General features: G+C 42.1%; 3 protein-coding genes across 5 annotated transcripts; 1 reads left to right on the top strand and 2 right to left on the bottom strand.

The window, feature by feature from the left end:
- Nucleotides 1-22,313: 22,313 nt before the first annotated feature.
- Nucleotides 22,314-58,832, bottom strand: LOC133477801 (aminopeptidase N-like). Of its 2 annotated transcripts, none has more exons than XM_061772965.1 (23): nt 58,318-58,832; nt 56,955-57,052; nt 54,628-54,744; nt 47,275-47,461; nt 47,039-47,181; nt 46,484-46,620; nt 45,776-45,902; nt 45,446-45,600; nt 45,246-45,359; nt 44,762-44,905; nt 43,155-43,220; nt 42,900-42,965; nt 42,280-42,452; nt 42,089-42,168; nt 29,972-30,102; nt 29,780-29,835; nt 29,299-29,446; nt 29,087-29,178; nt 26,266-26,376; nt 26,024-26,191; nt 25,794-25,934; nt 25,441-25,522; nt 22,314-22,605 (listed from the first exon to the last, which is right to left on the bottom strand). In XM_061772965.1, the coding sequence occupies exons 1-23, from the start codon at nt 58,458-58,460 to the stop codon at nt 22,450-22,452; spliced, it is 2,835 nt and encodes a 944-aa protein (XP_061628949.1). In that variant the 5' UTR covers nt 58,461-58,832; the 3' UTR covers nt 22,314-22,449. The 2 variants fall into 2 exon arrangements, with proteins under 2 accessions (XP_061628949.1, XP_061628950.1); XM_061772966.1 differs by having other exon boundaries at nt 29,087-29,130.
- Nucleotides 58,833-59,370: 538 nt separating this feature from the next.
- Nucleotides 59,371-82,917, bottom strand: anpepb.1 (alanyl (membrane) aminopeptidase b, tandem duplicate 1). 2 transcript variants are annotated; one of them, XM_061772963.1, is made up of 21 exons: nt 82,565-82,917; nt 80,708-81,014; nt 79,914-80,056; nt 79,671-79,807; nt 78,608-78,734; nt 77,889-78,043; nt 74,084-74,197; nt 73,837-73,980; nt 73,627-73,692; nt 71,346-71,411; nt 70,575-70,747; nt 70,204-70,280; nt 68,783-68,916; nt 68,635-68,690; nt 67,063-67,210; nt 62,563-62,654; nt 62,133-62,240; nt 61,879-62,046; nt 61,643-61,783; nt 60,575-60,656; nt 59,371-60,237 (listed from the first exon to the last, which is right to left on the bottom strand). In XM_061772963.1, exons 1-21 carry the CDS (start codon nt 82,905-82,907, stop codon nt 60,079-60,081), a joined length of 2,940 nt encoding a protein of 979 aa, XP_061628947.1. In that variant the 5' UTR covers nt 82,908-82,917; the 3' UTR covers nt 59,371-60,078. The 2 variants fall into 2 exon arrangements, with proteins under 2 accessions (XP_061628947.1, XP_061628948.1); XM_061772964.1 differs by having other exon boundaries at nt 80,708-80,949; nt 82,565-82,698.
- Nucleotides 82,918-85,580: 2,663 nt separating this feature from the next.
- dnaaf4 (dynein axonemal assembly factor 4) lies at nt 85,581-108,317 on the top strand. The gene is made up of 9 exons (XM_061774590.1): nt 85,581-86,756; nt 87,571-87,718; nt 93,012-93,145; nt 93,994-94,210; nt 98,028-98,173; nt 98,288-98,397; nt 98,492-98,645; nt 105,224-105,329; nt 106,939-108,317. The coding sequence occupies exons 1-9, from the start codon at nt 86,595-86,597 to the stop codon at nt 107,040-107,042; spliced, it is 1,281 nt and encodes a 426-aa protein (XP_061630574.1). The 5' UTR covers nt 85,581-86,594; the 3' UTR covers nt 107,043-108,317.
- Nucleotides 108,318-143,853: the final 35,536 nt, after the last annotated feature.

Raw genomic sequence — 143,853 nt, 5'->3', positions numbered from 1 at the left:
CTCTTTTATTTTATATAATTTGATTCCTGCAACGCGGCTATTTTTTGTGTATTTAACCAACCATTAAAGCTGTGTTCAGTTATCCCTGTCTCTTAATATTAAATTTTATCAGGATCCTGTTTTTTTCTTTTTTTAAATTTAATTTAATGAACTTCCAACCTTTACACTGCAGTGTATCCCTGTTTTTTTTCCCCCATTTGAAAGAATTTGGTTCAGTGTAATACTACCTAGGGTAGTCTAGAACACTGTTTCTTTTCAGTAGGACGGTGATTCAAATTTACTTTCTGTGGTAATTCTCACTTCAACTCTTTCGAGTGGAGAATCCTTGCCTTTGCATCCACAAAAGTCCACCGTTTACTTTCCCACTGTTTTGGTAGGGAATGAAAAACCTAGTGGTTTCCCATTTCCCATTTACACTCTCATTCACACTGGCTCGTCAGAGGACTCCGCCGTCCTATACGGAATTTAACTAGGTCTGTCAACAGCTCGTTAGAGGACTCCGCCGTCCTATACGGAATTTAACTACGACGCCACGAAACTTTCCTAGTTTCTTTATTTTACCCGCCATTGACTAGTATTCACAGGGTTTATTAAACATGGAATTTAAGTACGTACAGGACTCCGCCGTCCTCGTGGAATTTGTCTGACTTTTTCCTAAACCAAATTTAAATTTAACTCACCAAAGTCGTCTTCAATCCTGTGGATTGTCGTCAACCTTCAGATCCCAGTTGAGGAGAACGAAGACCAGTCCCGGAAAGGGTCTCAATTGCCGTGGCCACGGTCTCTTAACTGGATGTCGGCTCCACAACTGGAATCCTCGGGTGTATTGACATCCGGCTCGAAGGACCAATTTAATGTTGGATTTATCTTACCCAACCTTATAAAAAATAGACACAAAAGGAATGAAGACGCTGGTCTCTCTTTCTCATGAGGAGGGCGTATGGGAGATTGTTCAGATTACAGCCTCTCAATACGCTCTAAACAATCTCTCCCGTCGCTCCTGTATTTATTTGAAATAGGGAGGTTTCTAAGTTTACAAGACATAACGTACTAAGCTACAAGACACAACACACTAAGGGTAGGGTTTCAAGGTGAAAACATGGGACCAACACCTGCCACGTCCCGGCCACGTCCTTCTCTCTGATGATTCCTGCTGAGTCATCTTCTTGAAGGCGAGACATCCTCCTTTCTCAAAATCGTCCATAATACTAATGCAAACTAAGCAAATAAATGATAACTTCTACAATATATTTAACAATTTCCAATGTGCAGAATTCGTGATTTAATCAAACAGGTTTCCGCTCACCTTTTTCTGTCGGTGCACCGGGAAGATTGCAGTCCAATTGAATCCCTGTCCACTCCTCTGTCTTTTTATCTAATGCCCTTCCAGGATCACGTACCATTTGAAGGAACCTTGTATTTTATAATCACCTATTACTCTCGAGGTGCCATGCGTGTTCGTTTTCATGGAAGAACGACAATTATAACAACGTGTTAAAAGTCAACCAATTTATTCCTGACATAGGAGTCTATACATTTTACAGAGCTCTGGGTCAGCAGCTACGCTTATCCTAGCCTCAGCAGAGACAGGGCAGACTGAACAAAGCTATCTGTTCTTGCCCCCGACTTATACAATGTTTGAAAGAGGAAGTATGGAATTGCTGTCGTCTGATTGGTCCATGGTCCCATCTGACGTCATCATTGCTCTGCAGAATGATGGCCATTTGCCGATGGCTCCACAGTCTTGCATCTCATGTTTACAGTGGCTCCCCGCAGCCATTGTCTTCCTCGACATCTGGTCTCTGCTGGATCAGTATCCACCCTGCTGGGAGCTTTCATGCATCACACCCCAAACCCTTATCTGATTTACATTATATGCTATACTGCAATAAACACCCAGTTAGCCCATAAAACTCTATATCACCTTCAATCCCCCTATTTGATCTTCTGATAATCAGAGATCAACACCCCCTATACCTGCAGCCTATTTCACTACTATACTCAATAAAACCTAATCTAAACACAACAAATGCAAAAAACTTAAGAAGGGGATACAAAGGCGTCGATCAAGGGAGCGAGCGCGCTCATTGTCTCCACGTCCTCTTTCAGCGGCAGCTGCAGATCTTGGCCGCGGGGGTCCTTCCCTTCAAAGGCCTTGAGAGCAAACCTGAGGACAAGACTCCTGAGAAAATGAATAATACACCCCCCACACCAGTCATGCTCCCAGGTGAAATCCGCCATATGGTTGATCTCCTGCTGAGAGAGAGGCTTGATCACTGTGGGGGTTATCATAGAAACCAACCTGGGAGCTTTCATGCAACACACCCCCACACCCTTATCTGATTTACATTATATGCTATACTGCAATAAACACCCAGTTACGCCATAAAACTCTATATCACCTTCACTCAAGTAGACTTGACTACTGTAATGGTCTTCTGACTGGACTGTCCATAAAGAGCATTAAACAGCTGCAGTTCATTCAGAATGGTTCAGCCTGGGTTCTGACCAGAACAAAGAGGTCAGAGCATATTACTCCAATTCTAAAGTCTTTACACTGGCTCCCAGTCATCTTGAGAATAGATTTTAAAGTTCTGGGACTGGTCTATAAATCACAAAATGGTTTATGTCCTGAATACATGAAAGAAATGCTAATGGCATATCAACCCAGTAGGGCTCTGAGATCGACAGACTCAGGTCAAATAGTGGAGCAAAGCAAACATGGTGAAGCAGCTTTTAGCTATTATGCTGGACACAAATGGAATAAGTTGCCAACAGTGATGTTAGCCCCAAGTGTGAATGTTTTTATGTCCAGGTTAAAAACTCTTCTTTTTGCTCATGCTTTTTAGAGCATTTCCACTTTTAAATTATATTTCGTGTACTGTACACAGTTTTAATTCTACTTTTTTTTCTCTTTGTCTTAAATGTTTCTAAGGTGTTTTTGTTTCTTTGTTTATAAATGCTTTTTATCATGTAAAGCACATTGAGTTACCTTGTGTATGAAATGCACTATCTAAATAATTTGCTTTGCTATGTAAAATTATTACATCAGAGGCATAGAAAAGGACACAAATAAGATTGTAGTTTCATTTCGAATAGATGCTAGCTGTGTGCTGATTGACTGGTAAATAAAATGAATAAAAAAAAGAAATACAGTACAAGAGTGATTCTTGACCAGACTGTAATGTACAGGAAGCCCAGAAAGTGCATGGCCTGCCCGCCGTGTAACCATTTGTGTGATCTCTGACAAAGCTAGCTGCTAATGCTCACGAAAACATGAGGTCAAGCCACACGATTCCCCCAATGCAATGTGGATTATATATATTTTTTTGCAATAATTAACGTCCTTATTGTTACGTTAAATCTCGTTGCTGTTGTATATTAACAGTGGTTGTTGGAATGTATACCTTATTTAGCTGTGACATTTATTGTTGATTTATGTTGTAGTAGAAGCGGTAAGGAAAAGGAATGAATGAATGAATGAATGTTTTGTTTTTTAATTAATGAAACCATTACTTTAGGTAGTCTGTCAAAGAATGACCTCTTGGTCAATTCCTCCACTATGTGTTTACTGTTTAAAAAAAGAAGAATGACTAACTACACACTGGCAATAATAGCATGGGGCACAATCATAAATAATCATTAGCACATTCAGTATTATGTTGTCACTTATCATATTTTCCATATTTTCCTGTAGTAAAACAGTAAGTTGCACATATACCTATAGAAAGAGAACGCTATCTAATATTGGAATCTTAGTGCGTTGGTCAAAGAAGCAAGTCCATTCAAGTCAGTGGGTTCAAGTCCAAGTTAAATCACAAGTCATAGCCATTCAAGTCCAATTCGAGATGTCTTTTAATATATTGTCGAGTCTGAAGTTATCAAATTCATGACTCGAGTCTGACTCAGTTCTAAGTTATGTGACTCGAGTCCACACCTCTGTTATCTGGCATTTAATCTTGGCCAGAGCAATTCTGGAGGGAATTACCGTTTCAACATTTATAACAAAAAAGTCACATCAAGCTATTTTCATCTGTCTGTATCCTAGGGCAACAGCCTTTGGCGTCCTGAATGCTCTCTGTAAGTTGGCAGCAGTTCTTGGCAGCTCTATCTTCGCCAGTTTTGTGGGCATCACCAAATCCATCCCCATCCTGCTGTCCTTCACTGCGCTGGTCTGCGGCGGCATGGTTGCCCTCAAGCTGCCTGACACGCGAGAGAAAATTCTCCAGTGAGGTCACTTGAGGTCCAGTAATTGAGAGTGTTTAAGACATATTGTATTTGCTTGATTTTGAAATCTTTGCAGCACCGATTGACTTTTACAGTAATTTTCTTTCCAAAGCAAGAATGGAAAAAACTAACACTTTTCAAATATAAAATGCCATGTTTTAATGTTGTTGTTGTTTTGTTTGTTTTTTTAATGTTGACAATGCGTGTTTTGAGAGGCTGCTCCGCCTGATAAATATAGTTTGTTTTAGGGATCAGGGAAGGGATGATCCTGAGATAATGTGTGAAAAGAATATTCCTACACTAATTAAAATTACATACAAGCACATTAGATGACAAAAAACACATGAACTAATTGATCATCATTTCACCTGCTCTGTATTGAATGTCTAATGGGGAAAAATTACATTACAAACTTTCAACTGAAGTCCGGGTTTGTCTCAGTAGAAATAAAGTCCACACTACAATTGTGATCAGCTGTAAACATAACAAACAAGTGTACTCTCACAAGAGGGTCTTCTACACAGAGGCAACCAATCAGAGGAAAGGGGGCGGTCTTAGCCACATATGGACAAAGCGGATACAAAACTGGGTCAAACAGAAGTAGTTTCAGAGGGGCCTTTTCTGGGCACTTGTATGACAAAACCAAGGTGTTTTTTCAAATGAAATTGACACTTTTATACTAAGTCCATGTTAGAGAGTCACTCTATGGAGGTCTAAATAGCCAAATTACAGTACATTTATTGGCTAAATCACACTTATTCCTTTAGCCGGGGGTTTGTCAAACCAAGTTTTTACCATAGTAAGTTATTTATTGTTATTCATTAACTGCTTTTACAATGATGATGTTCATTTTTGTATTGACACTATCGGAGAGTATTCATGCATTCATGATCTATTATCCTATTAGCAACTCGTTACAAATGTTTATTTTCATGACTACAGCAAATAAACAAATAAAGGTCCACTGAAATTAAATTTACTGTTATGTACCCCAAACATGAATGTTAACATCTCTGATAGTGTCACTCAAAAATTGCATGCTTACCTTTGTAAAGGTAAACTATTTAATACAACTTTATTTAAGAAATCCCTAACATTTGGATATGTAATTAAAGTGTCTAAAGTGCACAGTGACTACTTAACAGGCATGTGAATATTGCATTATAAGCAGGTCCCACAATTGATGAACACATCAACACACTAAATACACGTGCACGCACGCACGCGCACACATGCACACGCACGCACGCCCGCACGCACACTGTATGAGAGATGGAGCTAACTTTTTTTATTTTTCTTGTACAATTTGATGTTAACATTGTATTCATTGGAAGTGGTTCCCTGCCACAATTGGTTGTGTAAGTGATTAACTGCATGTTTGTCTGTTTTCTCTTTGGGTATGTGTCTATCAACGTGTACCTTTAAAAATGTCCTCATCTGGTCCGTGTTTACTCTAAATTATTAATTTCTCTGCATATGACTCACAACTCATATTGTCTGAGACGGAATGTGATACTAAAATGTACTCAGCGTTCTCCAAAGAGAAAGAGAAATGGATTTCAAGATGTCAGCCTGCACCATCTGTTGTTTGGCTCTGGTTGTGGACTTTCAAGGATGACATCTGATGACAATTGCACCAACAGATCTACTTAGCTTTCGGTGAACATACTGTAAATACTAAGCTGTGACCAAACTAATTATCCATATAGCGGAAATGCTCTAGAAAAAACACCTTCATTACGGCGCTTTGCTTAAATGCAGTGAACATAAGTAAGTCAGTGAACATAATCGTGAGCACAGGATAATAATATACAGTGCGGTCACTGCGTTCCTCTGCCACTTGAGGTGTTGGTTACTAGCCACCTCTGCATGGCTTGGCCACTGCAGCATCTATGACATCATCCACAACAAATGACATACATAACATAACATAACATAACATAACATAACAACAGTGCAATCCCTGATGTGTAAAAGGGGGCTTTGGAGAAGTTAAAACATTAAAAACACACAGAGCAATACTTCTGATGCTCTATAATTGCTGTTGCTATCAAATGCAATGTTGGGAATAGTTATGATGACTCTTGTTAGAATATTTTGTTATTAAGCGCAAATTTTATTTGGTTCTCAAATTTTAATTGTGTGCATTTTTTAAATCTTTACTTATTTCCATATTTTATACTATTGTGCTGTCCGCAGTCATTTTACTGCTGATTGAGATCTACAAACTGTTAAGTTGTACTCATTGTCCAATCATCATAATTGTGGCTGCAAAAAAAAGAGCAAATCAGGAAATGTTGAGAGTATCTTATTTAAATTTGTTGTTGTCATAACACCAATAACCAAATTGCTTATGACAAAGAAATAGGAACATATTTATGGCTTATCATATTTGTTATTCCCCTGTGTCATTATTTGTGTCTGGAACAAGTGAAAGCAAAGCCCACATTTTGTTCCAAGTGCTAGTGATTAATATTATTGTCTTTCATTCATTAGTGGTTCATAGTTTGATTTGATTTCTATTTATTACATGTGTATTGGTGGCAATTAAAGCAAAATTTTCAATGCTTTGCAGTCTTTGAACTAGATTTATTTATTCATTGTGTGAAACATAACATAACATATACATACTCATACTTTCTACATAAATTCCGATGCATTATTGTCATTTTTGTATAATGCAGAATGTAACTATTACTCTCATAAGACACCCAAAACAAACTTTGATGCAAATTTGTATACATAAATTACACCACAAACATTCACACATTATTTTAGTGGCCAGCTTCAAAGCAATCAACGAAATGTCTTTTTTATGATTACCAACATCTGGGAATGCTCCAGAGTGATTTCCTCCCAGACCTAGACCAGGGCATGTGTCAGCTCCTACAGTGGAGACAGTGGATGCTACGATACATGATGTCAGAAGTGCTTGTTAGGTGTGGGGAACATGCATGCCAGTCAAGAGCATCAATGCGTTCATCACTCAGTCGGAAACTGCTGCATCATTACTGCCACACGAGACCAGGCATTGTCATACACCAAAAGGAACCCATGCATGGCCCACGCAAGCAGATTGTCTGACAATGACTCTGACCATTCTGGTAACAGCAAATCTGTGTGGCCTTCTAAGGATAGGCTTCCCAAAACCGTCACTGGCCTAGGAACAAAGTTGTCATGCAGCAGAAGGTTACAGGCAGCAAAACATGTTCCACATCCTCTCCAGACTCTCTCAAGTATGTCATGTGCTAAGTTTAAATTTTAAATCATCTGTGAAGAGAACAAGGCAAATGTAAAATTGAACAATCGGGCTGCACTGTGCCAGGCTGTGACCAGTGACATGCGATGAGGTTCATGACTGGTGAGGCACTCACTCCTCTGGAGACGGATATGAAAATATATGAATATATGACAGGCGGCACGGTGGCCGACTGGTTAGAGTGTCAGCCTCACAGTTCTGAGGACCCAGGTTCAATCCCCGGCCCCGCCTGTGTGGAGTTTGCATGTTCTCCCCGTGCCTGCATGGGTTTTCTCCGGGCACTCCGGTTTCCTCCCACATCCCAAAAACATGCATTAATTGGAGACTCTAAATTGCCCGTAGGCATGACTGTGAGTGTAAATGGTTGTTTGTATGTGCCCTGCGATTGGCTGGCAACCAGTTCAGGGTGTACCCGGCCTCCTGCCCGATGACAGCTGGGATAGGCTCCAGCACGCCCGCGACCCTAGTGAGGAGAAGCGGCTCAGAAAATGGATGGATGGAATATATGACTTTTGATCAGTCCTTTTCAGCTAGCCGTAAACAGCAGACACCGAGTAGTCTCAATACAAATTCATAATAGACTACTTCACAGTACAATAATTGACCCAGAAGGCCGATACATACAGCGGGGCAAAAAAGGCATTTAGACAGCCACCAATTGCGGTTCTCCCACTTAAAAAGATGAGAGAGGCCTGTAATTTTCATCATACGTATACCAATTCAAATTCAAATTTAAAAAAATCCAATTACAGTCTTCCCGAATATTAGATGAATATATGCACGATTTCGGACTTGCTGATATATGGAGAATAAAAACAAAACTCATACAAAAAGGGAATACACTTTCTTTTCTTCAGTTCACCGCTTCTCTAGAATTGACGACTTTCTCACAGATAACTCAGTTGCTGAAAACAGCACTTCCAAAACACATCCAATAATAATCAGCGATCATGCTCCAATTTCTCGCTGCCTCAAACTTCAATCAAACATGATACATTCTCCAACCTGGCGCTTAAATACTTCTCGACTGAAAGATCCATCCATCCATCCATCCATTTTCTGAGCCGCTTCTCCTCACTAGGGTCGCGGGCGTGCTGGAGCCTATCCCAGCTGTCATCGGGCAGGAGGCGGGGTACACCCTGAACTGGTTGCCAGCCAATCGCAGGGCACATAGAAACCAACAACCATTCGCACTCACAGTCATGCCTACGGGCAATTTAGAGTCTCCAATTAATGCATGTTTTTGGGATGTGGGAGGAAACCGGAGTGCCCGGAGAAAACCCACGCAGGCACGGGGAGAACATGCAAACTCCACACAGGCGGGGCCAGGGATTGAACCCGGGTCCTCAGAACTGTGAGGCTGACGCTCTAACCAGTCGGCCACCGTGCCGCCCTGAAAGATCCAAAGTTCGATATATTTGTAAGGAAGGAATGGGAACATTTTCTAGATATGAAAGATTCCACAACTATATCCCCATCCTTACTTTGGGACACAGGGAAAGCTGTAATTAGAGGCAAAATCATTTCATGCTCTTCTTCTTCTTCTTTTCCTTTGGGCTTGTCCCTTTAGGGGTCGCCACAGCGCGTCATCCTTTTCCATGTAAGCCTATTTCCTGCATCCTCCTCTCGAACACCAACTGCCCTCATGTTTTCCCTCACGACATCCATAAACCTCCTCTTTGGTCTTCCTCGAGCTCTCTTGCCTGGCAGCTCCATCCTCATCATCCTTCTACCAATATGCTCACTATTTCTCCTCTGGACGTGTCCAAACCATCGAAGTCTGATCTCTCTAACTTTGTCTCCAAAACATCGAACCTCGGCTGTCCCTCTGATGAGCTCATTTCTAATTTTATCCAACCTGGTCACTCCGAGAGCGAACCTCAACATCTTCATTTCTGCCACCTCCAACTCTGCTTCCTGTTGTCTCTTCAGTGCCACTGTCTCTAATCCGTACATCATGGCTGGCCTCACCACTGTTTTATAAACTTTGCCCTTCATCCTAGCAGAGACTCTTCTGTCACATAATACACCTGACACCTTCCTCCACCCGTTCCAACCTGCTTGGACCCGTTTCTTCACTTCCTGACCACACTCACCATTGCTCTGGACGGTTGACCCCAAGTATTTAAAGTCCTCCACCCTTGTTATCTCGTCTCCCTGTAGCCTCACTCTTCCCCCACCACCCCTCATATATATTCTGTTTTACTTCGGCTAATCTTCATTCCTCTGCTTTCCAGTGCATGCCTCCATCTTTCTAACTGTTCCTCCACTTGCTCCCTGCTTTCACTGCAGATCACAATGTCATCTGCAAACATCATGGTCCACGGGGATTCCAGTCTAACCTCATCTGTCAGCCTATCCATCACCACTGCAAACAGGAAGGGGTTCAGGGCTGATCCCTGATGCAGTCCCACCTCCACCTTAAATTCGTCTGTTACACCTACAGCACACCTCACCACTGTTCTGCTGCCCTCGTACATGTCCTCTATTATTCTAACATACTTCTCTGCCACTCCAGACTTCCGCATGCAGTACAGCAGTCAGTTCCTCTCTGGCTACTCTGTCATACGCTTTCTCTAGATCTACAAAGACACAATGTAGCTCCCTCTGACCTTCTCTGTACTTTTCCATCAACATCCTCAAGGCAAATAATGCATCTGTGGTACTCTTTCTAGGCATGAAACCATACGGTTGCTCGCAAATACTCATTTCTGTCCTGAGTCTAGCCTCCACGACTCTTTCCCATAACTTCATTGTGTGGCTCATCAACTTAATACCTCTATAGTTCCCACAGCTCTGCACATCACCCTTGTTCTTAAAAATGGGCAACAGCACACTTTTCCTCCATTCCTCAGGCATCTTCTCACACGCTACAATTCTTTTGAACAAGCTGGTCAAATACTCCACAGCCACCTCTCCGAGATGCTTCCATACCTCCACAGGAATGTCATCAGGACAAACTGCCTTTCCATTTTTCATCCTTGTTAATGCCTTTCTAACTTCCCCCTTACTAATCATTACCACTTCCTGGTACACCACACTTGCCTCTTCTACTCTCCCTTCTCTCTCATTTTCCTCATTCATCAACTCCTCGAAGTATTCTTTCCATCTAGCTAGCACACTGCTGGCACCAGTCAACATATTTCCATCTCTATCCTTAATCACCCTAACCTGCTGCACATCCTTCCGATCTCTATCCCTCTGTCTGGCCAGCCTGTATAGATCCTTTTCACCTTCTTTAGTGTCCAACCTGCCATACATGTCATCATATGCCTCTTGTTTGGCCTTTGCCACCTCTACCTTTGCCCTGTGTCGCATCTCAATGTATTCCTTTTGCCTCTGCTCAGTCCCCTCAGTGTCCCACTTCTTCTTAGCTAACGTTTTTCCTTGTATGAATTCCTGTACTGTGAGGTTCCACCACCAAGTCTCCTTCTCTCATTTCCTGCCAGAAGATACACCAAGTACTCTCCTGCCTGCCTCTCTGATCACCTTGGCTGCAGTGGTCCAGTCTTCTGGAAGCTCTTCCTGTCCACCAAGAGCCTGTCTCACCTCTTCCCGAAAAGCTGCACAACACTCGTCCTGTCTCAGCTTCCACCACATGGTTCTCTGCTCGGCATTTGTCTTCCTCATCCTCCTCCCCAACACCAGAGTCATCTTACACACCACCATCCTATGCTGTCTAGCCACACTCTCCCCTACCACTACCTTACAGTCGGTTGTCATGAACGGAACAGAGGATAGGACCCAAAAATGCACGAGTCCAAAACAAATGGACAGTTTCCAAAAAGAGAGGTTTAATATACGGGCATAGGTCGGTACACAGGCAGGCAATCCAAAAAAGGCAACAGTATCCAAAAACATGAGGCAAGAAGGCGAGGTCGATAATCGGAACAGGGTCAAGTCTTACTGTGAGTCTGTGACGTGGAAACAAGGAATGCGGGAACGCGACGACAAGGCACACTGGCGACGAGAGAGATTGAGACACGAGGCTAAATACAAGGGTTAATTAGGGTGAACGAGGCACAGGTGGTGAAGATGCTCTCAGGAGCAGGTGTGTGTGAAACAGGGGGAAGACAAAAACCGGAACACACACCCATGACAGTACCCCGACCTTAATGGCCGTCCCCAGATGGCCCCAGGGCCCCTGGATGCGCAACGTGGAAGTCCCGAATGAGCGAGTCATCCATGATAAACGCAGACGACACCCATGAACGTTCCTCAGGCCCGTAGCCCTCCCAGTCCACCAGATATTGAAACCCCCTCCCCCTCCGACGAGACGACAACAGCCGCTTCACAGAGAAGGGTCCCCTTCCACAAACCGGGGGGGAGGAAGGGGCCAGGAAGGCGGGACCAGAGGGGACTCCCGGGCTGGCTTGAGTAGGCTGACGTGAAAAGCAGGGTGGACCCGCATCGACCTTGGGAGCCTCAGCTTCATGGTGACAGGGTTGATGATCTTTGTGATGGGGAAGGGCCCAATTAACCTGGGAGCGAGCTTTTTGGACTCCACCCGCAGTGGAATATGTTTGGTCGAGAGCCAAACTCGGTGACCCACTTTGTAGTTCCTCCGACGGTCAGCAGCAGCTTTGTAGGACCGTCCCTGGCGCAGCAGCATTTGGCGGGCTCGCTCCCAGGTCCTCCTGCAGCGTCTCACCAAGGTCAATGCCGCTGGAACTGTGGACTCTGGGGCTATGGCAGGAAACAGAGATGGTTGGTAAACATGCACAACGTGAAAAGGCGATAGACCAGTGGATGCAGAGGGGAGGGAATTGTGAGAGAATTCGACCCAAACCAGTTTCTGAGACCAGGATCGCGGCTCCTGAGAAGCGAGGCATCGGAGCCCAGTCTCCAGGTCCTAGTTCAGCCTCTCGGTTTGGCCGTTGGTTTCCGGGTGAAACCCAGATGACAGACTGACGGGAGCACCTATGAGATTGCAAAACTCCTTCCAAAATTGCGAAATGAATTGGGGACCCCTATCAGACACCACATTCTTGGGGAAACCATGGAACTTGAATACCTGATTAATCATCAACTCGGCAGTGTCTTTAGCAGAGGGGAGTTTTGGAAGTGCAATGAAGTGTGCCATCTTAGAGAACCTGTCAACAACTGTGAGAATGGTGGTATTACCTTTAGAGGCCGGTAATCCTGTCATAAAGTCTACGGAAATGTCGGACCAAGGACATTGTGGTATTGGCAGGGGTCGCAACTCCCCAGAAGGACGTTGACGAGAGGGCTTGTTAGCAGCACATACCTGGCAAGCATTGACGTAATCAATAACATCCCTCCTAACATTAGGCCACCAAAAGCGCTGTTCGACCACTGATTGCGTTTTGGCAATGCCTGGGTGACATACAGTATGGTTTGTGTGAGCCCAGTGGATGACTCTTCCCCTTAAGGTCAGAACCACATAAAGCCTGTTTTCAGGGCAATCTTCAGGGCTAAGAGTGTTTTTCAGAGCCTCTTTAACCGCAGTTTCAACGTCCCAAACAAAAGCGGAAATGAAACATGACTTGTGCAAAATAGTCTTAGGGTCGGACGAAGAATTCTCTTCGCAGAAAATACGTGACAAAGCATCTGGCTTACCATTTTTAGAACCAGGTCGGTAGGATAACATGAAATTAAATCTCGTGAAGAACAGAGCCCATCTAGCCTGCCTCGCATTTAATCTTTTAGCGGATTTAATATACTCAAGGTTCTTGTGATCTGTCCATACTAAAAACGGAATCTGTGCCCCCTCTACCCAGTGCCTCCACTCCATCAAAGCCACCTTGACTGCCAGCAGTTCACGGTCACCAATGTCATAATTTCTCTCAGCTGGGGTCAGTTTTTTGGAGAGAAAAGGACAAGGATGAAATTTGTCATCCTTGAGAGATTTCTGGGAGAGCACTGCTCCTATTCCGGCATCAGATGCATCGACTTCTACCACAAACTGCTGTTTGAGATCTGGCAAAGTAAGGATGGGAGCGGAGGTAAAGCTCGATTTAAGTTTCTGAAAAGCTGCCTGACAAAGCGGGTTCCATACAAAAGGTCTGTGTGGCGAGGTAAGATCATGCAAAGGAGAGGCTATAGAACTGAAATTTGTGATGGATTTTCTGTAGAAGTTTGCGAACCCTAAGAACCTTTGTACATCTTTGCGTGATGTGGGAGTAGGCCAATTAATAACGGCATCGACTTTGAAAGGGTCCATTTTGACTTCACCTTGAGCCAGGACGAAACCCAGAAAAGAAACGGACGCCTTGTGGAACTCACATTTCTCAGCCTTTACATATATTTGATTCTGCAGTAACCGCTGCAATACAGAGCGGACATGAATAATGTGAGTCTCCTCATCCGGGGAGAATATCAAAATGTCGTCCAAATAGACAAAAACATACACATTCAACATGTCACGCAGGACATCATTGACAAGGTTTTGGAAAACAGCTGGAGCGTTAGTAAGTCCAAAAGGCATTACCAAATACTCATAATGTCCCATTGGTGTGTTGAATGCTGTTTTCCATTCATCCCCCTCCCTTATCCTGACTAGATGATACGCATTTCTTAAGTCCAGTTTGGTGAAAATCATGGCTCCCTCCAGGAACTCAAAGGCGGTGGAGATAACTGTTTTTTACAGTTATCTCGTTGAGACCCCAGTAATCGATACAGGGTCGCAGGGTCTTGTCCTTTTTGTCCACAAAGAAAAATCCTGCTCCCGCAGGGGATGAAGATGGGCGAATGATCCCGGCTGCCAGTGATTCTTCCACATACTCCTTCATGGCCTTGTGTTCCGGCCCTGAAAGAGAGAACAACCTCCCTCATGGGGGTGTGGTTCCAGGCAGCAAGTCAACAGCACAGTCATAAGGTCTGTGGGGTGGAAGGAATTTGGCCTTGGACTTGGAAAAAATGTCTTTAATATCCTGGTAACAGGTGGGCACTTGAAATAAATCAGGTTCCCCAGATGGGGTCTGTGGATTTTCGTTAGAAACATGGCCCTGAACATCACATGGCGGCTTGAAACAGTTCCGGGCGCAATTTCTGCCCCATGACATAACCTGCCCAGAGGACCAGTCAATGTGGGGGTTATGTAATTTCAACCATGGGTTCCCTAAAATAAGGTCATGATTCATGGCGTCAAAAACATGAAAACTAATGCGTTCCGAGTGAGAATCAGGAAATGTCAATGTGAGTGTTTGGGTGCGGTGAGTGATCTTGCCCATAAAACTGCCGTCTGCAGCATTGGTGTTGCGGTGGCGTTTTATTTAAAAGGTTCTTAGGTGCATACGTCTAACGAGGAGGGAGTTAAGTAAGTTTGTAAGTCAGAACCAGAGTCAATTAATACAGGTGTATGAATTTATTGAGCAGGAGAGCATAGTGTCACTTTAGGAAGAACCCGTGTAGGGTCTTCCTTAATGAAATTCAGACTCACCTCTCCCGTGCCCTTGCTACCGGCACCGGCAACTTTGACGTGACAGTTGCTCATGGAATGACCCAACTGACCGCAGTAGAAGCACCGCCCTTCCCTCAGCCGGCGTTGACGTTCCTCAGGGGAGAGACGGAACCTACCCAGTTGCATGGGTTCATCCGTGGGGACGCTAGCCAGTGGGTTGAGACCGGAAACAGGGGATCTGCCGTGGTTTGGCTGGTCACCGAGGCTCGTTCTCCAAGTGCGCAGGGACGCAGCCCTCCGCAGATCTCCATCCAGCTCGCGATCCAAAAGCCTCTTGTCGATTCTTACGGCGAGAGCGATGAGAGTTTCCAAGTCGGTCGGCAGGTCTAGCGTGACTAAATGATCCTTGACGGCGGGGGATAGTCCTTGAAAAAAGGCATTAAGTAGCGCCCGATTATTCCACTGACTTTCAGCTGCTAGAATGCGAAACTCAATCGCGTAATCTGACACCCTGTGCTTGCCTTGTTGTAAGGTGACAATGGCGCGAGCTGCCTCACGATCTGGTGTGGAAAATTAAAAAATTTGCTCCATAGTCTTTACGAAAAAAGCCCACGATTGACACGCGGTGGAATTGCGGCTCCATTTAGCAGTAGCCCACGCCTCCGCACGACCAGTCAGGTGGGAAATGACGAAAGCGATCTTTCGAAAGCGGTGGGGAAGGCAGCTGCCTGCAGCTCAAAGTGGAGTTCGCACTGAGTGATGAACGGCTTAATGTTCCCAGAACCTACAGAGAACCTCTCCGGTCGAGAGAGCTGTGGGCAGACAGCAGCGCAGGTGGCTGCATGGTGACTGCTTCACATGGAAATGTTGGTACCGTGGCGGTATCGGGTGTTGTGCGAACTGGTTCCTTCTCTTGAATAATTTTCATAAGAAGTTCAAACTGCGAGGCCACCTGTCTCATAATATTGTCCTGATGCCTTGACAGTCCCTCCAGATGAAGGTGGAGGGCAGCAAGCTGCTCATCCTGCTTCGAGAGGCGTTGACCCTGCGCTTGAAGGGCTTTGCGCACCGGGTCTGAGTCTGCTGGGTCGATGTTATGGCCAGTTCGTTCTGTCATGAATGGAACAGAGGATAGGACCCAAAAATGCACGACTCCAAAACAAATGGACAGTTTCCAAAAAGAGAGGTTTAATATATGGGCATAGGTCGGTACACAGGCAGGCAATCCAAAAAAGGCAACAGTATCCAAAAACATGAGGCTAGAAGGCGACGTCGATAATCGGAACAGGGTCAAGTCTTACTGTGAGTCTGTGACATGGAAACAAGGAATGTTGGAACGTGACGACAAGGTACAATGAACTGGCGACGAGAGAGAATGAGACACGAGGTTAAATACAAGGGGTAATTAGGGTGAACGTGGCACAGGTGGTGAAGATGCTCTCAGGAGCAGGTGTGTGAAACAGGGGGAAGATAAAAACCGGAACACACACCCATGACATCGGTAACCTCCTTCATATTACATCTGCACAAGATGTAATCCACCTGCGTGATTCTACCTCCGCTCTTGTAGGTCACCCTATGTTCGTGCCTCTTCTGGAAAAAAGTGTTCACTACAGCCATTTGCATCCTTGTTGCGAAGTCTACCACCATCTGTCCCTCCGAGTTCCTTTCCTGGATGCCGTACTTACCCATCACTTCTTCATCACCCCTGTTTCCTTCACCAACATGTCCATTACAATCTGCACCAATTACGACTCTCTCTCTGTCTGGGATGCTCAGAACCACTTTGTCTAGCTCCTTCCAGAATTTAACTTTCACCTCTCGGTCACATCCTACCTGTGGGGGATAGCCACTAATCACATTATACATAACACCCTCAATTTCAAGTTTCAGCCTCATCACTCGATCTGATACTCTTTTCACCTCTTTCTAGGCATGAAACCATACTGTTGCTCGCATTTCTCATTTCTCATTTCTGTCCTGAGTCTAACCTCCACTACTCTTTCTCATAACTTGTGGCTCATCAACTTTATTCCTCTATAGTTCCCACAGCTCTGCACATCACCCTTGTTCTTAAAAATGGGCACCAGCACACTTTTCCTCCATTCCTCAGGCATCTTCTCACCCACTAGAATTCTATTGAACAAGCTGGTCAAAAACTTCACAGCCACCTCTCCTAGATGCTTCCATACCTCCAGAGGAATGTCAGCAGGACCAACTGCCTTTCCATTTTTCGTCCTCTTTAATGCCTTTCGAATTTCCCCCTTACTAATCATTGCCACTTCCTGGTCCACCACACTTGCCTCTTCTACTCTCCCTTCTCTCTCATTTTCCTCATTCATCAACTCCTCAAAGTATTCTTTCCATCTACCTAGCACAGTACTGGCACCAGTCAACATATTTCCATCTCTATCCTTAATCACCCTAACCTGCTGCACATCCTTTCCATCTCTATCCCTCTGTCTGGCCAACCTGTGTAGATCCTTTTCTCCTTCTTTAGTTTCCAACCTGCCATACATGTCATCATATGCCTTTGCCCTATGTGGCATCTCAATGTATTCCTTTCGCCTCTCCTCGGTCCTCTCAGTGTCCCACTTCTTCTTAGCTAACCTTTTTCCTTGTAGGAATTCCTGTACTGTGAGGTTCCACCACCAAGTCTCCTTCTCTCCGTTTCTGCCAGAAGAAACACCAAGTACTCTCCTGCCTGCCTCTCTGATCACCTTGGCTGTAGTGGTCCAGTCTTCTGGAAGCTCCACCGAGAGCCTCTCACCTCTTCACGAAAAGCTGCACAACACTCATCCTGTCTCAGCTTCCACCACATGGTTCTCTGCTCTGTCTTTGTCTTCTTAATCTTCCTCCCCACCACCAGAGTCATCTTACACACCACCATCCTATGCTGTCTTGCCACACTCTCCTCTACCACTACCTTACAGTCAGTAACCTCCTTCAGATTGCATCATCTGCACAAGATGTAATTCACCCGCGTGCTTCTACCTCCGCTCTTGTAGGTCACCCTATGTTCGTGCCTCTTCTCGGAAAAAAGTGTTCACTATTGCCATTTCCATCCTTTTTGCAAAGTCTACCACCATCTATACCTCCAAGTTCCTTTCCTGGATGCCGTACTTACCCATCACTTCTTCATCACCCCTGTTTCCTTCAACAACATGTCCATTACAATCTGCACCAATCACGACTCTCTCTGTCTGGGATGCTCAGAACTACTTCATCTAGCTCCTCCCAGAATTTCTCTATCACCTCTAGGTCACATCTTACCTGTGGGGCATAGCCACTAATCACATTATACATAACACCCTCAAGTTCAAGTTTCAGCCTCATCACTCGCTGTGATACTCTTTTCACCTCCAAGACATTCTTAGCCAACTCGTCTTTTAAAATAACCCCGAATCCATTTCTCTTCCCATCTACACCATGGTAAAATAATTTAAACCCTGCCCGTAAACTTCTAGCCTTACTGCCTTTCCACCTGGTCTCCTGGACACACAATATATCAACCTTTCGCCTAATCATCATGTCAACCAACTCCCGAGCTTTTCCTGTCACCCCAAATGGGGTCACATCCCAAAGTTTCACTTTTCAAAGAGGAACTAGAAAAGGGGAGGGGGGGTTCTCACTAAGCTTCATGGCGGGCCCCCCGGGCTGGATGACTGCTTGGCATTGGGGCTCCCCTCTCATGACCCGTGGCTGCTCCCTGGGTTCCCCCCTTATCGTTCCCTGTCGGGTGCCCCTATCCACCGTCCTTTCCAACAAACAAGGGACACCCTCCCTCCCCTGGGCTGGACGGGGACTGGCTGCATCGTTGGCCCTGCAGGTTGCGGGGGGGGGGGGGGGGTTGTCTGGCTCTATTGAGGGGTGGGTGGGGGGTTTTGGCGGGGCAAGTGCGGCGGTGAGGGAGGTTTGGGATTGGGTCCCTGTGGCATCCTCCGGGTTGCCGGTTGTCGGGGCGCCTCAGTGGGGCCGGTGGACCACCCTGGGTCCCTTGGTGTGGGACGTGTCCCGTCCGCCGGGCTGCTCTTGGTTGGACTCCTGCCTCTCGATTGATTGAGTGAGGTCCTCAGCCTCCGCGGTGCAGGCACACCAATTACAGGACACTTCTGTCAGTCATTATGCATGCGAAACGGTGTCAATTAATTTGCATGTGTCCACAGGCACACACCCCGGGACTTTTTCGCTAGGTGTGGGGCCACTCACTTATTGCGACAAATAACTCATGAAGATGCGAATTGCTTGGGTATACCCTCACTCACACTCTCATCCTACAGACTTTTATAATTTACATAGTCACTCCCACCACACTTCAGTTGGACAGCCGGGTGCACGACCCTTGTCCTGCATGCTTATTTTCCTGTCCTTGTCCTGTTCTATCTTGTCCTGTCCTTCCCTCACAACGTGTAGCACTACTGACCCATACAACACTCATATCTAATCTTTCATTGTTTTAGATATGTAATGATTTACTTTTCTCATAGTGTTTACAATTAGTGCTTTGTATTTTGTCTTCGTTTCTCACTCCCCTCTAGAAACTTTGTTCTGTTCGACTGATCAACTCTATCAATAAATATCAATTATAATACTAAGAAAACACGCATCTTAAAACTCCACTGTGACACAATAAAACTGTTCCGGCATAAAAGGGATACAGATCCTCCATTCTGCCTGACCTAACAGACGAACAGGACAAAAAAACAATACTCACACTGTACATACTCCGCACATTGGACACACTCATATCTCATTCAGAGGGACTGGCAGCAGGTATGGTGTGGTGGACGCCGGGCCGGGTGCTGGCACATCTGTGCTGGTTTCCGGTCTGGTCGCCTATTGATTACAAACAGATGTTGTAATACAACAACTCAGCTCCTTCAATAAATATCACAATAAATAGATACTAGATGATCTTCCAGACCTTTGGTTTAACAAATGTTCTTGATCTGCACCTTTCAAAATTTTAGTTGAATACACCTAACCTATCAGGTCAAATTTATAGTTTTTTTTTTTGCTAGTCTGTTTTTTTGCTTTGTTTTGTTTTGTTTTATAAATTAAAATAACGTATGGTCTTACATTTTTTTGTACGTCCATGTGCTTATCCTTCTCCAAGAATACCTCTGTCACTCTGTCATAAAAATAATCCTTTTCTTTAATTTCCAAAAGTCTGTCTTCAATGGAGATGATCGCCAAGGAGTAGCGTCATCCTGTATCGGTCCTTATCCGACTCTATGTTTTACTCTTTTCAATGTGGAGAGTGATATTTTTACAGATGCTTTTATATCTGGTAAAGTGAGCACCAACTAACTTTATCAGCTCAGGAACAGTTAGCATTAGTTCCTTCTGTGCCAAAAAGCTGAGACGTTGTCTGATTTGAAAATAGTATGAATTTGAAAATTAAAGGCATGGAAAGCAGAAAAGATAGTGATTGTACCGCAACCATATAGCCACTCTTTTTGAGTTGGTAGAGTGGGTTGTCCGTTGTCAAAGTCTGTGAGCTGTCAAAGACACTCGTCAAGTTTATTTGCATCACCCTTAATCACAAAATGGTCTCACAAGGCTTCACAGGCCCACAGTCGGCAATGATTGATGACATCACCAACTCTAAACCCCCAATAAAGCAAGGAAAAACTCAAAACCCCATTTGGAGAAAAAAAGAAACCTTGAGAACGGACCATGGATGGGGGGAATCCTCCTTCCAGGATGACTAGGGTGCAATGGATGTCAAGTGGGCAACTTTTATCACATAGTCTGGTGCTGAAAAATGGTAATTAAGATGGCATAAAAGTCAATTTAAAAGAGATGAAGCACTGCAGGTAGATGCCTTCAGGAAAGTGGTTCAGCCTAAGGACCTGGCCCGGTCGGTTGTGAGCACAATCCTCAATAGCAACGACTCCAGGGAAAGGGTCCACCTCAGATCTTGTCCCAATTGGTCAGTGCAGAATCCATACAGCAACGGCCTCAGATTCGGTCATCGTCACTTAGCCCCCTCTCTGAGCAGGAGAGGAGGGGAGAAGATAGGACAAAGTGGCTATGAAACAGGTCTATGTTTTCTTTAACTAAATGCCAAAGTGTAGTCGGGATTGAAACATTTCTACTGAGGTAGCAGCGCTAATATCCGCCGGTAGGCCATTCCAGAGTACTGGAGCCTGAATAGAAAATGCACCCAAACTTGCCTCCAGGTTGGCGTTTTAAACGAGACACTCCTCTCATTTGCCTTAACTGGTTAACAAGTGGGTTACTTTCGTTCTCCCACTTGTCTGAAGCATATATTTTAGCTGCGGAGTTGGTCTTCCTCTCTTTATTACCTACAGTTTCAAATGAAAATCCAGTTTTGAAAAATCTTTTATTTTTAATCTTCCATTTTGTCGAAACAAACTGAAATGGTTACTGTGATGCACTTTTCAACTATTTTTTAGCAGAAGAGTGCATGTATCTTCTTCTACACATTGTGCCGATGAAGCCCAGCACTGCCACGTGTCAATGGGGCACGGTACTTTTGGGGCTCCACCGGTGCATTTTTTATTGCACATTTATGGCTGGTCAGAAAGACTAAATAATTTCACACTCACTCACTCACACAAATTCATTAAATATATTCGACAGACTGTGGAACGTCAGCATTGGTAGTACATGTGCAACAAAACATTTATATTGCCGATATAAAGAGAGACAGCAATGCCCCCCTAAATGACTTATTGTCACTCCCTGTAGTGTAGCCTTTCAGGCTCTATTTTCTATTTAAGTCACTAAAAGTGAGATAAAGATAAAAAAAAGATTAAAAATAATCTAAATAATAAAAACAGTGTTGCTCATTTGCATATGGTAACTTTGCATCCTGTCAAAGTATTGTACAGTACACACATTTCTCTTATGATTAAGGGCTATACAAATAAACTTGGCTTGATTTGATCTGATGGCGATGCCATCAAGTGAGCTGGCTGCTTTCAAACTTGGCCTAACATTCGGCACATCCACGGTAATGTGCAAGAATTCATTCTCCACTGTGAATTAGAATTACACTCTGATGATTACTGTATGTTCCTTATATTTTTTGGGGCGCTGTATACTTCAACCATTTTCTATACCGTTTATTAGGGTCGAGGGTGAGTTGGAGCCTATCCCAACTGACTTTGGGTGAGAGGCGGGGTATACCCTGGACCAGCCAGTCAATCAAACAAACAATCACACTCACTTCATATAAACTGACTGTTCTCAATCGACCAAACATGCATGTTTTTGGAATGTGGGCGGAAGCCGAAGAAAACCGACGCAAGGGGGGCCAGAGCCTAGGTTCGAACTCACAACCTCAGAACAGTAAGGCTTGTGTGATAACCATTCACTGATTGTGCCGCCAATTGTATATTGTATGTACCTAAATAATTAGGATGTCTTTCTTCTCTGTTTGTAATTGTTCATTTTTGAACATCAGAACCTTCAAGAAAGAAAGAGTCGAAGTACTCTTACTTATGAACAATTGTTTATTCACGGTAATGTACAGTATACTGTATATGTCACCTTCAGTATGTGTGATACATTTGTTTTTTTCCCATGTTTATATAGTACGTATGGTGTATAACCACTTAATTCTGACACTTCATTGGTCTGTCTGGCTGGTGAACCAGTCGAGGATCTCTTGTTTGTTCTGCTGTCGCCATTTGATATTGGCTCTGGTCCTCTCCACAGCCTGCTCCAACGCCAGAGTTGCTGAACCAAAGCCTGCTGCTTGGTGCTCACTCACAAAATCTTCTAGCTGCCAGAGGAAACGTGGAATAGTTCAGACACACGCACACAGACACACATGGATAAAAATATTTAACTGTTCTGAACATCTTCCCATGGGCTCACCACCTGTGGGAGGGGCCATTGGGGTCAGGTGCAGTCCGAGCTGGGTGGCAATCCGAACACGAGCTGGTGTGTAAGGTCGAGAAGTTCTGACTAGATATAGTCGGGCTCGCCTCCACACACCGCTTGGGCTCTAGTACCAGTTTTGTTGAAAGGGGTTGGACTCTCTTCCACTCTGGAGTTGCCCAAAGTGAGAGGCGCTGAGCAGGTGTGTGTATACTTACTGCCCCAGGCTCGGCGCCTGTACATTGGGGCTCACCCCGGTGAATGAGAGGCTAGCCTCCCTCCGCCTTCGGGTGGAGCGATGGGTCCTGACTGTTGTTTGTGCCTATGCACCAAACAGCAGTTCAGAGTACCCACCCTTTTTGGAGTCCTTGGAGGGGGGTGGCAGGACTCCATTGTTCCGCTGTGGGACTTCAACACTCACGTGGGCAATGACAGTGAGACCTGGAATGGCGTGATTGGGAGGAACTGCCCCACCGATCAGAACCCGAGCGGTATTCTGTTATTGGACTTCTGTGCTCATCACGGATTGTCCAAAATGAACACCATGTTCAACCATATGGGGTGTCCACACGTTCACTTGCCACCAGGACACCCTTGGGCAGTTCGATGATCAACCGATGAAACAACGGTTTTGCGGCCACATGTCTTGGACACTCGGGTGAAGAGATGCACGAGCTGTCAACCTATCACCACCTGGTGGTGTATTGGCTCCGATGGTGGGGGAAGATGCCGGCCCGATCTCGCAGGCCCAAACGTATTGTGAGGGTCTGCTGGGTACATCTGGCAGAATCCCCTGTGAGAGGGAGTTTCAACTTCCACCTCCAGCAGAACTTCACCCACGTCCCAGAGGAGGCGGGGGGCATTGAGTCCGAGTGGACCATGTTCCATGCCTCCATTGCTCAACCAGCCGACCTGATCTGTGGCCGTAAGATGGTGGCCTGTCGTGGCGGCAACCCCCGAAGTGGTAGACACTAGCAGTGAGGGATGCCGTCAAGCTGTAAAAGGAGTCTGATTGGGCCTTTTTGGCCTGTGGGACTCCTGAGGCAGCTGATGGGTAAGCAAGCAGCCAAGCAGAATACAGCTTTGTTGGTCGCTGAGGCCAAAACTTGGACGTGGGAGTAGTTTGGTGAGGCCATGGAGAACGACTTCCGGATGGCTTCTCAGGAGCGGGAAGCAGTGCACCATCAACACTGTGTATCGTGGGGATGGGGCGCAGCTTTGCTCGTTGTGAGTTGGTGGGGAGAATACTTCAAAGACCTCCTCAATTCGACCGACATGCCTTACCATGAGGAAGCAGAGTCTGGGATCTCTGAGGCGGGCTCTCCTATCTCTGGGATTGAGGTGGTTACAAGGCTCCTCGGTGGCATGGCCCCCCCGGGGAGTGGATGTGATTCGCCCGGAGTTCCTAAAGGCTCTGGATGTTGTGGGGCTGTCCTCTGCAACATCGTGGGGACATCAGGGACAGTGCTGATGAATTTGCAGATTGGAGTGGTGGTCCCTCTTTTTAAGAAGGAGGACTGGAGGGTGTTGTCCCACTACAGGCAGCTCACACTCCTCAACCTCCCTGGTAAGGTCTATTTAGAGGTCCTGGAGAGGAGGGTCTGTCGTGAAGTCCAATCTCAGATTCACGAGAAGCAGTGTGGTTTTCATCCTGGCCGTGGAACAGTGGACCAGCGCTACACCCTCGGCAGGGTCCTCAAGGGTGCATGGGAGTTTGCCCAACCAGTCGACGTGTTTTGTGGACTTGAAGACGGCATTCAACCTTGTCCCTTGGGGAGTCTTATGGGGGGGTGCTTCAGGAGTATGGGGTACCGAACCCCCTGATATGGGCTGTTCGGTCCCTGTACGACCAGTATCAGAGTTTGGTCCACATTGCCGGCAGTAAGTTGGATTCGTTTCCGGTGAGGGTTGGACTCCGCCAAGGCTGCCCTTTGTCACATTTTGTTCTGTTGGTTTCATCAAGCCATGATCTTCAACTCTCAGTGGAGCGGTTCGCAGCCGAGTGTGAAGCGGTTGGAATCAAAATCAGCATGTCCAAATCTGAGACCATGGTCCTCAGTCGGAAAAGGGTGGAGAGCCCTCTCCAGGTCAGGGATGAGATCCTGCCACAAGTGGAGGAGTTCAAGTATCTTGGGGTCTTGTTCACAAGTGAGGGAAGAATAGAACGGCAGATCGACAAGTGGAGCAGTGCAGCGTCTGCAGTAATGCGGACTTTGTATCGGTCCGTTGTGGTGAATGAGCTAAACCGAAAGGTGAAGCTCTTAATTTACCGGTCAAGCTGCGCTCCTACTCTCACCGCTGGGATCTTGAACAAGATCCCGGATACAAACGTCCGAAATGAGTTTCCTCCGCAGGGTGCCCTGGCTCTCCCTTAGAGATAGAGTGAGAAACTCGCTCATCCGGGATGGGTTCAGACTAGAGCCACTGTTCCTCCACATTGAGAGGAGCCAGATGAGGTGACTCGGGCATCTGATTAGAATGGCTCCTGTACGCCTCCCTGGTGAGGTGTTCCAGGCATGTCTCACCAGGAGGAGATGCCGGGGACGACCCAGGACACGCTGGAGAGACTATGTCTCCCGGCTAGTCTGGCAATGCCGCGAGATCCCGCCGGAAAAGTTGGATGAAGTGACTGGGGAGAGGGAAGCCTGGACTTCCCTGCTAAAGCTACTGCCCCCGCGACCCGACCTTGGATAAGCGGAAGAAAATGGATGGATGGATGTTCTGAACATTGAAAGACCTGTTGTAGCTGGGCAGATGTAGAAAATCTTCCTGTGACTCCATGGATTATCGAGGCAAAATTGAAGGATCCCACACCATATCTAGAAACAAAAAACACGTTAAACAGAAACAGCTTCAACGCCACCTTTTTTCTTCTTGGTCAGGAGGCTGCCCATGCCAGCTGCGAGACATAATCCCGACAGCATGTTCAAGGCCTGCTCTTGGGCCTGCTCACATTCACATCTAAGGATAATTTAGTTTTCAAGAAACCTACCATGCATGTTTTTGGAATATGGAAAGAAATCAAGTGCACACCCATTGGTTCCCATCCATTTACCACAAACATACAGTACATTACTGTGTAATACTTACTGAGTGACCATGTAGTCCCATTGCAGTTTAATAAAGTCCCACGCTAGTTCCTGACCCAATCTGTTGCTGGCTACAGACCCAATGACTATAGAGGCATCCTGCTTACGAATCATAGCTGGCTTTAAAGTGTATGACAGATATCTGTGGAACCAAGAAATAAAGCCATCAAAAAAGAGATTAAAAATTGACATAATTTGTATTGAAAGCAGGAATGAATAGTATGCACTCACCTTTCCAGCAGTTGTGTGTTGCTGGTACAAGCTAGGGCAGACATGAGCTTACTGGCTTCGCTGGCTACAGATGCATTCTTGAACTGGGTCCAGCCAAACTCCCACTCTGCCTTGTCACCGGACGCAATGGCACTGCAGTATACTGCATCCCGCAGGTGTGGCTGGATCCTGTTAAGATAAAAATAAAAGTTTGGTATGTTTGTTCATTTGAACAAAATTAAATAATATTTTGTAGAACACACAAATTATGCTGAGGTTTGTCCATCCATTGCTTGAACCATGCGCTGGTCAAGTTTTGGCACTGTGTTATTCCAGTCTTGCAAGCCATTTTGATGGCATTCACCTGATTGTACCTGCAGGAAAGAAACAACATGGCCATTTAGATTGATGCATTATTGGTCCGTTCACTCTACCTAAGAGTAACAGTCCCCATCAACATGGCTGTCAGTATGAAGTTAGATTGTTGTCCACAGTTACCATGCATATGGTGTGACTTAGAGGTACTGTACAGTATATTGGAAGGAGCTATCTGGCCATTTCTTCTTATGTATGGAAGTGATTTCTTGAAAAATTAAGCTTTTTGAGGCACAGAAGTAAAACATGCAACCACATAAATCTTAACAGAAATGGGGGGACTTGAGTCAAATGACTTGACTAGGTCAACTCGAGTTGCCAGTTTTATGACATGCGACTTGCTTGCCAAATACTTCAGAAAGACTTGACTTTAGACTTGGTAGCCAAGAGACTTGATTTTGACTTGAACTACACGACTTGACAAGTCATCTCGTTTAGAGTTGGAAATCTGCATTTTAATAAAGACAGTTTGACTTTTTTTGAAAGAAAGAAATGTTGTTGGGGGTTCATTCACGCCAACCTGGCAAGACAGTCTGCATTGTTGCACAGTTGCCACTGCGACCTAGCCACCTGCAATGAACAACGATTGAAGGAGCTCCAAAGATAATACAATTTTGATTAAAGGATTATGTTGTCAATGAAGTCTGCAAAAAGAAGATGGCAACCTGCACGGCTTGCAACTCGCAACAACAATGACGTTGAACTTAATCCGTCACAAAGACAGGTAAATTAATGTAACAGTTTCACTAGCTGGTCAAACATTAAGTTTCATAGACTGGTTTGGGAGGATGAAAAATAAAAATTATGTGATTGTGAATGTTTTAGTACAGCTAAGTAACATAACAAAAAGTGGGACGGTTTATGATATTTATTTTTTATTTATTTTTTTGTCCTGTTCGGCTGTTAGGTCAAGCAGAATGGAAAATCTGTATCCCGTTTATGCCGGAAGATTTACTGTTTCACAGTGGAGTTTTTAAGCTTCCGCTGTGGTTTCTTAGTATTATAATTGAGTTTTATTGAGAATCAGACTTGATCACTCGAACAGAACAAAACAAAGTTTCTAGAAGGGAGAGAGAAACAAAGACAAAAGACAAAGCACTAATTGTAAACAGAATGAGAGAAGTAAATCATTACATTATCTACAACAATGAAACATTAAATATGAGTGTTGCATGGGGCTGTACTGCTACACCCTGTGAGGGAAGGACAGGACAAGATAGAACAGGACAAGGACAGGAGAAGAAGCATGCAGGACAAGGGTCGTGAACCCGGCTGTACAACTGAAGTGTGGTGGGATTCATCCATCCATCCATTTTCCGAGCCGCTTCTCCTCACTAGGGTCGCGGGCGTGCTGGAGCCTATCCCAGCTGTCATCGGGCAGGAGGCGGGGTACACCCTGAACTGGTTGCCAGCCAATCGCAGGGCACATCGAAACAAACAACCATTCGCACTCACAGTCATGCCTACGGGCAATTTAGAGTCTCCAATTAATGCATGTTTTTGGGATGTGGGAGGAAACCGGAGTGCCCGGAGAAAACCCACGCAGGCACGGGGAGAACATGCAAACTCCACACAGGCGGGGCCGGGGATTGAACCAGTCGCTCTAACCAGTCGGCCACCGTGCCGCCGTGGTGGGATTCATTATGTAAATTATAAAAGTCTACAAGACGAGAGTATAAGTGAGGGGATACACAAGCGATTTGCATTGATTTACTTGTCGCAGTAAGTAACTTTTACGTCAGGCTCCTTGTTGGGCAGCCAAGGAGTCCTGGGGAAGATGTGTTGCGTTTGTTCGCGGCAGTTATGTTTTTTACATTGAAGCATGTCTGCATTTGTGATGAAGATATCAGACAGACAAATCCCAGGCAATACAATGAAACACACAATAAAACAGTTAGATTTAAGCTAATTAGTTGGAGACTGGTGATGTATAACCACTGCAGATGGGTGGAAAAAAAACTCTTCCTTGATAGCTTTATAGCAGCCAATAATTCTATCCATTTTCTGAGCCGCTTCTCCTCACTAGGGTGTGCTGGAGCCTATCCCAGCTGTCATCGGGCAGGAGGCGGGGTACACCCTGAACTGGTTGCCAGCTAATCGCAGGGCACATAGAAACAAACAACCATTCGCACTCACAGTCATGCCTATGGGCAATTTAGAGTCTCCAATTAATGCATGTTTTTGGGATGTGGGAGGAAACCGGAGTGCCCGGAGAAAACCCACGCAGGCACGGGGAGAAAATGCAAACTCCACACTGGCGGGGCCGGGTATGGTTTATCAGTTTATTTTTGAAAGGGGACAATGCAATTTCATAAAACACATGAAGTACACATGGTTAAAAAAGCCAGAACCCGGGTCCTCAGAACTGTGAGGCTGACACTCTAACCAGTCGGCCACCGTGCCGCCCCAGCCAATAATTATCAAATACAATTTCCTACAACTCAAAGCAACCAACAAATTAGCCAAAATTTGTTTTCAGATGTCAACAGCAATGTCATTGACACAAATGTGTTCCTAAATCCCTCATAGATACTTGACACATACTCCGAAGCCTCAACACAGTATGACCTATCACTAGTGAAAGGCACTGTGGGAGGCAAAATAAAGGCCTATGTCTTGCCATCTTTTGTGCTGTTTTTTCAAGTGCTTTTTCCTGCTATCAGATAAGCGTCTCGCCACAATATGCTTGAATCCACATAATATACTCACTGGTCCGTGTGTCTCCGTGGAACCTGGATCCAGTCTGATGTCATCTTTTTGAAATACAAGTAGAGAGGAGTTACTAACTTCTTCATGTACTCCTGGAAGTATTACAGACAGATGAGTCAAGTACAGGCCATAAACTTTGTTTTCCATGACATCAGGGTCGAACAAACATGACAATATGTCTGAGTTTTGTTTAAAAGTTACTATTTGGATACCTGCATAGGGTGATAGACCTCAGTTTGGTCCAACATAAGGTAATAATAGTGAAGGTTATTCAGAGCAGTCTGCCAGGGAATGTAGTCAGTCTCAGCATACAAATAAGATGTGGTTCTCAGAGCAAGTGAGGCAGAAACCACGTGAGCCCTGAAAAGTGAACAGATATGCTTAGATTTTACTTGTCTCTGGACTATACCATCCACCACCAGGTTGGGAAATAGTGAATCTTCTTCACAACTTTTTTCCTATTCGGGCTTGCAGTTTTAGATTGCTGATCTTGGTTTTGGCATGGTTTTTAGTGTGTGTTTTGTCTTGCTGGGAAAGAGTGAATGCTTGCCTTAAACGTCAATGGTGGACTGAATAGAATTAAAGAAAACAGAATATTACTATTACAACTTAATGTTGTAATAGCTTATAACAAATTAAGTGTAAAAGGTTTGAAATGGAGAGGAAAATCACATACACCCTTGAGTGATCTACCTGGCCAGATTGAAGGCATCATCCACAAGCTGGGCTCTGTTTGTTAGTGGAATAAGCTGTACAGGAGAATTTAATGTAGACACAGACATACATCAAATGTTAGCCATTTTATTCACTCTAGGAATCCAAAGTGCTAGCAATAATATAAGACAAAAACTATAACACTAATAATTTAGTGTTGAAATATGGTACCTGATGATCTCCGGTAAGCTGAGCCAGGAGTCTTTCCCAGTTTCCTAGATCATAATTTACTCGATAATAACCTGTGACGTTGACATTGGCAAGAATCCACAAGCCGCCACTCCTCATCTCCAAGTTCATAGCTATAGAGGAGAAGGCAGGGGAGAATATACTGTACATGATATACGAGGTCTCAGAAATATTCCAGGACTTCTATTTCTTCTTCTTCTTTTCCTTTCGGCTTGTCCCATTAGGGGTCGCCACAGTGTGTCATTCCTTTCCATGTAAGCCTATCTCCTGCATTCTCCTCTCTAATACCAACTGCCCTCATGTCTTCCCTTACTACATCTATCAACCTTCTCTTTGGGCTTCCTCTAGCTCTTTTGCCTGGCAGCTCCATCCTCATCATCATTCTACCAATATACTCACTCTCTCTCATCTAGGCGTGTCCAAACCATTGAAGTCTGCTCTCTCTAACTTTACCTCCAAAACATCTAACATTAGCTGTCCCTCTGGTGAGTTAATTTCGAATCCTATCCAACCAGCTCATTTCTAAAGAGAACCTCAACATCTTCATTTCCACCACCTCCAGATTTGCTTCCTGTTGTCTCTTCATTGCCACTGTCTCTAATCCATACATCCTGACTGGTCTCGGCACTGTTTTATAAACTTTGCCCTTCATACTAGCAGAGACTCTTCTGTCACATAATACAGCTGACACCTTCCTCTCCCCTTACAACCTGCTTGAACCCATTTCTTCACTTCCTTACCACACTCACCATTGCTCTGGACTGTTGAAACCAAGTATTTAAAGTCCTCCACCCTCGCTATCGCTTCTCCCTGTAGCCTCACTCTTCCCCCTCCACCCCTCTCATTCATGCACATATATTCTGTCCTATTTCGGTTAATCTTCATTGCTCTCCTTTCCAGGGCATGTCTCCACCTTTCTAACTGTTCCTCCACCTGCTCCCTGCGTCACAATGTCATCTGCAAACATCATTACCCATGGGGATTCCAGTCTAACCTCATCTGTCAGCCTATTCCTCATCACTGCAAACAGGAAGGGGCTCAGGGCTGATCCCAGTCCCATCTCCACCTTAAACTCCTCTGTCACACCAACAGTACATCTCACCATGGTTCTGCTGCCCTCATCCATCCATCCGTCCATTTTCTTTACCGCTTATTCTCACTAGGGTCACGGGCTGCTGGAGCCTATCCCAGCTATCTTCGAGCGGGAGACGGTCGCCAGCCAATCGCACGGCACTTAAAAACAAACAACCATTCGTACTCACATTCATACCTACGGGCAATTTAGAGTCTTTAATCAACCTACCATGCATGTTTTGGGGATGTGGGAGGAAACCGGAGTGCCTGGAGAAAACCCACCCAGGCACGGGCATAACATGGAAACTCCACACAGGCGGGACCGTGATTTGAACCCCGGTCCCCAGAACTGTGAGGAAGATGTGCTGTCCTGTATTACTCTAACATACTTCTTTGCCATTCCAGACTCCCGCATGCAGTATCACAGTTCCTCTCTAGGTACTCTGTCATAGGCTTTCTCTAGCTCTACAAAGACACAACGCAGTTCCCTCTGACCTTCTCTGTACGTCTCCATCAACATCCTCAAGGCAAATAATGCATCTGTGGTACTCTTTCAAGGCATGAAACCATAATCTATCCATCCATCCATCCATCCATCCATTTTCTACCGCTTATCCGAGGTCGGGTCGCGGGGGCAGTAGCTTTAGCAGGGAACGCCCAGACTCCCCTCTCACCAGCCACTTCATCCAGCTCTTCCGGGGGGATCCCGAGGCGTTCCCAGGCCAGCCGAAGGATGTAGTCTCTCCAGCGTGTCCTGGGTCGTCCCCGAGGTCTCCTCCTGGTGGGACGTGCCTGGAACACCTCACCAGGGATGCGTCCGGGAGGCATCAGATGCCCCAGCCACCTCATCTGGCTCCTCTCGATGTGGAGGAGCAGCGGCTCTACTCTGAGATCCTCCCAGATGACCGAGCTTCTCACCCTCTCTCTAAGGGAGAGCCCGGACACCCTGCGGAGGAAACTCATTTCGGCCACTTGTATCCAGGATCTTGTACTTTTGGTCACGACCCACAGGTCCCCGTGTAGTTGGAACACACCCTCCAGTCCCCCTTCTTAAAAAGGGGGACCACCACCCCAGTCTGCCAATCCAGAGGCACTGTCCCCAATGTCCACGCGATGTTGCAGAGGCGTGTCAGCCAGGACAGCCCTACAACATCCAGAGCCTTGAGAAACTCCGGGCGAATCTCATCCACCCCCGGGGCCTTGCCACCGAGGAGCTTTTTAACCATCTCGGTGACCTCAACCCCAGAGATAGGAGAGCCCGCCTCAGAGAACTCAGACTCTGCTCCCTCATGTCGGTGGAATTGAGGAGGTCTTCGAAGTATTTTCCTCACCAGCTCACAACGTCCCGAGTCGAGGTCAACAGCGCGCTATCCCCACTATACACAGTGATGATGGTGCAGCACCGCCTCCAAGGACTCCAAAAAGGGTGGGTACTCTGAACTGCTGTTTGGTGCATAGGCCACCAGGGGCTCGCCTTCGAGCCCCACCTCCAGATGAAACCATATTGTTGCTCGCAAATAATCACTTCTGTCCTGAGTTTAGCCTCCACTACTCTTTCCCATAACTTCATCGTGTGGCTCATCAACTGTATTCCTCTATAGTTCCCACAGCTCTGCACATCACCCTTGTTCTTAAAAATGGCCACCAGCACACTTTCACTCCATTCCTCAGGCATCTTCTCACCCGCTAGAATTCTGTTAAACAACATGGTCAAAAACTCCACACCCACCTCTCCTAGATGCTTCCATACCTCCACAGGTATGTCATCAGGACCACCTACCTTTCCTTTTATCATCTTCTTTAGTGCGTTTCTAACTTCCCCCTTACTAATCATTGCCACTTCCTGGTCCACCACAGTTGCCTCTTCTACTCTTTATTCTCTCTCATTTTCCTCATTCATCAACTCATCAAAGTAGTCTTTTCATCTATCTAGCACACTACTGGCACCAGTCAACACATTTTCATCCCTATCCTTAATCGCCCTAATCTGCTCTACATCCTTCCCATCTCTATCCCTCTGTCTGGCCAACTTGAATAGATATTTATCTCCTTCTTTAGTGTCCAACATGGCATACATGTCATCATGTCACAAACGATACATTTTAAACCCAAACTACAAACTATGAGTTTTCCCGGTCAATGTGGGCCAGACGATTAACTGGCACATCTACAAAGAGATCCTGTAGTGTTCGTTACATTCAGTGAAAGAGAATTGTCGAGATTTGTGGCAGGACAACTCATGACAACGCACCTGCTCACAATACCCTGAGCATCTGAGAAGAACATTGTGCTGGAGCAACCTCCCTACTCAACTGACCTGGCCCTGTGATTTTTTTTCCATTTTCACAAACTCAAGGGGGCCATCAAGGGGACCTGGTTTGAAGACTTGGATGACATCAAAATAGCTGAAACGACGGAACTGCAAAGGATCGAAGAATAATCCTTCGAGGAGTTCATGAAGCCGTGGCAGAGAAGGCTGGGAAAATATGTTAAGCTTCAGGAGGATTGCTTCGATACGGGAAGACTTGTAGTTTGTATTTTAGATTTGAAATCTATCTTTTCTGAGACCAGTCCTGGAACTTTTCTGAAAGACCTCGGACATATATTTATATTGTTGATGTTTACATACACGATACAAAAATACACTTTTTTAATCATTGTCTGACATGAAATCAGACAAAACCTTTCATGTTTTAGGTCAATAAAGATGATCAAAACTGTTTATATTTGCTAAATGCTAGAGTAATGAGTGAAGGATTTGTTTTTTGTTTTTTTTTCATTAGCAGCAAAGTGACCGACTGGCTGCAGTACGCCCGTGACCCGCGTTAGGATAAGCGGAACGGAAAATGAATGAATGATGAATGAATATTTATTTTATTACTTCAAAGTCGCAAGTTTACATACAGTAAGATTACTATGCCTTTAAACAATTTGGGAAGACCCAGAGGATGTTGTCATTTCTTTGGAAGTGTCTGATAGGTTTATTGACAATCTCGAGTTAATTAGAGAGACACCTGTAGATGTATTTGAACTAAGTACATCTGAAACGCACTGCTTCTTTGTGTAACATCATGGGAAAGTCAAAAGAAATCAGCCTAGATAACAGGAAGAGATTTGTGGACTTGCACGTCTGGTTTATCCTTTGGTGCAATTTCCAGATGCCTCAAGGTGCCACATTCATCTGTTCAAACAATTATACGCAAGTATAAACACCATGGGAATGTCCAGCCATCATACCACTCAGGAAGGAGACAGGTTCTGTGCCCCAGTAATGAATGTGCTTTGCTCCTAAATGTGCATATCAACCCAAAAAAAAAAGTTAAACAAGTACTGTACCGAAATAGGCTGAAAGGCGACTCTGCCAGGAAGACGCCATCACGCCAAAAGAAACATCAAATAGCCATATTACAATTTGGAAATGCACACAGGGACAAAGACCTTAATTTTTGGAGACATGTCCTGTGGTCTGGTGAAAAATTTAATTGTTTGGCGATATTGAGCCCTGCTACATTTGGAGGAAAAAGAGGGACGCTTGCAAGCCTAAGAACACCATCCCAACTTTGAAATATGGGCGTGGCAACATAATGTTGTGGGGTTGCCTAATTGCAGGAGGGACTGGTGCACATAAAATAGATGGCATCATGAGGAAAGAACATAATGTGGAAATACAGAAGCAAGATCTCAAGACAGCCAGCAAGTTGAAGCTTGGGAGCAATTGGGTCTTCCAAATGAGCAATGACCCGACGCATACTGCCTAACTGATTACAAAGTGTCTAAAGGATAACAACATCAGGTTTTGGAGTTGCCATCGCAAAGCCTGATTTAAATCCTATTGGCAATTCATGGGCAGACAAGAAAAAGAATTTGGCTCAGTTACACCAGGTCCATCGGCCAAAATTTCTGCCAACTTTTGTGAGAAGCTTGTGGCATCTGACTTGGAAGAAAGTAATGAAAAATTGCCTAAAAAAATTATCTGTTATTTTGGCATTTAACAAACAGAAACAATTTTGGTAATCCTAATTTACATAAAACAGGAAAGGTTTAGTCTCATTTCATGTCAGACAGTGAGAATTTTTTTTTTATTTTATATAGTTTCTAGTTTCAACTGTGTCATGCCATGGGCACAAACACAACCCCATACCATCAAAGATGTTGGCTTTTGAATTTTGGACTGATAACTAGCCAGATGGTCATTTCGTCCATGACGTCCATGATTTCCCCTGAAAATTTGAAATCCGAACTCGTCAGACCACAGGACACTTTTCCACTTTGCGCCAGTCCTTCTCACATAAGCTCGGACCCAGAGAAGTTGGCAGTGTTTCTGAGTGTTGTAGATATATGGCTTTCTCTTTGCATGGTAGAGTTTTAACTTGCATTTGTAGCTGTAGCAATGAAATGTGTTAATTCACAATGGTTTTCCAAAGCCCAAGTGGCAATATCCTTTACACAACGATGTTGTTTTTTAATGTAGTGCCTCCTGAGGGCTTGAAGGACACTGGCATTCAATTTTGGTTTTCGGCAGATTTCTCCAGATGTGACCTAAAATATCAAGTTACAGTCACTCCTAAATTTTATTCTTAGCTCATTTTACACTTGAGACTATGTGAGTCCCAGGATGTACATGTCGTGGAAACAATGACGCCCAACTCAGGAACCATGACTCCCTGCAATTTATCATCACGGAATATCCATCCCTCCATTCATTTTCTTGATCGCTAATCCTCACTAGGGTCGCAGGCGTGCTGGAGCCTATTCCATCTGATGCTGGGCGAAAGGTGGGTTCACCCTGAACTGATTGCCAGCCAATCGCAGCGCACATACAGTATAGACAAACAACCAGTCACACTCATATTCACACCTACGGACAATTTACAGTTTTCAATTAACCTACCATGCATGTTTTTGGAACGTGGGAGGAAACCGGAGTACCCGGAGAAAACCCATGCAGGCATGGGGAGAACATGCAAACTCCACACAGACAGGGTCCTCAGAACTGTGAGGCAGATGTGCTAACCAGTCATCCACCATGAATATATGGAATCTAGAAAAAGCAATATATATATATATATATATATATATATATATATATATATATATATATATATATATATATAATAGAATATATAACTTAGATTAAGTTCGGGCTTTGTTCACAAAAATTGCACTTGAACAAATATTAAATATTTAGCACAGAGGTATAAACAGTCATTAATGCCTGGAAAGGCAATGTACTGCCAATCAAGTTTGCAGTTTGTTAAGAAAAAGTGCCAAGTAGCAACATAATTAACACAAGTAGACCAAAGCAACCTGTTTATATTCAAGATTTGTCGTACTTTTCAAAAGTCCACAGATTTTTTAAAACACTGGTTTGTCAGCATGTTCAATTGCTACATCTCTTACAATAGTGAGTAACGCGATATAGAATGTGGTCATACGTGCACCATATACGCTGTCATGCTTTTATTTGCATTGTTGGGCAAAGGGTTCCTGTTAAATATATTCTAGAAGTTATCATTTATTTGCTTAGCTTGCATTAGTATTATGGACGATTTTAGATGTCTCGCCTTCGAAAAGATGACTCAGCATCATCCGATGGAAGGGTGCCTGGACCAAGGACGTGATCGGATGTGGTCGGGGACGTGACAGGTGTTGGTCCAATGTTTTGTGTTGTGTCTTATTGTTTAGAACATTATGTCTGGGAAAAACCCTCCTATTTTCAAATAAATGCAGGAGCGACGGGAGAGATTGGTTAGAGCGTGTTGAGAGGCTGTGATCTGAACAATCTCCCATACGCCCTCCTCATGAGAAAAAGAAACCAGCGTCTTCATTCCTTTTGTGTCTATTTTTTATAATGTTGGGTAAGATAAATCCAACATTAAATTGGTCCTTCGAGCCGGATGTCAACACACCCGAGGATTCCAGTTGTGGAAGCCGACTTCCAGTTAAGAGACCGTGGCCACGGCAAGTAAGACCCTTTACGGGACTGGTCTTCGTTCTCCTCAACTGGGATCTGAAGGTTGACGACAATCCACAGGATTGAAGACGACTGGTGAGTTAAATTTAAAAAAAATTTTTAGGAAAAAGGACGCCGGAGTCCAGAAATTCCGCGAGGACGGCGGAGTCCTGTACGTACTTAAATTCCGTGTTTAATAAACCCTGTGGATACTAGTCAATGGCGGGTAGAATAAAGAAACTAGGAAAGTTTCGTGGCGTCGTAGTTAAATTCCGTATAGGATGGCGGAGTCCTCTAATGAGCTGTTGACAGACGTAGTTAAATTCCGTATGGGACGGCGGAGTCCTCTGACGAGCCAGTGTGAATGAAAACTCTTTGAATGAGAGTGTAAATGGGAAATGGGAAACCACTAGGTTTTTCATTCCATACCAAAACAGTGGGAAAGTAAACGGTGGACTTTTGTGGATGCAAAGGCAAGAATTCTCCACTCGAAAGAGTTGAAGTGAGAATTACCACAGAAAGTAAATTTGAATCACCGTCCTACTGAAAAGAAACAGTGTTCTAGACTACCCTAGGTAGTATTACACTGAACCAAATTCTTTCAAATGGGGAAAGGAAGTAGTAAAATAAAAAACAGGAATACACTGCAGTGTAAAGGTTGGAGGTTCATTAAATTAAATTTAAAAGAAAAAAAGAAACAGGATCCTGATAAAATTTTATATTTAGAGACAGGGATAACCGAACACGGCTTTACAGGTTGGTTAAATACACAAAAAATAGCCGCGTTGCAGGAATCAAATTATATAAAAAATAAAAGACAAGCCACCGTTAAACGTGGGAAAGGCTGTTGTCTGCAGCCTTGGAGCTTATCACAAAAATAGAAGATAAAAAAGAATGTGATGAGCTGCAGTAATACAGAGCATGCGTACCAAACCCACGCACATTGTTAAATTCATTAAGACCAGACGCTACTGTGTTTACAGTAGTGGACATTAATGCATTAATGCATTAATGCATTCTTTTCAGTACCAATAGAAAATAACAGTCAATTTTGGTTTGCATTCACATTTGAGAAAAAAAAAAAATATATATATATATATATATATATATATACATTTACTAGATTACCGCAAGGTTACTGTGAAAGTCTAACTAATTATTCACAAGTTATGACAACACGCATGTCTTCTGGCATCTACAGATGAAGACACATGCAAAGATTCATTGACCTTACTGCATCATCTAACAGAAGAGGGACATAAAGTTAACAAAAATAAATTGCAATGATGTAAAAGACAAGTTAAATGTCTAGGCCATAATTTAAGTATAGGAGGAAAGACTATATTAGAAGACAGGAGAGCTATAGTCTTAAAAAATCCTAAACCACAGACGAAGAAACATAATAATCATTTTTAGGTCTGACAAATTATTGTACAGCATGGATTCCAAACTATGCAGAAATTGTTGCACCATTGTCAAAATTAATATATGAAAACAACCTTAAAATGACATCACCTGTTTAATGGAGTACAGAGGCAGAAAAGGCCTTCTGTGACATTAAACAACATTTGGTCTCCAGTGCTGCGCTAGGCCTTCCAAATTTAATGATAAAACATTCATTCAAATGGTAGATTGTAAAAGCTATTGCATGACCTCCGTACTTACACAACAATACGGTGATAAGACCAATAGCTTATTTTTCAACTAGAGAGCAGTTCACCCTAAAGGTCCCACATACAGTGTCTGCTCTCCTATTGCAAATCACCTGCAAGACATTTATCTTGCATTGCCATTTGCTATCAGAACCACATTTGACTGTTGAGCGATGCACAACCTTAAATCCAGCCACACTAACACCCTTAATGATGAAGGCACGCAGCATGATTAACAGGAATTGGCTGAACAAGCTGCTGAATTAGTAGCATTAATCGAGGCATGCAAACTAATGATAAATAAAGATGGTACAATCTATACTGATAGCCATTATGAGAATTCCACAACAAGAACGCAATTATTGGGAAAAACAAAGTGCAAAACTACAGAATGAAATTTACATTAGCACAGGGAAAAAAAAAAAAAAAAAAAAACTATTCAAATGGGCTGCTATATTGAGACATGCTGTGTCACGTCTCAACCGGAGGGATGGTGGCACAGATAGATTGACACTTTACAGCCCTAAAAAATAGCAGAAAGAAACACGTGGGTTCATTTAACACACTGTAAGAGTCATTTCAGCTGAGTACTCAAATTGGGAAGGTGAGCAAAAGTCTGATAACAGAGCGGGAGCAGATGTGTAGATTCTGAAAACGCTTGCTGGTCAGTGAAGAAAAAAGACACCAACCCTTTTAGTGAGAACTCAGCAGAAAGGCACACCCACGTTGGTTATGAGATTCGATAAGTTGTTACGTAGCAACTTTGGCTACTATGATGTTGGTTTTGTTTTTGTGGTACATGGGACGTCCCACCCTCAATGATAAAACCCATTTTTTAGATAGAAAATCACCTACCAACTGGACCAATATGACGAACCCAATAACAAATTGTTTTAATCATTAACTCGTATCAAAAGGAGTACAGCTGATGATCAAAATTGTGGGCATGGCCTCCAAATGCGGCAAAACGGTTTAATATTTTGTGCCCCCAAAATCAAGCTGCTTTAATCATAATTCCATATGCGCCTCTCACCAATGATGCTCAAGAGAATGGGCAGAATTGGGGATTTAGATATGACTGGTATGCAACTATAGGTTTTGAATGGAAACACCTTATTGGTGAAACAGGTTATGATTGGTCCAGTTGGTCAAAAAGAACAGCAAAAGAACAAAGAAAGAAGTTTAACATAAGCAAAACGGCCCATAGTTTAATATTGAAATACAAGTCACCCAATGTGTTTGATAGTGAGCTTGTGGGCCTATTCTGGTGGAAAAGATCCCCACTTCCAAGTAGTATTGTGTTATAGGAACCGTGTTAAACCAAAAATGCCATTGAAAACTTCAAAGAAAGGTAGACAAATTTTAATGGTTAACAACATAACTACTGATGATTGGTTCCTAGTTGTCACAGGAGTTTCAGGACAAAATAACAATTGGTTACTATTGATGGAACAAGCAGCAAATGTAGCGAGAAAAGATTGTGTTGTTTGCATGGGTCCCAGGCCTTTGTTGCGCATAGTTCCGGCATAATTATCACAAGATTGTATTATTCCATTTGCACACTGATTGAGGAGCATCTGCAACATTTGCACAACCATTGTCCCAGATTATCGCACTACTCGTCACTTTAAACCGCATACACTCCTTGAAGTCTCAGCGCCCTTTGCACAATGATCTTTGCACCGGACTATTGCGATATTAGTCATTCAAACTGCTGCTAGAGGACTGCATCTTTTTGCACAATTATTTTTTGTCAATGTCTTTATGTCTCCAAAGTGTTCTGTAAATTGACTGTCTGTTGTACTAGAGCGGCTCCAACTACCGGAGACAAATTCCTTGTGTGTTTTGGACATACTTGACAAAAAAGAGATTTATCCTGGCAGAGGCAAAATTATCCAACATAAAACATACATGGTGTTCCTCGTGGGGTTCCTAATCAATACAAATTAGCTGACCAAGTTGCAGGAGGATTTGAATACTTCATATGCTGTTGGTGTACGATTAATAAAAATGTTGATGGGATAAACTATATCCACTTCAATGTACAGAGATTAGGAAATTGGACTCAGAGTGGGTTGGAAGCTGTGCACGAGCAGCTCAAGGACGTTCCAAAGACCGCATAGCTGTCGACATGCTCCTCGCAAGAGAGGGAGGTGTTTGCGGTATGTTTGGAGAACAAACAATACTGCTTCAGATGGCAGCTTGACCAGAGCCATCGATGGTCTACGGACCCTCAATCAACACTCCTTGTGAAACAGCTCAATGGACGTTTTTGGTAAATATAAAACCCTAATTTCACCAATATTGATATCAATTGCTGTTTTTGCAGCCATTCTGACATTGTGTGGATGTTGTTGTATCCCATGCATTCGGGCATTAATCAGTAAATTAATCACCACAGCCATAACCCACATGGAACCGTATGGAGCAGATTTATCCTTTATTGGAGGTTGATAATAATGACGATGATGATGATGATGTTGTTTTACCTGATTTGTTTCCTGATCCAGGTGATTACGATGTTTAAACTACAACATTCATGTATGACAAGTTTACTCTGAGTGTAAATGTATTTGTTTCATAAAAATGATTCTACAATTAAAAATCGAAATGAAGTGACTGTAAGATGATATGAGAATTTGTGCAAATACATGATAAACAGGAGGGAAATGTTAAATATATTCTAGAAGTTATCATTTATTTGCTTAGCTTGCATTAGTATTATGGACGATTTTAGATGTCTCGCCTTCGAAAAGATGACTCAGCATCATCCGATGGAAGGGTGCCTGGACCAAGGACGTGATCGGATGTGGTCGGGGACGTGACAGGTGTTGGTCCAATGTTTTGTGTTGTGTCTTATTGTTTAGAACATTATGTCTGGGAAAAACCCTCCTATTTTCAAATAAATGCAGGAGCGACGGGAGAGATTGGTTAGAGCGTGTTGAGAGGCTGTGATCTGAACAATCTCCCATACGCCCTCCTCATGAGAAAAAGAAACCAGCGTCTTCATTCCTTTTGTGTCTATTTTTTATAATGTTGGGTAAGATAAATCCAACAGTTCCATAATAACAAGCTGACAGGAAATGGGAAATGTCCCAGCTGACTGAGCACCTGTACGCACCCTTTTTATTTTCATTCATAAATTAGAGCGCATATGTGGACAAATAATCCTGTCTCGTCAAAAAAATAAATAAATGATACGTCGTTTTTCCAGCGCCAAGTCGGAGTACTAAGCCATAGCTCTGCGTCCTAAAAAGCAGATTGAGCATACTTTATGCATCCCTGCTAATTTTTGTGCATCTCAGATGCAGGACGCACATCAAACAAGATCCCTCTTTATTATTCTTCAGACTTTCCATATTACGGTCATTTCTTTATTAGTGTGGCATTAATTAATTAATTAATCCTTTAGTCCCATACCTGTTTTTTCCATCAGCCACCAGATATCTCTTTGGACCTCACCAGACTTCATCCATCGAATTGGAATCAGCCACTCATAGCTGTAGAATTCAATATAGAAACAAATTGGATAGCATAAAAGAATTAGTGACATATACAGTAGTCAAACACTATGTGTCCACTTACTGTCATAGAAAAGTGTAGTTGCATACTCAAATGGTGATCCCACTGAGACTTTCGAGTCAGTGTCCAGCAAGAAGTGCTTCTGAGATACTTTTCCTGTGGCAGTATCTATGGTAACGACAGGGAAGCCCATCTGAAGTACCCAACGATTCATGATGTCATGAACTCGATGAGGAAGATAAACATTGTTGGCTTCGACCGCCTATTGACAAATTGACATTGGCATTCTTAGTGTAACACTAAGACTATATCAGATTTTTTTAAGAATCTGTAAAATAATGATAAAATTGTTCTATATTTATTTGTGTTCACGTCTCATAAAAAGTTTTTTTTTTTTACCACAACCTATGTCATATAATACAGATACAGATACTTTTGCAGAACCAAACATAAAATTACACTCAGAAGTATTTGTTTGTAATTTTACATGTACTTTCACACTATTACTCATACAATCCATACATTCTGATGTGCATTTTGAAAACATTGCCTTTTACTTGAAACAATTCTATTTGGGAATTGAACATTAAAAAGAAAATGAATCAATTACAGTAGCAATACTGAATAGCATGCTACAGTAGATTTAATACAATCTTTAATATAGGCTCTGGAAGTAAGAGAAAAAAAGGAATGGAAGTAAACTGATTACCCTTTGTAAATTTTCCCACAGGTCATTTCCTACTGTGTTACTGTAGGCAAAGTTGCTGAGGTATTTCTGGAGAAGAAGAAAAAAAAGCATATTGTGCTGCTGCATTATATTTGGCTTTAGTTGGGGGGCTGGGGCGGGGTGAGGGTGGGGTGGGAGGGGCTCTAGACAATATTGCAGATTATTCTTCAGCAATAGAAAATGCTTAAGCAGAACTGAAGAAAAATAATAGACATTTGTTTGCGCAAAGACACATACACTGAGTCCTTGGACAAAGACAGGCTCTGATAGGAAACCAGACAACATTCTCAAGACTGCTGCACCCTGAGGAAACAGACAGCAATAGAGGACATTAATAAGAAAATACAGAACTAATAGCAGTCAATCAATTATAAACCATAGTACCCAAGCAGCACAATATCAGATAACACTAATAGCTTTGTGTTCATGTGTATATTCATCACATTTTGGGGCCATAGATCGGTTTCCAAAGTCACGTCACGGGGAGCTTTTGTGGTACAAGGACCAAAGATTAGGTGCACAGTAAGGGAAACCCTTTTAAATTAAGATGAACATTCCTATAAAGTTTGGGCTCCACCTGCATTAGAGTCATTACACACACAAAGCCCTTCCAAATGTGGCTGATTACCAGTGTTGATTAGGCAACACCTGAGCCATTTCGAAGACACATTTCATCGGCGGTGACGACGTGCATGCTAGCTAAGGCGACAGTATATAAATATTTTGGAAAGACTGAACAGTGATACACAAGGTAAGCACCAATCATTATAACCTATATTCTAATCTTGTACTAGCAAGATGCAACATGCATCCAATTTTCTTTGGTAGGGTCAGGTGATTTATTTTCCCCTTTCAGATGAAAGATGCTTTCGCTCAAGATTCTCCACAGTTACATGATATAACCACATCCCAGGATGAACTGAGTTCAAGTAGTTTGTTCACATTAATAAGATGTACCTTGATTGCTTCCAGAGAAATAGTTACTGACAATAGTGAAGAAGGCATGCAATCCACTACCATTAGGTGAAGAGTAATCCCTTTCAGTAAAGGAAAGCCTGGAGCAACAGAATATTCACAGGCGCAGGCAGTAAAAAAGTTGTTTCATCACTTCTTCCATCGTACTCGCAAAGCATGACTGTGAGAATAGTTTAAGGACTGAACCAAAAACTCTGAAGGCCCGGGATTGAATAAATGTTCAATTCTACAAGTGTCTTATGGCCCAAAAAAGTATAATGCAATGTGAATAGTGTGAAACTCAAAACTCATTCATTCATTCATTTTCCGTACCGCTTATCCTCACTACGGTCGCGGGCATGCTGGAGCCTATCCCAGCTGACTCTGGGCAAGAGGCGGGTTACACCCTGAACTGGTCGCCATCCAATCGCAGGGCACATATAAACAAACAACCATTCGCACTCACATTAACACCTACGGGCAATTTAGAGTCTTCAATTAAACCAACGCAACATGCAAACTCTGCATAGGGGAGGCCGGATTTGAACCCAGGTCTCAGAACTGTGAGGCAGATGTGCTAACCAGTCAATCGCCGTGCCACTTGTGTGCAACTGATGTCCATAAAAGTTAGATTCAATGCAACTTCAGTGAATAGTACTCTTATTTTAGTAACGGAAGCTGACCACGGGAAGGGCCTGACGGGCAGGGGCATCCAGAGTCGCTGCCACATACCACTGCATCCAGGACCCATCCAACATATGTTCCTGCCCTCGCGTCACGTGCGCCAAACCGTAGCTTTCTCCTGTGGCCAGACGCCCAACAGATAACCCGCCGGACGACCTGCCATGAAAACCAATGTGTGTGTGCGTGTGTGTGTATTTGTGTTAAACCTTGCTGTATGAGACGATATCAAACTGCTGACTGATCTGCTCTGGCAGTACAATACTGTCTTCTTTAGAAGACAAAGGATGAGAAGAGGTCAAGGCATCAACTGCAAACACTCTGTGGATGTCACTGAGAACGATCTGATCTTTCTGGAACAAAGAAACAGTGATGTGTGATCAATTTCTGGTGTTCACAATACAGATTTGTTGAGTAAAGTAATACAACTATGCAGAAGCACTGTACATGACTCAAAAGAGTAACAGCGTCAATGCAGAAGTGGAACAGTAACATCTTGAAAAACCTCAACAACTTATTTTTTGTGAATGGTGCCCAATATTTGCAATAGTGTGAGAATGAAACCAGACAGATGTTGGCATGTACTGCGAAGAAAAGAAGAGAATAGAAGCCGCAAACATAGGGAAATACTGAAAATATATTGCTTAAATTGCTTAAAAACACTTAAGATAAAAACTGAAATGAGGTTCTTACCAAGCCCCATGTGGGCTCAACAGAGTCCGCTGCCAGATAAGACACATATGAAGCAAAGCCCTCATTGAGCCACACTTCATTCCACCACCTCAGGGTTACCAGATTACCAAACCACTGCATCAGAGAATGACATCACAGAACACCTTTAGTTCATCAGTCAGTTGAAGGACTTGTTTTAAGTGTGACATTAATCACCAAACCATGTGAGCTAGTTCATGAGCAATGATGGTGGCTGTTGACTCTTTATTTTGACTGGTGGAGGTCAAAGGGCTGTTCAGCAGTTTGGTTTCTCTGTATGTCACCAAACCCCAATTCTCCATCGCCCCAAAATAAAAGTCTGGCAGAGCAATTTGATCTGTGAAATGAGAGCACAGGAGAGAAATGATTGATTGTACGGTCTTTGCAGGCATCCTCAAATGATTCATAAATAAAGCACTGAAAAGCATGTATCTGATTCAATGATTAAATTCAGTACAGTATCATTATTTTCCATATTAAAATCGGAGCAAGGCTTATTGTACAGGTCTGACCCAACTTCCTCAGAGGATAGGAGATGTTGTAATAGCATTGAAGAAAGTTCAGTATGGGTCCTGTCACATTGAGAGCGTAGTTTCCGTGTCCTTGCTCCATGGCCTTCCTTCGAGCCCAGATACGTATCTGAAAACACACCCATGTTTGTATTGCATGCATTAATCGTAACGTAAGTTTCATAAAGTGGTGAAAAAAACAAATATGTTTTAAATTCACTTTTTTAGAGCATGGAGTTATACAGTACTTCCATTCAGCAGAATAGTATATTCAAGAGTAGCAAAACCCAAGAATTAATTTAAATGTAATCTGTTCTTCTCAAAGGTGATCCATCCATCCATCCATTTGCTACACTGCTTATCCGCACTAGGGTCGTGGGTGTGCTTGCCTATTCCAGCTGAATTTGCGCGAGAGGCGGGGTGCACCATAGACTGGTAGCCAGCCAATCACAGGGCACATAAAAAAAAAAAATACAAATAAAAAAACTACCATTCACACCAATGGATAATTTAGAGTGTTCAATGAACTTACTATGCATGTTTTTCAAATGTGAGCGAAAACCACACAGGCATAGGAAAAACATGCAAATGACACAGGAAGGCCAGAGCCTGGATTTAAACCCACAATCCCTGAACTGTGAAGGGGATGTGCTAACAAGTCATCCACCCTGCCGCCTATAGAACAATCTACTGCCACTAATCAAATATTACCAAGATATTGCCTTGTGTCGAATTGAGATGTGTGTAGTCTGAGATGACAATGGCCAATAAATAAGTTGACATTTTTTTAGTTGGCTCAAATGTGGTCCTTGTCACGGCTACTCCATCAATAGTGGTGTTAACAGCATCTGAAATTAACACAAACAAAAAAGATTGTGTGGGGGTGATCAACAGATGTTTAAAAATCAATTGGAAACACATTCACTTCATACTTCATCCTGATAGCCATGTTGTAGTTTTATCCTCCAACCTCGCTATGCCATAAATAAATACCTGAGCACCGTCTGTGCTTACTTTAAAATCACAGCAATGTATTTTGCGTAATGATTTTAAATGTTTTTCTTGTTGGATTATGATTTTAATTTACAGATTGCATTTCTGTAAACCTCATGTAGTAATACCGTCGGTAGGTAGATGAGCAGTGACTAATTTACATTGAACACATTTTGAGAGAGGAATTAAGTATTTGAAACTGTTCGTAAGTGTAAAACAAAGGAGGCAGATCCCCTATTTACTCTATGAATAAATGCTGCAGTTGAAACTAACCTGTTTCATGGCCATTGGACAGCGCTACAGTTTCAGGTGAGTGGATGAGCGTTATGTAGAAAACAGCTTTCATAGCTGGTTCATCGAAACAAGGGAAGGTTTTCCTTGCATTAGTTGGATGCATCTGAGAGGTAGCAACAATCCTGTGAACAAGTTGTCATCATTCTGAGCAGCTGACCTTACCTGACTCAAAACAAATCTTAAAATATGGAAATATACAATAGATCTTACTGTACCTTCTGGCTCCATCTTCTACATATTCACTTCTGTAAAGGCCAGCTAAGTCATCAGCCAGCTCTCCAGTGAATTCAGTGTGCAGAAGATATGTCTCTCCTTGAGTTAATCTACCATTTAGCTGGACCACCAGGTACTGTGTCTTTGGCTGCAGCCAGGTGGACGTAATGCTGGGAATAAAACCATCGCCTGAATGGAAATATGCATCTAAAAGTTGAGATATGCACTTGTTGAAACCATTCATTTCCATTACTTTTCATGCTCAGGATCACAGATGGGCCTATACCAGGTGACTTTAAGCGAGAAGGCGGCAAAGTATGCCCTGGACTGGTTGCCAAATCACATCACACACATATAGACAAAAAAATCTTGCACACTCATCCACACCGATGAACTTCCAATTAACCCAACATTCAATGTGGCAAGCATAAGGAGAATATCGAACCTCCACTCAGAGAGGCCTGAGCCAAGATTCGAATCCATATCCTTTTGACTGTAAGGAAGAGGCACTAACCATATGCTGCACCACGCCCTTGTAGAAAACCATCCATCCATCCATTTTCTTTTGCTGATCCGGGGTCGGGTCACAGGGGCAGCAGCTCGAGCAGAGAAGCCCAAAGTTCCTTCTCCCCAGCCACTTTGTCCAGCTCTTTCGGGGGGATCCCAAGGTGTTCCCAAGCCAAACGGGAGACATCGTCTCTCCAGCATGTCTTGGGTTATCCTGGGGGACATCATCCCAGTGGGACTTTCCCGGAACACCCCAACAGGGAGGCGTCAAGATGCCCAAGCCACCTCATCTGGCTTCTCTCGATGCAGAGGATCAGCAGCTCTACTCCGAGACCCTCCCGAATTAACAGGCTTCTCACCCTATCTCTAATGGAGAGCCCGGCTCTTCGTTGCCTCACGTAACTCATCCCATGCCTGAGTTTTTGCCTAAGAAATCACCAAAGCTGCATTCTGCTTGGCCTGTCTGTAGCCATCAGCTGCCCCTGGAGTCTCACTGGGCAAAAAGGCTCGATAGGGCTCCTTCTTCACCTTTCTGGCATTCCTCACCCATTGGAGTCCACCAACGGTTTTGGGGATTGTCGCCACAACGGACAGCTGCAACTCTCTATAATCGTGAAGCTCCCAAGCCAGCAAAGAAAGAACAATGAATGCTCTTTCAATAAGCCAAAGGAGAAATCAACAACATTCTTCCTCACTGTCAGTAAAGACTAAGGCCCCAAAGGTAGGACTGCACACCGGAAATCCACTTCCAAACCTAAACCATACTGTCCCCAATGTGAGAATACAGAGAATTTCCTGAATACAGACTTCAAGAAATTGAATGCAGCCCTATGGGGGGCACAAGTCAGTGCAAACTGTAGGCCGGTCCCAAGCCCGGATAAATGCAGAGGGTTGCGTCAGGAGCGTTCATCCAAAGAATTCCATACCGGATCGGTCGTGGCCCGGGTTAACAACGTCCGCCACCGGCGCCGTCAACCTGCAGGGCGCTGTTGGAAATCCAGCTACTGTGGGTCGAAGTCAAAGTCAAAGAAGAAGAAGAAGAAGAGGTGGAAAGCGGGTTCTTCGGCAGAAAGAGAAGAGGAAAACACAGAGCCTAGAACTGAATGTGGGGACTTTGAATGTTGGGACTATGACAGGAAAATCTCGGGAGTTGGTTGACATGATGATTAGGAGAAAGGTTGATATATTGTGTGTCCAGGAGACCAGGTGGAAAGGCAGTAAGGCTAGAAGTTTAGGGGCAGGGTTTAAATTATTTTACCATGGTGTAGATGGGAAGAGAAATGGAGTCGGGGTTATTTTAAAAGAAGAGTTGGCTAAGAATGTCTTGGAGGTGAAAAGAGTATCAGATCGAGTGATGAGGCTGAAATTTGAAATTGAGGGTGTTATGTGTAATGTGATTAGTGGCTATGCCCCACAGGTAGGATGTGACCTAGAGGTGAAAGAGAAATTCTGGAAGGAGCTAGATGATGTAGTTCTGAGCATCCCAGACAGAGAGAGAGTCGTAATTGGTGCAGATTGTAATGGACATGTTGGTGAAGGTAATAAGGGTGATGAAGAAGTGATGGGTAAGTACGGTATCCAGGAAAGGAGCTTGGAGGGACAGATGGTGGTAGACTTTGCAACAAGGATGCAAATGGCTGTAGTGAACACTTTTTTCCAGAAGAGGCACGAACATAGGATGACCTACAAGAGCGGAGGTAGAAGCACACAGGTGGATTACATCTTGTGCAGACGATGTAATCTGAAGGAGGTTACCAACTGTAAGGTAGTGGTAGGGGAGAGTGTGGCTAGACAGCATAGGATGGTGGTTTGTAAGATGACTCTGGTGGTGGGGAGGAAAATTAGGAAGACAAAGGCAGAGAAGAGAACCATGTGGTGGAAGCTGAGACAGGACGAGTGTTGTGCAGCTTTTCGGGAAGAGGTGAGACAGGCTCTCGGTGGACGGGAAGAGCTTCCAGAAGACTGGACCACTGCAGCCAAGGTGATCAGAGAAGCAGGCAGGAGAGTACTAGGTGTATCTTCTGGCAGGAAAGGAGAGAAGGAGACTTGGTGGTGGAACCTCACAGTACAGGAAATCATACAAGGAAAACGGTTAGCTAAGAAGAAGTGGGACACTGAGAGGACCGAGGAGAGGCGAAAGGAATACATTGAGATGCGACACAGGGCAAAGGTAGAGGTGGCAAAGGCAAAACAAGAGGCATATGATGACATGTATGGCAGGTTGGACACTAAAGAAGGAGAAAAGGATCTATACAGGCTGGCCAGACAGAGGGATAGAGATGGGAAGGATGTGCAGCAGGTTAGGGTGATTAAGGATAGAGATGGAAATATGTTGACTGGTGCCAGCAGTGTGCTAGGTAGATGGAAAGAATACTTCGAGGAGTTGATGAATGAGGAAAATGATAGAGAAGGGAGAGTAGAAGAGGCAAGTGTGGTGGACCAGGAAGTGGCAATGATTAGTAAGGGGGAAGTTAGAAAGGCATTAAAGAGAATGAAAAATGGAAAGGCAGTTGGTCCTGATGACATTCCTGTGGAGGTATGGAAGCATCTAGGAGAGGTGGCTGTGGAGTTTTTGACCAGCTTGTTCAATAGAATTCTAGTGCGTGAGAAGATGCCTGAGGAATGGAGGAAAAGTGTACTGGTGCCCATTTTTAAGAACAAAGGTGATGTGCAGAGCTGTGGCAACTATAGAGGAATAAAGTTGATGAGCCACACAATGAAGTTATGGGAAAGAGTAGTGGAGGCTAGACTCAGGACAGAAGTGAGTATTTGCGAGCAACAGTATGGTTTCATGCCTAGAAAGAGTACCACAGATGCATTATTTGCCTTGAGGATGTTGATGGAAAAGTACAGAGAAGGTCAGAAGGAGCTACATTGTGTCTTTGTAGATCTAGAGAAAGCCTATGACAGAGTACCCAGAGAGGAACTGTGGTACTGCATGCGGAAGTCTGGAGTGGCAGAGAAGTATGTTAGAATAATACAGGACATGTACGAGGGCAGCAGAACAGCGGTGAGGTGTGCTGTCGGTGTGACAGAAGAATTTAAGGTGGACGTGGGACTGCATCAGGGATCAGTCCTGAGCCCCTTCCTTTTTGCAGTGGTGATGGATAGGCTGACAGATGAGGTTAGACTGGAATCCCCGTGGACCATGATGTTTGCAGATGACATTGTGATCTGCAGTGAAAGCAGGGAGCAGCTGGAGGAACAGTTAGAAAGATGGAGGCATGCACTGGAAAGAAGAGGAATGAAGATTAGCCGAAGTAAAACAGAATATATGTGCATGAATGAGAGGGGTGGTGGGGGAAAAATGAGGCTACAGGGAGAAGAGATGGCAAGGGTAGAGGACTTTAAATACTTGGGGTCAACCGTCCAGAGCAATGGTGAGTGTGGTCAGGAAGTGAAGAAACGGGTCCAAGCAGGTTGGAACGGGTGGAGGAAGGTGTCAGGTGTGTTATGTGACAGAAGAGTCTCTGCTAGGATGAAGGGCAAAGTTTATAAAACAGTGGTGAGGCCAGCCATGATGTACGGATTAGAGACAGTGGCACTGAAGAGAAAACAGGAAGCAGAGCTGGAGGTGGCGGAAATGAAGATGTTGAGGTTCGCTCTCGGAGTGACCAGGTTGGATAAAATTAGAAATGAGCTCATCAGAGGGACAGCCAAGGTTCGATGTTTTGGTGACAAAGTTAGAGAGAGCAGACTTCAATGGTTTGGACACGTCCAGAGGAGAGAGAGTGAGTATATTGGTAGAAGGATGATGAGGATGGAGCTGCCAGGCAAGAGAGCTAGAGGAAGACCAAAGAGAAGGTTGATGGATGTCGTGAGGGAAGACATGATGGCAGTTGGTGTTCGAGAGGAGGATGCAGGAGATAGGCTCTCATGGAAAAGGATGACACGCTGTGGCGACCCCTAACGGGACAAGCCGAAAGGAAAAGAAGAAGAAGAAGACTTCAAGAAATTGAACACAGACCAGATCGTTAGGTGGTTGACAGCGGGACAGTGGTGTTGGAAGTGCGGACCATTTCACAAGCCTAAAGTTTGCACCCTCAAGCGACCTTGTAATATTCGCAAAAACAGGCATCTGACCACACTACATGAAGCTGTCCAGCAAATCCAGAAGAGTGTGCTCCTGGTGACTGCTACTACTAGAAAGGTGTACTTTGATCGGCGAAACAGATACCCCAAGGTCATCCTGAAAGTGGTGAAGGTCTTTCTTCATAATGGAGACAGAGCATTGGAGAATTACGCAGTATTGGACGATGGCTCAGATCGAAGCATCATCTTGCTGCAAGCTGTGAAAGGCTTCACCCTCACCTCAGAGCCTAAGACACTCACACTCAGAACAGTTCACCAAAAGGTCCTGCAGCTCCTGGTGCTGTCCAAGTCCCAGGAGAAATATCACATACATCAGGCATTCACTTCTGAGAATCTAGCTCTCCCAGAATATACCTATCCAGTGACGACACTCCAACAAAGATATAAACACCCCCTGCAACTTATCCTTGTCTGCTTTTGACCATGCTCCACCACTAAAGCTTATCGGATCTGACATGCCACGTCTCTTGGCACCCATAGAGCTAGTCCAGTCAGGGCCACCTGGAGGACCCATCCCAGTCCACACAAATATTGGCTGGTCACTTCATGGTCCCACCTGTTCTGATGAAGTACCTGCATCTGAACAACACTGCCTGTTCACAGCAATAGGCTCACCACCCTGTGAGCTCTACCGGAATGTTGAGCGAATTTGGCACCATGAATTTGTGCCAATTTGAATTTGTGCTACCTTATATGAGCAAGAAACAGATAACCCAATAGACTCAAGATCAGCAAACCTTAGACCCTCTCCAAATATCCACAATTAGGGTTCCTGTAGACGGAATACTGCGATATGCAACACCGTTGCTTCGTCGAGCCCAGTCCACTGCCTTTCAAGCTCCCATGGAGGCAATGTTGCCAAGTCCAAGAGGCGACTCACCGAAGACCTGCACCATGCCAAGTTATACTGCCAGGAGATCCGAAAGTTGGAGAACATGGGCTATGTGGCAGTGGTACCACCTAAGGTAGCCAAATAAACCCCAGAAATCTGGTTTATATCTTACCATATGGTGCGACACAACAACAAGGATAGTATTGTCTTTAACTGGTCTTTACAGTATGAAGGCAAGTCCCTCAATGACCACCTACTTCCTGGACCTGATCTAGTTCCATCACTACTAGGAGTTATTATTCGGTTCAGGCAGTATCCAGTTGCAGTAAGCGGTGACATTAAAGGTATGTTCCACCAAATTCACCTTTTGCCAAATGATAGATCAGGTCTACGCTTCATCTGGCAGGATATGAAGAGGACTGGAGACCCGAAGATCTATGAATGGCAAGTTCTGCCATTTGGCACTACATGCAGCTCTTGCTGTGCCATCTACGCCCTGCAGCAACATGTCCAGGACACAAGTAAATCCAACAATGATCTTGTTGATTGTGTCAAGCTGTCATTTTATGTGGATAACTGGCTCAGCAGCACCAATTCAAAGGAGGAAGCAAAGAATGTTGTCAACGGTCTGTGCCAGCTGCTCCACACTGGTGGCTTTGAGATACGTCAGTGGGCTACCAACGTTCCAGCGGTCATTGAGGATCTTCCATCCGACGTCAGATCTGAGAGCAGTGAACTATGGCTGTCCTAATTTAGCATGGACATTCAGTGGCGAACTCTTGGGATACGTTGGGATTGGCTCCGTGACGTCCTCAAGTACAAACATAGATCTGTGGAGAGAACTGAATCCCACGTTGAGGAACGTCTACAAGGTACTAGCCTGTCAATATGATCCACTTTACTATCCTTTTTACCAGAAGAGCCAAGATTCTGGTTCAGAATCTCTGGAAGCAGCAACTCGGCTGGGATGATCGGATCCAGCCACAGAGCCTTCGGGACAGATGGCTGGCTGGGGAGCAAGAGATTTGTGGCCTCATTCAAATGGGAATCCCCAGCTGTTATGTACCTGCATCTGCTGACCATCCTACATCAAACAAAGATCTTCACATCTTTTGTCATGCTTCTGAAAGAGCATATGGGTCTGTTGCATACTTACAGACATAAGATGAACAGCGGGAAGTCCATGTTTCCTTTGTCCTAGCTAGATCCCATGTGGTGCCAAAGAAGTAACTATCCATGCCATGGCTAGAGCTTAGTGCTGCACTCACTGGTGGCACACTAGCAGGTGTCCTTCAAACTGAGCTCACTTTGCCCATGAAGAATGTCATTCTTTGATCAGACTCCACAACTGTTCTTCACTGGATCAGATCTGAACCTTGCCACCATAAAGATTTTGTGGGCACACAAGCGGCAGTGATCCAGAACCTTACTGACGTGAGCAACTGGAGGTATGTGGACAGCGCAAACAACCCTGCCGATGATACACACGAGGCAAGACCTTGAAGAAGCTGTGTCGACCACACCGTTAGCACCAACGTCCTGAGTTCCTACGACACACTGAGGAGCATTGGCCCGACCACCCTAACAGCCTATCCAGAGGCACAGGAAAGTGAGATGAGAATATTTCATCAATATTGTAGTAAGGGTTGCTTTGGGTTAGTGACTATGTTGTCAACAGTAGAACCTGTTTGACTTAAACAGTTTTTAAGACAGAGTTTTGAGTTTGCCTAAGATGCATCTACAGTAGATGAATGAGATGTGTTAATTGCGTGTTCATTTATTGTGGGGGGGTTCTTGAAATGTGGAAGTCCACAATAATTGTAATATTGTATCTTTAAGTCACATGATATAATCTCTCTGCGTCAGTGTGTGTTGGCGTGTCGATGTGTATCTGAATTTGATGTCGCTGTGTATGTGAATGCACCTGAAGCAAGAAGCAGGGCAATGTCTTTGTTTTCCAGCAAAGTGTAGTTGAGCTTGTTAGAGTGGATCAGGACCAGATCGGTTTCTGTTGTGCACTCAAACATCACAGTAGAAGTACCTGATGGGGAAAGAAAATAGAGTACATGAAACATTTTAGTAAATGATGGTTAACACGAGTATTGACTACAAGCTTTAGTTGAGATGATTGTGATGAAAAGTCTTAAAATTTACTATACAGGAGGTAGTAGGCCTGCCTATACACGTATCTAAATTCAACTAAGGTGGACAATTTTTGTTCTAAAAGGCATCGAGAGGAAAAAAATATATCTGTGTTGTCAAGTTAGATGCTAAATTTATTGCAATTTTTAAAAAGCTTTAGTCATAACTAGAACAATGATTGCTACAATGCCAACTACAATAGTCCTCAAAAGTACATACCACTCACCATCTACAGTACATATTACTGACAAGAAGGCATAAAAGGAACCAAAAGCATGAACCTCAAGTTTAAAAAAATAATAGATTGATTGAATACTCAACAGGGCTCTCTAAAGTACAAACAAAAGTCCACTGAAACGCAGGAAACACACAGTGGAGCAGAAGTGAGTAGGAATGTGTTACATTTACTCAAGTAACATTTTGAATAAATTGTACTTCTCAGAGTATTTTTAATTAAGCATACATTTTACTTTTACTCGAGTATTTATTTTAAGAATAAATTGTACTTTTACTCCGTTATAATAATCTACATGCCGCTCGCTACTTTCATTTTTCAATAATTTGCGTGCACGATCTATTTCGACTTTTGTTTTCGACTTCCGCATCGGGTGCCGTGATTACCACAGTGATGTTTGGCTCAAATTCACAATTCAAATGACGAGAAAGTCACACGTCCGCACACAAAGTTTTCTATTGGCCTTCGCGTGCCAATCAAAGTGAGTCGTGACAGCCCCGCGCGATTCGTGTTTACATTACAGACTACAAAGAAACTACAGCTTTAACATGCAACGTAAAGACAGGCAGGAAAAAGACCAGTTAAAACAGAACATCTCTTTTGCAATGGTGACCTGCCCAAGAAGGCAGCAAATTAAACGTCAACTCCAAGTCAGTCACATTGAAGTTTATTTCAGTTGTTTATTTTTACCTCCCCTCTCAAAAAGATACAAAAATAAATCAGTTGAGTTGAACAAATTCTAGGTTACATTAATGTGTTTGCTTTGGTTTTACAACTAAAAAATGTGGCATTTGAAAAGGGGTGTGTATACTTTTTATAGCCACAGCAGCTTTGTATAAAGATTTGATTTATTATGTTTTCGTTTATGTAATGTTGTACAGCAATATCAGAATTTGCACATTCATATTTTATTTAGTTATTTTTATTTTATTTGACGTTCATGTTCTGGTTTTAAAATTAAATCCATCAGTATTTCAAACTCCCGTTCCACAGCAAAACTGTTCCAGCATAAAAGGCATACAGATCCATAAAATAAAATAAAATAAAATAAAATAAAATAAAATAAAATCGGAAGTTACTCACTAGTTACTCAGTACTCACAGAGTAATTTCTTACTCTTACGCAAGTAATTATTTTGAGGACTACTTTTTACTTTTTACCCTGAGTCATATTATTCTAAAGTAAAGTATTGAGTACAATATTTGGCTGCTCTACCCACCTCTGATCTCGAGTAACAAGAAAAATCACAGCAAAGCTTGAAAAACTAGGAGCAAAAAAGTGGCAACAAAAGGTCTTAGTAAAACTGGAGGCAAAAGTAACTTAGGATGCATTAGAAACAAGACCATGGACTCTTGGAAACAGAAAATCAGTCAGTCTTACTATAATTGCTGGTTATAGGACATGGCAGGAGGCAAGACTATCTCACAAAGGACAGGGGTAGACACAGACTACTTATACACAGAGGAATGGGACATGGGTGGAGACAATCATAAAGAGGAGACACGAGGGCACCGTCTAAAGATTCTGAAATGAGACGGTAACAATTACTACAAAATAAAAACAGACATGACAGCATGAGAAACTGGCCTAAAACTGAGAATTTAACACAATCGACAAGACATGACATACAAATCTACATAAAATGCAATTGTGGGACAATATTGAAATAAAAATCAAATCCGCTCCAAGGGATTTTAAAAAAAACTAAAATGCTGGATCACATTCAACCCATTTTTCACACTTACAGGAGAATTAGTAAATTAGTTGTTATGTTCAAATTCTTATTCACATGTAGCAAAGCAGCATATGAATATCAAGAATATCAAGCAAACTGTAAACAACAGTGCATATATATATTGTGCAGAGCGACTCACCTGTGAAGAGGTAGAGACCAGTGTCGGGGTCAGGTGTTAGATGAGGCCACAGGGTAATGTTGTAGGAGAGAGGGACCAGAGAAGTGGGGAGACGATACCTGAGGAGATAAAACACAGCGATACAGAGAGGATTGCATCCTTCCATCCATTTTGTTAACAACTTGTTATATTTCTATACAATTTCAAAGGATGAGGATATGCTATTTTTGCAAACGTAGGGAGAGTGGGGTATGGGGCGGTAGTTACATTTTTGACAAATGAATAAATGAATGTATATTTCAGGATGTTATATACCAATACTACGAGCCTCTTTCAACTTTTCAACAAAGGCCTGAGAATGCTTTAAAATACTGAATGGGAAATATTTAGTCACATGCTGATTTTCTTTGTAGTTGCTTAGCAACAACAGGGTGGGTCAAGCAAGCACACTATAATTATATTGTTCCAGAGGGTTAAATGTTGTATGAGAGAATCTCTCTTGACAAAGTAAAACTTCAAAGGTCTATGTAAGTATTTAGTCAGATGGGCATTCAGTATTTATGCATATACACATACAGTATATCCTGTCTTTACATTAAAGAGCAATAAAATGTTGTACTTTCTTGGGGGTGGGTGGTTCAGTCACAATCCATCCATCCATCCATTTTCTGTACCGCTTATCCTCACAATCTCTTAATAAAATTCATCATTCTCAAAAATGTTTTATCGATTACCACAGTCTTCTCAAGATAGGTGACACAGCTAGATGCCCATACAAAACATTGTACCGTACAGTATATGGATTAAGTAAATTCAATATGCTGCTTCTAAGTGGATTTTGAATTTAGACCAAACAGACCAAAGTTTTTGATGTGATGAGCCTGTGTTAAGTCAATATAGTCAGTCAGGATACATTTCTTTTTTTACAGCTACAAAACAGCATGGTACATTATATTATGTCATTTAATTTGTTTACATTGCAAATGTGTTCATTTGAAACATTCTTAAATATATGATAATTTTTTTTGCTCCTCATATCAGTGTTTAAAAATACAACTGGTGAAATTATATCAAATACACACAAAAATAAATATATGGCCTAAAGCTAATTTTTAGTATTCTGTGCAGAGCTTAATTAATAAGGAAGTGGTGTTTTGGGTTGTGTGTACATACGTGTGTGTGTGTGTGTTTTACAGCAAAGCTATTGACAATGTAGGAACATTGTATTTTTTTTAATCCTAAAAGGGGAGCTATATAAAAGAGTGACCGTCTGACCTGACTAATCAATCAAGTCAGTCTACAGGAAAAGTAATTACAAAAAAAAAATAATAATAAAAATCATCTCCTATCAATATCACTGAACGTCTCATGAGACCAATCGTACCTATCCCAAGGAGAGACGACATCATCACCTTCATCTCCTCTGGTCAGGGCAATAGTCCACAGCGTGATAATGGTTGCTACAGAGACAAGGGTTAAGAAGACACACAGAATGCACAACTTGCTGACCCGACTTCTTTTCTCCATCGCCAAATAAACAACACAATGAGAAGGCTCACAGGCCAAAAAAACCAAAACACCTAATTCCTCTACTTGTCCAGTCACAATGTATTTAAAGCAAAAGGCTACTTTAGCCAAAGCATGCTTACTTTCCAGGGCCTCAAATATAAAATGAGAAAAACAAGTGTAGTCAGCACTATACAGTTATACTCCCTTGTTCCCTCTTAATTCAGTCCCCTCACTGTTTGCAAGTCAAAGGATGATGTATTAGGACAGAGGCGTGAGCTATACAGCTGATAACCATCGACTCTATGGAGTGATAAGTCGTTTACAATATTATCTTTAACTATATCCAGTGCATGTTCCCACGCCGTCATATAAAATGCAAACACAGTGACCATATTTCACAGTCTATAGCCATCCCCCTGATAAACAAGTTTCAAATAAACATTACTGCGAGCATTGTTTAAGTCCATGTTTTATCAGGGTGTACAACATATTAACATGTCTTTTTTAACCGCTAAGGAAAATTAGGATGCAACATTCGTGGTAAACTTTATTAATGGGTTTATTTTGCGGGTTAAATACTAATATTAAAGACACATTATTAGCATCCAGCTCAATGCACTATTAATACAGTACTATGACATACAGTATATTCACTAGTTGTTAACTACGATATGTTGACCAACGTAAAGATCTTTATTGATGGTGCGCTGTAAATGTGCTAAATAAAACCTTGAGGTTTTTTGTTTTTTTTTACAGCAAAACCCATAATTGTCGTTCCTTAGAATGAGTTAAAGTTTTTCCTTTATTAATACAAAATCTCTATAAATTCTACATAGCTCCAAAAATTTGTACTTTTTTTGTTTGTTTGTTTCAAATAGAATATTTCTGTATGTAGTAGTAGTTTGACAAACAAACTATGGCAAAATGAGTAAATACAGCATACACACATTTATTGAAGAATGTTGATGGCAAAAACTTTGATAAAACAATCCATCCATCCATCCATTTTCTGTACCGCTTTATCCTCACAAGGGTCGCGGGCGTGCTGGAGCCTATCCCAGCTATCTTCGGGCGAGAGGCGGGGTACACCCTCAACTGGTTGCCAGCCAATCGCAGGGCACATAGAAACAAACAACCATTCGCGCACACATTCACACCTAAAGGCAATTTAGAGTCTTCAATCAACCTACTATGCATGTTTTTGGGATGTGGGAGGAAAACGGTAAAGCTTTATTACATGTTGAATACAATAAAATAAATAATGGAATTAGACTATGTGAAATGGTAATCAAAGAATTTAAAAAAATTATCATTTGATCCTTGACTGACAAAACCCTCCAGCAAGTATATACGTTTATTTTTTTAAATTCAAAATCATGAATTAGGATAATCAAATTCTGAATGATCTGAAATAAATCATATTGAAAAATTGTCCTTTCAAAAGAAAGTATAGAAATATTTACAATGGAAATATTATGTTTGACTGACAGATAAGGCAAAACAAATCTTAAATTAGGATTATATTTTCAAGGGGATTAAAATACCAAAGAATTCTATACATATGTCAAGCAGATAGAACCAACATTTAGTTTGCTAAAACAATAGACTTTGTTCTAGTTAATGGAAAGTGAAGGCGTCATAAAGGTTTTGCTTCCTCTTTGAACCATTCTAGAACACTGTTCTTGTTCTCTGCGATCCACTTCATGTTGGCGATGGTTCTCTCGATGGACTGATCCACTGCCAGGGTCCCGGAGCCAAAACCAACCCCAGAATTATCTTCTTTGAATCGCTTTAGCTGCAATGGCAAAAAAAAATATGGTATTGCTTATAAAGCAATGTTGAGCAGAATAATGTGTGACCTAATTTCTTTTACAGGACTGATTGTTTACCACAGAAACAAAGAAATGATAATGTGATCAAGACTAACAGAAATGATTATTAGAGCATCTCTTATGTTAAGCTACAACTTGATAAGATTTAGTGGTGACTCACTCGTGCAATTATGTCAGAGATATTAGGGATGTGTCTATGTTATTATGCTACAGTAAGGAATGATACCCTACAACTGGTAAAATAACTAGACTGTTTGAGCACTTTGATAAAACAGTAGATAATAGTGTAGAAAATCGAACCTGTTGAAGCTCAAAATCACTGGAAAACCGCTTGGTGACTCCGTTGATGAGGTTGGAGAAGGAAAACGATCCACCTCCATATCTATGAGGGAGGAAACACAAACATAATATTGTTACTGCATAGTTTTAACTTCGTCCACTACATCAATCAAACGCTAATAGTAAGAGTAGAAGGAAATATCTATGGAAAGGAATATGTTTTCTATTATTTAAGGAGTAAGGAGTAAAAAATCTAGTATGTACTTCAAAACAGTTTTTTTTTTTTTTTTTTTTAATAAAAAGGACTTGGAAGTGAATTTTGTTTGGGTCTGTTCTAGAGAAAAAACAAGGACACTGAGCAAAGTATGTGGCGTCATCAACCAGAAATGTTAACTAAAAAAAAAAAAACAACCACAAATACATGTAGTCTTGTAGTATTTTTGTTTCTTTTCAATGAAGCCCTAATATTAATTTTTAAGACTCCATCATGAACTATAAGTTTTTAAACATCTTATATTTTTTGTTATCTGTTTGCTGGGTTAGGTACCATATGCGTAAAGTAAGTGAATCATAGAATGGACCCTGCACACCCCATGAGCCTGTGAGGCACTAAAACCTAGCAATTATATTGGCGGGGGGTTGCTGAAATATGTATTATAAATGAAATATATTGCTATAAATACAAAGTTCACAAAAGTCATATTGTCTAAAGGGCTCAAAAGTTGAATAAGAATTTAAAGCACTGGATTGTTTTTATAACTTGAACATGCTGCACTCACCCGAAGAGCAACAGTGCAGCAGAGTTTGAATTACAAGTCTCACAATGAGCTTGGCTGTAAAGCTGCTATTCACATTTTATGTGTCACATGCATATGAACTGTGTTTGTGAGACCGTTTTATTGCTTTACGGTGTTGTAGTTAAATGTCATGTAAATAACTTACCCGACATACCATAAAATGTAGTAGTTGTACAAAAAGCTGTGAAGCTCATTTCAGTACCTTTCAACTTTTATACTGTAAACTGATGTGGTTGCAATGATGAGCAGATTTTATTTGTCAAAACAAGGAATTAATAAGTACTATACTCACTGGGTAAAAATGTATGTCCAACGAGCCCTGACAAAGTCCCAAGCCAGAGACTGTCCAATCACATTGTTGGCAATGTAGACAATGGTGGAGGTAGCATCCTGCTTTCGGATCATGTTGGGATCCAAAGTGTACTCCAGGTACCTGAGGAGACCCCACACCATTCATTTGCATTGTTTAAGAAACTTGCCACGCTGTGCTGTATAAAGTCCAATAATAGTGACGTGGGCTGAGCATACCTATTTAGGAGCCAAGGCTGCTTTGTGCAGGCCAGAGCAGCGCGGAGTTTTTCAGCTTCAGTAGCAATAGTAGCGATTTTAAATTCAGACCAAGCAAACTCCCACTCTTTCGCACCCCCTGCTGCGATGGCATTGCAGTACACAGTGGAACGTAGATTGGGGTGTATTCTGGAGACAGATGATGTTTTAGTAAAGCAGAAACAGCAATAACTGCACAATAAGAAGATACAATGGACACGTCGCTATTCACTTACGGGTTTTTTTTCTCATCCATCCATTGCTTGAACAAGGTCTTGGTCTGTTCTTGACATTCCTGATGGCCTATTCTGCAAGCCTGACTGATGGCATTCACCTGATTGTACCTGCATGGCAATCCAAATTTAGGAAGAATGGGTAAAGAATGCATTGCTATTGTAAGTGTGGTGGGTAAAATGATCAGAAATGCATTCTGTATGCTGGGCACTTGTGAGCATGGATAATAACACAAACTATGATTGAAAATGGGATATTTGATGATATATGCACATCGGCATGGCCGGCGATAGCGTAATGAAATTTTAAATAATGCCATGACAGTGCCATGATTTACTGCATGTGTCATTTGTCTAGTCTAATACCCAAGGTGACAGATTAATTATTTGGTTCCAGGTGCAAAAGCAAATCTTTGCTTCAATCTTTACTCACTGGTCCATGTGTCCATCTGGTACTTCTGTCCAGTTTTCAGTGATGTCATTGTAATGGTTAAACAGTGGGATGACCTGGTTCTTTAAATAATCCTAAAACAAACAAGAAGCTTGAATGATTGAGGAGCAAAGAGAACATAACATTGGGATGTGCATATAGTACATGCACATAAACAATACACATAATGCCTGGATCAGACTACAAGACAAATTTGGTCTTTCACAATGGCACGGCGTGTATGTCAAACTGCTGCCTTTAAATCTTGACATATCTTGGTCAGACAATGGCAACACTACACAATGTGATATCAGTGACATCAGTGTATCCCATCTTTTAGGATCACTGGGCTTTATCTTGTCAAATCAAACATCATCGGGGAGCGGGACCAGAAAACTTCACCTTTCACTGCAACTGGATACAACCGTTACCATGGTGACAAATAATGGATCGCTGCTTCAATGTTGTGGGGTAAAAAAAAAGGGGGGGGGGAGTGGGGTGTCATCGGGTGCTCAGGAGATGACGTTTTGGGCTATCCATTCAAGGATTGCTTGAGGTATCATCACGTATTGTACATTTGATATAATACGGCTCGCAATCCGACAACAAAACGTTACGTAGCCTAACAAGTTAGTGCGAGTACTAACGTTTGCACGTAAACATGCCGGTGTTCTGTTGAATCATGCTCTAAAGCTTCAGTAAACATTGGTTTGTGCGTATGAATAAATGTTGACAACGGTGACCAAGTATGCTGACAATGGCGAGCACGGGAGCCGATGCGCCGGTCACAATACGCACTCCTATTGTTTGACGTCCAGGTGCACCGTCGAGAGTTCTTGATATTTCACACTACATGGAAAATATCCCAAAAATCGAACATGCTAGACTTTTCATTTTGGCCATTGATTAAGTCACACTACAAGAACCAGCGATAGCCAAGCAGGAAAATATTGGGGCTAAAATCCTGTAGTCTTCTTCTTCTTCTTCTTTTCCTTTGGGCTTGTCCCTTTAGGGGTCGCCACAGCGCGTCATCCTTTTCCATGTAAGCCTATTTCTTGTATCCTCCTCTCGAACACCAACTGCCCTCATGTCTTCCCTCACGACATCCATCAACCTTCTCTTTGGTTTTCCTCGAGCTCTCTTGCCTGGCAGCTTCATCCTCATCAACTTTCTACCAATATACTCACTAATTCTCCTCTGGATGTGTCCAAACCATCGAAGTCTGCTCTCTCTAACTTTGTCTCCAAAACATCGAACCTTGGCTGTCCCTCTGATGAGCTAATTTCTAATTTTATCCAACCTGGTCACGCCGAGAGCGAACCTCAACATCTTCATTTCTGCCACCTCGAGCTCTGCTTTCTGTTGTCTCTTCAGTGCCACTGTCTCTAATCCGTCCATCATGGCTGGCCTCACCACTGTTTTATAAACTTTGCCCTTCATCCTAGCAGCGGTGACTCTTCTGTCACATAACACACCTGACACCTTCCTCCACCCGTTCCAAACTGCTTGGACCCGTTTCTTCACTTCCTGACCACACTCACCATTGCTCTGGATGGTTGACCCCAAGTATTTCCTCCACCCTTGTTATCTCGTCTCCCTGTAGCCTCACTCTTCCCCCACCACCCCTCTCATTCATGCATATATATTCTGTCTTACTTCGGCTAATCTTCATTCATCTGCTTTCCAGTGCACGCCTCCATCTTTCTAACTGTTCCTCCACCTGCTCCCTGCTTTCACTGCAGATCACAATGTCATCTGCAAACATCATGGTCCACAGGGATTCCAGTCTAACCTCATCTGTCAGCCTATCCATCACGACTGCAAACAGGAAGGGGTTCAGGGCTGATCCCTGATGCAGTCCCACCTCCACCTTAAATTCGTCTGTTACACCTACAGCACACCTCACCACTGTTCTGCTGCCCTCGTACATGTCCTGTATTATTCTAACATACTTCTCTGCCACTCCAGACATCCCCATGCAGTACCACAGTTCCTCTCTGGGTACTCGTCATAGGCTTTCTCTAGATCTACAAAGACACAATGTAGCTCCTTCTGACCGTCTCTGTACTTTTCCATCAACATCCTAAAGGCAAATAATGCATCTGTGGTACTCTTTCTAGGCATGAAACCATACTGTTGCTCGCAAATACTCACTTCTGTCCTGAGTCTAGCCTCCACTACTCTTTCTCATAACTTCATTGTGTGGCTCATCAACTTTATTCCTCTATAGTTCCCACAGCTCTGCAGATCACCCTTGTTCTTAAAAATGGGCACCAGCACACTTTTCTTCCATTCCTCAGGCATCTTCTCACACGCTAGAATTCTATTGAACAAGCTGGTCAAAAACTCCAGAGCCACCTCTCCTAGATGCTTCCATACCTCTGCAGGAATGTCATCAGGACAAACTGCCTTTCCATTTTTCATCCTCTTTAATGCCTTTCTAATTTCCCCCTTCCTAATCATTGCCACTTCCTGCTCCACCACACTTGTCCCTTCTTCTCTCCCTTCTCTCTCATTTTCCTCATTCATCAACTCCTCAAAGTATTCTTTCCATCTATCCAGCACATTACTGGCACCAGTCAACATATTTCCATCTCTATCATTAATCACCCTAACCTGCTGCACATCCTTCCCATCTCTATCCCTCTGTCTGGCCAACCTGTATAGATCCTTTTCTCCTTCTTTAGTGTCCAACCTGGCATACATGTCATCATATGCTTCTTGTTTAGCCTTTGGCACCTCTACATTTGCCCTATGTCGCATCTCAATGTATTCCTTTCGCCTCTCCTCGGTCCTCTCAGTGTCCCACTTCTTCTTAGCTAACCTTTTTACTTGTATGATTTCCTGTACTGTGAGGTTCCACCACCAAGTCTTCTTCTCTCGTTTCCTGCCAGAAGATACACCAAGTACTCTCCTGCCTGCCTCTCTGATCACCTTGGCTGCAGTGGTCCAGTCTTCTGGAAGCTGCTCCTGTCCACCGAGAGCCTGTCTCACCTTTTCACGAAAAGCTGCACAACACCCGTCCTGTCTCAGCTTCCACCACATGGTTCTCTGCTCTGCCTTTGTCTTCCTACTTTTCCTCCGCACCACCAGAGTCATTTTACACACACCATCCTATGCTGTCTAGCCACACTCTCCTCTACCACTACTTTACAGTCGGTAACCTCCTTCAGATTACATCGTCTGCACAAGATGTAAGATGTTTCTACCTCCGCTCTTGTAGGTCACCCTATGTTCCTGCCTCTTCTGGAAAAAAGTGTTCACTACAGCCATTTGCATCCTTTTTGCAAAGTCTACCACCATCTGTCCCTCCAAGTTCCTTTCCTGGATGTCGTACTTACCTATTACTTCTTCATGACCCCCGTTTCCTTCACCAACATGTCCATTACAATCTGCACCAATCACGACTCTCTCTCTGTCTGGGATGCTCGGAACTACTTTGTCTAGCTCCTTCCAGAATTTCTCTTTCACATCTAGGTCACATCCTACCTGTGGGGCATAGCCACTAATCACATTATACATAACACATAATAATTTCAAGTTTCAGCCTCATCACTCGATTTGATACTCTTTTCACCTCCAAGACAATCTTAGCCAACTCTTCTTTTAAAATAAACCCGACTCCTTTTCTCTTCCCATCTACACCATGGTAAAATAATTCAAAGCCTGCCCCTAAACTTCCAGCCTTACTATCGTTCCACCTGGTCTCCTGAACACACAATATATCAACCTTTCTCCTAATCATCATGTCAACCAACTCCCGAGATTTTCCCGTCATAGTCCCAACATTCAAAGTCCCCACATTCAGTTCTAGGCTCTGTGCTTTCCTCTTCTCTTTCTGCCAAAGAACCCCTTTCCACCTCTTCTTCTTCTTCGACTTCGACCCACAGTAGCTGAATTTCCACCTGCAGGTTGACGGCACCGGTGGCGGACATTGTTAAATTCCACGACTGAGGAATTCTTTGGATGAACACTCGTATTTGTTTGGCAAAGTTTTAAGCCGGATGCCCTTCCTGACGCAACCGTCTGCATTTATCCGGGCTTGGGACCGGCCTACAGTTTGCCCTGGCTTGTGCCCCCCAGAGGGCTGCATTAGTCTGTAGTCTGATCTAGGCATAAATCTGGCAATATCTGGTTCTTTAATCTGCCAGTTGCTGCTAAAACTCCTCTGGGGAGTTTTCTACAAAATGCTGGAATGTGTCTGTGGGAATATTTGGCAATTCATTCAGAAGAACATTCAATATGTGAATTCAGAGGGCACTGGTGTTAGATCAGAATCTCTGTGTTGGTTCATCCAAAAGTGCCAGTCAAGGCGCTCCTTGCCAAAGTCATCTAACCATGCCTTTATGGGACTTGCTTTGAGGCTTTCACCAAACTTTTCCCACAACGTTCAAATCATAGAATTGTCTTGAATGTCTATTCAGTGGCTACTAAGGCAACTACTTCCTCATTTAATCAATGTAGTGCATTTATTGCAATTCTTATGAAACAAAGAAAGCTCACCTGCATGGGACCGTAAACCTCACTACGGTCAAACATGAGGTAGAAGAAGTCCAGGTTCTTCAGTGCTGACTCCCAGGGCATGTATTCCCTCTCCTTATGCAGATACTTGGTGGTTTTAAGAGCCAGTACCGTGGGGATGATCTTTGCCCTTTTTGGATTAAAAGCATTGGGAAGCTCAACAAAACATTATACAGATATATATATATATATATATATCAGCTGCATATTTAATACATGACAACATCAGTTGTGTACATGAGAAGCTGCTGTGTGGTTATTTATTTTTTTATCCATCTAAAGGTAGGATTGCCTATTTTTCTAGTAAGTCATTATCTGTGTAGTGCAGTAAGTTAATTTTAATTATAAACACTGATTGCATTATAATTATCTTTGATTAAATTCTATGTATGTATGCATGCATGTATCAGTGGCGGCTGGTTCAATAAGGGCGCTAGGGGCACCGCCCAACTGGTCAGCGGAGTCACTACCTTGAAAGAGGAAAAAAGCTCAATTTAAATTAAATATCATAAAAATAGAAATGTTATGTATATGTAGTTGTAGTGGTGCATTCGCCTGACTTTGATGCAGGCAGCGTGGGTTGATATTTTAATCATTTTGTCAGGAAAATGTGATTGTCACAACAGCAATATTTGCAAATATGCTGAACACTCATATTAATAATAAAAGAAACAACAAAGTAAAAACAATAGTATCATTTGAGAAGAATTTAAGGAAGCAGTAAACCTTGAAATTACAATTATTTTCTGTCATCAAAGTACAGTATATTCTTTGTAGTACGCCCCATCTAGTGGTGACAATAAATTGCACAACTTAAACAGAATAGCTGTGTCATCAATTTTATTCTTCTATGAGGTTGACAGTATGTAAACTTATGTGTTCTGAGATTAATTCATGGACTGTTTGGGGTATTTTTGACAAAACAGAATCGTTGAATACATTAAAATAAGTGTGTGTGTGTGTGTGTGTGTGTGTGCATATATATATATATATATACACGATCAGGATTTTTGGGGCCGATCACCGATCGGCGAGTTTAAAAACCCGATAACTGATCACCGATCCAATCACAAGATGGAGCAATGTGTCGATTTAAATGACTTGTTCGTTTATGGATATACTTGTGTACTGCATACCTTCAAAAGTATTCTCTAGCATTTCAGACAAAAGGTAAAACAATGACCTCTAGGGGCCATTCAAGGATTGGCCACTGACATAAATTTTACTTTTCAGTCAGGTCAAACCCACATTACAACATGGCAAATAATGGGAGCTAACTTAGTGTAATTCATTTACTTTATTGTAATTAAATTACTTTGCACACACCGAAACTTTAGAGCAATAATAATAATACATACAATTAATGGGTTTTTTCCCCAGAGAGTAGAAGCTACAAACTCCAATGGTCTAGTTGTTCAAATGATCATTTCATTATGAATCATTGCCATTTAAATATTACCTTTAAATTCCAAGCAGATAATTTGATGATGATTTTTTTATTTTTTTTTAATGGAACTGAATGTTTGTTATGCACACATTACAAAGAATGTGTACCTGGCCAAGTTGAAGGCGTCATCCACTAACTGAGCTCTGTTGATCCCTGATATCTCCTTGGGGAAAATATAACAAAAGTCTTATCGCTTGACAAAAACTCATCAAAATATGGAGAGAAACAATGTGATGATGTCACAAAGTGTCTTACAGAATGGTTGGTGCTCAGAACCTCCAGGAGCCTCTCCCAGTTGCCTTGGTCATAGTTAACTCTGTAGTAACCCACAACATTGAGATTGGCCAAGAGCCATTCAGACCCTGATACCTTCATTGAGTCTATTGTATCTAGAAAAGAAAGCGAACATGCGTTAGTCACTTTTGTTAGCCTATACTACATGCACAAGGCTTATAAAGATAGTGGCGGTGTGAAGAGGGCATTTGACATAACTTGATACTGTAGGTGACAATACATTCACAGACTTCAACTGAACACCTATAAGAGAGCTGACAGATCTGTAAAAAAAAAAAAAAGTCTGCCTTTCCTCAGATATTTACTTTTGATGGACATTGTCAGAGAGATATTCACTTGACTATTTTTAGACTATTTATAGATCTCCTGACTTTTGATGCTTTTTGCCGAGACCTCCAGCTTTGGTTTGCAATGTGCGATACTAAGAATAGAAGGAAAACCAAAGAACTGGGGGTTAGGATGGCTATAGAATTTAAAAATATTTGCGTTCCTTTTTTTCTTTGTTGAATTCACTTTGCCATCCTATTGCTATGATGCAATACTACTTTTGGAGCTCATGCATCCATCCATCCATCCATCCATTTTCTGAGCCGCTTCTCCTCACTAGGGTCGCAGGCGTGCTGGAGCCTATCCCAGCTGTCATCGGGCAGGAGGCGGGGTACACCCTGAACTGGTTGCCAGCCAATCGCAGGGCACATAGGAACAAACAACCATTCGCACTCACAGTCATGCCTACGGGCAATTTAGAGTCTCCAATTCATGCATGTTTTTGGGATGTGGGAGGAAACCGGAGTACCCGGAGAAAACCCACGCAGGCACGGGGAGAACATGCAAACTCCACACAGGCGGGGACGGGGATTGAACCCCGCACCTCAGAACTGTGAGGCTGACGCTCTAACCAGTCGGCCACCGTGCCGCTGGAGCTCATGCAGATATGCGCAATGCTAATGTGCCGGGGTAGAGAATATAGGACTGGGAAGGTTACTGCAGTAAAGGTAATTACAGATGCCTCGTGGCACCATGTGTTATTTTTTCTCATGAAGGAAAAATGGAGGAATCCATTTGAGAAAAGGCATTTGTTTGTTTGTTTGGACTGCACACCTGATGGCTTATTGAGACATGATGACTACTATTTCTATAATAGTCTTATATTGAGAAATACAATGTTATCTGTAAATTGTACAATGGATGGACACCAGCATATCTACTCACCTACATGTCTTTACTTTATCAACAGTAGTTCATTTGCTGGTGCAATAAAATGCACGGGGAATTATGCAGGGACATGATAAGGCTATATCTTTGTATAATTTTGCAGTTATAAACCTAATGCTGATATGGCCCAGGATGAAAATTTGTTTGAAACTACAAATACATATTACCTGTTTTTTTATGCAACCATAGTAGATTTGGGGAGGCTCCAGTCTTCATCCACCTGATGGGTATAATCCATTCATAACTGCAAAAGACAATTAATTACATATACAAATTTGTTGGACCACTACTAAAATCATTTTGTCTTTCTTTATAGTTAATTAGCCCAGTAAGTAGAAGCTCTGTAACCAATTTGTATTGTTAAAATATAATTGTGTCTGTTATTCTTTAATTTTTTACAAAATATTCTGAACTGATGTATTAAGACCAAATCGAAATTATTCACTTGCAGAAAGAAGGTTTTAGCGGTTGATTGTTATGTCTGCATTTGGTTGAAAAAGACCTCCCTGAACTACTTCAAAGTGAACACAGTTCATACTTGAAAGAAGATGATGGTACAGTAACTTCAGAGTCCGGATCCAGGAGGAAATGCTTTTGAGTTATAACTCCATTTGTCGCATTGATTGTAACCACGGGAAAGCCCATCTGCAGCACCCATGTGTTCATGATGTTATGAACAGTTTCAGGAAGATCACCGTGAGCCTCAACAGCCTGCAGAGACAGAATTGTTTTCTTCTTTGTTCAATTGACTCACAAATTACCATCTGTTGCTATGATGTATGATGTCTGATCTACCAACAGCTACGCCATCGATTCCCAATCACTGCTGCTGCGCATTAGTGTGCCGTAAAAGATCGTTAGATGTTACGTGCGGATGTGTCCAATTTGATAGGCAGAAACATGAAATTAACCTGTGGATTCATCATTTTATACAGTCAGCATACATGTATACTTTTGGTGAAATTTGTGTTTGTTGGTTTACTGTGACATTTTCCTAATGTAAAAAATAAAGTATGTACCTTGGCTAGACTGAGCTACACACCCATGGTGCCAACACTAACCAAATCAAATGCCCCCATATGAACCAGGCCAAGATATTGGAAAAAAATGTATTATAGTAAAGAAAATTACAACAAGTTTTAGGGAAAAAAGACTTAAGGGGGAGCCAAGTATTTGTTTATATGGGCAACACACACGGCAAGTAATTTGGACACTGCACCGAGTAGAGCGGAGGCCACTATTTTTAGATACAGGGTAAGTACGAGTTTTTTTTCCAATTAATATATTCGATACATAAAAAAATACTTGCCATTTGCAGATGGTTCCACAGGTCTGTATAAACTGCATTTCCAAATGCAAATGTCTGCAGGTAAGTCTAAAAGGACATGAACAGAGAAAAGGTAAAAGACAGTGGATCAATACTCTAAATGTCTAGAATGCTTTTTTCCTGGCAACCTTAGAATTGTTTATTTTAATCTCCGACCCAGCATATTTTTGTAGAGTGCTATATTGTGGTTTAGTTCGGCAAATCATCGTACTTACACTGAAATATCTACTTTTAAAGCGGAAGTTTGCACGCCCCCCCAGCAAAAAACAAACAAAACAAAAAAACACTTTTTGTCATATTTGTTTAAACAGTCATTATGACATGACAGTAGTACATGATAAATATGATCTGTGGGGGAAAAAAACTCTGACCCCATCTTGTGCCTCGAATTTGACATACAAAAAAAAAAGGAAAAACAACCAATAAGAGACAGAAGGTGTGATCAATGAGATGTCAATCATTCATTGCAAACTCACAGGCACATCCCCGTGGCATCTTGCTCATCTGTTGCCTTGTGACCCCCCGCCCAAAAATATCTAAGTCGTGATGGAGTGTTACTATAACAGTAAATGTTATCAGTTTGAAGTTGTATTCTTAGAAAATTGCTCGCGCCATCTTTTTGACTTGGGATGGGTTGCAAAATGGACAATTGTACCCAAGGCCGCCGCTCCCTAAAAGCAGAGCACGAACTGAGCGTTGGGCCTCATCCTCCGTGAGGGGCCACATTTTGGCCGAGGGGATGCATTTAATGCAATAATTTGATGACAAGTTATATTGCGGTTCCTCTTCGAGTCGTAAAAGTCAGACATGAGATAAAGCCTGCGATGAGCTGCTAAAAGTCTTGTATCTTTCAACAACTGTTGCTGAATGAGTCTACAGTGCTTGTACAGCAGTTTATCAAAAGTAAAAATGTATGTCTGGAAAAACTGCTGCGCTTGGGATTTAAAGCATATGATTGTAAGTTATCAAAACCGCAGGCCATGTTGGTGAATTCAGAAAAATGCTGATTTACGTGATTATTTTTCACCAGCACCATCAATGCAGGACTGACGACCATTCATTAAATAGCTTGTTCATACCGCATGTGTTAATTGGATGAAAACGAGGGGTAAAATGACCAGTTGGTGGTTGTATATAAACTTTAGCCAATAAACTGGCTGTAATTTTTGTGATTGTGGTATTTATTACTCTATTTTTTACATGTCATGCTTGTCTTAATACAGCACTTGCTCTTAAAGGCACTTAGAACATGTAAGCATAGCCAGTTATGTTTAAAAATCGGATATAATTGTTTTCAGAGGCTGTTTTGAACTTTATCGCTTTGTCACAAGTTAACAGCAAATAGAAAAATGCAGGTCCCAGGTGACAAAAGTTGACAACCAATGGTCTATATTTTTCTACTAATAACATTGGTGTTGAGAACCAATGGTCTCTACTTCTCTCCAATTACATTGCTTCTCAACTGTTGTCACTCTGGGACCGACATTTTACTATTGTTGCCAAGTCGCAACCCAATTTTATAATATCGTGGCACTGATCTCTTCTTTTTAGGAAAGTGTTTGTCTTCTTTTTAGGAAACTGTTAACAGTTTTTAACAAGGGATTTTCAACACCACTTTTTTTCCAGACCGATACCAGAATGAGTATTCACTCTTGAGTACTCACTGATACCGAGTACCGATATCACCAGTACTTTTGATTAATAAAATTTCAATTAACACAATGACATAAATGTGAACAAAGACCTTTCCTTCTTTCTTTCTTTCTTTCTTTCTTTGGCACATGATGATTCGTCACTGTGTCAAACCGCTGCAGCGTAGTGCCAAATACTGGTAAGGAGGACTTACTCAGTCAGATTTTAATTTTTTTTTCCTGAAGTATCGGTGGGTGGTATTGGAAGCCTTCACGAGTACCCAATACCTTGAAATAAGGCCAGTATCGGCCCGATACCTACACCTGGTATCTGTATTCGCCCATCCCTAGTTTGAACAGTCTGAATTATGCTACAAATTTTTAACTAATTGGGATGGGAAGTAGTGGACCAGGGAGGGGGAGTCCTCCAAATAAAATTTCGCTTGGGGCCTCAATTTGGTCAATTTTGATTAGATCTAAATTCCTATTATTTTCCTATCTAAGAGAGGCTTTCAAATGTGTTAATATATTTGTCAAGGACATGAGTAGCCAAACTGTCAAAGTGGTAATTTTTTTAGAGCATCATGTGAGTATTCGTCATGTTGTAACTATCATGCAAAAAAAATCCTTACCCTGAGGCCCATTGTGAAGACCTCCTCAGTCAGGAAATCTGACAACATCCTCAAAACAGATGCGCCCTAAAGATGAAGGAATAAAGTCACTAATAATGTGTACATTCTGTTTATCTGCTGATTACCAAATAAAAAGATGTCGATTTGTTTCAGTTGGAGAAATATTAAAAGTTCAAAGGTATGTGAGAAAGGCCTGATGTGTGAAGTCACCTTGCTGTATGAAATGGCGTCAAACAGCTCACTGATTTGTGCTGGTTTCTGGATATCTTCTTCTTTCGAGGACAAAGGGTGAGATGAGGCCAAGGCGTCAATGGCAAACACCCTGTGCATGTCACTGAGCACAATAAGATCTTTCTGTTGAAACATGAGAAACTACTGTCACTAATCGGTAGTTGATCAAACTCATTATCATCCAACATTAGAGTGATTATGAAAAAATACAAATACAAATACTCACCACATTCCAGTCAGGTTCAGCTTCGTGAGCTCCGAGGTACTCAACATATGAGGCAAAACCTTCATTCAGCCACAAGTCATTCCACCACCTCAGGGTGACCAGATTCCCGAACCACTAAAGAGCACAAAAAGAAAAAATGAAGGGGAAACTACTACTAACAAACTAATGATGTCACACATGGAATCTTGTAAGATCTATCTATAGTCAAATCTAGAAATATGTTGCATAGATTCATTAGGATTTGCCTTTACACACCACCATAATAGATTTTTGAAACCAAACAAGATGTGTTTGAAGTGCAGATTTAAATGTTGATGTTATGGCAAGGGCATGTGCTGTATGGCTGCTAAGGGGATGCGCTCACTGTTTTTTATTGGTATTGTGATTGCTGGCAGAAGTAACAAGATTAATTCTGCTCTGACTGTTATTTGTGCCTATGCACCAAACAGCAGTTCAGAGTACCCACAATTTTGGAGTCCTTGGAAGGGGTGCTGAATAGCGCTCCTGCTGGGGACTCCCTCGTTCTGCTGGGGGAATTCAACGCTCACGTGAGCAATGACATTAAGACCTGGAAGGGTGTGACTGGGAGTAACGCCCTGCCTTACCAGAAGCCGAGTGGTGTTCTGTTATTGGACTTCTGTGCTCGTCACAGATTGTCCATAACAAACACCATGTTCAGATATAACGGTGTCCACATGTGCACTTTGCACCAGGACACCCGAGGCCGCAGTTCAACGATCGACTTTGTGGTTGTGTCATCAGACCTGCAGCCCGTATGTCTTGGACACTTAAAGAGAGGGGCAGAGTTGTCAACTGATCACCACCTGGTGGTGTGTTGGCTCCGATGATGGCGAAGATTCCGGTCCGACATGGCAGACCCAAACGTATTGTGAGGGTCAGCTGGGAACGTGTGGCAGAGTCTCCCATGAGAAAAGGTTTCAACTCCCACCTGAGGTAAAATTTTGCCCATGTCCTGGGGACAGCAGGGGGCATTGAGTCTGAGTGGTCTCTATTCTACGCCGCCATTGTTAAGGTGACTGACTGGAGATTTGTCGGTAAGGTGGTCAGTGCCTGTCTTGGCAGCAATTCCCCCACTCGTTGGTGGACACCCCCAGTAAGGGATGCTGTCAAGCTGAAGAAGGAGTCCTATCGGGGCTTTTTGGCCTGTGGGACTCTGGAGGCATCTGATGGGTACCGGTTGGCCAAGCGGAACGCAGCTTTGGTGGTTGCTTAGGCAAAAACTTGGTCGTGGGATGAGTTTGGTGAGGCCATGTAGAACGACTTCCATATGGCTTTAGGAAATTCTGGTCCACCATCTAGCGTCTCAGGAGAGGGAAGCAGTGCACCGTCAACACTGTGGATAGTGGAGATGGTGCGCTGCTGACCTCAACTCGGGAAGTTGTGAGTCGGTGGGCCGAATACAATGTACTTGAAAGACATCAATTCCGCCGACACGCCTTCCCATGAGAACGCACAGCCTGGAGACTGAGGCGGGCTCTCTTATCTCTGGAGTTGAGGTAACTGAGGTGTTTAAAAAGCTCCTTGGTGGAAGCTCTTGATTTACCGGTTGATCTATGTTCCTACCCTCACCTATGGTCACAAGCTGTGGGTTGTGACCAAAAGAACAAGATAGTGGATACAAGTGACTGAAATTAGTTTCTGCCGCAGGGTGTCCGGGCCTTCCCTTTGATATAGGGAAATAATCTTGGTTATCTGGGAAGGGCTCAGAGTCAAGTCACTCCTCCTCCACATCAAGAGGAGACAGATGAGGTGGCTCAGTCATTTCATTCGGATGCCCTCTGGATGCCTCCCAAGTGACAACTCAGGACACGCAGGAGAGACTACGTCTCCTGGTCAGCTTGGGAACGGCTCTGGATCCCCCCAAAAGAGCTGGATGAAGTGGCTGACGAGAGGGAAGTCTGGGCTTCTCTGTGAAAGCTGCTGCCCCTGTAAGCTGACCTTGGATAAGCAGAAGTAGATGGATGGATGGATGGACAGATGGACGGACAGATTGATGGACAGACAGACGGACGGACGGATGAATGGATGGACTTGGCGTTTGGACAAAATGTGTACTCATTTGGATCTGGTTCATGTATCCACCATGGGGTGTTTTGGCAAAAAACTGATAGAGGTTGAGCAAGAAACGGAACCCCTAATAGATTGCAGTACATCTCGATCCTAGAGTACGTATGCAAAAGTAGCATGTCATATGGATTTTAAATACAACCCCAATTCCAATGAAGTTGGGACGTTGTGTTAAACATAAATAAAAACAGAATACAATGATTTGCAAATCATGTTCAACCTATATTTAATTGAATACACTACAAAGACAAGATATTTAATATTCAAACTGATCAACTCTATTGTTTTTAACAAATAATTATTAACTTAGAATTTTATGGCTGCAACACGTTCCCAAAAAGCTGGGACAGGTGGCAAAAAAGACTGAGAAAGTTGAGGAATGCTCATTAAACACCTGTTTGGAACATCCCACAGGTGAACAGGCTAATTGGGAACTAGTGGGTGCCATGATTGGGTATAAAAGGAGCTTCCTTGAATTGCTCAGTCATTCACAAGCAAAGATGGTGCGAGGTTCACCAAAGTGCGTGAGAAAATAAGAAAATAGTCGAGCAGTTTATGGGCAATGTTCCTCAACATACAATTGCAAGGAATTTAGGGATTTCATCATCTATGGTCAAAGATATTATCCAAAGATTCAGAGAATCTGGAGAAATCACTGCACGTAAGCGGCAAGGCCCAAAACCAACATTGAATGCCCGTGACCTTCAATCCCTCAGGTGGCACTGCACACCCAGAAACGCCACCGGCTTCTCTGGGCCCGAGCTCATCTAAGATGGACTGATGCAAAGTGGAAAAGTGTTCTGTGGTCCGACGAGTCCACATTTCTATTTGTTTTTGGAAATTGTGGACGTCGTGTCCTCCGGGCCAAAGAGGAAAAGAACCATCCGGACTGTTATGGACGCAAAGTTCAAAAGCCAGCATCTGTGATGGTATGGGGCTGTGTTAGTGCCAATGGCATAGGCAACTTTCACATCTGTGAAGGCACCATTAATGCTGAAAGGTACATACAGGTTTTGGAGAAACCTATGCTGCCATCCAAGCAACGTCTTTTTCATGGCGGCCCCTGCTTATTTCAGCAGGACAATGCCAAACCACATTCTGCACGTGTTACAACAGCGTGGCTTCGTAGTAAAAGAATGCGGGTTTTAGGCTGGCCTGCCTGCAGTCCAGACCTGTCTCCCATTGAAAATGTGTGGCGCATTATGAAGCGTAAAATATGACAACGGAGACCCCGGACTGTTGAACAGCTGAAGTTGTACATCAAGCAAGAATGGGAAATAATTCCAACTACAAAGCTTCAACAATTAGTGTCTTGAGTTCCCAAACGTTTATTGAATGGTGTTTAAAGAAAAGGTGATGTAACACAGTGGTAAACATGACCCTGTCCCAGCTTTTTTGGAACGTGTTACAGCCATAAAATTCTAAATTCATGATTATTTGTTAAAAACAATCAAGTTTATCAGTTTGAACATTAAATATCTTGTCTTTGTAGTGTATTCAATTAAATATAGGTTGAACATGATTTGCAAATCATTGGAATTGGGGTTGTAGAATATCCTTTCATAATTACAGATTGTTCTTTTTATTCATAATTGGTTTCACCTAATTTGTCACACACTTGCATCTACCACACGTGCTTAAAAGGTGACCTTTCCGGCCATACTGCTACCTTAAGTGTTTGGAAAAGGGTGTGATGTTAACCACTATATAAACTAACCATGTGAGCCAGTTCATGACTGATGATGGATGCAATCCTCTCCTTGTTTCCGTTGGAGGAGAAGTCTTCATCATAGAGGAGAGCTGTCTCTCTGTAGGTGATTAGACCCCAGTTCTCCATGGCTCCAGCGTTAAAGTCTGGCAGGGCTATCTGATCTGCATTCAGGAAGAGGACAATAAAATAAATAGTTAGTGTCTGCATGACTTGATCCTGTTAAACACTATAATTTTATGACAAGTTATATTGCGGTTCCTCTTCGAGTCATAAAAGTCAAACACGAGATAAAACCTGGGATGAGCTGATAAAAGTGTTGTACCTTTCAACAACTGTTGCTGAATGAGTCTGCAGTGCTTGTACAGCAGTTTATCAAAAGTAAACATTTATATGTCTGGAAAAACTGCTGTGGTTGGGATTTAAAGCCTATGATTGTAAGTTATCAAAACCGCAGGCCAAGTTGGTGAATTCAGAAAAATGCTGATTTATGTGACTATTTTTCACTTCATTTACATTGTTTATACCTCATTCTGATTACAAGTTATGTTTATACCCCCATTGCCAAGTAGAGGGGAAATTCCAAATTGTGATTTGAAAGACAAATGCCCTTCACCTCTGCATAAATATAAAACTGTAACATACTTTAATCATCTGCCCAAGAAGAAAATTCCTTGATAGGTTGTTTAACTTTACCCTGTAAAGTAAATACTGTGCATTTGACTTACCTGACTTAGGCAGAGGGTATCTGGATTTATAATACCTCTCAAAAAAATTCAGGATTGTTCCAGTTTTGTTAAGTGCATACGTTCCTTGGCCAGCTTCAATAGCATTCTTGCGGGCAAAGATCCGGATCTAAACCAGCAAAACACAGAACATAAACTAACGCACAAAATTAAACACATAACATTAAGTGAAATCCATCAAATTAACTTGAATGCAAGCCTCAATAATATAATACTAGAAAAACTGTCTTTTGTAAACATTTAAAAAGTGTAAACTTTGTATCATTCAAACATTTGCCAAAATTTGCGCATGTCACATGAGACTCTGTTATTGCTCAGGTTCGTTAAGCATCGTCAGGTCTGCTGTCGCTGTCCCAGTGCGTGTGAGTCCCTGCAAGTGTGGCGAGTTGAAGTCACTCAGCAACTGAATCCCATCTGCAATCAGCTGCCCTTAAAATGGCCTCGTACTCCACCGGACCGCCAAATTGTCAATACTCAACATCCAGCAACTCAGTCTATTTGTGCTTGAAACATTGAATGCCAAACAACCATTCCACCAATTGTGTGAATAAATATTCCATCATCTCAATCTGTTTGTTCCCTTTCATTCCCACACTTGGGTCCTCCTTCACCGGAACTCTGACAATCAAGGGTTTAATTCTCTGTATGGCTTTAGGTTTTTCTTTTGTATTCCAAAAGAAGGACGAACCTAAGTACTCACCATATACTATTTTTAATGTTAACATTGTTTAATGTATTTGAACACTTGGTATGACTGTCAACAATGGTAAACTGTGACTTTTGTAAACATCCCCTGTCAACAGTTTGACCCCGAAACTGATTATTTTTATTTCTGCCATGTTTCCAAATCGGAGGTCAAAAAGCATCCTGGAATGCTCAAAAGAATCTCAAAAGGTTCCACTGTGTTTTGTTCATTTCGAACATTATTGTTACCCACTGAATAATATGCAAAAATACATTTAGAAAATCATTATACTTTAGTAATCTCAACAATAAACATCAAAGTAGAAATGCAATTTTTGGAATTGCTGATTAAATACTTTACCGTGACGTTATTAACGGTGTTGTTGATGTAGGAAAAGTCACTGACAATAAACGCCAAAAGATAGGTGGACATTTTCTCAGTTGGTTCAAAAACTGTCATTTGTAGAGGCTGACCATTAATGATGACATTGTTGGTTACTGCAGAAAACAATATGATAGATTGTAACCAATTGGCACCCAAAATTTTTTTATAAATAAATAGACAATAGATTCTGTATGAAAGATCACTGCAGTGTGTCTCAACCTTTTTGTTCGCCATTAGAGAGTGCCACAGTCCTATGGTCGTGTATCAGAGTGATGTGGAACACTGCTTTCATAGCTGGCTCATCAAAACAAGGGAAGGCCTTCCTGGCATCTGTTGGCTGCATCTGAGTTGTTGCAACAATCCTGAACAATAAAGCACATATTAAATTCATTATTTCACTGCATTCTCTCAAAAAGCACGACTTCTAAACAAGTGTATCAGAGAGGAATGATATTCCATCTATCCATTTTCTGTAATGTTTCTCCTGTTCAGGGTCACAGCAGGGGCTGGAGTTTATCTCAGCTGTTTTCAGGTAAAAGGCGGAATACACCCTCAGCTGATCAGTCAATCACAGCGTGCTTGGGATGAGCGCATTATGTGGGAATTGTCCTATGATAGCTGCACACTTGTTGGCTACTGTATATGAATCTCTACACTTCCATTAGGTCTGGGGATAGTAAAAAAATATATATATATATCTATATATATATCTATATATATATATATATATATATATATATATTATAATATAAATATATATAGATATTTTTTTTTTTTTCCCCCCAAAATCATCAAGAACTAATGGGAAGACTTTTGTCCACATTTCCTGCTCACACACCGCAGTGAAACTCGAGAAGTTGTTTTTTATCAACCATGTCAAGTGCAATAAAGAGTAGTATAGATAAGAAAACAGAGAAGCAAATTGTTATCTTACACACGTGAAGGGTTATTGAAGTGTCATGCGTTTTTTTCCACTTTAATTCATACACATTCATAGAAACAGGTGCACATACCTTTTCACTCCCTCTTCCATGTATTCACTTCTATAGAAGCCTCCAAGGTCATCAGACAGCTCTCCAGTGAAATTCGTTTCAAGCCTGTACCGGTGGTCCTTCATCAATTTACCGTCCAACTCAAGGACCAGGTACTGAGTCTCTTCCTTGAGCCAGGATGATACTATTGAGGGAGCTTTGGTTCCGCTATCCAACGCGATGAGCTGTGCCAATTGGTCATTCTCATATTTGTAGTGGTTCAGCTTATTGGAGTGGAGAAGAATCAGATTTGTCTCCTCAGCACATGTAAACTCGACACTGGAATCACCTACAATGACATTCAGTGTAATATGATGGAAAGAAGGGGAAGATGACTAAATGATCTAAAATGATGTTAAATAAATGTAATCACATAAAAATGTGTGTCATAATAATACAGCTGACATAATTAAGTCGATGAAGGATATCATGTCTCAAAACTTCATCCTAGAATTTATGGATTCTTTCAGAATTAAGGTTACATAGGCCACCTTGGGGCGGCACGGTGACCGACTGGTTAGCACAGGTGTGTCAAACTCATTTTTGTCGCAGGCCACATTGTAGTGACGGGTTCCCTCAGAGGGCCGTTGACTGTGAAACCATATAAATGTTATATAAAGGTGGTAAACATGACCCTGTCCCAGCTATAAAATTCTAAGTTAATGATTATTTGCTAAAAACAATAAAGTTTTTAAACAATTCAAGGAAGCTCCTTTTATACCCAAAATTTATACCTAAATTCCTTGCAATTGTATGTTGAGGAACATTGCCCATAAACTGCTCGACTATTTTCTTATTTTCTCACGCACTTTGGTGAACCTCGCACCATCTTTGCTTGTGAATGACTGAGCAATTCAAGGAAGCTCCTTTTATACCCAATCATGGCACCCACTAGTTCCCAATTAGCCTGTTCACCTGTGGGATGTTCCAAACAGGTGTTTGATGAGCATTCCTCAACTTTCTCAGTCTTTTTTGCCATCTGTCCCAGCTTTTTGGGAACGTGTTGCAGCCATAAAATTCAAAGTTAATGATTATTTGTTAAAAACAATAAAGTTGATCAGTTTGAATATTAAATATCTTGTCTTTGTAGTGTATTCAATTAAATATAGGTTGAACATGATTTGCAAATCATTGTATTCTGTGTGGAGTTTGCATGTTCTCCCCGTGCCTGCGTGGGTTTTCTCCGGTCACTCCGGTTTCCTCCCACATCCCAAAAACATGCATTAATTGGAGACTCTAAATTGCCCGTAGGCATGACTGTGAGTGTGAATGGTTGTTTGTTTCTATGTGCCCTGCGATTGGCTGGCAACCAGTTCAGGGTGTTCCCCGCCTCCTGCCCGATGACAGCTGGGATAGGCTCCAGCACGCCCGCGACCCTAGTGAGGAGAAGCGGCTCAGAAAATGGATGGATGGATGGATGTTAGAAGTCACCCGTCTGTATGGCAAATTGCTACTAGATAGATGGGCTGCTGCCTCTGCAAGTTATCAACTATGGAAGATTGCTTGTTTATAATCATTGTTGCCTACAAAGTAGCTATTATTGGTTTGATTAAATGACTGTAATCTGATTACCTACTTGGATACAGTAATGTATTACATTATAAGTAATATAATGCAATGCAATAATACTTTGCATCACTGCAGTTAAAGGATGTGTCTTTTTCCCCAAATAAAAATCCCTTTAGTTAATGTTGGACTTAACTCTATATTCTCTGTGGCAAATGCATACTTAAAATCACAACAATGAACAGCAGTTGGCTAAGAAAATTGACACTTGTCTAGAGATGAGTACAATTCAACAGGAACAGTATTGAGAAGATTGATAAATAAAGACTTTACCTGTAAAGATATAGAGTCCAGTCGTTGGATCTGGAGTAAGCCGAGGCCACAGTGAGACATTATAGATTTCTGGTACCAGGCTCTTGGGAAGTCGATATTTGTCCCAAGGATTGTTGGACGGGGCAGTTGTCGTGGTAGGGGGTTTGGATGTACTTCCTTCGTTTGTTGGGGACACTTGATTATCATTTTTAGCTTTTTCCTGGGAGTAAACAACACTCAAAGCTATTATAGTGGCCACAGCTCCAGCTCCAAGAATAATACAAACTACCCCAACCCCTTTACTGATAAAGAACCCTTTCCCCATTTCTCCGCCTGAAGCTGCACGCACTCTGAAGCAATGCATGCAATAAAAGGAAAAAAGACCAACTTTTATATGTATCCCAGCACAGCATTTCTCCTCCCTTTTTACTCTCGCAGGTGATGCATTAACAGTGACATTTAACTCAACCAACCAGGCGCCAAAGAGGGACTTCATTACTACGACAATTAGTAAGAATATGCAAAACTTGTTAGTACTTTGGAATTGCAATTCGTAAGTAGCAACAAGTATTGCGGACAGCACAGCCGAATCTCATGTGGGTCACCTATCAGGATTAAGACATAAATTCAAGATTTATCCATCTGTAAATAAAAATAAATTAAAAACATTATCATAGCAACTACTAAGATGCAACTTATTACTGTATGTACCTTTTTGTACAAGTTATAAAGTTCAGAATGCTCTAAAATAGGAATACATAAAGATGATAAAACAGTTTGTGACATTTTAAAGGAACAATCTTTTTAAATGATCATTACAGTTTGGCCCAGACATACAGTACATTTTGGATTAAAAATATATATTATATACAACCCCAATTCCAATGAAGTTGCAACGTTGTGTTAAACGTAAATAAAAACAGAATACAATGATTTGCAAATAATGTTCAACCAATATTTAATTAGATACACTACAAAGACAAGGTATTTAATGTTCAAAGTGATAAACTTTATTGTTTTTAGCAAATAATCATTAACGTAGAACTTTATGGCTGCAACACATTCCAAAAAGCTGGGACAGGGTCATGTTTACCACTGTGTTACATCACCTTTTCCTTTAACAACATTCAATAAACGTTTGGGAACTGAGGACACTTTGAATTGTTGAAGCTTTGGAGGTGGAATTCTTGCCCATTCTTGCTTGATGTACAGCTTCAGCTGTTCAACAGTCCGGGGTCTCCGTTGTCGTACAGATGCTGGCTTTTGAACTTTGCGTCCATAACAGTCCGGATGGTTCTTTTCCTCTTTGGCCTGGAGGACACAATTTGCCAAAACAATTTGAAATGCGGACTCGTCGGACCACAGAACACTTTTCCACTTTGCATCAGTCCATCTTAGATGAGCTCGGGCCCAGAGAAGCCGGTGCCGTTTCTGGGTGTTGTTGATAGATGGCATTTGCTTTGCATAGTAGAGTTTCAAGTTGCACTTACGGATGTAGCGCCAAACTGTATTTACTGGCATTGGTTTTCTGAAGTATTCCTGAGCCCATGTAGTAAAATCCCTTACACATTGATGTTGGTTTTTGATGCAGTGCCGCCTGAGGGATTGAAGGTCACGGCCATTCAATGTTGGTTTTCCTGCCTTGTCGCTTACATGCAGTGATTTCTCCAGATTCTCTGAACCTTTTGATGATATTATGGACTGTAGATGATGAAATCCCTAAATTCCTTGCAATTGTATGTTGAGGAACATTCTCCTTAAACTGTTCGACTATTTTCTCACGCACTTGTTCACAAAGAAGTGAACTTCACCCCATCTTTGCTTGTGAATGACTGAGCAATTTAGGGAAGCTCCTTTTATACCCAATTATGGCACCCACCTGTTCCCAATTAGCCTGTTCACCTGTGGGATGTTCCAAACAGGTGTTTGATGAACATTCCTCAACTTTCTTTTTTGTCACCTGTCCCAGCTTTTTTGGAACGAGTTGGAGCCCAAAAATTCTAAATTAATGATTATTTGCTAAAAAAAAATAAAGTTGATCAGTTTGACCATTAAATATCTCGTGTTTAAGGTGTATTCAATTAAATATAGGTTGAACATGATTTGCAAATCATTGTATTCTGTTTTTATTTATGTTTAACACAACGTCCCAACTTCATTAGAATTGGGATTGTATTAGTGACAAAGAATGCAAATTTACATTGCATTCCATTACATTATTATACTTAACAATTGTCATGTGACTACTGTTCATGACTGTTCCGAAAAACTCAGTTCAGTCACCTTTTTTTTTCTTTTTTAAGAGGGACAACGTAATACTATATAGAAGTTGCGTGAGACACAAAAGGGCATCTTGTGGCTTGTCATTTTTTTTCTTCTTGCTATTTGTTTTGACATAAAATTACATTGTACCAATAATATTGAGACGTCTTTTGCAAAAATAAGCACTTGTAGAATATCTCGATAGCTCATCTAACAAGCCAGGTTATTGCATGTGATTCTACTTGTCAAAAGTGCAGTTTGCAAATGCAGTTAAAGGATACACTTTGATACATATCCTGCAGTACTTTTCTTTGAGAATAGAATTATTGAAGTTAAAAAAATTGGATGAAGTCTATCTAGTTCAGAGGATAAGGCATTCACTTTTAGGTGCTGATTATATATTTTTCGATGTCTCACATTCCACCTGAATGCTTGTTTGTATCAGTGATAGACAAAGATGATTGGATAAGCGCTATCTCTTGTCTCTCGAGGGTTATGATTTAATGGTTTCCTAACAACAAAGATACAACCAAGTGGAAATTGAACCTTGAAGCAAAGGTTCATATTGTGTCAGCTCTTTCAGTGATATTCTACAAGCAATAAGATTGTAGTGTAGTAGTCAGCAAACTGAGGTACAATGATTTCTTTACACCAGGGGTGTCAAAGTCTTTTTTTTTTTTTTTTGTCTCTGGCCACATTGTAGTTATGATTTCCCTCAGAAGGCCGTTAGAACAGTGAAACCATATACATGTTTATCATCCCCAAAACGTATTATTACCATTACACAGCAAATTGAGGGATAACTAGTTTTGAAGGGTAATAGTTTGTTTAAGTTACTGTAGAAGAACGGTTTGGTAACAGAAAAATTCAATATCTCATCATTATTGTTTATTATTATGACAATTTTGAATTTGGCTACAGATCTTAGCAAAAATCGCAGAAGTTGACGAGCATGATTTGCTTTCAAGGGCCACATAAAAGGATGTGGCGGGCCGCATCTGGCCCCAGGGCCTTGAGTCTGACACCAATGCTTTTACACCATAGATGTTGCTCAGCAGCAGCTCAGCTGAGTACCAAAACCACAACAAAACGTTCGTGCACGAATTTATAAGTTACATTACATAAATTCATGAGATGGCATGAATTATATGTTATACGTATACGTCAACTTTCACTCATTCATTTTCCGTACCGCGTTATCCTCACTAGGGTTTTATCCTCACAGCTTTTTTATTAACGTTAATTAATTTTCTTTAAGGGATGGAAATTGATCTGTATGTCGCTAAACGGGATCAATGAAATACTTTTTTGTTTGGATTTTCTATCTTTTCGGATAGAAATGTACTATAACCACGCATACAACCTGGCTGTTGTATTCCAAATGTCTTCCAAGCAACAGCGTACTCGACAAGGGTTCATGTACTTCATACTCGCGTTCCGCATTCCGTCATATTCGACGTATGACGTCACCCCTGAAGGTTTACTAAATGTTATCAAGTAATGCTATGCTCGACATTGAAATATCCGAGCACAGAAATACGACAAAACGCGCTTGTAACTGCCGTCGTTCATTTCCCCCCGACTATCGTGTCTCCGACGTACTTGAAGGCAACATTTAGGAGTCCGTGGTCTCCATAGCGACGAGACTCTGTCGTACAATTTCCGTTTGCCTCTTGCAAAGTCGTCTTGAATTGTGAATTAAGCGTGGCTTGAAAGTTTGATTTCGACAGCAACTGCGAATACATAACCAGAAATATCAACTCATCATTTCCGTGCAACGACAGTGTTTATGTTGAATCTGTGTACTGTATTGTACTCGCAGGCCCCTATCGAGATGCCTTTGCTCGTGACGGACCACACGTGGACACAGACACTGTCAACGGTCTTCATCAGCGTGCCTCTCAAAGGAGCCAAGAAGGTGGACATTGTGTCGTCAGACGAGTACCTGAAGGTAACTCACTCCATTCAGCTAAACAGAGCTCAATGGCTTTTCCCTTAACTGATCCACGCACACCTTACATCGACTTTAAACTATTATGCATTGCACCAATTAACTTAGTGAGCTTTATTTTTATTTTTTAAATAATAACAAAAAAATAATAATCCTGCCTGTAAGTATAAACTATGAATCTGATATATCGGTGAGGGAGAATATTCAAAGTCCACAGCTGGAGCTGAGATTTGAACCAATGACCTCAGAATTAGAAGGCTCACGTGAGTTTGACATGGGACACGTGACACTGAGTACCGTAATTTCAACCCACCGTATGTGTCATGCATATTGAAGAATTGTCAATAAAAATACCTTGGACCTACAAGTTGCTGGTGAAAGCTGAGATCGCCGAAAGAAACGTTTTTGCAGTATCTTAACATGTTACCTTTAATCAAAAGCAAGACGTTGACTTAAAATTGAAAGACAGATGATTCTTGAGCCAAAAACATTTAGAGGTCGGAAATACTGGATTTGAGCACCTGCTCTTAAGAATCATACCGTCCTAACCACACCGTTTCAAATGACAGAGGTACTGATGTGCAAACGGGTTATCCGATCTGGATAAAGAGACAAAAGACCAAATAGAACCATCTAGCAGATTAAAATAAAAATGTAACCTCATATATTTGTGTACTGCAAATTAGATGATGCCGTTACTGAATATTTATTATTAGAAAATAAAACCATTAATCATTTGATTTCCATAGTTTGTTTTCAAGTAATATCTATTTTATCATATTATTTTGATTTTATTATTATTATTTTTTAATAGGTTCATTTCCCACCATTTCTGTTGGAAGTGTTCCCGTCTGAACTTGTTGATGATGACCAAAGCTCAGCAAAGATTGGAAACGGCGTCGCAGTCATCAGTTTGTCAAAGAGGACCAACAAACTGTGGGAGCATTTGGCAATAAGCACATGTAAGATTGCATGTCTCACTGTCATACTTTTTAACCTTATATGGTAGAAAGTGTAACGTAGTACTGTATCTGAACTAGATAGATAGATACTTTATTCATCACATAAGAATGAGTCAGCCAGGAGTTAAACCTATAATCTTGTGATTTATGCTTGTGACGCTAAAGTGACAAAGTTATAACCAGCAATTTTTTTTTTTTTTTTACCAAATTGTTAACTACGTGCCATTTTTTGTTGTTGTTGTTGACTACCTAAAACGCCCTTAATATATTTCTTGCTGCTAATTGTTTTATACAACTAAAATAACCTCTGGTTGAATTGACCCCTGATAACAGATTTTTTTTTGTTGATTGGGTATACTGAGAAAATTGTTACCACAGCATCGGCTATTTCATCAACTAGACAGAGGCTTACTAAACTCAGAACACACACAAAACAAAACCAAGAGTGGAATTTTTGTTATATTTAATGACATCTACAAGGGATCTAGAGGGAAACACACAAAGGGGGTCTAACTAAAGAAAGAAAATAGGCGTACAAAAAGAGAAATAGAACATCGTCTGTTGGACTAAAGTTGAAAATGTGAGCGTTTAATGCTCCAGTGCGGACAGGAGAGGGAGAGGACAAAGTTGGGATTTTGTGTGAAGCTAGTAATTTCCCCGAAGTTATTAGGCACTAATATTGTACAAGCGTGCAAACACTTGCAGTGTCTACTCACGAACGTAGATCAGCTGGTCTCTGGGAGTGGTCTATCTGGGCGTGTCTCAGGAGGCGAGGAGGTAGGTTTGGTTAAAGAAAAAGATGCACAAAAAGGAAACAAAAACAAAAGAGGTTGAAGAAGAAAAATTGTTGTTCATCACGCCTCGTTGGCAGAATATGACCGCCTCTCTTCCTGCCTTTTTAGGGACTCGCTAACAATTTCAGAGCAATCACGCTGGGCTGGAAGCGTACCTGATACTTTAGTAGCACCTGCGCTGATTGCCTACCAGTGGCCCACGAAGAGGCTGGGAAGCCGAGTCTCCATCCCCAAGGCCCGCGGTTACCGAGCCGTGTGTCCGAACAAAGAAAGGAGAGCAAATTATGGTGGAAAATAAGTATTTGGTCACTTACAAACAAGCAAGATTTCTGGCTCTCACAGACCTGTAACTTCTTCTTGAAGAGTCTCCTCTGTCCTTCACTCGTTACCTGTATTAATGGCACCGGTTTGAACTCGTTATCAATATAAAAGACAGCTGTACACAACCTCAATCAGTCAAACTCCAAACTTCACTATGGCCAAGACCAAAGAGCTGTCAAAGGACACCAGAAACAAAATTGTAGACCTGCACCAGGCTGGGAAAACTGAATCTGCAATAGGTAGCCAGCCTGGTGTGAAGAAATCAACTGTGGGAGCAATTATTAGAAAATGGAAGACATACAAGACCACTGATAATCTCCTTCGCTCTGGGGCTCCACGCAAGATCTCACCCCGTGGGGTCAAAATGATCACAAGAACAGAGAGCAAAAATCCCAGATCCATACAGGGGGACCTAGTAAATAACCTGCAGAGAGCTGGGACCAAAGTAACAAAGGCTACCATCACTAATACCCTACGCCGCCAGGGACTCAAATCCTGCAGTGCCAGACGTGTCCCCCTGCTTAAGCCAGTACATGTCCAGGCCCGTCTGAAGTTTGCTGCAGACCATTGGGATGATCCAGAAGAGGATTAGGAGAATGTCATATCGTAAATGAAACCAAAATATAATTTTTTGATAAAAACTCAAGTCGTCGTGTTTGGAGAAGAAAAATGCTGAGTTGCATCCAAAGAACACCATACCTATGTCATGAACGGAACAGAGGACAGGACCCAAAATGCACGACTCTAATACAGATGGACAGTTTCAAAAAAGAGAGGTTTAATATATGAGCAGAGGTCAGTACACAGGCAGGCAATCCGAAAAGGCAACAGTATCCAAAAAACGTGTGGCAAAGAGGCAAGGTCAATAATCAGAACAGGGTCTAGTCTTACTATGAGTCGGTGACGTGGAAACAAGGACTGCTGGAACGTGACAACAAGGTACAACGAACTGGCGACCAGAAAGAATGAGACAGGAGGTTAAATGCATGGGATAATTAGGGTAAACGAGGCACAGATGGGGAAGATGCTCTCATGAGCCGGTGTGTACGAAACAGGGGTAAAACAACAACCAGAACACACACCCATGACAACCTACTGTGAAGCATGGGGGTGGAAACATCATGCTTTGGGGCTGTTTTTCTGCAAAGGGACCAGGACAACTGATCGACTAAAGGAAAGAATGAATGGGGCCATGTATCGTGAGATTTTGAGTGAAAACCTTCTTCCATCAGCAAGGGCATTGAAAATGAAACATGGCTGGGTCTTTCAGCATGACGACGATCCCAAACACACCGCCCGGGCAACGAAGGAGTGGCTTTGTCAGAAGCATTTCAAGGTCCGAGAGTGGCCTAGCCAGTCTCCAGATCTCAACCCCATAGAAAATCTGTGTTGCCCAGCGACAGCCCCAAAACATCACTGCTCTAGAGGAGATCTGCATGGAGGATTGGGCCAAAATACCAGCAACAGTGTGTGAAAACCTTGTGAAGACTTACGGAAAACGTTTGACATTTGTCAACAAAGGGTATATAACAAAGTATTGAGATGAACATTTGTTATTGACCAAATACTTATTTTCCACCATAATTTGTGAATAAATTCTTTAAAAATGACACAGATTTTTTTTTTTTTCTCATTTTGTCTCTCATAGGTGAGGTATATGTGTGATGAAAATTACAGGCCTCTCATCTTTTTTAAGTGGGAGAACTTGCACATTTGGTGGCTGATACTTTTTTTGCCCCACTGTACCTTGGGTGTGTGTGCTCCCGCAGCTCCCCACCTCTGACCAATCACGTGCAGGCTCTCTTTAAAAGGGGGTCGAAGCAGATATCCGTTTTGTTCCTAAATACATTAAATATGTTTGAAGATTAGTGCTGAAAACATGCAAAGATATAATAATATAGTGTTGAATTTTTGATAGGCGGCACGGTGGGCGACTGGTTAGAGCGTCTGCCTCACAGTTCTGAGGACCCGGGTTCAATACCCGGCCCCACCTGTGTGGAGTTTGCATGTTCTCCCCGTGCCTGCGTGGGTTTTCTCCGGGCACTCCGGTTTCCTCCCACATCCCAAAAACATGCATTCATTGGAGACTCTAAATTGCCCGTAGGTGTGAATGTGAGTGCGGATGGTTGTTTGTTTCTATGTGCCCTGCGATTGGCTGGCAACCAGTTCAGGGTGTACCCCGCCTCCTGCCCGATGACAGCTGGGATAGGCTCCAGCACGCCCGCGACCCTAGTGAGGAGAAGCGGCTCAGAAAATAGATGGATGGATGGATGAATTTTTGATATATAGCTTACGCATCGTTTTCACCGTTTTAATTTTCCTGGCTTCCTAGGCTTTGTTTTGTCATTTTAATGAAATCTTTGCAGAGAGAGACAGTCAGGGAGGAATTTTGCAGTTGCTTCGCGCCTCTTCCCGTCTCGGAAGACCATGCAAGAACAAATGCACGGTTACACTAAAATGGAAGGGAGTCAAGGACAAAGGGCCTATTTACACAGTTATCTTATCCTTTCCAAAAAAGCTGGGACAGGGTGATGTTTACCATTGTGTTACATCACCTTTTCTTTTAACAACATTCAATAAACGTTTGGGTACTGAGGACATTAATTGTTGAAGCTTTGTAGGTGGAATTCTTTCCCATTCTTGATTGATGTACAGCTTCAGCTGTTCAACAGTCTGGGGTCTCTGTCGTCGTATTTTGCGCTTCATAATGTGCCACACATTTTTAATGAGAGACAGGTCTGGACTGCAGGCAGGCCAGTCTAGTACCCACACTCTTTTACTACAAAGCCACGCTGTTGTAACATGTGCAGAATGTGGTTTGGCATTGTCTTGCTGAAATAAGCAGGGGCGTCCATGAAAAAGACGTTGCTTGGATGGCAGCATATGTTTCTCCAAAACCTGTATGTACCTTTCAGCATTAATGGTGCCTTCACAGATGTGTAAGTTACCCATGCCATTGGCACTAACACAGCCCCATACCATCACAGATGCTGGCTTTTGAACTTTGTGTCCATAACAGTCCGGATGGTTCTTTTCCTCTTTGGCCAGGAGGACACGACGTCCAAAACAATTTGAAATGTGGACTCGTTGGATCACAAAACACTTTTCCACTTTGCATCAGTCCATCTTAGATGAGCCCGGCTGGGCCCAGAGAAGCCGGCGACGTTTCTGGGTGTTGTTGATAAATGGCTTTTGCTTTGCATAGTAGAGTTTCAAGTTGCACTTACGGTTGTCGCGACGAACTGTATTTACTGACATTGGTTTTATGAAGTGTTCCTGAGCCCATGTGGTGATATCCTTTACACATTGATGTCGGTTTTTGATGCAGTGCCGCCTGAGGGATCGAAGGTCACGGGCATTCAATGTTGGTTTTCGGCCTTGCCGCTTACATGCAGCGATTTCTCCAGATTCTCTGAACATTTTGATGATATCATGGACCGTAGATGATGAAATCCCTAAATTCCTTGCAATTGTACGTTGAGGAACATTGACCTTAAACTAGTCGACTATTTTCTCACGCACTTGTTCAAAAAGAGGTGAACCTCGCCCCCTCTTTGCTTGGGAATGACTGAGCAATTCAGGGAAGCTCCTTTTATACCCAATCATGGCACCCACCTGTTCCCATTTAGCCTGTTCACCTGTGGGATGTTCCAAATGGGTGTTTGATGAGCATTCCTCAACTTTCTCTGTCTTTTTTGCCACCGATCCCAGCTTTTTTGGAACGTGTTGCAACCATAAAATTCTAAGTTAATGATTATTTGTTAAAAAATATCAAGTTTATCAGTTTGAACATTCAATGTCGTTGTAGTGTATCCAATTAAATATAGGTTAAACATTATTTGCAGATAATTGTATTCTGTTTTTATTTATGTTTAACACAACGTCCCAACTTCATTGGAATTGGGGTTGTCGAAAAAGTTTTAGTTCTTGGAGTCCAGCTCACGAAAAATGGGAGCAAAAAAAAACGTTTTGTGTTTATACTGTATTTTTGTTCAGTGTATGTATTGAAGAGAAGAAACGAGTCAACTTTATTTTTTCATTTTGCATTTATTAAATAAAACAGGTACATTTTAGGATTAGGAGGTCAAATGTATTTGCAAATTCTCTGATATGACTATAACTTAAAAACCATCTCATTTATTTAGTGATATCAATTTTCTGTCTGCACTGTATTTCAGATGATAAAGAAACGAAAAGGGAGATCCGAGAGAGAGCTCTGTCCAAAATGCAGGAAAAGCTTGCTGCTGAGGCCAAAAACAGATCGGAAAAAAAGCATAATGACAAGAAATATACTCTGAAGACAATGATGAACGTAAGAAACCCTTTAGTTCTTTAAATAACATTTATTTTTTTTTAATCTTCATTGATGTCACCAAAGAGGCCCTGAGGCATTAGATTCCATACTGATTGTATGCCTAGTGACGAGAACAAAGCAATGTTTTGGCACAATCTTGTGGCATCGTGGTACCAAGGAACTACGTTGAAATGAGTTGATGAGCTTCATTTAGCCAAAAGTTGTACTTTGCTGCCATCTTGGTGCTGAGGAACTATGTTCAAGTGACATGAGGGGTTTCATTTAGAGAAAAGTAATGTTTTACCGCCCTCTTGTCGTGTCAAGAATTTGCAGATTTTCGCTATTCGCGGCGGAGCTCTTGTCCCCACCCACTGTGAATAGCGGGGGAACATTGTATGCACCTTCATCCAGCTCTCACCAAAATTGCCCATGCACTACTTTCATGTCAGAGCAGAGCCATAATTTAACACCGTTAAGCTGTTAGAGCTTCACACATTCAAATCATTAGATGCATGGCAACATCAGCGTAATAGTGACAATTGCTCTCAAGATAAAGAGGGCGTTGAACTTCACATTCCGCTCACACACATTCAACATTCTGTTACAAATCAGATACTACTATGACTCAGAAGGTGACAAAATCGTGAGTCGACTTCACCCTGCATTGCAATTTTACACGCAAAGCAGCAAAACGGGAAAAGCAATCATAATGCCAGTTTATATGGCCATTGTGAAAGCACCTAAAGTTTAGTGGACAATGATTTTGTATTTTTTTATTTTTTTCCTGTATCAGTCCTAGTTTACTCTTATTAAACAGTAATGATGTCTTGGCACAGTCCTTTATAACCATGTTTATCTGGTGATAGATTGAAAGTGAAGAACAAGAAAGAATCCAGAAGATAAAGGATGCTGAACGAGAGAGAACCACGGTTGAAATCGAAGCATGGCAGCTGAAGGAGACCAAAAAAGCTGAGGAAGAAGCGCGACTCAAACTCCAAAGTCAGACCAATAATTCAAAAGAAGTTAAAGCTGTGAAACAGAATTGTGAGAATGGCGGGTCAGGTGGAATAAATGTCAAATTTGGTGAGTAATATCCAGTTGGTATGTTGCATATGCTTTATGTTATAGTCAGTTTTGGGAGTAACTGCAAACCCCAATGCCAATGCAGTTAGGAAGTTGTGTAAAATGTAAATAAAAACAGAATACAATGGTTTGCAAATCCTTCACAACCTACATTAAATGTAACTCACTCCAAAAACATTAGATTTTCAAACTGATGAATGTTATTATTTTTTTTGCAAATATTCCCTCATTTTGAATTTGATGCTTGCAACACATTGCAAAAAGCTGGGACAGGGGCAACAAAAGCCTGGAAAAGTTGAGGAATGCTCAAAACACACTTGTTTGGAACATTCCCCAGGTGAACAGGTTACTTGGAAACAGGTGGGTGTCATGAATGGGTATAAAAGGAGCATCCCCAAAAGACTCAGTTGTTTACAAGCAAGGATGGGGTGAGGTTCACCACTTTGTGAACAACTGCATGAGTAAGTAGTCCAATTGTTTAAGAACAACATTTCTCAATGTACAATTGCAAGGAATTTAGGGATTTCATCATTGATGGTCCATAATATCAGCAAAAGATTCAGAGAATCTGGAGAAATATCTGCACCTAAGTGGCAAGGCTGAAAACCAACATTGAATACCCTTCAATCTTTCAGGCAGCACTGCATTAAAACATTCTAAACCAGCATCATTGTGTAAAGGGTCAGAAACAATTCAGAAAATCATTGTCATTTAACACAGTTCGGCGCTACATCTACAAATGCAAGTTAAAACTCTACCATGCAAAGCCATATATCAACACCAAGAAACGCCGCCGGCTTCTCTGTACCCGAGCTCATCTGAGATGGACTGACGCAAAGTGCAAAAGTGTGCTGGGGTCTGACGAGTCCACATTTTAAATTGTATTTGGAAATCATGGACGTTCTGTCCTCTTGGCAAGAGGGACAAAAAGGACCATGGGGATTGTTATCAGCACAAACTTCAAAAGCCAGCATCTGTGATGGTATGGGTGTGTGTTAGTGCCCATGGCCTTGCACATCTGTGAAGGCACCATAAATGTTGAACGATACATAGAGGTTTTGGAGCAACATATGCTGCCATCCAAGCAACATCTTGTTCAGGGACGTCCCTGCTTACAGTGGGTACGGAAAGTAATTTTTCACTCTTTGTTATATTGCAGCCATTTGCTAAAATCATGGCATGGTGGCCGACTGGTTAGAGCAACTGCCTCACAGTTCTGAGGTCTGGGGTTCAATCCCTGACCCCGCCTGTGTGGAGTTTGCATGTTCTCCCCGTCCCTGCGTGGGTTTTCTCCGGGCACTCCGGTTTCCTCCCACATCCCAAAAACATGCTTGGTAGGTTAATCGAAGACTCTAAATTGCCCGTAGGTGTGAATGTGAGTGCGAATGGTCGTTTGTTTATATGTGCCCTGCGATTGGCTGGCAACCAGTTCAGGGTGTACCCCGCCTCCTGCCCGATGATAGCTGGGATTGGCTCCAGTACTCCCGCGACCCTTGTGAGGATAAGCGGCTCAGGAAATGGATGCTAAAATCATTTAAGTATTTTTTTCATCATTAATGTACACACAGCACCTTTTGCAGATTTATTAAAAAAGAAAAACTGAAATATCACACTGCCATAAGTATTCAGACCCTTTGTTGTGACACTCATATATTTAACTCAGGTGCTGTCCATTTCTTCTGATCATCCTTGAGATGGTTTTACACCTTCATTGGAGTCCAGCTGTGTTTGATTATACTGATTGGACTTGATTAGGAAAGCCACACACCTGTCTATATAAGACCTTACAGCTCACAGTGCATCTCTGAGGAAATGACAATCATGAGGTCCAAGGGACTGCCTGAAAAGCTCAGAGACAGAATTGTGGCAAGGCACACATCTGACCAAGTCTACAAAAAAACATTCTGCTGCACTTAAGGTTCCTAAGACCACAGTGGCCTCCATAATCCTTACATGGAAGACGTTTGGTACGACCAGAACCCTTCCTAGACCTGGCCATCCGGCCAAACTGACCAATCAGGGAAGAAGAGCCTTGGTGAGAGAGGTAAAGAAGAACCCAAAGATCACTGTGGCTGAGCTCCAGAGATGCAGTCGGGAGATGGGAGAAAGTTCTAGAAAGTCAACCATAAACTGCATGCCCTAGACCAGTCAGGGCTTTATGGCAGAGTGGCCCAACGGAAGCCTCTCCTCAGTGTAAGACATATGAAAGCCCGCATGGAGTTTGCTAAAAAAAAAAAAAAAAAAAAAAAAAACACCTGAAGGACACAGCTAAAATACCGAAGGAGTGGCTTCAGAACAACTCCGTGACTGTTCTTGAATGGCCCCGCCAGAGCCCTGACTTACACCCAATTGAGAATTGAAATTGAAAATGGCTGTCCACCAACCTTCACCATCCAACCTGCCAGAACTGGTGAAGATCTGCAAGGAGGAATGGTAGAGGATCCCCAAATCCAGGTGTGAAAAACTTGTTGCATCATTCCCAAAAAGACTCATGGCTGTATTAGCTCAAAAGGATGCTTCGACTAAATACTGAGCAAAGGCTCTGAATACTTATGGCTGTGTGATATTTTTTTTCTTTTTTAATAAGTTGCAAAAATTTCAAGAATTCCGGGGGTTTTTTTTCCTGTCAATATGGGGTGCTCTGTGTACAGTAATGAAGAATTTTTTAAAAAAATCATTTTAGCAAATGGCTGCAATGTAACAAAGAGTGAAACATTTAAGGGGGTCTGAATACTTTCCGTACCCACTGTATTTCAGCAAGACAACGCCAAGCCATATTCTGCATGTCTTACAGCAGAGTGGCTTCATAGTGAGAGTGCAAGTACTGTCAGCAGTCCAGACCTGTCTCCCCTTGGAAATGTGTGGCACATTACGAAGCCCAAAACACGACAACAGAGACCCCGGACTGTTGAGCAACTGAATCTGTACATCAAGCAAGAATGGGAAAGAATTCCACCTACAAAGCTTCAACAATCAGTGCCCTCAGTTCCCAAACACAATTGAATAATATTAATAAAATGAAAGGTGATGTAACACAGTGGTAAACATGCCCCTGTCCCAGCTTTGCAGGCATCAAATTCAAAATGAGTGACTATTTGAAAAAAATAAAAATAAAAGACCTATAGTTTATCAGTTTGAACGTTAAATAGCTTGTTTTTGTAGAATATGTTTTGGCAAGTCTTTTTCTGACAGAATTAGTAAGGAATCAATCTTGTCTTTGTGGGGTTTTATTACAAAAAAAGGAAAGAAAAGTCTGCAAAAAGAGGAAAAGGTACAAGTCTTACGAGTTGTCACCCCTTGATTGGGCCTCATTCACTAACCGTGCATACGCACAGATCAGGTTTATTATTTGTGTAAACAACAAATATGTTAATTAAAGCATAATCTATGGTTTTAATACACTTTTTTTTAGAGGAAACAACAGAATTAGTTGTATTTGAGAAAGTAATTTAAATAGCTACACTACTATTACCTGTTCAACAGGGTAACTTGTAATTGTAACCAAGTACATTTCAAAAGTAATAGTAATACAGTGCTAAACATTGATGAGTACGCTCCCTGCTTGGCAAAGTAAGCTTTTTATCAATTTCCCAGTGAACATATGAGCTTTATGGAACATTAGATTTTTTTTTATATACATTTTTGTGTGTGCACGTTGGCAAATTTGCAATCAATGGCCAACATTTGTGGGAACATTTTGTTGTAATATGCCATAGAAATTTTGATTGTAAAAGGAAACCTCGAGGTTTTCTGACTACAATATTCAGGTGTTTTCTTTTATGTTGAGCCCTGTACATAGTTGTACTCATGCATTTAGATACAAGAAATGTCAGCAAAGTAGAGAGAAAGACAAAGCAGAAGGATCTTCCGGCACCGAGAGTTCCGGGAAACATCGAGGTCTCCTTCACTCCTCGAGTTTTCCCCACAGCCCTCAGAGAGTCGCGAGTTGAGGAGGAAGAAGAGGTAACATTTGAGTCCATATGTAATAATGTCCAAGCCCCAGCAATTAATGCAAAACAAGGAATAATAAAGAATAAATAATTGCACCCAACACTTGTACCGCTTTGCTAACCACAGTGGCTGAAAAAACAAGCCGAGGCCAGGCGTGTAATCAATGCAGATATTGAAGAGCTGAAGTACTTAAGGGAGGAGGAGAAGAATCCCGACTGGTTGAAAGAGAAAGGAAAGTGAGTGAAGTTTGCTCTCATCATCATTACTAACTGGGTCCAGATTCATGCTGAATGAGACCACTCATTTTTGGTTTTGTTTGTTTCCCCCAAGCGACTGTTTTGTAGCTGGAAACTACTTGAGCGCTTTGAACGCCTACAACCTGGCTATCAGACTCAATAGAAAGATCCCAGCTCTGTTTTCAAACAGGGCTGCATGTCATCTCAAGTTACGGAACTTTCACAAAGCCATTGAGGACTCCTCTCAGGTCAGACTATTTGGAACGCTATAAGGCTGACACTAATTTGGTGGGATTTTAGTAGAAAGACCATTAAAAAATAGACACTAAAATCACATTCAGGCCTTTTTGAAGGCAGCACCTGAACACCATAATTTTATTAAAATAAACTTTGTTTCAGACAACTAAAAATTTCCCTTTAGAATATTTTTTTTCTTAGAAACAATTATGGCCTTCTGATGCATAACTACTCCCAATAATTCAAAAACTCATATTGGTAAAATTAATTGATTTTCAAGAGGAAATTCAGTCAGCCATGTCTTTAACATTATTGATCAAATTAGATGAAAAGGACTCATAAACTTATTTGTTCCCACCCCTTTCAGATACTACGACCATATAATACAATATAACATTCTATCCAAAGTACAATATACAATACACATTCCTATTCCTATCCTATGTGTACATACAGTATATATTTATGCATAATATACTAGTCAGTATTGCTACAACTCATTAAACAAGCCCTTCTTCTTCAAAATATGTATTTTTTATTTCTTTTTTAACTGGTGTATGTTTGGACATTGTTGAAGGTCCATATTCATCCATCCATCCATTTTCTTTACCGCTTATCCTCACTAGGGTCGCGGGCGTGCTGGAGCCAAACCCAGCTATCTTCGGGCAGGAGGCGGGGTACACCCTGAACTGGTCGCCAGCCAATCGCAGGGCACACAGAAACAAAACAACCATTCGCACTCACATTCACACTTACGGGCAATTTCGAGTCTTCAATTAACCTACCACGCATGTTTTTGGGATGTGGGAGGAAACCGGAGTGCCCGGAGAAAACCCATGCAGGATTTGAAACCCAGTCCCCAGAACTGTGAGGCAGACGCTCTAACCAGTCGGCCACCGTGCTGGCGGTCTGTATTCAGTCTGTTCCAAATTTTCTAAATTTCACCCCACATACAGATTTTCATTGACGTTCGTGAGTAATTTGTCTTTAAATTAAATTTCCCCTTAAATTATAGCCACCCACTCTCAGCAAACAAACATTTTGGACATTTCCCGGCAGCAGATTATGTCTTGCTTTATAGATTGGTTGGACAAATTTAAATTCCACAAGATCAAAAAATAATAATTTTTTAAGAGTACAGGAACAATGCATATATGTGGTGAAGAAATTCGACATTATGGACTGTTTTTTTTGTTTGTTCTTGTAAGTGTTTCCCCAAACCTCTGAACAATCATTTAAATAATGCCACACTTGAGAACAGTACAGATTATGCAATGATTTCTGGTTAAGAAAATGTTTTTGGAGAGTTTAGATCCGATCTACGGTATTCAATGTGAAGTTTCCAGTGGCTTTTATTATCAACAATATTGTCTGTTTACATTTGAAAATCAGAATTTTTTTACTAAGTGTTTCTAGTCAGGATAAGCGGTTATTTTTTGTGTTAAAAGGAAATATATTGACTCTTTAATGTAAGTTATAATGTTACTGTGATGATAAATGTGGAAATATAGAAAACGGATGGATGCATAATAGTCCATCCATCCATTTTCTGAGCCGCTTCTCCTCACTAGGGTCGCGGGCGTGCTGGAGCCTATCCCAGCTGTCATCGGGCAGGAGGCGGGGTACACCCTGAACTGGTTGCCAGCCAATCGCAGGGCACATAGGAACAAACAACCATTCGCACTCACAGTCATGCCTACGGGCAATTTAGAGTCTCCAATTCATGCATGTTTTTGGGATGTGGGAGGAAACCGGAGTACCCGGAGAAAACCCACGCAGGCACGGGGAGAACATGCAAACTCCACACAGGCGGGGCCGGGGATTGAACCCAGATCCTCAGAACTGTGAGGCTGACGCTCTAACCAGTCGTCCACCGTGCCGCCAGATGCATAATAGTAAATACAGGTATTTAATCCATGTCTATAATAAACAGATCCTGAAATGTAGTTATGTGTTATTTTTTTCTAAAGAGCACTAATGTTTGTATTTAGCTGATTTTGATTAATAATTTGAATATTAAATGATTTATATCAAATTTAACTGCTAATAATGGCAATTACTGCAGATGGACTAGCAGAAAAGATTTCACTTCATACTGCTTTCGCAGCCCTATATCAGTAGTTTGAGAAAAGTTATCAAAGCAACTAACAAGAGTCAGAGTACAATCGTGTACGACAGGGGAATTTATTTTTTTGTTTGGTGGTGGTATGCAATATAATCAAGTCATAATTCCAAGACTTTGAGTGTAAAACAGTTGGCACCAAATGAATGAGGCATCTTTGCCGATCGTTCCAACTTGCCACATTCAATACTATACATTGGGTACGGAAAGTTTTCAGAACCCCTTTTCACTCTTTTTTTTTATTGCAGCCATTTGCTAAAATCATTTAAGTTCATTTTTTTCCACATTAATGTTCACACAGCACCCCATATTGACAGGAAAATAAAAACAGAATTGTTGAAATTTTTGCAGATTCATTAAAAAGGAAAAACTGAAATATCACACAGCCATAAGTATTCATACCCTTGGCTCAGTATTTAGTAGAAGCACCCTTATACAGCCATGAGCCTTTTGGGGAATGATGCCACATGTTTTTCACACCTGGATTTGGGGATCGTCTGCCATTCCTCCTTGCAGATCCTCTCTAGTTCTGTCAGGTTGCATGGTGAACGGTGGGCAGCCATTTTCAAGTTTTTCCAGAGATGCTCAATTGGGTTTAAGTCAGGGCTCTGTCTGGGCCATTCAAAAACAGTCACGGAGTTGTTCTGAAGCCACTCATTTGGTATTTTAGCTGTGTGCTTAGGGTCATTGTCTTTTTTGAAGGTGAACGTTCGGCCCAGTCTGAGGTTCTAAGCACTCTGGAGATTTTCTTCCAGGATATCCCTGTACTTGGCCGCATTCATCTTTTCTTCGATTGCAACCAGTCGTCCTGTGCCTGCAGCTGAAAAACACCCCCACAGCATGATGCTGCCAACACCATACTTCACTGTTGGGACTGTATTGGACAGGTGATGAGCAGTGCCTGATTTTCTCCACACATACCGCTTAGAATTAAGGCCAAAAAGTTCTATCTTGGTCTCATCAGTCCAGAGAATCTTATTTCTCACCATCTTGGAGTCCTTAAGGTGTTTTTTTAGCAAACTCCATGTGGGATTTCATGTGTCTAGCACTGAGGAGAGGCTTCCGTCGGGCCACTCTGGTAAAGCCCCGACTGGTGGAGGGCTGCAGTGATGGTTGACTTTCTGGAACTTTCTCCCATCTCCCGAATGCATCTCTGGAGCTCAGCCACAGTGATCTTTGGGTTCTTCTTTACCTCTCTCACCAAGGCTCTTCTCCCCCGAATGCGCAGTTTGGCCGGACGGCCAGCTCTAGGAAGCGTTCTGGTCGTCCCAAACGTCTTCCATTTCAGAATTATGGAGGCCACTGTGCTCTTAGGAACCTGTTGGATTTATCTTACCCAACATTATAAAGAATAAGACACAAAAGGAATGAAGACACTGGTTTCTTTTTCTCATGAGGAGGGCGTATGGGAGATTGTTCAGATCACAGCCTCTCAACACTATCTAACCAATCTCTCCCGTCGCTCCTGCATTTATTTGAAAATAGGAGGGTTTTTCCCAGACATAATGTTCTAAACAATAAGACACAACACAAAACATTGGACCAACACCTGTCACGTCCCCGACCACATCCGATCACGTCCTTGGTCCAGGCGCCCTTCCATCGGATGATGCTGAGTCATCTTTTTGAAAGATTTTTTCCCATTTGAAAAGAATTTGGTTCAGTGTAATACTACCTAGGGTAGTCTAGAACACTGTTTTTTTTTCAGTAGGACGGTGATTCAAATTTACTTTCTGTGGTAATTCTCACTTCAACTCTTTCGAGTGGAGAATTCTTGCCTTTGCATCCACAAAAGTCCACCGTTTACTTTCCCACTGTTTTGGTATGGAATGAAAAACCTAGTGGTTTCCCATTTCCCATTTACACTCTCATTCAAACAGTTTTCATTCACACTGGCTCGTCAGAGGACTCCGCCGTCCTATACGGAATTTAACTACGTTTGTCAACAGCTCATTAGAGGACTCCGCCGTCCTATACGGAATTTAACTACGACGCCACGAAACTTTCCTAGTTTCTTTATTTTACCTGCCATTGACTAGTATTCACAGGGTTTATTAAACACGGAATTTAAGTACGTACAGGACTCCGCCGTCCTCGCGGAATTTGTGGACTCCGCCATCCTGTTTCCTAAAAAAAATTTTTTTAAATTTAACTCACCAGTCGTCTTCAATCCTGTGGATTGTCATCAACCTTCAGATCCCAGTTGAGGAGAACGAAGACCAGTCCCGTAAAGGGTCTTACTTGCCGTGGCCACGGTCTCTTAACTGGAAGTCGGCTCCACAACTGGAATCCTCGGGTGTGTTGACATCCAGCTCGAAGGACCAATTTAATGTTGGATTTATCTTACCCAACATTATAAAAAATAAGACACAAAAGGAATGAAGACACTGGTTTCTTTTTCTCATGAGGAGGGCGTATGGGAGATTGTTCAGATCACAGCCTCTCAACACGCTCTAACCAATCTCTCCCGTCGCTCCTGCATTTATTTGAAAATAGGAGGGTTTTTCCCAGACATAATGTTCTAAACAATAAGACACAACACAAAACATTGGACCAACACCTGTCACCTCCCCGACCACATCCGATCACGTCCTTGGTCCAGGTGCCCTTTCATCGGATGATGCTGAGTCATCTTTTTGAAGGCGAGACATCTAAAATCGTCCATAATACTAATGCAAGCTAAGCAAATAAATGATAACTTCTAGAATATATTTAACAGAACCTTAAGTGCAGCAGAATTATTTGTGTAACCTTGGTCAGATCTAGGCCTTGCCACAATTCTGTCTCTGAGCTCTACAGGCAGTTCATTTGACCTCATGATTCTCATTTGCCCAGACATGCACTGTGAGCTGTAAGGTCTAATATAGACACGTGTGTGGCTTTCCTAATCAAGTCCAATCAGTATAATCAAACACAGCTGGACTCCAATGAAGGTGTTAGAACCATTTTAAGGATGATCAGAACAAATGGACAGCACCTGAGTGTCACAGCAAAGGTTCTGAATACTGTGATATTTCAGTTTTTCTTTTTTTAATAAATCTGTAAAAATTTCAATCATTACTTTTTTTCTGTGGCGGCACGGTGGACGACTGGTTAGAGTTCTGAGGACCGGGGTTCAACCCGCCTGTGTGGAGTTTGCATGTTCTCCCCGTGCCTGCGTGGGTTTTCTCCGGGCACTATGGTTTCCTCCCACATCCCAAAACCATGCATGGTAGGTTAATTGACAACTCTAAATTGCCCATAGGTATGAATGTGAGTGCGAACGGTTGTGTGTTTCTATGTGCCCTGCGATTGGCTGGCAACCAGTTCAGGGTGTACCCCGCCTCCTGCCCGATGACAGCTGGGATAGGCTCCAGCACGCCCGCGACCCAAATGAGGAGAAGCGGCTCAGAAAATGGATGGATGGACTTTTTTTCTGTCAATATAGGGTGCTGTGTGTACATTAATGAGGGAAAACATAACTTAAATAATTTCCACAAATGGCTGCAATATAACAAAGAGTGAAACATTTATGGGGGGTCTGAAAACTTTCCGTACCCACTAAATATTGGCAACGTTGACTTACAATTCAGTGCTCAAGTTGAGGTCTATATATCTATATTATGTCTGTGTGTGGGTACACCTAACACAAGTACAGATACTGAGTACTGCAAGTATCAAATGAAACGCATGTGATATGCAAGATTTACATACAGTAGGAGATTTTCATGCAACTGGCATGGGATGCTTTGCAATTCAATACCCCCATTAAGAATGGGTTCTGCATATTTTCACACTTTTTGGGTTGAAATCAGTCTTAGTTTAAAAGATAAGCCCCTCATGACAAGTTGTACAGCAGAGCCCTTTTTAGTGACACATCTCGTGAAGCATCGTGTTGGAAAATAAATTGGAGGCCCAGACAAAATACTGGCACTGCCAGTCACAGACAGATTGAGATAGCCTGCAAAGTAAGCACAGTAGGTAAGATTTAGACATATGATTTGTTGATACTGGTCATAAAACTTTACACTGCCAGAGTAAAGTAATCATAGTAATGTACTGTGAGAATACTATACTTACTATACTACAGTATAATTCTACACCTATAACATGAAAAGACATTAACCTGAGGATGATGGAGGTGGCCGAAAGATGCCAGCATTGATCTTTTTTCTGTACCACGTGTTCTCATTTGGATAACAGGTAACCAGCGCCTATCCCAGCTGGCCGTTAGTGGTGTGTATATCCTGGACTGGTTGCTAGTCCATCACAGACCACACACTGATCGTCATTCTATGTTAAATAAATTATTGATATTGGAAAGAAAAACAGCACAGTAGTAGTCAGGTCCAGGCTCCTGTAGTCAAGTACCACACTAGACTCAGGTAAGGTTAGAAAAGGGGCTCTGATTAATTTTTGTATCCAATCCAGGTTTTATGATTATGCAGTGTGATGGTGGACAAGACTGAAGTAGATCATTCTCTGCAGGCTCTTGAACTGCTGACTCCAGCCGTTTCTGCCAATGCAGCTGCTCGAGCCAGAGCTCATGTGCGTCGAGGCTCTGCTTTCTGCCAGCTCCAGCTCTACGCGGAAGGTCTGAAATGCACCACACTCACAGTCTGACTTGTGTGCAGTTTATGAAAATATTGAGTGTTTTCATTAACAATCCACTAAATAGCAACTCTTTTCATCAGACTTTGATAGGATAATGTATGCAAAGTGTTCAAACTGGTCTATCTTTTTGGCAACTTGACAATTTACAGACTATAGTATCAACTATTTTATTTTATTTTTACCATACAGCAAGTCACTTCAATGGCAGTGGCTGAAGACACTAGCCTTCCATGAAAAAAAAAAAACTAGTTTTCAAGATCAAAAAATAACATAAACATCTATTTCCATCAATAATAGGGCAATGTGTGTATCATAAAAATACTACTAAATTCTGTTGAGAACAGAACTTTTAAATCAATATCAGTTAAAAGGCTGCTAAATGTGTAGTTACAATGTCGAGGAACATGGCGACAGGAGTTTCTCAGTTAACAACGAAGTTCTGAGTTGGAATGTACGGTGGACCATGACTGACCTACACTAACACAGTACAGTGAACCCTTGGTATTTGTAGAGGATAGGAACTGAGTCCTGCAGCAAATAACATAAATCTGCGAGTACTTGACCCCCCTCAAAAAGGTTTATAATTTCCTATAGATGCCACAAGATGGTGGCAAAGCACTATTTTTGTCCAAATGAAACTTTGCCATTTACTTCAACATAGGTCCTGGGTATCAAAATGCCACAAGATGGCGGTAAATCACTAGCCTATTGTTGTCTAAATGAAGCTCCTCAACATACTTCAACATAGTTTCGTGGCACCGTGCCCCAAGAGGGTGCCAAAGTAATGCTTTTATTGCTTTATCTTGAGTGTTTGCGATGGGCGGACTGCAAATATGCGGGCATTCACTGTAGTAAAGTATCATTCCTAATTATATTTGGAGGAAAAACCTTTCAAGGCCATAAATATATAATAATCAAATGAAAAACAGTATAATCTTGTGCTGCATGACGAAATATTTGTCACGTACGGAGGTTTTTGAGGACCCAAGTGCAGGGAAGCAGGGAGGCAAGGCAGGAGTGCAGGGAAACAAAGCAAACAAAGGAAAACAAGGACCATGGAAAAATGTAAATCCTAAATTAACCAAGTCCAAAATCTAACCACAAAGTAACAAAGAAACACTAGGGAACAAAGGAGAGAGGAACATGACAGGGCTAAGGAAACACGGACGATGATAACTCCTGACATTCGACATATGACATTAACATTTGACAATGAACCAACAAGGACTGAAAGAAACTAGGGAACTAAATACATATAAATTGACGAGACAACGAGGAACACCTGGACAAGACATGAGTGGCTGGAGGGAGCTGATTGGTCGACACAAGTGACGAGAACAGGTAGACACAATAACTGAATGAGCACACAAGGCAACACGGGACACAGGGAAAACATGAATCGAAACCAAACACAATCCAAATTAAAACAGAGACCATAAGTCCGAAATGCTGTACAGTATATCGTAAACCGAGAACTCCTCTCTATGGAAGTGTCTCCACATAGCCACTTACCGTTCGGACCAGTTGGTTTTGCCTGAGAAACCACCCATATGTGACTATCTATGATATTAACTCATCTGTTTTCACAGGACTACAAGAATACCAGACTGCTTTGAAGATTGACCCGAACAATGAAGGAGTGCAGACAGACGCACAAAAAATTAGGGATATCATTCAAGGCAGTGCAGAATAATAGCCTGTCCCAAAGTGAAAGCCATAATGTCAAATGCTGTCTTAGTCATTGTTTATCCAGGCATTTGAATACAATGGAACTTCCAAAGACAAACACAGTCTGTTCCAATCCCGTGATAGCGCCAAGGACCAATCAAAGAAAACCTGTATTCCATATTTAAATTATGGAATAACAGCAGTCCAATCAGAGCAAAACTTATTGACATATTAAATACGAATGAGAAATCCAGCTGTCTCTATTGACCAATAGCTTGACAAAGGACATTCTGGGCATTTCCAACCCAAATTATCTTGCAAACGCGATGAAAGGACATCATAAGTGATGAAAAAACTATAGCATGGGACCTTTAACTGACATTTTAACAATCTCAACTGTCATACAAGTACAAAGAGAAGTTAACTCCTGTGGAATAAAACTTTGAGTAAATACTCACCTTGACAATGCCTGACAGACGTACTAGAGGGTTAACAAGGTGATCGCAGAGCACTACTGTCTCTACTGGCATTTTACAGCTACTGCTGAAGTTAATACGTAAGAATGTCTGTGGGAAGGCTGACAAACTTGAGCTTTGAAGTTCCTTTGTCGGTATGCACTGTTAAAAGTATTAAGTAGTACTGTACTTCTGTACTCAACATACTTCTTACCAACAAACATCCAATTTTAACTGCACAATGTCACGCTTTCATTTGCAGTGCTTGTCTAAACCTTACCACACATAAAAATAATCAATTTCATGAAGTCAAACAATGGGTATGTTAGTGTTTATCGTGTGCTGTACTTGCATTGGCTTAAGTTCTCAAGCCTCTGATCATTGATGGTTAAACAATGTTGCATTTGTAACATTTGGTTGACTGCACGGCAAGCCCTTTGGGAATTTTTTTGTAATATTTTGTTGTAATTGATGCAAATGTTTTTTTTGTTTTTTTTTGAAACAGCATAAACAAGAAAAGTGATACATACTGTTTGAAAGTCATCTGATCTGAACACATCCGAACACCGCCAGGTGTGCACACTTCTGCAACCACATTATCTTAGCTGATTCTTTTCACTTTCGCTCTCAAAAAGATTTCTTTGTTTTTATTCAATTAAGTTGTACAGGTTATAGGTCACATTAACGATGGGAAAAAGTTTTGAAATAATTTATCTTGGTCTAATTTTTTTTTACATAAGAAAACTGGCATTTGAACTAGGGTGTGTGGACTTTTTATATGCACAGTACTTTTGACAGGTATACACTGGTCTGTATACTAAAAATAAAAGGTTCTGACTCAAGAAAAAGAAAGGCATTGGTTTGGTCTTTTTTTTTAAACATGGAAATGAATGACTGCAATTGGCCGGCCACCAAGCCAGGGTGCACCGCATCTTGCTCCAAATCAGCTGAGACGCTCCGGCTCCCACACGACCCTAATGAGTACAAGCGCTATAGAAAATAGATTGATGGAATTGAAGCAGTTTTCTTTCAGATATTTTCTCTCCTTTTCCCTTTGTTTAACCAGATAAGAGGTGGTATTGTGACTTCATGGCAAGGTTTAGATTTTAATCTCAATGAGTCCTTTAGAAATGTCTCACTGAGATAGGCTGGCAAAACAAGAATCACAGATACATATATACAGTTTAAAAAGTAAGAAAATAATTGATCATAATAGAGATTTTCCACCAAAGGGGGGCAGCAAATGACTACAAACTTGGGACTTTGCCCCTTCATGAGAGAAACGATGACTACTGAAGACAGACCAGGTACTGCTACACACGCTCACTTCTTATTCTCTTCAGATGTCGGAGAGAGTCTGCCAGGTCTCACTGCAAAATGATTGACTGCTTTGTCCAGAAAGTGGACTGTATCCCATCTGACTTGCTAGTAGCGATTGACTGCTTTGTCCAGAAAGTGGACTGTATCCCATCTGACTTGCTAGTAGCTATGCGTACAGCCTGTTGATACTTTTTTTTGTAATCCAGTACCGTATGTTTTACTTTTCAAGTGCAGTATACTTTTTAAATACAGTTGAGTTGTATTTCATTTTTTAATACTGTACATTTGCTTTTTATCTTTAAGAACTGTTGGTTTTTACACATTTATGTACATTTTTTATCTAACTTTATTTAACTTTAACTTTATTTAATACATTTTAATTGAGTCATTATTTAAGTCATTTTCTTTTTCTTTTCCTATGTTTAAACGCAGTGTTAATGTTCAAACTACAGAATATTACAGAATCTTGCAATAATATTAAATATGCTCTTTAGGAATAAAACCTCTGTCTCATGCACTTTAACTACAACTCTGGGTGGAAAAAAATAGTTACAGAGTTAAGAGTTTGCCTTGTGCAGTTTTATACCATCTACATTACACTCAGCACCTTTTTTTGCGCCTCAAGAACCCTTGCATAATTTTAAAGATGATTTCATGATAGGGCGGCACGGTGGACGACTGGTTAGAGCGTCAGCCTCACAGTTCTGAGGACCTGGGTTCAATCCCCGGCCCCGCCTGTGTGGAGTTTGCATGTTCTCCCCGTGCCTGTGTGGGTTTTCTCCGGGCACTCCGGTTTCCTCCCACATCCCAAAAACATGCATTAATTGGAGACTCTAAATTGCCCGTAGGCATGACTGTGAGTGCGAATGGTTGTTTGTTTCTATGTGCCCTGCGATTGGCTGGCAACCAGTTCAGGGTGTACCCCGCCTCCTGCCCGTTGACAGCTGGGATAGGCTCCAGCACGCCCGCGACCCTAGTGAGGAGAAGCGGCTCAGAAAATGGATGGATGGATGGATGGATTTCATGATGACGGTACAGTATTTAAAAACTGACACTTTTCTTTGTAGTAACTGGTTGTTAAGGCTGTTCTCAATGATTCATTCTTTGAATCTGAAGGATGAACTGACGTTGGGATATACTGCACAGCCAAAGAAGGTTGATGTGGCTCACCAGATACTGTACATTTAGACAGAAGTGATTTATCACTTTTATAATTGTGGCTTGTTCTGGCCCTATTGAATTCCTTATCCGTGATCTCATCTCATGCGGCATTCAAAAATCACTATGCTGGATTTTAAATGTGGGCTCCTTTTTTGTTACTGATCCAAGCCGATCCAATCCTTCGAAAGATGTGAAGTAGCACTTGAGGACCTGGACCACACACCCTGCCCTCTGTTCACAGACACAATTGAAATCTATAAACACCTCGTGAAGCCGCTGATTTTTTTTTTTTTATTCCGCTACCAATTTTGTGTTTTTCTAATCTTCTAATCAAATGTGCCGAGAGTTACCAATGGTTGAAATTCAGCATCAAAAGAATGGGGTCATTAAGAGGCTGTGATTTGTAGTGGGGCTGCATTGTGGCAGGGTAGTTGCAGTGAATGGTTGTCAGTGAATGACTTCTCAAAGCGTTTGAAAAGATAAACACAATTCCAGAGCTCGTGGACAAGCGAAAGACTTCAAGTGTTATTACAAAAGATTAATGCAGGGCCTTGGAAATGGGACTAAAGGAGGGCCGTGCACTGAGTGCTGCTGCTGGGAATCCACCGCAGCACTTCCAACACTTTGCGCTCTGACATATAGATTATTTACTTTGCACTGGTAGTGACAACTGGGGACCGAGGTCTTAATTCTTTCATTTAATTCGATTCTTTTCAATTAAACAACAGACCTCAAAATTACAATTCCTTCAAAAATGACGTAAATAAGATGAGATGATGCCTGTTGCCTTGCTGGAATGCCAAAGAAACTGTTAAGACAAACACAAGATCTGCGGCGGGCCGTGCATTTGGTACCTGGGTCTTCAGTGGGCACTGTCCGACATTAACGATGACCCGAGGCCACTGTGCCGATGTGTCACGCCACCACCTACGTATGAACCCACTATTGATTTATTTTCATTTTAAGGATAGCCCCTTGCGATGCATCTTATCATTTTCAATAGGGTCCTTTCAACGTATCAAGGTAATCGCCAATATACAAAATAATATGTACATATGTATATTAATATACAATAGACATAGTGTACACAACATCAAGACACAAGATGAAGCATTGTTGGAATGTCAGTGCTAAGTAAATATTTGAATAATGTTGTAATTCTTTTATTCTTTGAAGCATTATTGCAAAGCCTTGATTTTTAGGGAGGTTAGTACACAGTCACAGCCATGAATGCACTGTACTAAGAATTTCTTAAAGGGGTTTAAATCATACAATCTAAATACGAAATAACCATTAAAACTTAACAAATTATATCATGAATATACGTTGCCAGTACAGGTTCTGACAGGGCCACCGCAACTTGGCTCATGGGCCACCACTCGAAAAGGCTTAACGTCGGACCCTGATGGGGATTTTCCTGACTTGATCCACCTCTTACGATCAACGCTATTAATCACATCACAATGATAGAAACCATCATCAATACTATATGGAAATGGAACATAACAGCATGCAACTGCACCATGTACATTATATGGAGCAGTGCAGAATCAATATTTATCTGATAATATGACAAAAACATAAACAAATGTAATCAAACACTCACCAGAGTGCTGATTTGTTATAGAGCATGTATTAATGTGTGTAGATCGCTACGGACGTTTTGCTTGTCAAACCTGATGCAACAAGTTTTGCCCTGACCAGAACTGGGGAAAATGTTGAGCTTATTGTGAGGAGAGAAAATGTGGAAGTATTATTGGTTAAAGAAACAGTCCCATTGCTGATATAGTTTAAGTTACATCGACCATCACTACTTATTTTGAAGGCCCTGGGAAGATTAGATTTATATGCCAACACATAGTGGCTGAAATCTGATTGGAGAAAAATCAAATTCATTCATTCAATTCATGTATGTGTACTGGAAGCAGTGCAGCCAAGAGAAACAACAAAAAAAGCATGCATCCATCAATCCACTGTCTTCCGCTTATCCGAGGTCAGGTCGCGGGGGCAGCAGCCTCAGCAGGGAAGCCCAGACTTCCCTCTCCCCAGCCACTTCAGATGCCCCAGCCACCTCAGCTGGCTCCTCTCAATGCGGAGGAGCAGCGGCTCTACTCTGAGATCCTCACGGATGACCGAGCTTCTCACCTTATCTCTAAGGGAGAGCCCAGACACCCTGCGGAGGAAACTCATTTCGGCCGCTTGTATCCGGGATCTTGTTCTTTTGCTCACGACCCACAGCTCGTGACCGTAGGTGAGGATAGGAACGTAGATCGACCAGTAAATAGAGAGCTTCGCCTTTCAGCTTATTTCCTTCTTCACCACAACGGACCGATACAAAGTCTGCATCACTGCAGACGCTGCACCGATCCGCCTGTCGATCTCCCGTTCCATTCTTCCCTCACTCGTGAACAAGACCCCAAGATATTTGAACTCTTCCACTTGGGGAAGGATCTGATCCCCGACCTGGAGAGGGCACTCCACCCTTTTCCGACTCAGGACCATGGTCTCAGATTTGGAGGTGCTGATTCTCAACCGCTGTCAACCGCTTCACACTCGTCTGGAAACCACTGCAGTGAGAGTTGGAGATCACGGCCTGATGAAGCCAACAGAACCACATCATCTGCAAAATGCTGATGCAATACTGAGGCCACCAAACCGGACCCCCTCTACGCCTCGGCTGCGCCTTGAGTTTCTGTCCATAAAAGTTATGAACAGAATCGGTGACAAAGGGCAGGCTTGGCGGAGTCCAACCCTCACTGGAAACAAGTCTGACTTACTGCCGGCAATGCGTACCAAACTCTGACAGGGACGTACAGGGACCGAACAGCTCGTATCAGGTGGTTCGGTACCCCATACTCCCGAAGCACCCCCCACGCGGGACACGGTTGAACGTCTTCTCCAAGTCCACAAAACACATGTCGACTGGGCGAACTCCCATGCACCCTCGAGGACCCTGCCGAGGGAGTAGAGCTGGTCCACTGTTCCACGGCCAGGACGAAAACCACACTCCTCCTCCTGAATCTGAGATTCAACTCCCCAACGGACCCTCCTCTCCAAGCACCCCTGAATAGACCTTATCAGGGAGGCTGAGGAGTGTGATCCCCCTGTAGTTGGAACACACCACCCCAGTCTGCCAATCCAGAGGCACTGTCCCCGATGTCCACGCGATGTTGATGTTGAACAAATAAAGCAAATGGAACAAATATTAGAATTGAGGATAGTGGTTCTGCTGGATCCTCCCAAGCTGAGAACAATAGCACACTAGCCAACGACTTGAATACCTTCTACTGCAGATTTGAAAAGGACACTTTCACACCCCACACCCACCCAGCCGCACCACCGACCCCTATCACACCACCGACTTCTGCGTTAACCATCCGCGAACAGGTGAGGCGCATCTTCAAACAACAAAAGATTAGCAAAAGCGGCAGGCCCAGACCATGTGTCCCCATCCTGCCTCAAAGTCTGCGCGGACAAGCTTGCGCCAGTCTTCACTCAGATCTTCAATAGATCTCTGGAACTGTGCGAAGTACCATCCTGTTTCAAACGCTCCACCATCATTCCAGTCCCCAAGAAACCTGCAATCTTGGATCTAAATGACTACAGGCCTGTTGCCTTGACATCTGTGGTTATGAAGTCCTTTGAACGTCACGTGCTGGACCACCTCAAGAGCGTCACGGGTCCCCTGCTGGACCCCCTGCAGTTTGCCTACCGAGCGAACAGGTCTGCGGATGATGCAGTCAACATGGGACTGCACTTCATCCTAGAACACCTCAACAGTGCAGTGACCTACGCGAGGATCCTGTTCGTGGACTTCAGCTCAGCGTTCAACACCATCATCCCTGAACTCCTTTCATCCAAGCTTCTCCAGCTCAGCGTCTCACCTGCCATCTGCCAGTGGATTTACAGCTTTCTGACGGGCAGGACACAGCAGGTGAGGCTGGGGGAGGCCACCTCCTCCACACGCAGCATCAGCACTGGGGCGCCCCAAGGTTGTACCCTTTCTCCGCTGCTCTTCTCTCTCTACACGAACGACTGCACCTCAGCGCACCCGACTGTCAAACTCCTGAAGTTTGCAGATGACACCACTGTCATTGGCCTCATCAAGGACGATGACGAGTCTGCATATCGACAGGAAGTGGAGCGGCTGGAGCTGTGGTGCAGCCGACACAACCTGGAGCTGAACACGCTCAAGACTGTAGAGATGATCGTGGACTTCAGGAGGCATCTTTCGCCACAGCTGCCCCTCACGTTGTCCAGCTGCCTTGTGTCAACCATCGAGACCTTCAAGTTCCTGGGAATTACAGTCTCTCAGGACTTGAAGTGGGCGACCAACATCAACTCCGTCATCAAAAAGGCCCAGCAGAGGATGTACTTCCTGTGGCTTCTGAGAAAGCACGGTCTGCCACAGGAGCTGCTGAGGCAGTTCTACACAGCGGTCATCGAATCAGTCCTGTGTTCTTCCATCACAGTCTGGTTTGGTGCTGCTACAAAAAAGGACAAACTCCGACTGCAACGGACAATCAAAACTGCTGAAAGGATTGTCGGTACCCCCCTACCCTTGAGGACTTGCACACTGCCAGAACTAAGACAAGAGCGTGCAAAATCCTCTCGGACCCTCCACATCCCGGTCACCAGCTCTTCCAGCTCCTTCCCTCAGGTAGGCACTACCGATCAATCCAAACTAGAACTAGCAGACATTCCAACAGCTTCTTTCCTCTTGCAATCAACTTCTTAAACTCCTAACCTACAATTCCATTACAACATGCTGGTAATTTTTTGACTTGAGTTCGTTGTCAAATTTCTGTGGGGCCAATTATACATTACTCGTGCACTCACTGTAGTTGTCTCGCCACGCTGCACTATTTGCATGTCTGTTGTTGACCAATACTGGCCACTCATGCCAGAGTAGCATCTGCTTCATTTGCACACTGATTGAGGAGTATCTGCAACATTTGCACAATCAACATCGATTGATTATCGCACTACTCGTCACTTTAAACTGCATACACTCCTTGAAGTCTCGGCGCCCTTTGCAAAATGGTCATTGCACCAGACTATTGCAATATTAGTAATTCGAACTGCTCTAAGTGCTAGATGACTCTGCATCATTTTGCACAATTGTCCAAAATTTTTTTTAAATGTACCGGCATTACCAGATAACTAACAACAACCCTAACAGTCAGTGACTGTTTTTTTTTGTCAATGTCTTTATGTCTCAAAAGTGACAGTCAATTGACTGTCTGTTGTCGTACTAGAGCGGCTCCAATTACCGGAGACAAATTCCTTGTGTGTTTTTGGACATACTTGGCAAATAAAGATGATTCTGATTCTGATTCTGATTTTGATTCTGATTTTGATTCTGATTCTGATAGTGTTTAATCCAACAGAGATGGCCTTGCTGTACAGTTCTAACATGCATCTCTGTAATCGGCTTCCTTGCTGTCTCTAGCAGTTTGCTCTCTTACACTAAGGTCCACATCAGATGTTATGGGCAGTTGTGAGAACCTAGACAAATTATACATAAATCCATCTTCTATACAGCTTCTTAAGGTTTAAGGCCTATACCAGCTCACTTTGGGAGACCATCTTGGACTGGTTTCCAGACAATCGCAGCCTCAGCAATAAGTTTTGCATTGTACAGGAGCCCACTGAGCATCTCAGACATTTAACGAGAGTCAACGCGAAAACGTTGAAGCGCCCTAAACCAGAAGTTACGTCATTGAATGAGACAACCAGATACAAACGATTCCATTTGACTTATTATATAAACTAGATACTATTTATCCTACTCATGTAAAAATAGAAAGACATATACGATGTAATATTTTTTTTTTTATATTTCATTTTCGTTTTTTCACTTTTGTTCTTTTCATGGACTCAGCAGCGAGGGGGCATCGCCATAGCGCCCTCTATTGACCATCCGACACTGCCACAGGGTTAGAGTTGCAGTATAGTGGGTACACCCTAGGCAGATCATCAGTCAATCACAGAGCTGCCACATAAACACAGACAACCATTCAGGTTCAGATTTTCACCCACAGTTGTAATTTAGGGTAACATATACATGTAAATTCGACAGAGATAGGCCTAAAACAACACTCCTGTGCATGTTCCTTTAAATTAGATTTGTTTTTTTGTTTTGTTTTTTAATCAAATGATGATTGATATCATGTTAATCATTCATGCTTTGGAAATCAAAATCGAGTTATCAGTGTGTGCGTGTGTGTATACGTGCGTATGTGTGTGTGTGTGTGTGTGTGTTTGTGTGTGTGTGTGCGTGTGTGTGTATGCGCGTGTGCCTGCGTGTAGGCTCAGGGTGACTCTTTCCCATTGTTGCTGCAGGTCGGTTTGATTGGCAGCTGGCCGGCTACTGGAGCTGAATGTCCAGCACAATATGGAAGCCTTTATCCCTGCACGCTGGCCAGGACACACACTGTTGCTTCTGGACACTACACTTTAACCCATTTAACACACTTATACAAAGACAGGGAACCCCCATGTATACATGTTCCGGCCACAAAGAACAGTGTAGATTTCAATCATTACCTAGTTTTATAAATTAGGCCTGGTTAGCGGCTACGTGACACTGTGTTGCTTCGTTTGAAACATTGAAAAATGAGTGAGTTTCTTCCCTGGTCAGACCTGACTAGCCTGAGATCCCACTCAGTGATGGTGTAAATGTGAGTGTCAGTGGTTGCCTGTTTCTATATGTACCCTGTGATTGACTGGCAACCAGTCCAGGGTCTGCCTTTTGTCAGAAGTCACCTGGGATTGGCTCCAGCTCCATGCAAGCGATCCAGGATAACTAAGTGGTTTACAAAATGGATGGATTGATGGATTGATGGATTAAAGTGTTTCAAAGTCAATTTGTCTCCATCATATGGTTCAATTTCATATAATTTGATCAATAAGAGTTAAGACATGGCCCACTGAATTTCCTTTTGAAAATCAATTAATTTTACTGATGCAAGTATTTGAATTATTGGCAGTTATTATCCATCAAAAGGTCATAATTGTTTCTAAGGAAAAAAATTATTCTAAAGCAATATTTATCAGACTTTTAACGCCAAAATGTCTTTACTGTTATGTGTTCGAAATGAAGTTTAATCATTTGCAACATGTTTTCTGAAGATGATAATTACATTTTTGGATATATAGAATTTTTCTCCTATTGCTTAATTTTCCTTTTCCATGAAAATTAACACAGTTGCATCTTAGTGTCTTCGGAGTTCTTTTTTTGTTGTTTTTTTTTTACAAACAGCTCTTCTTTGTCAAGCTGTCTTTAGCGGAAGTGCCAGATTGAGGCAGCTATTTTACATTTACACACTAGCAGAAGGCAAAATAAATTCCTGTGATATGAATGAATATTTATAAATTTGTAAAATTGTTGGAACTATTGCATGTCTTAACCATTATTACAATTGTATAAAGACGAGCGGAATGAGTTGAATGAGTAGTTTGTGCCATTTATGTGCTTGTATCTGCCGAGTTTGAAGGGCAACACGTAAATTGTGCAACTCACAGCATTTTTACAAAGCTGTTTGTCTTTACCGTTACACATTTGTCTTTACTGTTTTGCAAAAAGTGTATTACAGTCGGCCACCGCCATTTGCTCTGTCAGAAAGGATTGCCTTTAATATGAATTCCAAGAATTTAAAATCATCAATAACTTTTTTTAAAATAGGACTTTAAGCGTGGCAGTTTCAGCATGGGAGAGATTTACACATCCATCCATCCATCCATCCATTTTCTGAGCCGCTTCTCCTCACTAGGGTCGTGCCGGAGCCCATCCCAGCTGTCATCAGGCAGGAGGCGGGGTACACCCTGAACTGGTTGCCAGCCAATCACAGGGCACATAGAAACAAACAACCATTCGCACTCACAGTCATACCTACGGGCAATTTAGAGTCTCCAATTAATGCATGTTTTTGGGATGTGGGAGGAAACCGGAGTGCCCGGAGAAAACCCACGCAGGCACGGGGAGAACATGCAAACTCCACACAGGCGGCGACAGGGATTGAACCCCGCACCTCAGAAGTGTGAGGCTGACGCTCTAACCAGTCGACTACCGTGCCGCCGAGATTTACACATGTACAGTAAAACCAAAGTGACTTTTTTTTTTTTTTTTTTTTTTTTTTAGGTTAGGTCAAGCAGAATGGAAGATCTGTATCACTTTTATGCCAGAACAGTTTTACTGTGTCACAGTGGAGTTTTTAAGCTTCTGCTTTGGTTTCTTGGTGTTATAATTGAAGTTTATTGAGAATCAGAGTCGAACAGAACAAAGTTTCTAGAGGGGAGAGAGAAACGAAGACAAAAGACAAAGCACTCATTGGAAACAGGATGAGAAAAGTAAGTCATGACATTATCTACAACAATGAAAGATTAAATATGAGTGTTGCATGGGGCTGTAGTGCCACACCCTGTGAGGGAAGGACAGGACAAGATAGAACAGGACAAGGACAGGGGAAGAAGCATGCAGGACAAGGGTCGTGAACAACTGTACAACTGAAGTGGGGTGGGATTGACTATGTAAATTATAAAAGTCTATAGGACGAGAGTATGAGTGAGGGGATACACAAGCAATTAGCATATTCATGAGTTATTTGTGAGTGGCCCACACCCAGCGAACGAGTCCTAGGGGTGTGTGCCTGCGGACACATGCAAGTGAATTGACACAATTTTACATGAACAAAGACTGACAGAAGTGTCCTGTAATTGCTGTGCCTACACCGCCTACCGAGCGAACAGGTCACCGTGCCTACATTTTTCTGATTTATTACTGTACTCAAAGGTAGTGTATCTTAACTGAGGAGTCATTGAATTTCAAAAACTCATCCCATTCCTCACGAAAGAATCAAAATCCTGGTCCTTCAATATGGACATTTTGAAGCACCATGTTGGTGGGGGTCCCACACTTGATTAAACTTTTAGATTGAGATAAATTGGTGAATGGTAGCTGATGATGATTGGTTGTATTTTGGGGTTAATTCTTTGAGCTGCCGAATTGTTTAAAAGAAAAAAAATCTACTCTTGAGGATGAGAGTGAACCGACGAGAAAAATGTGTATTCTCTGTTTTTCAGCCTCCATATGTCAACAAGACCAAAGTCATCTCGATACTGCTCTAATATATTGGGGCATTGTGGCTGATTGCTATTTTTGAGATTTGAGCGATCTATTAGGGGATTTAGCGTAAGGTTAAAATCACCTCCCATGATAATTGTAGAATTCACTGACAAGTTTAACAAGTCTGAAAAGAGCATGTGAAAAAAAACGCTGTATCATCTTTAGTTGGAGCGTATACATTGACGATTTTGTAAAGCTTGTTAAATATTGTAGCTTGTATACCGTATTTTCACGACCATAAGGCGCACTTAAAAGTCTTAAATTTTCTCCAAAATGGACGGGGCGCCTTATAATGCGGCGCTTCTTATGTGTGCACCGAGTTCCAAAATCTGTAAATGTTGTTGTGTGACTTTGATGAGCGCTCCGCTTGACTGGGAGCATTTCCTGCTGACACGCTGCTTATATAGAGGATAGCCGGACGTGACTCAGGACAGCATGCGGACGTTAAAGGGGGAAGGGTGCGCGTGAAGGAGGACACTAAAGGCACGCGCCCAGTAGGTATATAGTATGTGCATTGTGCAAAACAACATCGGTTTGGCTAAGGACCCCCGAAAATGGCACCTACGAAGAGACACGCTTACGAAGAACATTTTAAACTGCAAGCTATCAGTTACGCGGAGGAACTTGGGAATCGAGCAGCCACGAGAGAATTCAAGATCAACGACTCCATGGTTCGCAAGTGGAGGAAGCTGGAAAACGAGCTCCGCCAAGTAAAGAAGACGAAGCTGAGTTTCTGCGGAAACAAGGCGAGGTGGCCCGAGTTGGAAGAACAACTCGAGCAATGGATTAATGAGCAAAGAACAGCCGGGAGAAGTGTTTCTACAGTCACCATTCAACTGAGGGCAATAACTGGGAGCTTGCCATCATGGTGACTTGGCTTGATGAAGGAACTCCAACCGCTGGACATCGGTCTAAACAGGGCGTTCAAAGTGAAGTTGCGAGCGGCGTGGGAGCGATGGATGACAGATGGCGAACACAGCTTTACTAAGACTGGGAGGCAGCGCCGGGCGAGTTAGGCCACGATTTGTGACTGGATTGTGGATGCTTAGACTAATGTGTCTGCTTGCACTGTTGTTCGAGCTTTCGTAAAAGCCGTTATAATTTCTGAGGAGCTGCACGGCAATGAGACTGACTCCGACAATGACGAGAGGGAACCTGGTGTGTTTGATGGAGAACTTGCCCAGCTGTTCATTTCGGATACAGAAGATGAGGACCTTAATGGATTTGTGGATGAGGATTGATCAAAAAATACATGGTTAAATACTTCAATAAAGTACAACCAAACTCAGTTTTGCTCCCGCTGCCTTTTTAAAACATTGCTTTAGCGTGCATGCATGCTACCGTATGTTTTAAGATAGCGTATGTTTTACCATGCCTGCGCCCAATAATATGGTGCGCCTTATGTGTTAAATACAGAAATAGACCCCGTAACTGAGACTGTACCTTTTAATGCGGTGCGCCTTATGGTCGTGAAAATACGGTAATTATATATCGGTCTTCTGGATCTGCACTGTACTATCCATACATCCATCCATTTTCTGAGCCGCTTCTCCTCACTAGGGTCGCGGGCGTGCTGGAGCCTATCCCAGCTATCATCGGGCAGGAGGCGGGGTACACCCTGAACTGGTTGCCAGCCAATCGCAGGGCACATATACACAAACAACCATTCGCACTCACATTCACACCTACGGGCAATTTAGCGTTGTCAATTAACCTAGCATGCATGTTTTTGGGATGTGGGAGGAAACCGGAGTGCCCAGAGAAAACCCACGCAGACCCGGGGAGAACATGCAAACTCCACACAGGCGGGGCCGGGGATTAAACCCCGGTCCTCAGAACTGTGAGGCGGACGCTCTAACCAGTCTTCTGACTGAATAAGGTGCGTTTATTGTAATAGCAGGAAATCTGTTTGAAATTTTGTGATATAATCCATAATCTTAATTCTCTTTCCCTGCGATCGAATGCCATTGACATTCCATGACACAAAAGTTAAGTGTCACATATAATGGGTGTGTGTATCATAATTTTTAATAGATTTGGTACTATGCATTCTTTGTTGTTGGTGGGTTTTTTTGACAGTTTTCAGGAGATTTTTTGTTATTGTGTTGGTAAATGTTATTTAGAGAGGGTGATAGAGATGATATATTTAAGTACAGCAAAGCCAGGGTACATAGAAGGGTAACGAACACTCACCATAAAAAACAAACAGTGACAAGGGGATAATATAGTGTGTGGTGGTTGTTTGTAGTGCAAGAAGAGTTTTGAGCGACTTGTTTCGTGTGTGTGGAAACAAGCAAAGCAGGAAAGCAGACAGGAGTGAGGATTCATGCCGGTGGCATGCGTGATTCCGTTTTTTTTGTTTTTGGGTTTTTTTGTCTAAGCAAAAGTGGAAAGGATGAAACAAAATACAGTACTCTTTTGACAATTCATGATAACAGATCAACAGAAGTACTTATCTAGAAGCTAGGCGTCTTCGGAAATCACGCAATCTCTCGCATTGTCACAGCATGCTCTCGCTCTCCCATGGCGTCACTCCAAACTGCCAGCTGGCGAATGGGAGGCGTCTCCCTCTCAAAGTGGCTTAATAAAATGCTAAATTTGCTTTTTTTTTTTCCTTACAATTGTCTTTACTGTTATTGATCAAATGTTAAGAAAGAGATCCTAATTGATCCTTTTGCTTCTCTGTCTCTCCCTTCCTACCTTCCAGTGTCATCTTTTCCCAATTCCATTCCCTAACTCCTTGCTCTCCCTGTCGGCCCAGCTGCATAACCACTAAAGGTAAATTAGATCATAATGAGCCTGCAGCCTCCACACAAAACCTGATTTGACACGCAACCTTCTGCCTAATGAGCTGAAAAACTTCTCTGTGTGTGTGTATCTGTGTGTATGTGTGTGTGTGAAATGTCTGTATTTTGCTCCTTTCGTCACAGCTCTGTGTGGTATCTCCTGACACACAAACACGAAGGCAAACACGCACATACACTAGTAACCATATGTTGGCATGTAGTTAATACGTTGTCCCCCAAAGATATAGTTAAGGGGATTCTGTGATAAACCTTGCAATCTGAGCTACATTTAACTTTTCAATGCACTAAAAGTACACGAAAAATAAAAAAAAAACAATTTACTTTTTTTTTTTTTTTTAATTGCAGAAAATATCATGTCAAGTAGGAGCGTAGAACTCCAAAGAAACAAAATAATCAAGTATTAATGGTCATCCTGTACCGGCGGCATGGAGGCTGACTGTTTAGCACATCTGCCTCACAGTTCTGAGGACTGGGGTTCAAATCCCGGCCTCTCCTGTGTGGAGTTTGCATGTTCTCCCCATGCCTTTGTTTTTTGTTAAAATACAGTCATGCATACAGTGCAAAAATAGACAGAGACGCAATATTTTACATTTTTACAGTTAATACAAGAAATTGAATAAAAATCAATTAAATCTATCCATCCATCCATTTTCTATATGGCTTATCCTTATTAGGGTGAGGGGCATCCATGACTATTCCTGGTCAGGATCACAAGTGAATTTATCCCAACTGCCATTTGCAAACCTAAAGACAATTTAGTCTTCAGTTAACCTAACATGCATGTCTTCGGAATGTTTGAGGAATAAGAAAACAAAACCAAAACAATCGAGTCTGACTAAAAATACTTGTCTAAACAAATGTGCTTTTAAAGATTTGGGGTTTTTTAATTATTTGAATTTGAATAAAATCATGTCCAATGAAAGTAAAGACAATTCCATTATTTCTCTCAATCTGCCAGGTTTTTAAGCACGCTGAATTATCCCAAAGTTTCTTATTGGACGAACGGGGCAGGAAACACTGTGAAATGTATTGTAGTGAGCACAGTAATCATGCTGTATAATACTGTCTTAAGGTGCAAGGCAGACAAGGAAATCAGCAATATGCAGATCAACTACAGAAGGGAAAATCATTATTTGATCCCCTGCGAAATTCAAAATGAGTATCCCCTCATTTTAATGCTTGTTTATTGATGAAGGTAATAGACAGAATATTAGCCAAACGTGTAAAAAAAAAAACACACACTGCATAGAAGTTATAAAATTGTGTACTACATGTACAGTGTGTACTGAATATATAAATGCAATTTGTGAATTGACAAAGTTCTACTTCTGGAGTATCAAGTCAGAGGTCAAATGTTATAAAGAGGAGTCATTTGGGGTCTTAAACACTGTGGTCTCTAAAGGCCTGACCTTTGGTCTCCAAACCTGCTTATGTGTGATTCGCTCACACTGATTCTGATATATGCTAACAGAACGATTTTTCCCCCCTTCTCTTCTTCTTCACTGTCCTTCCTATCTTTTCTTTCATCTACTCCCTCTAAATGAACTCCTCTTTTTTTCCCCTTGTGAATCTTTGTGTGTGTGTGTGTGTGTGTGTGTGTGTGTGTGTGTGTGTGTGTGTGTGTGTGTGGTGGTCTGAGCGTGTGAATGATAGACTAGCCCCATTCTGAATTATAGACTCCTAGGGGTCACCCAGTAACCCCATGAGCCAATTGTTACTGCCCCACTCACAGCCTCTCTAAGCTGCACTTGACAGCACTTGCCTTTGGTCTGTGTGTGTGTGTGTGTGTGTGTGTGTGTGTGAGTGTGTATGTGTGTGTGTGTCCTCTCAGGTAGAGAAAACCCTGGAGGTCTACATTGTCCGGCATGCCTCAGTGCCTCTTTTATATAGTCTCTGACTGAACCAGGGTCTGGATGCTCACACCCACAAATGTAATTTCTCACTGGGGAAGACTAATACAGTGTTTCTCAATTGCTAAAACACAAAAGCCTATTGTCTGAACCAAATCCTCAGTGCCCTGAACCTACTTATTGAATTGGTCACTCTTTTAGTAAGTGCACTTTTCACCTAGATAGACACAACTTGCCAATATATATTCACCCACCAAAACATATTTTGAACTCTGATGCACTTTTGTTTCATAATGGTAAGCACAAGTAGCAACTCAAATAAAGCACAGGTGTCTCAACGTAAACACAGCAACTCAAAAGTGATCACACTTGTGGCTAATGATGTGAAGAAACCAATATAAGAGCAACGGTTTTTGAAGTTTCACTATGAATAGAGACAATCAGAGAGACAGAGTAAGCATAAGAGAGGAAAGAGAGGAGGTGCAGTATTAGAAAAGGGACAATTTTGCATTTTAGATGAAATACGAGCAACTTTCACAAACCATGTTCTTTTACATGGTTTGTCAATGAGGGAAGTGGGAATGCATTTGGAGCCTAACCTGAGCAGATTTTACTGTGTGCACCATAGTCTGAAGATTCACAGACGTGAACAAGTACCGTAATTTCTCGTGTATAATGGAAATTTTTTTCCTCCAAAAATTGTCAAAAGTCAATAGTGCGCATTATACATCGGTATCAGGGAAAATGGAAAAAAAAGTTTCACATTTTATAAATGTATGCCGCCATCTAGAGTTTATGAAAAAGCTGTACACTTTAATTCCATTATCCCACTACCACCTCGAGCAGGGGTGTCAAACTCAAATTCACGGTGGGCCAAAAATAAAAAATTGGGACATCGTCGTAGGCCAAACTCAATATTTAATGAAAAATCACTGCAATGTGCATGTTTCCCTTCTCTGCAGAAATGTAGCGTTAAAGTTTAGCATATGACAACAAACTTAAATTTTGCTTAAACACTGAATCTGAAATATCCATCCATCCATTTACTTTTTACCGCTTATCCTCACTAGGGTCGCGGGCATGCTGGAACCTATCCCAGCTATCTTCGGGCGGGAGGCGGGGTACAGCCTGAACCGGTCGCCACCCAATCGTAGGGCACATACAAACAAACAACCATTCGCACTCACATACACACCTACGGGCAATTTAGAGTCTTCAATCAACCTGCCACGCATTTTTTTGGGATGTGAGAGGAAACCGGAGCACCCGGCGAAAACCCACGCAGGCACGGGGAGAACATGCAAACTCCACACAGGGGAGGGCGGATTTTGAACCAGAACTGTGAGGCAGATGTGCTAAGCAGTCGGCCACTGTGCCGCCTAATATTCAAACATTGTATAATACTGTATATTCACAAACACATCTCTGCAATAACTTTACAAGCTCTTTAAAGTATTTTCACTAACACATTTTTTTACATTTTACTAAGCAGGTTATAAAAGAATTACATTGGTTTTACAATAATTTTGACTTTCTTGTAACTTGTAGAACCTCTCTAATTAAGCAACAATTTTCCTTCGAAAACCTCCCATGGCCTTTAACCTAAAGTTAATGAGACTTTTCATTAGCTTTGAATGAGTTAATTGATTAACGAGAAACCGCAATGACTTCATCTATAAACAACCTCTCATTTGCTTTCAGTACCTACTCCTATCAACTGCTCTCTCATCCCTCTCCCATTGTAGCCCCAACAAGTTTTCCAACACATTCAGCTGTGCACTCACAGAACGAAAGAAGAGAGTTGTTTAGAATTCCTCTGGTGATTTTAATTAAAATCCAAGACTAAACACCCCTCTCTCTGCCTCTCTTTCTTTTGGTCTTGCTCCACTACTGCCACCCCAACTTTTTTTTCTTGATCACCTCTTATCCCTTCATCCTCTGGCCAGAGTGGCATAAGGAATGCCCCAATCCTGCCTTTAAGGGTCCTTGTGGCCCTGACAGCGCTTACAATAAGAGCCATTACACACAGTGAGAGCGAGAGAGATGTTCTAATTAAATTGGCTTCCTCTTTACGTATCTTTACGTCATTTTTATGTTCAACCCAAACTCTGAAAAGTAAAAGAATGGATGGTAGAGCTGGATGAATGTTGGATTTCAAAGTGCAGTTGAATAGTAGCACTTGAAAAGAATCAGCCAACATTTAACTGGTGGAGCTGTCCATGTACTGGTTTGGCATGGCTTCTACAGTATGAGCTATAGTCAAGATGCAAGCAAAACAAGACCCTAAGTGTGACCGTTGGGTATATACCCCAGTTTTTTTTTTGTATAAATGCAATAACTGTACCACTTGTTTTCTTTTTTTCTGCTTTGCTTTACGGTCAACGGGTGCTTGAACGCTGGAGAATTTCCTCGATGGAAACGCTTTGTGAGGTGTTCGCCGGTACACATGTTGGCCAAATTGTTGGTACCCTTCCGTTACAGAAAGGAAAACCCACACTGGTCACTGACAAACTGTAATTTATATGGGTACTGTTAATTAGAAATATAAATACAAAAGTCCAACAAAAATTATTACGAAACAAAAAAAGAAAGAAAACTAATGAAACTGGCATGGGTGAAAATACAGTATGTGTTGCACAACCTTCTGAAGCAATCACTGCAACAATAATAATAAATAAAAAAATAAAAAGACATTTGTGACTTTCAATGTGACTTCTATACCTGTGAAGTTGTCTCAGGGTTTGAAAGGTGCATTTTCCAGCCTGCATGTTTCAAGTCGTTCCTTAGGCGTTCAATAGGATTTAATTAAGGGTTCACTTCGGAATAGTCCAATATTTTCTTTCTAGCCATTCTTGGGTGACTTAGTTGTTTGTTTTAGGTCATTATCCTGTTGGAGGAACCGATGATCTGTGGCTGAGACCAACCTTTCTGGCACTGGGCAGCGCATATTGCCCCGGAATTCCTTAAAAGTCTTAAAATGGACCCTGCTCATGGTCCAGACACCCTGTGCTGTATTCAGCATAACAGCCCCAGAACATAAGCGAGCCCGTCCAATTTTCACGGTGTTCTTTTCTTTGCATGTTTCATTTTCGCCTCGAAACAGGGAGCTGATATAACTTGCAAATATATATGTATATATATATAAAATAAAAATAAATATATATATATATATTTTTTTTTTATTATTATTATTATTTTTTTTTTTTTCTTTTAATTATTATTATTTTTTTAAGCTCCATTTTCTTCCACATCTGTCCAAAGAACATTCTCCCAGAAGCTTTCTGGCTTGTCATTATGCATGTTGGTAAATTGGTTTCAACAGAATCAAACAAATTTGACAATGTGTGTAATTGTCATGTTTTTGAGAAACCTTATATATCGGCTGCTGGTCTACCCTGCAAAAGAATATCGGTTGCTTTATTTCAAATCAATTGTGATGGTGCAAAAAGGCAAACTTCAGCTAAACTAAAGATGAAAATGGACGATGGCCAACTCTTCAAATAAGTTCTTTGTGTTATGCATTAAACTACATATTTAGCAAAACTTGCACGCAATTGGTCAGTCTTTGGCTCAAATGCAGACGACTACATACTCATGCACGTATGGATGGCCCTTGTTCCCTGCACCTTTTACAAGCTGAAAAGCAACAATTATCTTGACACAAAAAGATGTGAGCGGACAAGAGAAAAGGAGTAAAAGAGAGTCTGGGTTTCTTTGAGAAGAATTGGGGAAGGAGAAATTGCCTTCAGCAGCAGCATTTATCGCGCATATGGTGAAGTGGAGCAGTCTGCGAAGACTTGAGGGCAATTCATGATCTCCACTCAATTAAAGGGATTAAGAATGCCGGGAGGGTAGGTACACACACACGCACACGCGCACACACGTTTACATTTAAAATGTAGGTACTGCTGCATACGAAGAGCGCTTCATTTGCAGCGTTGCCTGCAACCCAGTCAGCAAGCCAACAGGGGGGCAAACGCATGGTTCAGGCTTCATTAAGCGCCATCACAGCGCTCCGGGGCCACCTTCAAAATAAAAGCTTCATTTAGGCTTTTATTTTGAAGGTACGCAGTACGTTGTCGGAGAGGCGGAGATGCTAAGACACAATCAGCAATCGTTGTAGCAGCTGCTAGTGGTGTGCAATACTGCACGTTTTGGTATCGATCTGATACCAAGTAAATACAGAGCCAGTATCGCCAATACCGATACTTTTCCAAAACTAAACTAGATGATTTATCAAATTGCTAAATATTAATTGTTCATGACCCTTGAGCCGTTCGACAGTGTCCCTCGGGTGGTCCTGTGGGGGGTGCTTCGGGAGTATGGGGTACCGAACCCCCTGATACGGGCTGTCCCCGTACGACCGGAGTCAGAGTTTGGTCCGCATATCCGGCAGTAAGTCGGACTCGTTTCCGGTGAGGGTTGGACTCCGCCAAGGCTGCCCTTTGTCACCGATGCTGTTCATAACTTCTATGGACAAAATTTCTAGGCGCAGCCGAGGCATAGAGGGGGTCCGGTTTGGTGGCCTCAGTATTGCATCTCTGCTTTTTGCAGATGATGTGGTTCTGTTGGCTTCATCAAGCCGTGACCTCCAACTCTCATTGGAGCAGTTCCCAGCCGAGTGTGAAGCGGCTGGGATGAGAATCAGCACCTCCAAATCTGAGACCATGGTCCTCAGTCAGAAAAGGGTGGCGTGCCCTCTCTAGGTCGGGGATGAGATCCTGCCCCAAGTGGAGGAGTTCAAGTATCTTGGGGTCTTGTTCACGAGTGAGGGAAGAATGGAACAGGAGATCGACAGGCGGATCGGTGCAGCATCTGCAGTGATGCAGACTTTGTATCGATCCGTTGTGGTAAAGAAGGAGCTAAGCCGAAAGGCGAAGCTCTCGATTTACCGGTCGATCTACGTTCCTACCCTCACCTATGGTCACGAGCTGTGGGTCTTAACCGAAAGAACGAGATCCCGGATACAAGCGGCCGAAATGAGTTTCCTCCGCAGGGTGTCCGGGCTCTCCCTTAGAGATAGGGTGAGAAGCTCGGTCATCCGGGAGGATCTCCTTCACATCGAGAGGAGCCAGATGAGGTGGCTGGGGCATCTGATTCGGATGCCTCCCGGACGCCTCCCTGGTGAGGTGTTCCGGGCATATCCCACCGGGAGGAGACCCCGGGGACGACCCAGGACACGCTGGAGAGACTACCTCCTTCGGCTGGCCTGGGAACGCCTCGGGATCCCCCCGCAAGAGATGGATGAAGTGGCTGGGGAAAGGGAAGTCTGGGCGTCCCTGCTGAAGCTACTGCCCCCCGCGACCCGACCTCGGATAAGCGGTAGAAAATGGATGGATGGATGGATGGACCCTTGAGTATTTTTGTGATGTTTCATTTATTATTATTAAATATTTAAAACCCAGAAAATAATTAGGACAAACTTAATTGTTAAATAAAACATACTTTCTTATCATAATAAAAAAAAATTCCAGATGCAATGGAACAGTAACAAACCATCTTAAATAAACAAAGTGCACAAAGTGATCACTGAAAATACTGTTCAAATACTCCTATACGAAAATTTTAAAACATATCCCTTCTGTGCACTCCTTTTGTTTTTAAAAAAAAAAAAAAAAAAAACAGGTGGCCTTTTCGAGAAAAATAAGCATCCCCGTGCAGAACAAATGTTTGTGTTTTTTTAAGAACGGTATTTTTTCTACCTCGGCTGGCACTGATGGCACTGATGTTGCAACCACTGTCAGGTATTTTTGGGCACATTCGATCATAGATGGGAATGCTGGTTGTTTTTCCACCAAAGTAGATCATCGATTTGATGTGTCATACGGTCTTCTTTTCACAGGTAACACAAAAGGGTAATAATATTCAGTCGATTACGAGACATATTATATTCAGTATATTAGTTTCAATTCCAGTAAATGTATTCATTTAAACAACATTTTTAATGTACTGTAAATTCCATGGTATTACACACACATAATGTATTACATCAAGGTCATAGCATAATTGATACATTTTGAGTTGGCAAAAGTCACAAATAGTTGAAATTTGAAAATGATTTCTGCCAGGCTCTTTGTATCTCCTCTGCTCATGCTTCCGAATGATGCTCCGTTTATTCTGACAAAATAGACAACAAGCAGAACCTCCATGTAAATCGTACTGTCGAACATAAGCAAGCCCCTCCGATTTTCACGGTGTTCTTTTCTTGACATGTTTCATTTTCGCCTCTAGAGAGGGAGCTGATATAACTTGCAAATATATAAACTAAAGACGAAAATGCATGATGGCCAACTCTTCAAATTAGTTCTTTGTGTTATGCAAAGCAAAATTATCTTCTGGATTTTAATGTATGTATTTGTAATATGCATTTTGCACTGTCCTTTTTTCAAACAAACAAACAATTGCTTACAAATGTGATTGTATGATTAATTATTAGGTCGTCACTGCGTACATGTTTCTGGTCAAACAAGGAGTCCTATTTGAATTTTTGTCAGCTCTTTATAGTTCTTTTAACTGATATTCCTCGGTACTTATTTATACCTATGGTGTCATTTCTAACAATTTTCCACATATTTACTCAATTCATTTTATGGAGAAGCATCAAAAATTGCCTGGAAGCAGAACAGGTGGCAGTAACGAACAGCAGCAATCGTACATTTGAATTTTGCATCAATGTTTGCGAAGAATGGAGGTAAGAGAAAAAGAACATCCATCCATCTTCTACACCTCTTATCCTAACCAGGGTCGCGGGCGTTCTGGAGCCTATCCCAGCTAATTTCGGGCGAGAGGCAGGGTACAACCTGAACTGATTGCCAGCCAATCGCAGGGCACATATAAACAAACAACCTGTCACTCACATTCACACCTATGGACAATTTAGTTTTCAATTAACCTAGCATACATGTTTTTGGGATGTGGGAGGAAACCGGAGTGCCCGAAGAAAACCCACACAGGCACGGGGAGAACATACAAACTCCACATAGGCGGGGCCGGGGATTGAACCCCGGTCCTCAGAACTGTGGGGCAGACGCTCTAACCAGACGGCCAACGTGCTGCTCTATAACCTGTACAACTCAAATGAAAAAAAATTACGAAATGTGGTTGTGTTCAGAATTTACCAGTCACATTCAAACTCATGTAAAATGGGAGTCAGCACACACCAGTCACCATTTAAAGTGCCTTTGATTAACCGCAAATAAAGTTGAGATGTAGGCTTTTTTTTTTTTTTTGCTTTCTAGCAGAAGTCTATTTTTTGTGTGTGTCCATACTGCCTGCTATTTGGGACTGTTCATAGTTGCCTCCGCCTTGACTCAGGCCCCAGTTCCAGCTGAAGAAAAAGAGCCCCAAAGTATGAGGCTGCCTCCACCATGCTGCGGAGTTGTGTTTGCGCCAAGCATATCTTTTGGAATGGAATTATGTTCCTTAAGTTCAACCTTGGTTTATTGGAACAAAACGCAAAAATCCCCACTTGCGTTTTGTTGGGAGATTTCAAAGTGTGTTTTTGCAAAATGTAGCCATGTTTAGATGTTTTTCTTAGGAAGACATGGCTTCAGTCTTGACATAGCCAAGCTGTATGAAGAAGACAGGACATTGTTGTCATATGTACTGAACAGCCAGCAATTGCCAGAAATTCCTGCAGCCCCTTCAATGTTGCTGTTGGCCTATTGAAAGCCTCCTTGACCACTTTTCTTCTCATGAAATGTTCTCCCCTTAACGATCAATGTCTTCACTGTATTCCGTGGCATATTTAATGCATTGGAAATTCTTTTGGACCCTTATCCACAATGATACCTTTGAACAACGAGATCCCTCTGATGCTGTGAAAGCGGTCTGATGACCATGCGTTGTGCTGTAAGATGTGACTACAAAAAAATGTCAGCAAAAGAACAGCTGTACTTTATTTGAGGTGAATCACAGGCACTTTAAATGAAGGCAGGTGTGTGCTCATTTAACATGAGTTTGAATGTGATTTCTGTACTGTACTGTACATTTGCCCTTTGACACACCCACCCCTTTTTTTGTTGCTAAATAATCACTTAGTGTGTGTTATAAAAAGCGTGTGCTGGTAATGTGCATTGTAAATTGATATTAATTAGTCAGTTGTGCTCTGCTTTCCTTTTTGTCTTTTCTCTCCCTGCTCCAGTTCTTTCTTTCCCCCTGTCCTGTTCCCTTGTTGCCGGCTCTGAAAGGCCCAGCCATGTATAACAGATATGGTCGATTGTGAGTGGATCAGAGCAGATCATTGAGGTGAATGGCTTCAGTGAAACCTCTCATTCAACTCAGAGTCAAAGCTTTCAAAGGAGCCCTGATATGGAAGAAATGAGGATATCCTTCCTAGCTGTTCCTTTCTTCTGCGGGGCATCAGTCAATGTGTGTTTGCGTGCACGTGCAGGATGTTTGGTGTGAGCCGCTGACTTTGGTCCTTGTGAAATTATCAAACAAAGCTGAAGTAGGAAGTCAAATGAATGGTGTCATGCTGGGCACCATGACCGTACCATAATGTGGGGCGTGTGCATGCGTGTCTGTACACATTTGCCGTATGAGAATGTCTTGACAGTTCTTCAGGAAATGAAAATGGTTTGGATTGTTCTTTCTACTTTTATTTCTTTGTGTGCATGCTTGAATAACACCTTCGTTTCGCACCTCCATTGAAAAATAATGGGTATTATTTGTCCAGTGATGTTCTTTTCTGCTTGTGAATTGAAAACACTTTATTTTTCCGGAACTGATATTCAAATTTGTCGCTTGAGCTGTTAACGTATCACACGATGACAATTTATCCCAGAGAGGAAAACAAATATTAGCAGAAAAATGAAAAATGTATTCCTTTTTCATTTGTATAAAAAATGTATAAAGGACATCTGTATTAGGGGAGGAACGGTTCATAAAATCCATAGTTTGGTTCGTATCTCGGTTTTGTGGTCACATTTTTCGGTTCAGTGCATGTTGACTCAATGATGTCTTGTATACTTGGGTATAAAGTGAAGAGTGAAAGTATCTTCATAGCATTATTATTAACTCTATTATTATTATTATTATTATTATTATTATTATTATTAAAAAAAGGACAAACTCCGACTGCAACAGACAATCAGGACTGCTGGAAAAATCCCCGGTACCCCCCTACACACCCTTGAGGACGCTGCCAGAACTAAGACAAGAGTGTTCAAAATCCTCTCGGACCCTCCACATCCCGGTCACCGGCTCTTCCCGCCATTAACTTCTTAAACAGTTAACTTACAATTTGATTGCAACATGCTGACAATTTCTTCTTGAGATTCTTCTCACATCTTTGTGGGGCCAATTATACATTACTCGTGCACTCGTGTTGACCAATACTGGCCACTCATGTGCCTGAGTAACATCTGCAACATTTGCACAATCGATATTGTCCCAGATTATCAGTGACTGTGTTTTTTATGTTGTTGTACTACCAGAAACAAATTCCTTGTGTGTTTTTGACATACTTGGCAAATTAAGATGATTCTGATTCTGATTTAAAAAAAAAAAAATTTCATTCATTCATTCATTTTCTGTATCGATTATCCTCACGAGGATCACGGGCATGCTGGAGCCTATCCCAGCTATCTTCAGGCGAGAAGCAGGGCAAACTCCACACAGGTGAGGCCGAATTTGAACCCGGGGTCCTCAGAACTGTGAGGCAGATGTGCTAACCAGTCACCCACTGTGCCGCCAATTATTAGTCTCAAGGTCATAAATATTAGGATATGGACACAATTCTCATCCTTTTGCTCTCACGCCCACCACAATGGATTTGAAATGAAACAAACAAGCTTTAACTGCATTTCATTTGAGGGTATTTACACGCAAATCAGGTAAAGGGTGCAGGATTATTAACAGTTCGGGTAGACTTTTTAAAGGCTAACTAGCTGCATGCTAGCATCGTGCATCCTCAGGGAAAGCAAACTTTCTGTGGTAATCAAAACATAGCAGTCATGGACATAGCGATTTCCAGCGAGTTCTAATTCCCTGTTGTTCGTTTTATACAGCAGAAATCTTGCATTGGAGAGAAACAGACTGTCGTGGTGGCTTATGATGGTCTCAATAGCTTCACTATGATTCCCACTGGAGTTCTAGGCGGGAACCACTCCACTGCAATATGATTGGCTTTTGGATCACCAGAAGGGCATGACGTAATAACGTGTCCTGCCTCGAACTCCAGTGGAATTCATAATAACGCGCCGCCGCAACCATGCGCACCGGCATCTTTGCTAGCTTTCTGCTTTCTGCTGTGTAGTGTACACTGCTTTGCCTCATTAGTAAATAAGAAGAAGAAAAGAAAAGAGTTCTGTGTGTTATGAAACAGTCCAACCGAACGGTTTGGATGGTTTTCATAAACCATTCCACCCCTATTGTATATGCTTTCTGTTTTGTTTTTTTGTTTTTTTCTGTCCTGTTCGGCTGTTAGTTCAAGCAGAATGGAGGATCTATATCCCGGAACAGAGCAGCCCGCCGGACGGGACACGCCGGCCCCACCAAAGCGCCCCGACAACCGGCAACCCAGAGGAGGTCGCACAAAATTATTCACTATAATTCTCTGCAAGTGTCTACATTTTCAAATGGTTACTTTTAAAGCATTCTAAGAAATCAAAATGTCCCATCACTGGTGACCTATTTTTCCAACTGGTTCGTGGGCTACTCATATGGTCTTTGGGGGCGGCCTGGTGCCTGCAGGCACCATGTTGGTGACCTCTGACCTAGAGAAGACACAGAGAAATGCCAATCACCATTCAAATAAGATTTGCAAGCCCAATTGTTGTGGTGCCTGCTTCAATGAAAAAACTTCATGATGTCCTTCATGTTTCGTTTCCTTCTCTCTTAATAAGGAAATGCTTCTTCTTCAGGGTAGGCCCCATGCAGCCTATGCAGTATGCAGACATTGTAACTTTATGCAGTCAGTTGCAGCCACTCTGTTAGACAACGGTTCTGCACTCATGAGACGTTCTTCTTTTTCTTCAAAAATAAAATTAAGGCTTTTCAGAAAACATTTGGGGTTTGAGCCCAGGTAGACACCTGGTCGCAGTGCCCAGGTATACCTTATTTAATTCTGAAATACCAAATATGTTCATGTCCAAATATGTGACTATTAACAGAAGCTTTTCTTGAGAAGCATAAAGTACTTTCATGCCAAATCAGACTGTTCATTACAGTCTGGTTTAGTCAGTGTAGTGTTCTCAAGAATCAGTCTTGTATTTCTTTTTGTATTCACTTTATTTACCGATCAGCATACAGCTAGCATCTATTCAACATGAAGCTTCGTGTCTTTTTCTTCTTCGCCTCTTTTTGATGTAATACAGTATTTTTACATAGTGCTCCCTCCTGGCCTCCTACTTGTGACTTGGAAAGCAAAAACTTGGTCCCACCTCTGCTTGTAACTATTTGTCTATTTTATCATGTGATTTGAAGCACAATTGCAATTTTTAAATAAACAGAATCCATAGCTCTATCTTAACTCTATTACTTACTGTACTTTAGTCCGACGGCTGACAGCATTCAATTCAAGTTCAAAATTCAGTCTTTCAAACTGAATCAAATTGGGTGACTAGTACTATTTTATTCTCAACAGATACAGAAACCCTGTAGAAATGGGATTTGTATTTATTCCTTTGGTAAAAAAGCGGTGCCAAAACCAAGATCATGATAATAATAAGAGCATCGGGCCCCTGACTGGGTTAGATCCGACTGGATTAGCTGTTTCCTGCCCAGACACAAAAGGGTCCACTAGGAAACCAGATCAAACCACACACACTCATATACATGTTAAGACTCTGGATATATAACGTGTGCCTGCATGGATTTGTGTGTGCGCTTGCCAGGAGCAAAGAGGCAGGCTAAAAGGGCCGAAAGGCGACAAAGATCAAGAAAAGAGAAGCAGCAGGAAACTGACTAGTCACTCTATCCCAGCCCTCTCTCCATGCTAAAGCAGACGGTGGGATGAAGGGAGAAAGTTGAAGTCTAAAATCAAAGGCTAAACTAGGGATTAGCCTTGGGTGGAGAGGGGGTGGGTGTATCTGAAGGGAGGTTCGGGTTTAAAGAGAGTCGTAGAGGCACAAAGAGAAGATGACTTTCAGTGAAAACGAGATTAGATTGTCTGTCTGTCTGATTCTACATTTGTTAACCTTGAATTTGGACTGAAGGAACCACAAACTGTATCACTGTGCATAATTGCATCTCCATCACCGCACCTTAAATGCCCCAAGATTAGTCACAGAGCTCAAATAAATGAACAAATGGTTAATACATACAAACATTTAAAAGCAATCCCCCAGATACCATGCAAATATGCCCCCTCGGGATTGAGGTGTTGTAAGGAGCATTGACATTCTAACTAGTTAAGAACAGTTCTGGAAATACGATGCCATTGTCACCAACAATGTTAATTTTATTGACGGAAAATTTCTATCATACTCAACAACTTTTTCGTTCTGACGAAGACAAGACGATGACTGAATAAAAATTTATTTCCGGAGACTAAGATGATGTCAAAATGTATTGGCATTTTTGTCTGTGAATAAAAAAGAGACGTAAATGGCCTCCAAAGACGAGATCCTGATTTTGTTTGAAGAGGTGGGAGAAGTTGACAAGAGAACCAATCAGAACAAAGCGATAAGGAAGTAACGTAAACCACTGTGAGATTGAATCCAGCAGCCGCGAGAGGCCACGAGCGTAGAGATATGCATCCATCCATCCATTCTCAACACCGCTTATCCTGTTTTAGGGCTGCGGGGTGCTAGAGCCTATCCCAGCCGACTTCGGGCGAAAGGCGGACTACACCCTGAACTGGTTGCCAGCCAGTCGCAGGGCACATATAGACACGGACAACCATTAGCACTCACATTCACACCGTCACTGAGTGGGATGTCAGGCTAGTCAGGTCTGACCAGGGAAGAAACTCACTCATTTTTCAGTGTTTCAAACGAAGCAACACAGTGTCACCTAGCCGCTAACCACGCCTAATTTATAAAACCAGGTGCTGATTGAATTCTATAGTACTTTGTGGCGGAACATGTATACATGGGGGTTACCTGTCTTTGTATAAGTGTGTTAAATGGGTTAGCCGCACTGAATTCAGGCGAGTGTACCACTACACCATCAGTGAGATATATAGAGATATATAAACATATAACTAGCTATACTTTATCTATCTATGATTTTGTGATTAATCCTGAGTTAATGCTTTAACTTTGGCAGCCCCAATTCCTGCAAGGTGTATTTAATATTGTAAATCACTGTAACACGCATAGATGGTATAAAATTTAACCCCGCTTAAATTCAGAAAAAAATTAACTGTAACTGTACATAAATGATTCAGTAAAACATTTATTGCACACATACTTAAATAAAAATTGGACATTAATAAATACTTTAAAAAGTTTAAAATATTCATTGTAAATGTATTGAATTTGGTGGCATGGTGACCGAATGGTTAGCACATCTGCCTCACAGATCTGAGGACCGGGGTTCAATTCCCGGCCCCGCCTGTGTGGAGATTGCATTTTCTCCCCGTGCCTGCGTGGGTTTTGTCCGGGTACTCTGGTTTCCTCCCATATCCCAAAAACATCCGTGGTAGGTTGATTGAAGACTGTAAATTGCCCGTAGGTGTGAATGTGTGTGCGAATGGTCGTTTGTTTATGTCCCCTGCGATTGGCTGGCGACCGGTTCAGGGTGTACCCTGCCTCTCGCCCAAAAATAGCTGGGAGAGGCTCCAACACGCCCGCGACCCTAGTGAGGAGAAGCGGTACAGAAAATGGATGGATGGATGGATTGAATTTAAGTTAACTACAACTATCCATCCATCCATTTTCTGAGCCGCTTCTCCTCACTAGGGTCGCGGGCGTGCTGGAGCCTATCCCAGCTGTCATCGGGCAGGAGGCAGTGTACACCCTGAACTGGTTGGCAGCCAATCGCAGGGCACATACAAACAAACAACCATTCGCACTCACATTCACACCTACGGGCAATTTAGAGTCTCCAATTAATGCATGTTTTTGGGATGTGGGAGGAAACCGGAGTGCCCGGAGAAAACCCACCCGGGCATGGGGAGAACATGCAAACTCCCCACAGGCGGGACCGGGGATTGAACTGTGAGGCTGACGCTCTAACCAGTCGGCCACCGTGCTGCTTAAGTACAACTATATTTATATATTTACAAATGTACTCTGCTGGATTAAAAAAAAGAAGTTTAAAGCACTTCAAGATTGTGTTCATTTAATTCAGTGATTTCTTCATGTACCACTAGAGGGAAGCCGCATATCACTAGTGGTACTTGTATCACACTTTGAGAACAGCTAATCTAGGTGAATGTAATTGCTCTCAGAATTTGAAAGGAAAGTTTACATACTGTATATACCCTTTTTTACACACTATCTTATGGTTTTTCGTCAATGAAAACTAGACGAAAACTAAATCAATTTTGATGACAAAACTATGACAAGAATTAAATGACATTTTAGTCAAAAAACAAAATCAAAATTTGCTGTCAAAACTAACACTGGATAATTGCTTTTATTTTCATGATGAATAAAATAAAAAGGTCAGCTAATGTTAAATGGTTAAGTGTGTGTTTTGAATGACATTAAATCGATAAGAAAAGACAAAAAAGTTACAGCTTCCCCTGGTGTGATACAACAAATAAAAGAATCCAATATTTTTCAAACCTTGTTGCTTTAAAATCTTACTGAGTTGGGTTTTTAAGTAATATATCACTAGACTATCCTATTTTTACAACTGACTGATTGAGATTACCACTTAAAAAGTCCCACGCAATCAAAAATGTTTTTTTAATTTATAATCTTTGATGTCCTTTTATCAGGTTTGCAAGATAATTTGGGCTGAAAATGCCCAGGATGCCCTTTTACAAGCTATTTTAGTTGGTCTTTTTCGCCTAGAAGTTGAAACAGACAGATTTTTTGAATACAATTTGACATGGAAGTAAGCGTTGCTCTTATTGGATCACTGATCTTCTCAAATTAAGTATGGAAAACAGCTTCGCTCTGATTAGCCATGATATCTTGGTGATATACGTTGCATTTGGATCCTTTGATGTTCGCTCTTGCTATCATTGTGAAGCAGAATTCACCAAGCGTTGGTTTGTTCCCCACTAATAGGGGACATGAGCGGAAATGACAATTGCATGGCAATTGGCACAAAGGAGGGAACATGGGTGAAAATAAAAGAGGAGGATACTTTGAGAGGCTGGTCTTACGCTCGCATTCACTTGAACATAACCAGCACATGAGATTCATCACTCGCACCCATTTTGGCGACAATGACGGCAAGCTTAGCTATTTAATCCACAGTTATATTACAAATTATAAATATAGTTAAGTATTGTTGTAAAACACAACACATGTATGCTTTAATTATTGTATTTGCATGGCTTGGCAGAGGCAACCCGGCTGGTCACTCGTTTATGTTTATGAAGGCCCCCTCCACGAAATGGACCTAAACACAGCACCATTCTAGTTCTGAAATGCTTATGAATTTCTCCAAAAATAAATTTAAGCCATTTATTCCTCAACTCCTTTGAGGTTGGCTGGTGACACAGAGCTTTGCACAAGACGCAGCCGCGTTGTCACTCAGCTGTTCTTCTTGAGACGAGTGGGCATGTAGCAACCACGGAGCAGGTACTTGAATATTAATTGGCAAAACACAACTATGTCGCAACAACAACAGCAACTTCAAATCCGCCTGGTGGTGGTTTGGTGTTCTAAGCCTATTGCATTCAATTGACAAACCACAGAGATGTCAAACTTAAGCACATTTAGACCTACAGTGGGTGCGGAACGTTTTCAGACCCCCTTAACTTTTTCACTCTTTGTTATATTGCAGCCATTTGCTAAATTCATTTAAATAATTTTTTTTCCTCATTAATGTACAGCACCCCATATTGACGGGGAAAAAACGGAATTGTTGAAATTTTTGCAGATTTATTAAAAAAGAAAAACTGAAATATCACACAGCCATAAGTATTCAGACCCTTTGCTGTGACACTCATATATTTAACTTGAGTGGTGTCCATTTCTTCTGATCATCGTTGAGATGTTTCTACACCTTCATTGGAGTCAAGATGTGTTTGATTATACTGATTGGACTTGATTAGGAAAGCCACACACCTGTCTATATTAGACCTTACAGCTCACAGTGCATCTCAGAGCAAATGAGAATCATGACGTCAAAGGAACTGCCTGAAGAGCTCAGAGACAGAATTGTGGCAAGGCACAGGTCCGGCCAAGGTTACAAAAAAATGCTGCACTTACGGTTCCTAAGAGCACAATGGCCTCCATAATCCTTAAATGGAAGACATTTAGGATGACCAGAACCCTTCCTAGAGCTGGCCGTCTGGCAAAACTGAGCAATCGGGGGAGAAGCGCCTTGGTGAGAGAGGTAAAGAAGAACCCAAATATCACTGTGGCTGCGCTCCAGAGATGCAGTCGGGAGCTGGGAGAAAGTTCTAGAAAGTCAACCATCACTGCAGCCTTCCACCAGCTTTATGGCAGAGTGGCCCGACGGAAGCCTCTCCTCAGTGCAAGACACATGAAAGCCTGCATGGAATTTGTTAAGAAAAAACACCTGTAGGACTCCAAGATGGTGAGAAATAAGATTATCTGGTCTGATGAGACCAAGATCGAACTTTTTGGCCTCAATTCTAAGCGGTATGTGTGGAGAAAAACATGCACTGCTCATCACCTGTCTAATACAGTCCCAACAGTGAAGCATGGTGGTGGCAGCATCATGTTGTGGGGGTGTTTTTCAGCTGCAGGGACAGGGAGACTGGTTGCAATCGAAGAAAAGATGAATGCGGCCAAGTACAGGGATATCCTGGAATAAAATCTTCTCCAGAGTGCTTAGAACCTCAGACTGGGCCGAACGTTCACCTTCCAACAAGACAATGACCCTATGCACACAGCGACAATAACGAAGGAATGGCTTCAGAACAACTCCGTGACTGTTCTTGAATGGCCCAGCCAGAGCCCTGACTTAAACCCAATTGAGCATCTCTGGAGAGACCGGAAAATGGCTGCCCACCAACGTTCACCATCCAACCTGACAGAACTGGAGAGGATCTGCAAGGAGGAATGGCAGAGGATCCCCAAATCCAGGTGTGAAAAACTTGTTAAATCATTCCCAAAAAGACTCATGGCTGTATTAGCTCATAAGGATGCTTCTACTAAATACTGAGTAAAGGGTCTGAATACGTATGGCTGTGTGATATTTCAGTTTTTCTTTTTTAATAAAAATGTCAACAATTAATTTTTTCCCTGTCAATATGGGGTGCTGGGTGTACTTTAATGAGGGGGTGAAATGAACTTAAATGACTTTAGAAAATGGCTGCAATATAATAAAGAGTGAAAAATTTAAGGGGGTCTGAATACTTTCCATACCCACTGTATGTTATGCATAAAACAGAAAAAAAAATGGATTTGATGGAATGGGACCTTTTAAGAGCATAAACTCATTTTTGTCTATCGAGGAAGTAAACTGATTATTGTAAACAACCATCCATTCATTTTCTCTTCCTCATTAGGGTCACGGGTGTGATGGAGCCTATGCTAGCTGACTTTGGCGGGGTACACCCTAAACTGGTCGCCAGCCAATCGCAGGACAAACAAACGAACATAGACAAACAACCACTAAGGACAATTTAGACCCTTCAATTAATCTAACATGCATGTTTTAGGAATGTGGGAGGAAAATGCCGTATCCAGAGAAAACCTGCGTGAAAACGGGGAGAAAAAATATACTTCATACAGGAAGGCCAGAGCTGAGATTCGAAACCAAAATCTCAGAACTTTGAGGCAGATGTCCAAACTACTACCATTACTTCTGTTTCCATGTTTTCCTCTTGGTAATAATAGTTTTCAAATTAATTAATTAATTTGTTTTTGTTTCCTTCTTGGGTGTTCTGTCAGATCCCAGCCATTAAAAAAATGTATTGGGTTATTATTAAGTATCATTCACATACTCAAAATAGAGCCGCAGGATTGCACTCACCATAAAAGAGAACAATGTTGTGAGTTGATGAGACAAGACGAGTTTTTAAGGCTAAACTTTTGCTTTGAGGCTTTGATACAGCTCTGTTGGGGAGTGGAACTTCTAACCTCTGTCTGACCTAATCTGACTGATCCTCCACCCGTCAAGCTTGTATGTGTCACTCGTTGGTGATTCTTTTAGGTCGCTCCAAAGATGACATTTTTAGCCATTTTTCTGTAAAATGACATATAACTTGTATACAGCATACTATTCTTAGGCATCATTGATCAAGTTTGTCTCACTATGTCTTCGCAGAATAAGAAAATGCAGCGACAGATGAGACAGTTTGGCGAGGATACAGCTGATCATCATCTACTGGTTGATTTCTTTTTTTAAATAGAGAATTAGGACCAGGAACTAAGACAATAGACTGAAATTATTGAATAAACGAATATATGGCAGGTCTCAAATGAAAGATGACTGCTGTTCTCAGACTGTTGCATTTATACAGTGGCCAACAGGGGCGAATGCGCTGCAAACGGCCACATTGCATAGCAGGAATGACACAAGACGAAAAACACACGAGCACATAAAAGAAAAAAAATGCTGCAATCACAGAAAGCAAGAGTAAAAGAAAAATGCGGCAAATACAACAAAACACACACAAATCCCAAAAGAACTTTAAGAGAGAAATACTGAAGTCGGACGTCCGCCAGGCCATATACATATATATATATATATATATATATACACACATATATCAATGGAGCAGCTAAGGCTCATCGTGGTCTGTGTGTTTATTGTAAATCACAAATATAAAAAGTCATTGTTTTTCTTTCTCATGTGAACAGTTTCTATGAAACACAGAACCCTTGAGGGATGATACTATGGTATTTGTTTAATTTGGTATAATACCTTTCAACAACACCTTTTGTGCTGGGAAACACTTCCTTGAAATGCCATCACAACAGTGATGTGAATCAGTAAATAAACAGCAGCATGCATGAGTGTATTGCAACAGAATCTCTCTGTTTGCTGAGCTGTGTGAGAAAGCGTGTTCCTCAGCATATGCATATATAAGCCTGCTATACACTTTCAGTTACAACACTATTCCTGTTCTCTCCCACACACACACACGCACGCAGGGACGCTGAATAGGCAGAGTCCCTTCTCCCTGTTATGCAAATAACGTCAGCCCTTAAAATGTTTTGAGTGAGAATTAAACGTGAATTAAATGAGGCTTGGCTCTTTTCTCTCCATTCTATCTGAATAAGGCAAAGCTCCGTCACCATGGGAGATCCCCACGCTGTTGCCATGCCTGTTATGGGATTGACAAGACACGAAGTGACATAAATACCGTAGCCAGTGTTCAATCCAATTATGTGGCGTGGTCTGCTTCAATACCTGGTAGTCATGCAGAGTTGCGCTGGCGTCCTTGTATTCAGCCTAAGAAATTCGACTGCGTTTTTCATTCAGCGTCAAGCCTCTTGCTAACCTTTCTGTCTCTTCACCTCAGCTAGCCCTCAGTCTCTGCCCTCAACTCACAGCTCAACTCAGGCTTATAAAGGCCTTTTGGGACACCACATTTCGCTTCCCCTGGCTCACTCAAACTCCAAAAGGGAAAGAAAGTCCCCTCTAAAGTAATCAAAAGCACGACGCTGCCCTCAAAATGAATAGCTACTGGCATAATAATACACACAGAGGAGAAAAAGTAGATAAAAGAAAGGAGAAAGGAAACGTCTATGTCTAGAAATTCAATGTTACGCTCTGAGAACAAAATCAGTTCTCTGATTTCTGTTGTGTGGCCCTGAGCACTCTCAGCCTTTCTGTACGGAAGATGTCTTGCTGAAAACAGTGACGGTATGCGTCAGTCAACGTGGCCAAAATACAGTATGTCGGCCCATAAATGTGGGCTCTGTCACTGGCAAGAAGCTTCTTTCAAAATTTGTGGGAAACATTACCGAAACGGTTTGAAAATTACACTCAAAACACACAGTGAGATACTTCAAAGGATTTTTTTGTTGTTGTTTTTTTTGTTATAATTTTAACGATTATAGCTAAGGGATAACGAACATCTCAAGAATATCGAATGTAAAATAAGAAACAATCAAAAAAACGATTT

This window comes from Phyllopteryx taeniolatus, chromosome 5 (assembly GCF_024500385.1).
Source record: "Phyllopteryx taeniolatus isolate TA_2022b chromosome 5, UOR_Ptae_1.2, whole genome shotgun sequence".
NCBI lineage: Eukaryota > Metazoa > Chordata > Actinopteri > Syngnathiformes > Syngnathidae > Phyllopteryx > Phyllopteryx taeniolatus.
Note: the sequence above shows the minus strand (reverse complement) of the source record. Positions and strands in the feature narration are given on the sequence as shown.

Bases quoted from the DNA above. Each gene is read 5' to 3' on its own strand.
- LOC133477801 (XM_061772965.1), bottom strand. From the start codon at position 58,460: ATGGAGAAAAGAAGTCGGGTCAGCAAGTTGTGCATTCTGTGTGTCTTC. The intron at 29,836-29,971 runs GTACCATATTTC...TCTCCTGTACAG, and splicing joins AGCTTACCGGAGATCATCAG to CTTATTCCACTAACAAACAG. The intron at 26,377-29,086 runs GTGAGTATATTA...TCTTTCCTGCAG, and splicing joins CCACGGAGACACACGGACCA to GTACAATCAGGTGAATGCCA.
- anpepb.1 (XM_061772963.1), bottom strand. From the start codon at position 82,907: ATGCATTGCTTCAGAGTGCGTGCAGCTTCAGGCGGAGAAATGGGGAAA. The intron at 79,808-79,913 runs GTTGAGACACAC...TGTTTTCTGCAG, and splicing joins CTCTAATGGCGAACAAAAAG to TAACCAACAATGTCATCATT. The intron at 62,047-62,132 runs GTAAGTGAATAG...ATCTGTCTCCAG, and splicing joins ATGGATGAGAAAAAAAACCC to AATACACCCCAATCTACGTT.
- dnaaf4 (XM_061774590.1), top strand. From the start codon at position 86,595: ATGTTGAATCTGTGTACTGTATTGTACTCGCAGGCCCCTATCGAGATG. The intron at 87,719-93,011 runs GTAAGATTGCAT...ACTGTATTTCAG, and splicing joins GCATTTGGCAATAAGCACAT to ATGATAAAGAAACGAAAAGG. The intron at 93,146-93,993 runs GTAAGAAACCCT...ATCTGGTGATAG, and splicing joins CTCTGAAGACAATGATGAAC to ATTGAAAGTGAAGAACAAGA.